The sequence below is a fragment of the Bos grunniens genome, chromosome 3, assembly GCF_055505025.1.
Source record: "Bos grunniens cultivar Pamir isolate PY7600 chromosome 3, Bosgru_T2T1.0, whole genome shotgun sequence".
NCBI classification, from domain to species: domain Eukaryota; kingdom Metazoa; phylum Chordata; class Mammalia; order Artiodactyla; family Bovidae; genus Bos; species Bos grunniens.
In genome coordinates this window covers 95,834,744-95,978,922 of record NC_141167.1, presented here as the reverse complement: position 1 = coordinate 95,978,922, position 144,179 = coordinate 95,834,744, and the positions used below count along the sequence as shown (strand labels likewise).

Below are 144,179 nucleotides of genomic sequence, written 5' to 3'. Positions count from 1 at the left end.
CTAGGAGTCAGACACGACTGAGCGACTTCACTTTCACTTTTCACTTACATGCACTGGAGAAGGAAATGGCAACCCACTCCAGTGTTCTTGCCTGGAGAATCCCAGGGATGGGGGAGCCTGGTGGGCTGCCATCTATGGGGTCACACAGAGTCGGACACGACTGAAGCAACTTAGCAGCAGCAGCAGCTATGATATTAGATTAGAACTCACTGATTCAATTAAATTTATTCTGATTTTATCAAGTCCTGACAATGCACAAAATTCCTTTCCAAGATTCCTTTCTTTTAATAAACCTTAAATATTTCCCCCCTTTTTTTTTACATTCAGATTTTGTCCTGTGTTTTGTTCTCTTTCTCAGTTGTCCTTTAGAAGAAAGTTACTTTCTTTTCCTTCAACAGAGAATGCATCTTTATTCCTCATACCTTCTTTTTTGTTTTTGCTTATTTGCTTTTTTGGCCACACCACACAGCATGCAGGATCCTAATTCCCTGACCAGGGATCAAACCTGTACCCCCTGCAGTGGAAGCTAAGAGTCCTAACCACTGGTCTGCCAGGGAATTCCTTCCTTACACCTTCTTTTACTGAAAACGTACATCCCATGTTCCTGCATACAGAGATAGTTTCCTTATTATTTCTTGTAGCTTTAATCACAAGTATTAGTTCTGTTTTGTTTTTTAATGAAAGGCCTTAGAAGGCCTTAATTTCTAGTGAAAGTTAAGAAATAAGCATTTGTGAAAACTGTCTTTTGTAATAGCATTCTGTTGCTTACAAATTTATCAATATTTTCTTTATAATTTTTAGAAACATATGCCCTTTTATAGAAAATTACATAATACATGTTTGTTGATATACCCAAATATCTTTAATTCCTCTGCAAAAGGAAGCCAAAGCTAGATTAACCTATGTTCAAAAATTAGCGTTTCAACATTTTATCTTATTTAGAAATGGTCTACATATTCAATGAACTTCTATCATTTAATTTAGCTTGGCAAAACTCTTAACAGTGGAAGTCACCAAAGAGATTTCAATGAGTATTTTTAAGTACACACATCATAAAACAATTATTGTTTTTATTTATTTATTTATTTTTACTTTATTTTTTTAAAATTTTATTTTATTTAACTTTGGACATCACCAGATGGTCAACACCGAAATCAGATTGATTATATTCTTTGCAGCCAAAGATGGAGAAGCTCTATACAGTCAGCAAAAACAAGACCAGGAACTGACTGTGGCTCAGATCATGAACTCCTTATTGCCAAATTCAGACTTAAATTGAAGAAAGTAGAGAAAACCACTAGACCATTAAGGTATGACCTAAATCAAATCCCTTATGATTATACAGTGGAAGTGAGAAATAGATTTAAGGGCCTAGATCTGATAGACAGAGTGCCTGATGAGCTACGGAATGAGGTTTGTGACACTGTACAGGAGACAGGGATCAAGACCATTCCCATGGAAAAGAAATGCAAAAAAGCAAAATGGCTGTCTGGGGAAGCCTTACAAATAGCTGTGAAAAGAAGAGAAGGAAAAGCAAAGGAGAAAAGGAAAGATATAAACATCTGAATGCAGAGTTCCAAAGAATAGCAAGAAGAGATAAGAAAGCCTTCTTCAGCAATCAATGCAAAGAAATAGAGGAAAACAACAGAAGGGGAAGACTAGAGATCTCTTCAAGAAAATCAGAGATACCAAAGGAACATTTCATGCAAAGATGGGCTTGATAAAGGACAGAAATGGTATGGACTTAACAGAAGCAGAAGATATTAAGAAGAGATGGCAAGAATACACAGAAGGACTGTACAAAAAAGATCTTCACGACCCAGATAACCACAATGGTGTGATCACTGACCTAGAGCCAGACATCCTGGAATGTGAAGTCAAGTGGGCCTTAGAAAGCATCACTATGAAGAAAGCTAGTGGAGGTGATGGAATTCCAGTTGAGCTATTCCAAATCCTGAAAGATGATGCTGTGAAAGTGCTGCACTCAATATGCCAGCAAATTTGGAAAACTCAGCAGTGGCCACAGGACTGGAAAAGGTCAGTTTTCATTCCAATCCCAAAGAAAGGCAATGCCAAAGAATGCTCAAACTACCGCACAATTGCACTCATCTCACACGCTAGTAAAGTAATGCTCAAAATTCTTCAAGCCAGGCTTCAACACTACGTGAACCATGAACTTCCAGATGTTCAAGCTGGTTTTAGAAAAGGCAGAGGAACCAGAGATCAAATTGCCAACATCTGCTGGATCATGGAAAAAGCAAGAGAGTTCCAGAAAAGCATCTATTTCTGCTTTATTGACTATGCCAAAGCCTTTGACTGTGTGGATCACAATAAACTGTGGAAAATTCTTCAAGAGATGGGAATACCAGACCACCTGATCTGCCTCTTGAGAAATTTGTATGCAGGTCAGGAAGCAACAGTTAGAACTGGACATGGACCAACAGACTGGTTCCAAATAGGAAAAGGAGTTCGTCAAGGCTGTATATTGTCACCCTGTTTGTTTAACTTCTATGCAGAGTACATCATGAGAAAAGAAACACAAGCTGGAATCAAGATTGCCAGGAGAAATGTCAATAACCTCAGATATGCAGATGACACCACCCTTATGGCAGAAAGTGAAGAGGAACTCAAAAGCCTCTTGATGAAAGTGAAAGTGGAAAGTGAAAAAGTTGGCTTAAAGCTCAACATTCAGAAAACGAAGATCATGGCATCCGGTCCCATCACTTCATGGGAAATAGATGGGGAAACAGTGGAAACAGTGTCAGACTTTATTTTTTTGGGCTCCAAAATCACTGCAGATGGTGACTGCAGCCATGAAATTAAAAGACGTTTACTCCTTGGAAGGAAAGTTATGACCAACCTAGAGAGCATATTCAAAAGCAGAGACATTACTTTGCCAACAAAGTTTCATCTAGTCAAGGCTATGGCTTTTCCTGTGGTCATGTATGGATGTGAGAGTTGGACTGTGAAGAAGGCTGAGCGCCGAAGAATTGATGCTTTTGAACTGTGGTGTTGGAGAAGACTCTTGAGAGTCCCTTGGACTGCAAGGAGTTCCAACCAGTCCATTCTGAAGGAGATCAGCCCTGGGATTTCTTTGGAAGGAATGATGCTAAAGCTGAAACTCCAGTACTTTGGCCACCTCATGCGAAGAGTTGACTCATTGGAAAAGACTCTGATGCTGGGAGGGATTGGGCGCAAGAGAGAAGGGGACGACAGAGGATGAGATGGCGGGATGGCATCACTGACCCAATGGACGTGAGTCTGAGTGAACTCCGGGAGTTGGTGATGGACAGGAAGGCCTGGCGTGCTGAGATTCATGGGGTCGCAAAGAGTCGGACACGACTGAGTGACTGATCTGATCTGATTGGTTTTGCCATATATCAAAATGAATCTGCCACAGGTATACATGTGTTCCCCATCCTGAACCCTCCTCTCTCCTCCCTCCCCATACCATCCCTCTGGGTCGTCCCAGTGCACCAGCCCCAAGCATCCAGTATCGTGCATCGAACCTGGACTGGCCACTCGTTTCATATATGATATTATACATATTTCAATGCCATTCTCCCAAATCATCCCACCCTCTCCCTCTCCCACAGAGTCCAAAAGACTGTTCTATACATCAGTGTCTCTTTTGCTGTCTTGTATACAGGGTTATTGTTACCATCTTTCTAAATTCCATATACATGCGTTAGTATACTGTATTGGTATTTTTCTTTCTGGCTTACTTCACTGTATATAATAGGCTCCAGTTTCATCCACCTCATTAGAACTGATTCAAATGTATTTTTTTTAATGGCTGAGTAATACTCCACTGTGTATATGTACCACTGCTTTCTTATCCCTTCATCTGCTGATGGACATCTAGGTTGCTTCCATGTCCTGGCTATTATAAACAGGGCTGCAATGAACACTGGGGTACACACGTCTCTTTCCCTTCTGGTTTCCTCAGTGTGTATGCCTAGCAGTGGGATTGCTGGATCATAAGGCAGTTCTATTTCCAGTTTTTTTAAGGAATCTCCACACTGTTCTCCATAGTGGCTGTACTAGTTTGCATTCCCACCAACAGTGTAAGAGGGTTCCCTTTTCCCCACACCCTCTCCAGCATTTATTGCTTCAGAGCAGAAAAAGAAATAAAAGGAATCCAAATTGGAAAAGAAAAAGTAAAACTCTCACTGTTTGCAGATGACATGATCCTCTACATAGAAAACCCTAAAGACTCCACCAGAAAATTACTAGAACTAATCAATGAATATAGTAAAGTTGCAGGATATAAAATCAACACACAGAAATCCCTTGCATTCCTATACACTAATAATGAGAAAATAGAAAGAGAAATTAAGGAAACAATTCCATTCACCATTGCAACGAAAAGAATAAAATACTTAGGAATATATCTACCTAAAGAAGCCAAGACCTATATATAGAAAACTATAAAACACTGGTGAAAGAAATCAAAGAGGATACTAATAGATGGAGAAATATACCATGTTCATGGATTGGAAGAATCAATATAGTGAAAATGAGTATACTACCCAAAGCAGTTTATAGATTCAATGCAATCCCTATCAAGCTACCAATGGTATTCTTCACAGAGCTAGAACAAATAATCTCACAATTTGTATGGAAATACAAAAAACCTCGAATAGCCAAAGCTATCTTGAGAAAGAAGAATGGAACTGGAGGAATCAACCTGCCTGACTTCAGGCTCTACTACAAAGCCACAGTCATCAAGACAGTATGGTACTGGCACAAAGACAGAAATATAGATCAATGGAACAAAATAGAAAGCCCAGAGATAAATCCACACACATATGGACACCTTCGGAGAAGGCAATGGCACCCTACTCCAGTACTCTTGCCTGTAAAATCCCATGGATGGAGGAGCCCGGTAGGCTGCAGTCCATGGGGTCACTCAGAGTCGGACAGGATTGAGCGACTTCACTTTCACTTTTCACCTTCATGCATTGGAGAAGGAAATGGCAACCCACTCCAGTATTCTTGCCTGGAGAATCCCAGGGGCGGGGGAGCCTGGTGGGCTGCCGTCTATGGGGTCGCACAGAGTCGGACACGACTGAAGCGACTTAGCAGCAGCAGCAGCATGGACACCTTATCTTTGACAAAGGAGGCAAGAATATACAATGGAGAAAAGACAATCTCTTTAACAAGTGATGCTGGGAAAACTGGTCAACCACTTGTAAAAGAATGAAACTAGAGCACTTTCTAATACCATACACAAAAATAAACTCAAAATGGATTAAAGATCTAAACATAAGACCAGAAACTATAAAACTCCTAGAGGAGAACATAGGCAAAACACTCTCTGACATACATCACAGCAGGATCCTCTATGACCCACCTCCCAGAATACTGGAAATAAAAGCAAAAATAAACAAATGGGACCTAATTAAACTTAAAAGCTTCTGCACAACAAAGGAAACTATAAGCAAGGTGAAAAGACAGCCTTCAGAATGAGAGAAAATAATAGCAAATGAAGCAACTGACAAACAACTAATCTCAAAAACATACAAGCAACTCCTACAGCTCAATTCCAGAAAAATAAATGACCCAATCAAAAAATGGGCCAAAGAACTAAATAGACATTTCTCCAAAGAAGACATTCAGATGGCTAACAAACACATGAAAAGATGCTCAACATCACTCATTATCAGAGAAATGCAAATCAAAACCACTATGAGGTACCATTTCACGCCAGTCAGAATGGCTGTGATCCAATTATTGTTTTTAAAAAAATCATTTAAAACCTTTATCCCACTTACATCTGCTCATTTTCAACAATTAGATTTAGATGACTTATGAACATTTTTTCATACCAAGGTACTTTTCTTGTTGACAGATTTTGTATTTTATTTGATTAGTAAATCCAAGCAGTATAAAAGTTGTATATTTGCCTTATATTCAATGTTGATAACTCTAAAAACAAATATCTGTTTTAATTAAGCCAACAACATTAAACTAACTTTAATGTACTAAAGATTAACCCTAGATAACAAACTTGGAAAACATGTGGGTTAGTTTCTATTATGAAAGTGAAAGTGTTAGTAACCCAGTCGTGTCTGACTCTTTGCAACCCCATGGACTGTACCCCAGGCTCGTCTGTCTATGGAATTATCCAGGCAAGAATACTGGAGTGGGTTGCCATTCCCTCCTCCAGGGGATTTTCCTGACCCAGAGATTGAACCTGGGTCTCCTGCATTGCAGGTGGTTTCTTTACAGGTTGAGCCACCAGGGAAGATGCCAATTTCTATTATATTTTAACTCATATATGCACTTATTCAATTTTAATCCAATTTATTAGTGCTCTTGAATATTTATACCTCAAAGGTACAAGGGAAGGAATACAAGTTCCCAAAAGAAGGACTTTGGTTTCCCAAGGCCAACATTTGCAAGCCTTTTAAAATAAAAAAAGAGAGGTTTGGGGGGTTGGTAGAAGGAATAGGTAAATTTTGAACTGTGGAGCTGCATTTCTGGCTTTGCGAAGATTTATATTGACGAGACAAAGAACCGAGGATAAAGACAGTTGCTTTTCATGGCTCAAAGAACAGGGTTGCAACTTAAATGACATCATAGGTTGATCCACCATAAATCCTTTTGTAAGAGCTTTAGAAAGTTTTTCTTTCCCTCTGAGTATATTTAGTTTAGGATAGGTGGCCTAATATTTTTCTATCACACTATCAATATCAGCTTCCAAAATGGCAACATTTCATAATAATTCTAATCATAGAATTATTAAATCTTTTTAAATATCTTGTCAGGTTTCATCTGGGACGAATAGCAAATATTTCTGGCAATATTGAACAACCTCTTGGATTCAAGAGGCGTCCCCAGGGAAGATGCAGATTGTACTACGTTCTCGATAACCAGAGTCACTCCCAAAGAAAAGCCAAAAGAAAGAACTGACAGCCTACATGTCCCAGGCAGGCAGAAAGCCAAGCCAGTCTCTCAGGATACAAAATGATACACGACAGAAGACAATAGCTATCCCTAGAAGAAAAAGAGTCAATAACCAATGGGCCTGGATTTGGAAAGAAAGGGACAATGTGAAATTTAATTTTCCTCCCTACATATTTGAGATGAAGATTTAGGAGAGTCAACTCTGGTAAGAATTCTCGCACTTCACTGACTTCTGCAAACTCTCTCAGGATCCCATCTGCAGGCTCTGAGGTAAAGTGGAGAGCACAGCTCTGATATTTGTAGAATTTGGCAAGAGTTTTTTTTTTTTTAATTAATTTTAATTTCCTCTTGGTTATGCAAGAGAATAACATAGTCATTAGCTTACCAGAAAATTCCTCAGAGTCCCACCAACTCTCTGATGTTGAAAGCTCAGCTTCTCTGTACACCGGTGCTGAAGCAAGTCTTGGAGACAGTGTTTTTGGAGAAGTAGAAAAGGATAGCTTTATTACTTTGCCAGGCAAAGGGGGACACAGTGGGCTCCTGCCTCAGAAACTATGTGCCCTCACTTGGAGAGGATGGTGAGAAGTTTTATGGTGATGGTTCAAAGAGGGCATGATCTGCTCAAAGACATGCTTCAATGGGTTAGTGGTGAGGTAAGTAGGAGTCAGCATCAACCTTCAGATTCCATTGGTCTGGAATCCACATTATTGTGGACAGCATACCAACATTAATCATTAACTTCTCCCATTTGGAGGGGATTTCAGTATCTGCAAAATAGCTCAAAGATATTGTTGTATGTCATTGATGGGGAACCAGGACCTCGCCCCAAGGCTGCACTATTGTTTCTCTTGACTGGTTATTTCTTCCTGGTCTCATATCCCCTCCCTTCCCTAATTAGCAACTGTTGGAATCTGCCTGTTGGAACTCAGGGAAGGTCATGGAGGCTGAATGAAGGCTATTTCCTATAACCAAAGAAAAGGGAGACACAAAAAGGCTTTGTGCCCAGGACCACCACAGGGTCTTGCTTGGTGTCATCTGGGCATGGGAGTAGACATGGGAGTGTCTGTAAGGCTATTAACTTGGTGGGCTTTTGTTTATAATCTGAGTCAAAATTTTCATTATCCTTTTGCAATGAATTTTTAATGAAGCTATTTTGGAATTTTGAAGCCTTCTAGAAGTTTAACAATAAAATGTGTATCCCATTCTGTTTATTTAATTAGGAAATTCTTACTTTTAAATGCACTTCTTAAGTGATCTTACCTAGTTGGAATGTTCCTTCTAATGGCCATTGTAATCCTAGGTTGTTTTTAGTAAGAATTTTGTAGATATTTATAGCTTACAGGGGGCTTCCCTGGTGACTCAGTCAGTAAAGAATCCACCTGCAATGCAGGAGACTAGACTGCCTGCAATACAGGAGACACGATTCAATCCCCGGGTGGAGAAGATCCCCTGGAGAAGGCAATGGCACCCCACTCCAGTACTCTTGCCTGGAAAATCCCATGGACAGAGGAGCCTGGTAGGCTGCAGTCCATGGGATCGCTAAGAGTCAGACACGACTGAGCGACTTCACTTTCACTTTTCACTTTCATGAATTGGAGAAGGAAATGGCAACCCACTCCAGTGTTCTTGCCCGGAGAATCCTAGGGACAGGGGAGCCTGATGGGCTGCTGTCTATGGGGTCGAACAGAGTCGGACACGACTGAAGTGACTTAGCAACAACCAGTACTCTTGCCTGGGAAATCCCATGGACAGAGGAGCCTGGAGGGCTACTCCCATGGGGTCCCAAGAGTCGGACACAACTTAGTGACTAAGTCACCATCACAATAGCTTCTAGGACCCACAGTTCAGTTTGGTCACTCAGTCCTGTCTGACTTTGTGACCCCATGGACTGCAGCACACCAGGCCTCCCTGTCCATCACTAACTCCTGGAGTTTACTCAAACTCATGTCCATTGAGTTGGTGATGCCATCTAACCATCTCATCCTCTGTCATTCCCTTCCCCTCCCACCTTCAATCTTTCCCAGCATCAGGGGCTTTTCAAATGGGTCAGTTCTTTGCATCAGGTGGCCAAAGTATTGGAGTTTCAACTTCAGGATCAGTCCTTCCGATGAATATTCAGGACTGATTTCCTTCAGGATGGACTGATTGGATCTCCTTGCTGTCCAAGAGACTCTCAAGAGTCTTCTCCAACACCACAGTTCAAAAGCATCAACTCATTGGTGCTCAGCTTTCTTTATAGTTCAACTCGCAACATCCATACATGACTACTGGAAAAACCATAGCCTTGACTAGACAGACCTTTGTTGGCAAAGTAATATCTCTGCTTTTTAATACTCTGTCTAGGTTGGTCATAACTTTTCTTTCAAGGAGCAAGCATCTTTTAATTTCATGGCTGCAGTCACCATTTTGCAGTGACTTTGGAGCCCCCAAAAATAAAGTCACCCACTGTTTCCCCATGTATTTGCCATGAAGTGATGGGACCAGATCTCATGATCTTTGTTTTCTGAATGTTGAGCTTAAGTCAACTTTTTCAGTCTCCTCTTTCACTTTCATTAAGAGGCTCTTTAGTTCTTCTCTTTTTGCCATAAAGGTGGTGTCATCTGCATATCTGAGGTTATTGATATTTCTCCCAGCAATCTTGATTCCAGCTTGTGCTTCTTCCAGCCCAGCATTTCTCATGATGTACTCTGCATATAAGTTAAATAAGCAGGGTGACAATATACAGCCTTGACGTACTCCTTTCCTGATTTGGAACCAGTCTGTTGTTCCATGTCCAGTTCTAACTGTTGCTTCCTGACCTGCATACAGGTCTCTCAAGAGGCAGGTCAGGTGGTCTGGTATTCCCATCTCTTTCAGAATTTTCCACAGTTTATTGTTATCCACACGGTCAAAAGCTTTGGCATAGTCAATAAAGCAGAAATAGATGCTTTTCTGGAACTCTCTTGCTTTTTTGATGATCCAGCAGATGTTGGCAATTTGATCTCTGGTTCCTCTGCCTTTTCTAAAACCAGCTTGAACATCTGGAAGTTCACAGTTCACATATTGCTGAAGCCTGGCTTGAAGAATTTTGAGCATTACTTTACTAGTGTGTGAGATGAGTGCAATTGTGTGGTAGTTTGAGCATTCTTTGGCATTGCCTTTCTTTGGGATTGGTATGAAACCTAACCTTTTCCAGTCCTGTGGCCACTGCTGAGTTTTCCAAATTTGCTGGCATATTGAGTGCAGCACTTTCACAGCATCATCTTTCAGGATTTGGAATAGCTCAACTGGAATTCCATCACCTCCACTAGCTTTGTTTGTAATGATGCTTTCTAAGGCCCACTTGACTTCACATTCCAGGATGTCTGGCTCTAGGTGAGTGTCACACCATCGTGATTATCTGGGTCATGAAGATCTTTTTTGTACAGTCCTTCTGTGTATTCTTGCCATCTCTTCTCAATATCTTCTGCTTCTGTTAGGTCTTAGGTTTATATTTTTCTTTAATTTTCATTTTTCACATCTGTCCAATAGAGAGTTATACTGTTTCTGATCATCCTCCTTTTCAAGGTAGTATTTGGTCCTGTCCTCTCCCTCAAACTTAAAGGTAGTTGCAAAAAAAAAAAAAAAAATAACATGATTATATGTGATTGAAATAAAAAATAAATCATTTTATCAGTTTCAAAATATTTTCCCCATGAGAAAGAATGAGAAGAGACTGAAATCTCTGTCCCTGAAAGCATGCAAAAGAGACTGAACTATCTTCATTCAACACTTATTAACAGAATATCTACTGGGAATACAGTGTAGTAAACAAGGCACTTGTCTGTCCTCATGGGTCTTCAAATCTGACAGCATGTCCCGGTACCTGGGGATTTCTGCATAGGTTTGAACTAGGTGACCCTGGAGTTCTCTTCTGGAGATCTGTAAATGTGTATTTCTAGGATTAAAAAAAGAAAAGAAAATACTTCAAACAAACCTTTGTGTTCTGGTAAGGCAAATGCCTTTTCTCTTTGCGGTTTGAGAGTGGTGGGCTGAATACAGAGGAATAAAGAACCCAACACCTATGAAAGCACCCCTCCAGCCTAAAACAAAAGACTTTGTCTGGCTCTCTCATTAAATCCATTTTGTACATGCGTGTGCTTGCAGGTCTCTGCCAGAGGGAAATGTCAAACACATGGTCTCAGGCCATTCCTACCTCTGGGAAAGTGTGGAAGAGACCATGTCAGAAAAATGCAAACCCATTTCCAGGAAAGTTTACCTTCTGGCATGGGTCCCCTTCCCTTGGCTCTCGGTGCTACTTCAGGGACTCTGCTTCAGGAAAGTGAGGCAGCCAGGGAGCCCATCCAAGCCAGAGTGAGCAGATGGCCTAGCGTTCTGGGAACGTTCTGGGCATATTCCTCCAAGTACTACCACAGAAATGAGGGATGGTTCCAGGAAAAGAAGGAGTTGTAACTAGACTCATGGCTTAGGCACACGAGGCCAGCAAAGAGGTGCCAGGAGCAGACTTGCTGGAGTCAGGGCGGAGGTGACTGTTGGCTGCTCTTGCAAACAAATCCTGATTGAACATGATCACTGCTCCCTCCCCCAAAACATCTCTTGGGTCTGCAGACCTATGTCCAGTCACAGCTCTAATATCTGAGAGCTCTAATATCAGGCTCAAAGTGTTTCAGGAAAGAAAGCAAATGGACACCGAATAATCATTCTGTAAACGGTTTTCCATTCCAAACTTTGTTCATGCTTTTTCTTCTCCCTAGGTTGTTCTCTGCCTTCTTCCATCTTGGCCTACTTTTCTTTCCAGGGTTATCTCAAGTGCTACTTCTTTTATGACACTTTCCTGGAGTCTTCCAGCTCCAAGTAAGCAGGGTCTCTTGTCAGAGCATTCTAAATTTTCTTATAACAAATATTATACCTTACATTAAAGCACTTTATGCATGCCTTACCTTTTTAAAAATTAAGTTCTAAGCATCTCATGAGCAGAAATTTCATTCTTCTTTACATCTCACCCTGACCCTAAAGCTCTGCTTTTCCCCCAGCCACCCTGCATCTGCTCATGGTAGAATTAAGGAAAACTTGAGAAAATAGAGTTGAGAAAACAATCCTTACCACAGAAATCAGTGGTAATTATCAGAAACTTCTAAGTCTTCAAAGAGCAAAACCAAGTCTCTCCTACAGTCTCTTTGAGGTTGACAATGATGCTTTTTTGATCCAATAATCTAAAAAATTAAAAAAACTAAATTCACACTCTGTGATGCCTAACTTACTCTGAATCATTGGGAAATAAGCAGTTCCATCTAAGTGAATTTTCCAAATCATTGGAGCTTACTCATTAGAATCCAAAATTTTTTAAATGATTTATAATGCATTTTCTAAAGCCATTTAGAATGTCTCTGGAAAAGTTCAAATGTAAATGGTTACAGTGGCTGTATCCATGGAGGATGACTTGGAGATTAGGGGGAGAGGTAGACAGAGACTTAATTTTCACTATGTATCTTTTCTACCTTTTGAGTTTTAAATGATGTATATCTATTGAAGTGAAGTGACGTCGCTCATTCTTGTCCAACTCTTTGTATATACATTACCTCTTAATTTAAAACAAATGACACACTTCCTTACTTCTTTCAATGTAGTTGCTGAACCCAGTATAACTCTTCTTTCTGAATCAAGGTCATCACTACAAATAATATTTGTTGTCTTGTTCCTAAATAGCATTATGCAAAAAAAAAAAAAAAACCAAAAAAGTTAAAGTTGTATGGAGTTATTTGCCCCTATACTAAATGACTCCAAAACTTCTAAGCCTCCAGAGGTTTGGGATTTGGTTTACTTTTTAGATTTTCTATCTCTTCCCTGACGGCTATCACTTTTTGTTGTTATTATAGTGACTACTTACAGCAACCATTATTAGCAACCCTAAACCCCTCCACCTCTCTACCCCACTTCCCACCCATTCTGACTTGCTCATTTGTTCTTCTTCTTTTTATTTTTAATTTGGCTGCTCTGGGTCTTAGCTGTGGCATGCAAGACCTTTGATCTTCACTGTGGCATGCAGGATCTTTAATTGTGGCATGTGAGATCTTTAGTTGCAGCATGTAGGATCTAGTTCCCTGACCAGGGATTGAACCTGAGTCCCCTACATTGGGAGTACAGAGTCCTAGCCATTGGACCAGGGAAGTCCCTTGCTCATTTGTTCTGATGTGACTTGGAAGTCAAAGGATCTCAGGTGGTAAATAGAATTCCTCAAGTGGAGAGAGAGGGGGAGAAGACAATTTCAGGAGTTAGAAAAAGTGCTATCAGCTATGTGGGCTATGACTTTACAAAGTGGGTTAGGCTGAATGGTGTTCTAATCTCAGATTTACTTCTCTCTCACTGAAAATCATACAGTGCTGAGCCTTCAGATAGCAGGTCCTCGTAGTAGGCAGGTCTGGAGAACACCAAAGTAGTTACCTGGTACCAGAGTGTTTCTAGAGAAGATGCCTAAGAAATTGAGAGATAACATATCTTACTGTCCATGGAACCATCATCCCCAGGTTGCTCAGTGGCAAAGAATCTACCTGCCAATGACTGAGATACAAGAGATGGGGGTTTGATCCCTGCTTCGGGAAGATCCCCTGGAGGAGGAAATGGCAACCCACTCCAGTATTCTTGCCTGGAAAATTCCATGGACAGAGGAGCCTGGCAGGCTATAGTCCATGGAGTTGCAAACAGTTGGAGATGACACACACATGCATGAACACACATGCACACTGTCCGTGGAGCATGCAGGAAAACTACTAGATAATTCCTAGGAATGCAAAAAGGGATGAAAATTGGCATCATTCAATATGTGGACTTAATGATATCTATTTTGGCTTTGTAGTGGTTTTTCTGACTCTTTCTGATTTTCATTGTAGATTTTTATATTTTTTTTGCTCTCTTTTTTGCTATAATTCTAGATACCTGAGTGACTACATAAGTGGCTTTTAAATGAGTAGAGTTACTATTAATATCACTGTTTAAATTATTTTCTCTTTTTATCTCAGTGATTTTTATAGAAAATCCTGGACAATTAATTGGCAAAAAAAATTTAATAGCTCCAAATTCAGGTTAAGACACACCTCTGTTAATGCTCAAATCTGTCACCAAGAATGATGGCCTGAGCATCACCATCCTGGGTTAAAGTGCAAAGAGTTTAAAAATTATTGGAGAACTAAAAAGAGAGTTGAGAATCAAGGTCAGAGAATAAGATGAGGCCATATATATGGTGTTAACATTTAAAAAAGAAAGCTAATTGTGGAAATTACTGGCCAGTAAATTGGATCATCATAGTAATAAAACAGATGTTAACAGTGAAAAATCCATCAATATCTGGAAAGAATGAAGTAGTTTTCCTGCATGCTCCATGGACAGTGTGCGTGTGTGTGCATGCATGTGTGTGTCATCTCCAACTGTTTGCAACTCCATGGACTATAGCCTGCCAGGCTCCTCTGTCCATGGAATTTTCCAGGCAAGAATACTGGAGTGGGTTGTATCCATAAAACAAAGGATTTATGGAAAGGAATGAATTTAAGAGACTCGGCAGAAGAGAAAATTCAAGTGAGGCCAGGTCTTTAGTAAAGGATTTGGAACCTGGGTGAAGGATTTTGCTCAGCCTGCCACACCATTTCTACTCTAAGGCCAGTTCAGATTGCTTTGGATGAGAATGTGGTCACATGGACTCCACCACTGGCTGGGAGATCACAAATGAAGCATAATGATATAAACACCCAGAAATAGCTCCAGTGAAGGGAATGGGGTGCTGAGGGCACTTCCCTGGAGAGCAAGGTCAGATATGGTTTTATTTAACATCTTTGTAATGATTTTAAAACAGGAACAAACAAATGTCAAGAAAATGTGCAAAACACATCAACTATAGACAAGTTACACATACCAACTGCAGAGAAGTTACGCACACCAACCACCAAGGAGTTTACCCAGCAGGACTGAGAGCAATTAGCAAAGGGAGCTGAAAGTTACCTAGGTCAGAGCAGCCTAGGAAAGTGATCTGAAACAAAAGATCAGTCACTCTTCAGGGCTGGGTGGGGCACGGAGGTGAAATGGGAGGTTAGCTAGAGGAATAAAGTGTGGAGGATAAATAAATAAAGCTAGAGGACAGAAGTGTGGCCAAAAGCAGTCCCAGGGGGCAAATAATGTTTAACAGCATAACAGGGAAATGAGGAAGCCCAAGAAGGCAGAGGTACAGTACTGTGGGTTTTAAATGTATGGTTGCATTTCAACAAATGTGAAGTGATAACTGGCCCATTTATTCAGGGTTATATTTGCAAGAAGCAAGGAAGGGTAAGAGTATGCATTTGCTGTTGTTTGGTAGCTCAGTTGTGTCTGACTCTTTACAACTCCATGGACTGCAGGCTACCAGGCTTCTCTGTCTATGGGATTTCCCAAGCTAGAATACTGGAGTGGGTTGCCATTTCCTCCTCCAGGGAATCTTCCTGACCCAGAGATCGAACCTGCATCTCCTGCATTGCAGGTGGATTCTTTACCACTTGAACCACGGGGGAAGACTGTGCATACTGGACTTTAAACATTTATCCAAAATGTTCAAGTCCTGAGAGTGCGTGTCTCTGGCCTCCTGAGTCAGACTTTTAGAATATTACCTAGAACAGTACCTGTCACAGTCAGTGGCAATAGTCAGAAACTTACTATTCCTGCAAAGGGGAAGACCAGGTTTCTTCCACAGTTCTCTTTGAGATGGACAGAGGCTCTTTCCGACATATAGTAGATGCTTAGTGATTGTGGAACAAATGCAGGAAGCCTGTAGAAGTCTTAGTGTAAATACAATATTCAATATGATATTTGAGTGATAATGAGGTAATAGTTGCCAGTAAAGGACCTCTAGCTTTGAGATTTGAGAACACTGTAATTGGAAGAAAAAGAACCAGGGGCAGGCAGGCAGGTGTTCAAGCAAACAGTGATGACAGCCCCAGATTGTGTTCTGGGGCTCTGGCCTGTCCCGTCCCTGCCTGTGAAATGGAATTGTGGTGCATCCACCGCCACACCTGGTTCCGCCACTCCTCTTCCTGACCTTAGCTAAGGGACTGGTCACCTATGATTGAATCTCACTGTCTGGTTGTGTTCTGCAACTATCCCCATAGTATTCTAGTTTTTTTCCAGGATCCAGCTTGGATTCATGAAAGCTCATTTTCCTTTCCCTAAGTGTTTAGCTTCATGATGGCTGCTCAGAGGAAAGACGACGTCTCTTATCCTGATATGCAACATTAAATCCCCCTATACCTCAAAATCCATCCTGTAGCTGTTTCTAGGCTGCCTAGACAAGGACTTCTCAAACTTTCATGAGCATAGAAGCCCCTGGGAGGGGAGAGTATGAATTTCTAACAAACTTCAGGATACCGTAATGTTTTTCCACTGACCACGCATTTGAAAAGCGAGTCTCCAGAACAGCAGTGTCCAACAGAACTTTCTGCAATGATGGAAATGTTTTTTGACTTCACTGTCCAATACAGGAGCCATAGGTCACAAGTGGCTGTGAAGACTAAGCATGACTTATGAACTAGCTTAAAATTTTAATTTAATCATAATTAATTCTAACTTAAATGGGCACATGTAGCAGTGGCTCCTGTGCTGAACAACACAAGTCTAAAGCAGTTCAGAAGCTCATTAAATTTGGAGAAGTACTGGTCTGGAGAATGCCCAGTCACTCATTTCTTTTCCCCAATAAACCACTAATCAGACGGGCATCCCTTGTGCTACACTATACCACACAGTCAACTGGATTGACAACCAGTTTGACTGGAAATAAAAATTTAGTTTATATGGTAGTTATTTTCACTACAAAGAATGTTCTGAAGAAAACAAAACTACCATATAATCCAGTAATTCCACTCCTGAGTATATATCTGAAGAAAAGAAAAACACTAATTCATAAAGATACATGAAACCCAGTGTTCATTACAGCATTATTTACCATAGCCAAGATGTGGAAGCAAACTAAGTCCATTAATAGATGAATGGATAGAGAAGATGTGGTGTATAATACACACACACACACACACACACACACAATGGAATATTACTCAGCTATTAAAAAGAAAGAAATTTTGCCATTTGCAACAAAATAGGTCAACCTGGAGGATGTTATGCTTAGTGAAATAAGCCAGACAGAGAAAGATAAATGCAGTATGTTTTCACTTGTATGTGGTATCTGAAAAATAAGACAGATGAATGAATATAATAAAACAGAAACAGACTCACAGAAGCAGAGAACAAACTACTGTTGCTTGGACTTGTCTGGGGAGAGGAGTTGGATGAGGAGCAAAATTTGGGAAGGAGATTAAGAGGTACAAACTACTAAGTATAAAATAAACAAGATACAAAGTTGTAATGCACAGCACAGGTAATATAGCCAATATTTTATAAGAATTTTAAATGGAGTATAAATAGAAAAATATTGAATCACTCTGGTGTATCTGGAACTAATATAATATTGTAAATCAACTATATTTCAATAAAAAATTGTACTCTATTTACAGACAATAAAAATAAGGGTGATAAGACATTTAAACAAAGAAGTTAAAAGATTTTACATTTAAGTTTTGTTAAACAGATTACAACTAACATACAAAAGGTACATACACTGACAGTGTAAAATTTGACAATTTTTGACATATCCCATCACTATGATCAAGAAAATGGACATATCTATTATCTGTTAAAGCCTTCTGGCACTCTTTGTAATTCCTCCATCCCACACTACCCTCTTCTTATTCATCAATAGGCAACCACTGATCTACTCTCTGTTGCTATACATTAGTTTGCATTTCCTAGAATTTTATATAAACGAAATCCTACAGTATGTACTCTTGTATTCACCTGGCTTCTTTTATTCAGTGTAATTATATTGAGATTCATTCATTTCATGTGTGTCCATAGTTCATGCCTTTTTATTGATGAGTTGTATATCACAATTTGTTTATCCATTCACCTGTTAAGGACTATTTTTATTTCCAGTTTGGGGCTATCACAAATAGAGCTGCAAAGAATGTGGGTACACATGTCTTTGTATGAACATATGCTTTCATTTCTCTTGGGTAAATACCTGGGAGTGTAATGGCTGGATCATATGTGGGCATGTATTTAAAACTTTAAGGATATGCCAAATTGTTTACCAAAGTTGTAACGTTTACCAAAGTTGTAACATTCCAACCAGCAGTATAGAGTTCTAGTTCCTCCAAATTTTCACCAACACATGGTGTGGTCAGACTTTCAAATTTTAGCCATTCTATTAGGAGAGCAGTGATATCACATTGTGGTTTTAATTTGCATTTCTCTAATGATGCAAAGAGTTGACTCATTGGAAAATACTGATGCTGGGAGGGATTGGGGGCAGGAGGAAAAGGGGATGGCAGAGGATGAGATGGCTGCATGGCATCACCGACTCGATGGATGTGAGTCTGAGTGAACTCTGGGAGTTGGTGATGGACAGGGAGACCTGGCGTGCTGCAGTTCATGGGGTCGCAAAGAGTCGGACACGACTGAGCGACTGAACTGAACTGACCTGAACTGAATGATCAGTAATAACTATATTTTCATGTGCCATTTGTATTGTGTCTATTCAAATGTTTCTTCCACGTTTTCCTATTTGTTGTTGTTTTCTTATTTTTGAGTTTTGAGAGTGTTTCTTATATTCTAGATCAACTATGTTTTGCAGATAATTCCTCACAGTCTGTGGTTTGTCTTTCATTCTCTTAAAAGAGGAAATTCTTAATAATTGATGAAGCCAAATTGGTTAATTATTTCTTTTATTTTGGTGTTGTAGCCAAGAAATCTTTGTCTAATCCAAGATTATGATTTTCTACTGTTTCCTTCTGTAAAACTTCTAAATATTTTATAGATTTACATCCATTTGAATTAATTTTGTACACGGTGTGAGGTATGAATCAATGTTCATTCTTCTAACATCAGTTCAGTTCAGTTCAGTCGCTCAGTTGCGTCCGACTCTTTGCCACCCCATGAATCGCAGCACGCCAGGCCTCCCTGTCCATTACCAGCTCCCGGAGTTCACTTAGACTCACATCCATCGAGTCGGTGGTGCCATCCAGCCATCCCATCCTCTGTCGTCCCCTTCTCCTCCTGCCCCCAATCCCTCCCAGCATCAGAGTCTTTTCCAATGAGTCAACTCTTCGCATGAGGTGGCCAAAGTACTGGAGTTTCAGCTTTAGCATCATTCCTTCCAAAGAAATCCCAGGGCTGATCTCCTTCAGAATGGACTGGTTGGATCTCCTTGCAGTCCAAGGGACTCTCAAGAGTCTTCTCCAACACCACAGTTCAAAAACATCAATTTTTTGGCGCTCAGCTTTCTTCACAGTCCAACTCACATCCATACATGACCAATTATGTCAGTATCAACAGTTGAAAAGACTATCCTTTTTCTACTAAATTCTTTTCCATCTTTGCTGAAACACAGTTAACCTATGTATGTGGGTCTATTTCTGGATTCTCTATTCTTTCCATTGATCTATTTGTCTGTCTTGACACCAATATCATTCTGTCTTGATTACTATAAGTTTTAAGATACATTTGGGAGGACATTCCTCATGGTCCAGTGGTTAAGACTCCATATTTCTCTGGTTGGGGAACTAAGATCCCACATGCTGTGGAACCAATTAAAAAAAAAAAAATCTGAAAGTCAGGTAGTTCTAGTCCTCCAACATTTTTCTTGTTTTTCAAAATTTTAGCTATTCCAGACTCTTTGCACTTCCAAATGAATTTTAGAATCTTGTCAATTTCTATAAAATGGCCTACTGGAATTTTGATTAGGCTGGCTTTGAATCTACAGATTAACTTGGAGAAAATTGATACCTTTTGAATTACTGATCTGTCAATACAGTATCTGTCTGCATTTATTTAGGTCTTCTTTAATTCCTCTCAGCAATGAGTTTTAGTATTCAAAGTGCAGGATTTATCAGATTTATCCCTAAATATTTTTTTATTTCTTTTCTAATCTTGTAAGTGGTATTTTAAAACGTTTCAGTTTTGGTTCTTCATTATGGTATACAATTGACTTTTTAAAGTTGATCTTACATCCTTGATAAACTTGTTGATTAATTTTAGTGGCTTTTTTGGTGAATTCCATCAGATACCCTACAGAGATAATCATGCTATCCGCAAATAAAGACAGTTGTACTTTTTCCTTTCCAATCCATGGTGCCTCTGATTTGTATGTAAATACAAACACAGATGTGGGCACCAAAATCCCATGTGTACTTGTCTACAAAGAGTCCGCGTAGTGACCCAGAATATGTCTACATTAATCCATTAAACTATCAACAAAATAAACACAACATTTGAAAATCCTCACAGAGAACTTATGAGGGTCTGTGACCCATACTGAAAACCACCCAGATGTGGTGGGAAACACCCAGAATTCAAAGTCAGAGACCTGGATTTGAACCCTGGCTCCCTGCTTCCTGCTCTGCAATCTAGGGGAAAGATTTACTCTGTCTGGAAGCTGTTTCCTCATATAAAACAGGGAGATTGACGCACTTGGAAAATATTGATGAGTTATCTTGCTGTGGGCCAGGACTATAATGTCTCCCTTCCCAACTTAAAAGCGTTATCTTGAGGATCAAAAGAGATAACTCAGGAGGAAGCATTGTATGAAATAAAGCATACTGCAGTTGTTAGTCACCTTATTTTCGTGCACTTAGCTGTCTCCTAAGCTCAGAAAGCTCCCTTGAAGCCTTTGAGATCTGTCTCAGAGGTCTTTCTCATGCCTTCACCCTGGTTTCTCATGGTCCCTTCTCTGTAATCCTAATAGTCATCTCACTGCTTACCTGGTGGTTTATCCTCCTTGGCCAAGAAATAGGTCATATCACGGTTTGAACCTAGCACAGTGCCGGGTAAACCGGAAGTAAACAAAGTATATGTTTGCTAATACATGGATTTGAGGCTGTAGATGACTAAGTGAGGATGATAAGCCCAGAGAAGACAGGACAAGGAAGGCAGACATTCCTTCCCCACTTGATGACGCTGTCTGAGCCTGTTTCTGTTGGCACTACCCATTCCTGGCCCACCCATGTGTCAATTCACTCGGAAACACAGGAACAGTAATAGCCACAGCAAGGCATGAGGTTGTTAGTAAGCTGTGACTGAGTCAGGGCTTTGCTTCTCCAAGAACTTCATCCCTGGGAGTGATTGGGAAGTTGATGCCGCTTTCTTCTTTGGGGGCCGTAAGTCCCTGTCCCAAGGTCCAACCCAGTGACAGGGGTGGCTCCCTGGCCCTTTTCAGGACCACTGAGAGGGTCAGTTCCTGGGCTGGCTTTCTCCATTGAGAGGAGGGTGGCTGGAGGACTGGGTTAGCAGAAGCCATGCCAGGAAGGGTGGGAAGTGGGGAAAGGGCTAGGTTTTCTAAATCTCTCTGGCTTGGCCAGGATGGGGTAGGGTGGAGAGACACCAAGCCACTTCACATTTGTTGAGTCCAGATGGCAGGTTCATGAGACCCATTTAATAGTCCGCAGAGAGAGAGAGAGGACATCTCACTTTGGCAGAAGACATAGGCTAATCAGAAGCAGCCTCCAGCCTCTCCATCTCTCTTCCCTCCCTCCCTCTATGAATTCAGTGTGATGGGTGCAAGTAGAAGTTCCAGGGCTTTGATCCCTGGCCATGCCGCCTAGCCTCAATTATCAGACGTTCAGAAACAACTAAGGAGTTTTCCGATTGGGAGTTGGGAGGGGAGTATCTTGTGAGCCCACCTTGGCCAGGACTCTCTCATGAGCTATGAGCAAGCCCAGCTCATCTTAGTCCCAGCCAGAAAGCTTTCTCTCCTTGTGCCAGAAGCCTTTATTCTGAGGATGCTTGGGGAAAAAAAGCAAGAGGGAGTGGAGACAGCTCAGGGTTTTGGAAGTAAACAGATTAACAGATTATGGTGCCAGTGGAATAATTTAGGGATCTCCCATTTCTTATTTCATAGAATGACTGTATGCATGAAAGTCACATAACCCCATGAGCCTTAGTTTTCTTCTTTACAAAATGAAGATCAAGATACCTACCTGATAGCATGTTATGTAATAATGTATGAGATGCCTGGTGCTCATTCAGAGCTCATAAGTGGCAATTCTCTTCTCTCCCAAGCTGATGGGATGCTCAGACCAAAGCGTAGGTTAAGTCTTGGAGTCCTCTGCCTGAAACCATTGTTGTTCAATACATCAAGTTCTCCTCCCACCTCCTTAATTATCTAGTTCCTATTTTCTTTTGACTATGTCAACCAACTAGCCTTATTGTTTCTATGATGTTTATTGTAAAGTTTTAAAAATCCATTCTGCATTAGCTTCTGGGTATAAAATAAGCATATACATATCAGCTATATTTATAAAATATAAAATACATGCAGACCCCATGAGGTACAACCACACATATGCACTTGTGACAAAGGCAGTTTAATCAAAAAAGTGCAAAAAAGTGCTTTATCACACTGCAGGTTGGAACATTAATGGGTTTTGCAACTCCACATTGGCTTCTGAAACACAATGCATGAAAATGGTTGGCTTAAACAGAGAATCCCTCTTGAATGCACTTTTTTGGACATTCAGCAGCTGACCAATGTTTTCAGAGGCCTCTAGGCCTGTCCCTGAACTAGTCTCCTTTGCCTGTGGCTCTGGGGTTCCTCCACCCTCATCTATTCCTCAGGAAGGACTTGGCTGCAGAGCCCTCTCCCCGTCTCTCTTGGACATGCTGGCTTTCAGTGCCTGAAGTATATAGTCTCTATCCATCTAGAACATCACTAGCTACCTTTTTCTCATTGCTAATAGAGATCTGAAGGCTGGACCAGTGGGTATGTAGAGAATATATCTTCTTTTCTCTCCAGTTCAACTACTTACCGCCACATTCCTTCTCTCTTAAAGTGTCCCCGTCCCACCAAAGCCTGAGATGAGGCTTTTAAGCACACTCCAGAGGCCAATCAACAGCTTGAGTTTCACTTGACTTTCAGCCTAAGCCTGCCAGAGCCAGAGTGTGGCTGTGAGCAAGCTAGATCACACCCAGGCTGGTCCTGGAGTCACAAGAGCTGGGCTGTATTCCATCCCCGGCTCTCACAAACCCTGTGCTCCCAGAGGAGTCACTGATGGCTGCTTTAGGCCCACTGTTTCCTCCAATCAGTGGAAAGATCAAGATGACTCCTAGTCTGCATCCAGATTCAACTCTCCAGGGAAACGTGGACATCGAGCGTGACCACTAGGTGGCAGTACGTGGAAGGGCACGGAGCTGAAGTCCGTGACTGGTGCCAAGGGCTCTAGAGGACTTAGGGCCTCTGGGAGGCCCAGGTGCAGCCTGAGGACAGAGCTGCCAAGACCGCTCACTCAGCTCACCTGCACACATTTACTGAGCACCAGAGTCAGCTCATCTTCTCCTGCCTGTTGCCTCCCTGCCCTTGGGGCTCCCCCATAGGACTAAGTGCACCCCCATCCTCCTCCCTGTCCCGGAAAACCCCTGGAAGCCCTTTAGGACTCAGGTCAGAAAGGTCTCTTGTGAAGCTTTTTTTCCTGACAAATCTTCTCCTCCTACTTCTCAGACAAAGTTCATTCTTGTTTCCTTTGTCTCCCCAGCACCCTTAATCCACAGCTTGATCGTGACACTTACCATCCCAGACAGCGAGCATTCCCCTGGCTGTCTCCATTACTGGATTATGAAGTTGTGAGGGCAAAGAGCAGGTTTTCTTTGCCTCTATTTCCCCAGTGCCCAACATGGAACTGGTGTTATATACTACCGCTACATGTTTGTGTTTCAGATGAAGTAATACCTCAACAGAGTTTTGGAAGAACCTCTTTATTCAATGCTTTTAATCTGCCTTTCTGGTAGTTCTTAGTATTAAGAGTTATGCCTTTCTTGATTTTGATTAGCAAGTATGACTTTAGTGGGGTTTTCAGCATCTCTTAGCACTGAAACTCTGGTTCAAACAAAAATCTATGACAACCTGAATATATAAAGCAAATGAAAGTGGAGTTGCTTCCTAGAGCCTATTATACAGAGCATAAGTCAGAAGTGGAGAAGGCAATGGCACCCCACTCCGGTACTCTTGCCTGGAAAATCCCACGGACGGAGGAGCCCGGTAGGCTGCAGTCCATGGGGTCGCTAAGAGTTAGACACGACTGAGCGACTTCACTTTCACTTTTTACTTTCATGCATTGGAGAAGGAAATGGCAACCCACTCCAGTATTCTTGCCTGGAGAATCCCAGGGACAGAGGAGCCTGGTGGGCTACCGTCTATGGGGTCGCACAGAGTCGGACACGACTGAAGCAACTTAGCAGCAGCAGCAGCAGCAAGTCAGAAGTAAGTCAGAAAGAGAAAAGCACATATTGTATATTAACCCAAATGTATGAAATGAAGAAAGATGGTACTGATGAACCTTCTTGCGGGGCAGCAATGGAGACGTGGACGTGGAGAACAGACTTGTGGACACGGGGGTGGGGCAGGGTAAGAAGGAGAGGATGGGACGATGGAGAGAGTAGTATGGAGACATATACACTAACATACGTAAAATAGAGAGACAGTGGGGATTTGCTGTATGACTCAGGGAACTCAAACCAGGGCTCTGTGACAACCTAGAGGGGTGGGACGGGGTGGGGGGCTGGGAGAGGTTCAAGAGGGAGGGGACATATGTATATCTATGGCTGATCCATTTTGATGTACGGCAGAAACCAACACAATATTGTAATTGTGCTTCAATTAAAAATAAATAAATAAAAAGAAAGTGGAGCTGCTTGAGTTGAAGCTGAAATGGGGAACTATGGAGCCTGTGCGTCTTCTCCTTCCATCCATTTCCTTGGTCAGGGAGCGCCTCCTTCGAATCCAAGGGCTTTGTAAATATACTTCAAAAAACACTCCCCCGATTGTCATACTAATTTCTTTCTATTCACCTCCAATTCACAGGAAAGATGAATGATTGGGGAAGGACTGCATTTCTGGGGACAGGAAGCCTGTTTTGGTTATCCCACAACCTTGGCAAGCAGTGTAGGCTCAATGGATGTTTGACTGACTGAATGGAGTTGAGTTGAATTTAAATAAGTAGACTTTGAAGGCAAATAATGCCTTAGAAGTTGGAGAGAAGTGGCCTTGCGTGGTTTTTCCCCAAGGTAGGTGTGGGAAGGTTGTTGAGATGACTGGCCTGACAATCACCTCTAGCCTGAATTAATTCACTGTGACTTCCAAATCTCAGGGCACTGCGAGTGGCCAAAGGGACCAAGTCATCTGACTGCAGAACTGACTGATTCAAACTAAGAGGTGGCTTCAGTCTATCTGAATGTCCCACCTAGGTCGGTGTGCAGCAATATAAATACAAACAGATCAATAAATCACCGTCACACTGAGGCATCTACAGGCTAGAAGGTATCATTGGGTTCATCTAGACTGATCAAAAGAAAAGCCCTTTCTCTAGCACTAATAGACAGTGGATCTGCTCTATTAGTGCCCTTTTGAGGGGAGCATGGTCACTGTTGAAGAGGGCTCCCTCACACCCAGTCTCTATCTTCAACCTCTCCCCTCTCTGAGGCTCAGCCTCTCTCCTCTCCATATAAATGCTTTCAGATATTGCAGTGGCTTAAAATTTTAAAAAGGTTTTTAAAATTCGTTTAAAAAAATATCTCTCCCTCCGCTCTCTGGCATTTTTAAAAACCTGTTCTTTTCCTCATGGCTGAGCCTCTTGAGAAAGCCACCCATGAACTCTCTCTACTTCATCACCTCCAACCCACCCCTCAGCCCACTGCAATCTGGCTATGTCTTTACCATTCATTGACGCTACTCCTGACTACATCAATAACTGCCCTTTTATTGCTATGTCTAATACTAAGACCCTGTTGACTTCCCACTTGAAACCCTTGCCTTTCTTGATTTTTTGGTAACTCTCTCTTCTGTTTTTTTGTTTGTCTTCCAACTTCTCTGGTTGCTTCTTTTCCACTCCCCTCTTGGTTTGCTCTTTAGCCAGTCTTCCATCATCTTTTCATCTTACCCCACCTACACTACCTGGGCTGGCTCATCTACCCTTCTGCCTTCCACTACCAAAATTATCATTAGTGTTAGGCCATTTGCTTATCTTCTATATCCAATCCATAGCAGAATCATTCTATCAATAGCTTTTAACATAACTCAAATTCACAGCCCCTACTTCATCCTCTTGCTACTCCCTACTTTATTTCTCATCTCTTTTTGACTTTTATCACTGAATATAAAGTCCACCCTACACAATGCCACAGATTTAAAATATAATTTAGACCATAGCATTCCCTTGATTCAAACTTGTCTATGATGCCCTGTTAGTCTGAAGAAAAACATCCAAGCTCCTTAACACGGTTCTTATTCAAGGCTCTCCTCATATAAGACCCAAATGACCTGGACCTCTGTCTATCTCTCTGTTCCCCAGATTCCTTTATGTTGTAATTTAAATCCAGTTTAGAGAAATGCTACATTGTTCCAAGGTTCCACTATGATCTCTTACAGACATTCTATTTCTTCAGAAAAGAATGTCCTTTTTACCTATACTTCTTTAAACCTTTTCAAAATACTTATTTTTATTCGTTCATTTGGTTGCACTGAGTCTTGGCTGAGGCACATGGGATCTTCAGTCTTCATCGTGTCACACAGCATCTTTAGTTGTGGCATGCGAACACTTAGTTGCAGCATATGGGATCTAGTTCCCTAAGCAGGGTTCGAACCCAGGCCCCTTGCCTAGGGAGCAAGGAGTCTTAGCCACTGGACCACCTGGGAAATCCCTCTTTAAATATTTAAAACATGTTTTAATTTAGTTTTTTATTTGGCTGCACTGGTCTTCATTGCTACCTACGAGCTTTCTCTAGCTGTTGCGAGTAGGAGCTATTCTTTTTTGCAGAGCGCAGTCTTCTCATTGCAATGGCTTCCCTTACTGTGGAGCATGGGCTCTAGCGTACACAGGCTTCAGTAGTTGACATGTGGGACCTTACTGGACCGGAGATCAAACCCATGTCCTCTGCACTGGCAGGCAGATTCTTAACCACTTAACCACTGGACCACCAGGGAAGTCCCCCTGTACTTCTTACAATACTTCTATACATCCCTTAGAATTCAGCTCAGTTGTTACCTCAACGGGGTACATTGCTCCCCTCAACGGGGCAGCTTTCTCTGACCCCTCCCAATCTAGTTAGGGGCTCCTCACAGGTTTTCCATAGCAGCCTGTGAACACTTCAATCTCAGAAGCACTGAGACTGTATTGGGATTGTGTACTTGATGGCATCTCCATAAACTATACTCTGTGAGCTTGTGGGCCCCTTTAAAAGGTTTCTAAAAACATTTCTGTCTCACTGGTGTGTAGGAGAGACCTGGAAGGTCGTACGTGCTCAGTAATACCTGGGGTAAATTAATACCAGCAGCAACACTCCTGTTAGTTTCTTCTTCATGAGTATAATTTGTAGTTGTAGAATTCTGCTTGGAAAGTCGCCATGACTTAGAGTACTAGCTGGTATGCTGACATGCCTGTCCCTCCGGTTTATATCTTGGGAGATGACATAGTCTTTTCTCCCAGAGTCCCTCTCATTTTTACTGCACCAACCTGTGTCCTCTTTGATGGTGAAAATGAAGTCCATACATTATTACATTAACTGATACATTGGCAGTCAACACCATAAAAATGCCAGTGAAATAGGTTTAGAACTTACCAGATGCTCTCTTTTTAGAAGAAAGAGTGAGTTTAGAGCACATGCCTCCCAATAATGTCTAATATCATAGCTTCTGAGCTAAATTTTAAATGTACTGAGAAACTATTATAGATATGTGTTTTCTGGCTAGACAGTATGTAGTCTGTCCCGTTTCTCTGTTTATCATCAAACAGATGCTTCATCTCTGTGTTTATAGCCTCTTAACACATTGCTACTTTTCAGAGAGGGGTCCTGGAGAATGACATTTTTGTACCCATGTAGCCCTGACCTCCCTTCTTTTTTGATTTTTCTACTTAAGATAAAGAATTAGTAACTAACAGAAAGACTTTAGAAATTACTGCCTTCATTTCTCTCATGTGAAAACATGGCCCCATAGAGATAAAATGACTTGCCTATTGGGAATAATAACCCCTATCCTCCCAAAGAGCTGAACTCAGCAGTGTACGAATCACTGTCCAAGACGTGAGGGCAATTAGTGAGATAGCCCAAGATTTGCAGCCTCTGGTAAGTAATCCATACGTTCTGCTCACAGCTACTGTGGGCAATACCGCTGGTTCTCAGTTCTGCGCTTGAAGGATACTTTTCCCTGCATTCTTACTGCAGAAGAACCACTGCAGCTATCTGCTTTCTGGTGGCAGGACCCAGAAATACAGGGAGCCCAACAGTGCTTCTAGACGGTCTTGCCTCAAGGACTGAAGACTTCCGTACCTTCTTTGGGGAATCGTTGGCTAGGGCTCTTACTCCAGCGTGTGTGGATGACTTGCTCACCACAAGCAAAGTGTCTACAAACTACCATAAGGACAACTATTCAGCCAATGGTGGATGGAATGGCTCCCAGAAGAAGGCTCAAGTATGTAAGCAACACGTCATGTATCTGGGTTTCATCCTCTGCCTGATAGAAAATAGGCAACTGCAGGCTCAGGAACACCCAAGACAGTCACAGCTGAGGGGCTTCTGAGAAAGGCAGGATTCTGTCGAATTGGGACCTCAAGCTCAGGCTTTAATTGGACATGATCTTGAGCTCCTGACTTGGATGAAAGAGCACTGAACAGCCTGTGAAACAGTAAAAACAAGGTTAGTTTTGGCCCCAGCTTTGGAACTAGCAGACTTAAACCTTTCACACTGTATGTCCATGAGAGACAAGGCACGAGTCTCAGACGTTAATTCAAGCTCCGGAAACATCCATCGACCAGCTACCTATTCTCAACTAAAACAGACTGTTCAGGGCCAGCCCCTAGCCTTGGAGCTGTAGCTGCTCCTTGTGACAGACTTCAGGAAGCTGAGCAGTTCACCCTAGGGCAACCCACCACTGTGTATGTCTCTCAAGGGATTAGATCTGATAGACAGAGTGCCTGAAGAACTATGGATGGGGGTTCATGACATTGTACAGGAGGGCAGGGATCAAGACCATCCCCAAGAAAAAGAAATGCAAAAAGGCAACATGGTTGTCTGAAGAGGCCTTACAAACAGCTATGAAAAGGAGAGAAGTGAAAGGAAAAGGAGAAAAGGAAAGATATACCCATTTGAATGCAGAGTTCCAAAGAATAGCAACGAAAGATAAGAAAGCCTTCCTCAGTGATCAATACAAAGAAATAGAGGACAACAATAGAGTGGGAAAGACTAGAGATCTCTTTAAGAAAATTAGAGATATGAAGGGAAATTTCTATGTAAAGATGGGCACAATTAAAGACAGAAATGGTATGGACCTAACGGAAGCAGAGATATTAAGAAGAGCTGGCAAGAATACACAGAAGGACTGTACAAAAAAGATCTTCATGACCCAGATAATCACGATGGTGTGATCACTCACCTAGAGCCAGACACCCTGGAATGTGAAGTCAAGTGGCCCTTAGGAAGCAGCACTATGCACAAAACTAGTGGAGGTGATGGAATTCCAGTGGAGCTATTTCAAATCCTGAAAGATGATGCTGTGAAAGTGCTGCACTCTATATGCCAGCAAATTTGGAAAACTCAGCAGTGGCCACAGGACTGGAAAAGGTCAGTTTTCATTCCAATCCCAAAGAAAGACAATGCCAAAGAATGCTCAAACTACTGCACATTTGCACTCATCTCACACTCTAGTAAAGTGATGCTCAAAATTCTCCAAGCCAGGCTTCAACAGTACGTGAACCGTGAACTTCACGTTCACGGTGAAGTTCTAAGTTAGGAAAAGGCAGAAGAACCAAAGATCAAATTGCCAACATCCGTTGGATCATCGAAAAGGCAAGAAAGTTCTGGAAAAACATCTACTTCTGCTTTATTGACCATGCCAAAGCCTTTGACTGTGTGGATCACAACAAACTGTGGAAAATTCTGAAAGAGATGGGAATACTAGACCACCTGACCTGCCTCTTGGGATATCTGTATGCAGGTCAGGAAGCAACAGTTAGAACTGGACATGGAACAACAGACTGGTTCCAAATAGGAAAAGGAGAACGTCAAGGCTGTATATTGTCACCCTGCTTATTTAACTTCTATGCAGAGTACATCATGAGAAATGCTGGGCTGGATGAAGCACAAGCTGGAATCAAGATTGCTGGCAGAAATACCAATAACGTCAGATATGCAGATGACACCACGCTTATGGCAAAAAGTGAAGAGGAATTGAGAGCCTCTTGATGAAAGTGAAAGAGGAGAGTGAAAAAGTTGGCTTAAAGGTCAACATTCAGAAACCTAAGATCAAGGCATCAGTCCCATCACGTCATGGCAAATAGATGGTGAAACATTGTAAACAGTGAGAGACTTTATCTTTTGGGGCTCCAAAGTCACTGCAGATGGTGACTGCAGCCATGAAATTAAAAGATGCTTGCTCCTTGGAAGAAAATCTATGACCAACCTAGACAGCATATTAAAAAGCAGAGACATTACTTTGCCAACAAAGGTCCATCTAGTCAAAGCTATGGTTTTTCCAGTAGTCATGTGTGGATGTGAGAGTTGGGCTATAAAGAAAGCTGAGCACTGAAGGGTTGATGCTTTTGAACTGTGGTATTGGAGAAGACTCTTGCAAGTCCCTCGGACAGCAAGGAGATCCAACCAGTCCATCTTAAAGGAAATCAGTCCTGAATATTCATTGGAAGGACTGATGCTGAAGCTGAAACTCCAGTACTTTGGCCACCTGATGTGAAGAATTGACTCATTTGAAAAGCCCCTGATGCTGGGAAAGATTTGTTATTTATATGTAAGCCCTTTATTTATATTGCTGTTGTTTAGTTGCTAAGTCGTGTCCGACTCTTTTTCGACCCCATGGACTGTAGCCCGCCAGGCTCCTCTGTCCATGGGATTTCCCAGGCAAGAATACTGGAGCAGGTTACTGTTTTCTTCTCCAGAGGATCTTCTTGCCCCAGGGATCAAACCAACATTTCCTGCATTGCAGGCGGATTCTTTACCACTAAGTCACCAGGGAAGCCCTTACTTATATTTCCTTATTTTTTCTTCACAACAGTTCTATGGGGAAACTGTTATTAGTATTTCTAGTTCACAGATGAGGAAACTGAGGTCTGGGAAGATGAATTAACATGCCCAATCTCACAAAGCTAGTGAGAAGCAAAAAGGTTTCCAAAAGAGACGCTTAGACTCAAAAGCCATTTCTTTTAATTACTAAGCTCTGATTAACTACAAGGCTACTTATTTCCCCATTTGTGTAAAATAGATTTTATTTTTATTTCTGATTGCTCTCCCTTTGGCAATAGTTAAAGAATGCTGGCCAAAGAGTTAATGGGCTTAATGGTTCATAAACAAACTCCACAGTGTACAAAGGGCTACCTATTTTAAACATTAAGAATTTTTATGTAATTCAGATTATCTCTACTGTGAGCATGGGTTTTCATATATTGATCTTCTTAGCACGAGACCCAGCTATTTTGGAAATGAGCAATCCAGAAGATAGGAAGCACTGTTTGTAATTAAGTGGAAAATTCCCCCATGGCTCCAAAGTTAAATTAGAAAAGAACTGATTAAGGAAAGTAAAGAGAACACTCTTAGTCTTTTTAGCGCAAACCTTTTGTTTGTCCAAGCCAAACAGTTGCCATTTCTAAGAGAAAGAAAACACCTGTTGCTTCAGAAAGGAAAATTTCAGACCTGGCTCTTCAGAGCTGTTGCTGATAAGGGCTGACCATTAAAATTTCCAAAGATTGACATCTAGGCCTAAAAGTTTACCTTCCTGTCTGCTTATTTTCTGTATCTGTATGCTTGCCTTTGCTGGAAAGTTAGATTGTAACTCCAGCCCAGGACTCACTCCCCTCTGCACTTCTAGAAGGAGCATTGATTTGGGTGTGGCTGCTCTAGACAAATGGCGAGGCCCTCCTTGGTCTGCGGAGCCTTGGTCTCAGAATGAGGTTGCTCTTCTGGTTCCTACCCTGAGTGGTCCACTCAGAGGTCATGTCAGTTGGATTCTGTGGATCATCCCCTATCTTTAGTGGGCAGTGATTACTCAAGAGAAAAAGCATTTGCATAAACCAGTTAATGTCCAGTATCAAGCCAGGTGCTCCTACTGGGCTGAATCTAGGGCCATTATGATCACGTTCTCCTGTCATCTGGGACAGGGGTATTTGGGTACGTATTCCTGCCTTGAGAGCAAACCATCTGATATCTTGCCTATAGATGGTGCCGCATCTTCTGTAGCTCTCTGAACCCCAGTAGATATATATTTTTTTTAATTTACTTATTCATTCTTTCGGCTGCACTGCATCTTAGTTCCGGCATAAGGGATCCTCTGTCTTCATTGTGGCATGCAAGATCTTTAGTTGTGGCACATGAACTCTTGGTTGTGGCATGTGGGATCTAGTTCCCTGACCAGGAATTGAACTGGGGCCCCCTGCATTGGTAGCATGGAGTCTTAACCACTGGACCACCAGGAAAGTCCCCTTGGTAGATTTTGATTCAAGTCACGAGTTCCATCAGGATTCTGTATTTTTAAACAATCTTCTGAGGTAGGATGACGAACTATTCTGTTTACCTAGACAGGCCCGGGGAGACTGAGGAATCTATCAGGTTATGCGGCCTTCAGTGATAAAGTTGAAGTCATGGGCAAACCGGGATGAGTCAGTCACCCAATTATGGGTGATTATGATTTACAACAAGGTTCAACAAACATCAGTCTGCAAGCCAATCCAAGCCACTGCCGATTTTTGTAAATAAAGTTTTATTGGAACATAGCCATGTTCATTCATTTCCATATTGTCTATGACTGGTTTTATGCTGCAGTAGGAGAGCTGAGTAGTTGTGACAGTGACTACATGACCCACAAAATGTAAAATACACATTACTTGTCTCTTTCCAGAAAACATTTGCTGACTCCTGATTTATAGGATAAAATCCAGCAACCCAATCCCTTCATCATGAGCCAATTACCTTCCTGGCCAGCCTCATCTCCACTCTCCTTTCTTTCTTTGATCTCTCAAGTCATACTGTCTATTTCTAGCTCCAGTAAAATGCCAAATGCTCCTTTTTTCCTTTTATTTGTTTCTTTTTTTCCACGTGTTTCTCCCTCTACCTTGACTGCCCTTCTCCCAATCTGCTTAGCTAATTCCTTTTGGTCCAATAGGACACAGCTCAGGAGGTCTTCTACCTCCAGGAAGTCTTCCCTGATGCTCCACCACACCCTTCTATGTTTCCCCCACCACCCTATCTCCATAGGGCCAGTGCAAGTGGAGCCTCCTATGTACACCTCACCCATCGTTGATTTGCTTGTTGATTTCTCCCACTGGGCTGTGAGATCTTCCAGGGAGAGCACTGTGGCTCATTCAGCTTTATAACTCCATCCTTTTGTTGGATTCCTGGCATGGAAGAAGCCTAGGTGGTGCAGTGGTAAAGAATCTGCCTGCCAGTGCAGGAGATGTGGGTTTGATCCCTGGGTCAGGAAGATCCCCTGGAGAAGGAAATGGCTACCCACTCCAGTATTCTTGTCTGGAGAATTCCATGGACAGAGGAGCCTGTTGTGTTACAGCCTATGGGGCCTCAAAGAGTCAGACATGGCTGGAGAACTGAGCACACGCATGGAGGAAGCCTAGGAAATGATGTTAAATTATATACTTATACAACAGGTATAAGAGTTTCCTGGGAGATATAGCTATATGTGTGTCTTAGATAGAAACTTAGATTATGACTCTTGTTCAGGACTCAACTGTCTCCATTTCTACAAGATGCATTGGTTTGGGTGTGGTTGTGCCAGACAAACCACAAGGGGTAGTGAGCTGCCACTACCCCTTCCCCCACCTTCCTGTCCTGCATTGCAACTTTGGCCTGATGAACCCTTTAGAAGCAGATGAAGGCATGTGAAAATGAGAGATTCTGCTTATATAACTCAATTAATTTTCAAAAAGGCATAACTTGTCAACAAACACATTTTCAAATCACAAATTTCATGTTCGGTTTAGGGACTGAATGGTACTAAATGTCAACTAGAACATAAAAGTACATGTTTTAGTATAAAAAATAGACCAAAAGAGCAATAAAAAAATAAGACATGTGGATAAATAATATTCCCTCCAGTGTGGAAATATATGACATGTATTGACCTGGAGAGATGGCTTTTGTGAGTATATTTTTCTGGATCACAATTAGACTTGGGTCACAATAAAATCTGAGGGAAGATTTTTTTTCTGGAAAAACTTTTGTTTTCTTAGAAAATTCAAAGAGAAATACAGAAATCCTCTCTTCTCTCCTCTACTTTTTCCATTTTTCCTCAGGCCTGCTTGTCTCCAAATACATCAGATGTGATAGCTTTTGGAGCAAACTGAGTTACAATATGTTTTATGGGCCCAAATTAATAAAAATGGCTTTAGATCAGCAATGATATCCAAAAAGTGCTTGAAGACATGGTCACTTTTCCAAAAATTTGTTTTTTTTATTTTAAGGGGATTTTTTTTTTTTTTGGTCTGTTGCTTTTGGATTTCCAGACATTTTACTTCTCCAGACAAATAATCCTACTCCTAGAATTAGGAAAAGAATCTGGAGGGCAGCTCAGCTCAGAGTGCCAGGTCTCCGTTTGCCAGGACCTTCCAGGGAAAATCAAGGAGACTCCTTGAGGTACTACTCTGCCAGTGGCCAAAGAGAAGCTGGTAAACTTCCGAGAAGGCAAGCCAGTCAGGGGACCAGCCCTGAAGCAAGGGCCGCTGGACGTCACCATGCAGACTCACAGGGAGCACCAAGAGAGAGGTTCCTGCGTGAGATGGGTCTGTGACTTGCCCTCCCTCTCCTCCAAGAAGTGGGTTTGGCAAATGTTGGCAATTGGTTGATATTCAGGCTTTGCCCTCTGGACCTTTTGTTCCCACAGCTCTTGTGGACATATCTGCTCTCCCACTCTGTATGGTATAAACCTGTGATGAAAAGGAAGCCTGGAAGGTGGGAAGATTGTGGTGTGGGAGTTTGAGCCTGAGTGTGTCCAGGATGTCAAATCCAGGGCAAGATTTTTACCTTCTCATCTCCTGATACTTGTTCTGCAAAATGGATATAATAGTTTATACCTGAGATAGTTAAAGGTTAAATGAGATCCCATATGGAAAATTTTCAAAGTTTCTGGCACATGTCAGATACCTTAAGACAGTTCTGGGTGGAGGATCAGAGTTCAGAGCAGATAGACAGAGGCTATGTGTACGTGGGAAGACTTGCCTGGCTCTAGAAGTCACTGAACTGCCAAAGAGGTCAAGGATGTTGGATTCAGCCTTATATCTCCTTTTCCCCAGAGATTCCCTAAAACCTCAGCTAAACTTCTTGGCCAGTAGCTCTTGTGCCCCAGCTAGAAGCCAGGAATCAGCCAGAACCTGAGGACCACTGGACAGCCCTAGATTTAGGCTAGCGTGAAGGGCAGTTTTTCCTCAGGCCCTCTCCTCAATTGTCATATCTCTCCCACAGTTCATGCTCCTGGGAAGATCTCGTCTGCCCCCCAAAATTCCAATGCTCCCTATTACCGAAGGCCTCCCAAATCAGGTCTCCAACTTGCCCCCTCTCCTAAGCTGAAGGCAGCTTTCCCTGTTTGCTGGAAAGCTCCACTGCACCATGGGTGCTAGGGGACCCCAAACTCATGCCCCAAACTTAATTCATGTTCTTTATACCTACGTTGATTCCTCCTCATGTGTTCTCAGTATAAATCAGTAATATCATCCTCTGCTCTCTCAGTGAAGCCAGACATTGTGGAGTTATCCTAAGCTTCTCTTTCTGGTCCCCCTTCATATTTATGACTCAGTCGTAAAGTCATTTATTCAGTCATTCATTCAACAAATATTATTGAGTGCTTGCAATGAGTAAAGTACTACACTGTGTGCTGGATAGAAAGTAGTAAACAAAATAAAAATGCTTTCCATCATCTATATATGGGGAGTCAGACATTAAGCAAATATGCAAATAAATACATACTTATAAATTCTGGTAAGTGTTCTGAAGGAAATACATTGGGTGTTTTAAGAAGTATTACAGGAGGACTAAACACAGATTGAGAGGTCAAAGAATGTGTAGTATTCAGCAATCTTTCAATCACAAATAATAGACACCCAATTTGAATTAGTTTAAAGAAGGGAAGGTTCCCAGGTTGCTCAGTGGGTAAAGAATATGCCTGCAATGCAGGAGATGCAAAAGACTCAAGTTTGATCCCTGGGGAGGAAAGATCCCCTGGAGAAGGAGGGCATGGCAGCTCGCTCCAATATTCTTGCCTGGAGAACAGAGGAGCCTGGCGGGCTACAGTCCACAGGGTCTCAAACAGTCAGACTTGACTGAAGTGACTGAGCACACATGCATGCAAAAAGGAGCAAATATTGGGGTAGCTCAGAGAAGCAAGGAAGAGCTGACAATCCAGGCTTGGAGAAGGCCTCAAGGGGGCTGATGAGATCCAGAGACTGGCACACCATCTGGACTCTTTTCTCCATGTCTTTCTGAGTTGGCCTCACCCTCTCCCATTGCAGACAAACTTTCTCCACACATCAGAGAAAGTGATTCACAATCAAGTGGTTCTGTTGCCTTCTTTGTCAAACCAGATAGGAAAATCTGAGAAGACTCTGATTGACCAGAGGAATGGGAAACTATGAAGTTGGTCCAGCCAGAGTCAGGACCTTCCCCTATAGCCAGACAGTGAGGGCTGTTGCTTCAAGAAGGGAGGGGTGAGGTGAGGGACAGGCATCTGACGACATCTTCAAGGAATGTATATTTAAAGTGATGAGACCTAAAAGATAATAAATGAAGGAGAATAAATGAGGAAAGGACATTCTAACTAAAATAAAAAAAGTCATTCGTTCATTTATTCACTTATGTAGCAAATATTTATTGACTATTTATACATCCTTGGGTATACAACTGAGAACAAGAAAGATATGGTCCCTGCCCTCTTGGAATTTATCAGTATAAAGATGCTAGGCAGGAAAACTGGGCCTGTCAGAAAACTATAAAAAGGTCCAGGTGGCTAGGGGTCAGTGAATGAGAGATTTGTAGCACAGAATAAAGATGGAGAGGAAAAAAAATCAGTTTTCAGATTCTTCAAGGCCATCCTGAGGTTTTGGATTTTTCTCATAGTTCAGTGAAAGGTCACTGAAGGTACACTAAGGAGCAGCATGATCTGGTTTATATTTCTGAAGTATTGCTCTAACTGTGTTGTCCAAGGATTGTAAAGGAACCAATGTTTAAGAACATCAGTTAGTTAGAAGACTATTTCTATAAGTCAGAAAAGAAAGGATAGTAGCTTAGACTAAGATGACATGAAGAAACAATGGAATACTTCTAGAAGTTAAAATAAATAATACCTGGTAATAGACTGGATGAAAAGGCAAAATGATAGGAATACTGAAAGAGGAGCTCCCCAGGTCGGTAGGTGCCCAATATGCTACTGGAGATCAGTGGAGAAATAACTCCAGAAAGAAGGAAGGGATGCAGCCAAAGCAAAAACAATACCCCGTTGTGGATGAGACTGGTGATAGAAGCAAGGTCTGATGCTGTAAAGAGCAATATTGCAGAGGAACCTGGAATGTTAGGTCCATGAATCAAGGCAAATTGGAAGTTGTCAAACAGGAGATGGCAAGAGTGAACGTCGACATTCTAGGAATCAGTGAACTAAAATGGACTGGTAAATTTAACTCAGATGACCATTATATCTACTACTGCGGGCAGGAATCCCTTAGAAGAAATGGAGTGGCCATCATGGTCAACAAAAGAGTCCAAAATGCAGTACTTGGATGCAATCTCAAAAATGACAAAATGATCTCTGTTCGTTTCCAAGGCAAACCATTCAATATCACAGTAATCCAAGTCTATGGCCCAACCAGTAATGCTGAAGAAGCTGATGTTGAATGGTTCTATGAAGACCTACAAGGCCTTTTAGAACTAACATCCAAAAAAGATGTCCTTTTCATTATAGGGGACTGGAATGCAAAAGTAGGAAGTCAAGAAACACCTGGAGTAACAGGCAAATTTGGCCTTGGAGTACGGAATGAAGCAGGGCAAAGACTCATAGAGTTTTGCCAAGAGAATGCACTGGTCATAGCAAACACCCTCTTCCAACAACACAAGAGAAGACTCTACACATGGACATCACCAGATGGTCAACACCAAAATCAGATTGATTATATTCTTTGCAGCCAAAGATGGAGAAGCCCTATACAGTCAGCAAAAACAAGATAGGGAGCTGACTGTGGCTCAGATCATGAACTCCTTATTGCCAAATTCAGAATTAAATTGAAGAAGGTGGGGAAAACCACTAGACCATTCAGTTCAGTTCAGTTCAATTCAGTTGCTCAGTCATGTCCGACTCTTTGCGACCCCATGAATTGCAGCACGCCAGGCCTCCCTGTCCATCACCAACTCCCGGAGTTCACTCAGACTCACGTCCATCAAGTCGGTGATGCCATCCAGTCATCTCATTCTCTGTCGTCCCTTCTCCTCCAGCCCACAATCCTTCCCAGCCTCAGAGCCTTTTCCAGTGAGTCAACTCTTCGTATGAGGTGGCCAAAGTACTGGAGTTTCAGCTTTAGCATCATTCCTTCCAAAGAACACCCAGGACCAATCTCCTTTAGAATGGACTCGTTGGATCTCCTTACAGTCCAAGGGACTCTCAAGAGTCTTCTCCAACACCACAGTTCAAAAGCATCAATTCTTCAGCGCTCAGCTTTCTTCACAGTCTAACTCTCACATCCATACATGACCACAGGAAAAACCATAGCCTTGACTAGACAGACCTTTGTTGGCAAAGTAATGTCTCTGCTTTTCAATATGCTATCTAGGTTGGTCATAACTTTTCTTCCAAGGAGTAAGCATCTTTCAATTTTATGGCTGCAGTCACCATCTGCAGTGATTTTGGAGCCCAGAAAAATAAAGTCTGACACTGTTTCCACTGTTTCCCCATCTATTTGCCATGAAGTGATGGGACCAGATGCCATGATCTTCGATTTCTGAATGTTGAGCTTTAAGCCCACTTTTTCACTCTCCTCTTTCACTTTCATCAAGAGGCTTTTGAGTTCCTCTTCACTTTCTGCCATAAGGGTGGTGTCATCTGCATATCTGAGGTTATTGATATTTCTCCCAGCAATCGTGATTCCAGCTTGTGCTTCTTCCAGCCCAGCATTTCTCATGATGTACTCTGCATAGAAGTTAAATAAGCAGGGTGACAATATACAGCCTTGACGTACTCCTTTTCCTATTTGAAACCAGTCTGTTGTTCCATGTCCAGTTCTAACTAGTGCTTCCTGACCTGCATACAGGTTTCTCAAGAGGCAGGTCAGGTGGTCTGGTATTCCCATCTCTTTCAGAATTTTCCACAGTTTGCTGTGATCCACACAGTCAAAGGCTTTGGCATAGTCAATAAAGCAGAAATAGATGTTTTTCTGGAACTCTCTTGCTTTTTTGATGATCCAGCAGATGTTGGCAATTTGATCTCTGGTTCCTCTGCCTTTTCTAAAACCAGCTTGAACATCTGGAAGCTCACGGTTCACGTATTGCTAAAGCCTGGCTTGGAGAATTTTGAGCATTACTTTACTAGCATGTGAGATGAGTGCAATTGTGCGGTAGTTTGAGCATTCTTTGGCATTGCCTTTCTTTGGGATTGGAATGAAACCTGACCTTTTCCTGTCCTGTGGCCACTGCTGAGTTTTCCATATTTGCTGGCATATTGAGTGCAGCACTTTCACAGCATCATCTTTCAGGATTTGAAATAATTCAACTGGAATTCCATCACCTCCACTAGACCATTCAGGTATGACCTAAATCAAATCCCTTATGATTATACAGTGGAAGTGAGAAATAGATTTAAGGGACTAGATCTGATAGATAGAGTGCCTGATGAAATATGGACTGAAGTTTGTGACATTGTACAGGAGACAGGGATCAAGACCATCCCCATGGAAAAGAAATGTAAAAAAGGAAAATGGCTGTTTGGGGAGGCCTTACAAATAGCTGTGATAAGAAGAGAAGCGAAAAGCAAAGGAGAAAAGGAAAGATATAAGCATCTGAATGCAGAGTTCCAAAGAATAGCAAGGAGAGATAAGAAAGCCTTCCTCAGAGATCAATGCAAAGAAAGAGAGGGAAACAATAGAATGGGAAACACTAGAGATCTCTTCAAGAAAATTAGAGATATGAAGGGAACATTTCATGAAAAGATGGGCTCGATAAAGGACAGAAATGGTATGGACCTAAGAGAAGCATAAGATATTAAGAAGAGGTGGCAAGGACACACAGAACTGTACAAAAAACATCTTCACAACCCAGATAATCATGATGGTGTGATCACTGACCTAGAGGCAGACGTTCTGGAATGTGAAGTCAAGTGGGCCTTAGAAAGCAGCACTACGAACAAAGCTAGTGGAGGTGATGGAATTCCAGTTGAGTTATTTCAAATCCTGAAAGATGATGCTGTATATTTTCACCCTGCTTATTTAACTTCTATGCAGAGTACATCATGAGAAACGCTGGGCTGGAAGAAGCACAAGCTGGAATCACGATTGCTGGGAGAAATATCAATAACCTCAGATATGCAGATGACACCACCCTTATGGCAGAAAGTGAAGAGGAACTCAAAAGCCTCTTGATGAAAGTGAAGGAGGAGAGTGAAAAAGTGGGCTTAAAGCTCAACATTCAGAAATCGAAGATCATGGCATCTGGTCCCATCACTTCATGGCAAATAGATGGGGAAACAGTGGAAACAGTGTCAGACTTTATTTTTCTGGGCTCCAAAATCACTGCAGATGGTGACTGCAGCCATAAAATTGAAAGATGCTTACTCCTTGGAAGAAAAGTTATGACCAACCTAGATAGCATATTGAAAAGCAGAGACATTACTTTGCCAACAAAGGTCTGTCTAGTCAAGGCTATGGTTTTTCCTGTGGTCATGTATGGATGTGAGAGTTGGACTGTGAAGAAGGCTGAGTGCCAAAGAATTGATGCTTTTGAACTGTGGTGTTGGAGAAGACTCTTGAGAGTCCCTTGGACTGTAAGGAGATCCAACGAGTCCATTCTAAAGGAGATTGGTCCTGGGTGTTCTTTGGAAGGAATGATGCTAAAGCTGAAACTCCAGTACTTTGGCCACCTCATACGAAGAGTTGACTCACTGGAAAAGGCTCTGAGGCTGGGAAGGATTGTGGGCTGGAGGAGAAGGGACGACAGAGAATGAGATGACTGGATGGCATCACCGACTTGATGGACGTGAGTTTGAGTGAACTCCAGGAGATGGTGATGGACAGGGAGGCCTGGCGTGCTGCAATTCATGGGGTCACAAAGAGGCGGACTTGACTGAGCTACTGAACTGAACTGGCCTGAAGGAGATGAAAGAGAGGGAGGAGAAAAGATAACACCCAGATTTTCTGTCTCGAGTAACTGAGTGGTTGAAAGTGCTATTTACTGAGATGGGGGGACCACAGGAAGATTCCATTAGTATAGGAAAAATAATGAGTTTAATATTGAACATATTACGTTTGAGCTGCCTTTGTGATATCTAAGCAGAATATCAAGTTGGCAGGTGTGTGTGTGTGTGTGTGTGTGTGTATGTGTGTGTGTGTCTGTGTCTGTGTAACAAATGGCATATAGAAACATGAAATGGATGACTTCAATTACCAGAAGTGTAGAGTGAAGAAGAGACACAGGATGAAGCCCAGGAGAGTGTCAGCATTTGGAGGACAGATAGATATTAAGTAAAGAATACCTGAGTCAGAGATACAGAAGGGGAATGTGGTATTGGAGAGTCAAAGAAGAGAATGCTTCAGGAATAGACATGATTAATGATGTCAATGCAACTGAGGTCAAACAAACTATCATTTTAAAGTGTCTTTTGAAGTGAGCAATATAGAGGTCATTGGTGGCCTTAGCAAGATCAATGTCAGCGGAGTGAGCTATGGAGGTAGGAAATAATGAATGCTGTGCTGTGCTGTGCTTAGTTGCTCAGTCATGTCTGACTCTTTGCGACCCCATGGACTTTAGCCTGCCAGGCTCCTCTGTCCATGGGGATTCTCCAGGCAAGAATACTGGAGTGGGTTGCCATGATCTCCTCCAGGGGATCTTACCAATCCAGGGATTGAAACTGGGTCTCTTGCACTGGTGGAGTCTCCATAGCAGGTGGATTCTTTACCAGCTGAGCTACCATGGAAACCCTGGAGAGAATGAATGGAACCCTTGAAAATCAGGAATAAAACAAAGATGCCTGCTCATACTATGAATTCACTATTGTATCATAGGCGATAATTAGTGAAACAATACAAGAATAATAAATAAAAGATATAAGACCAAATTGGTCATTATTTGCAGACAATATGATTGTCTCCATAGTCAATTGAAAATAATTTTCTTATTACTGGAATGAAGAAAATTTAAATGGTAGTTGGATAGAGGAGCAATATACAAAAGTATTATATTTTTATACAATACAGTAAGTGAATATCTATAGTAGTAACAACAACAACCACCCAAAACAGAAGGTACCCAAACATATGTAAGATCTTTGTGGAAAAAAATTAATTTTTCTAAATGACAATAAAAGAAGATCCATATGGGTGGAAATGTATACCATGTTAATCAAGAAAATTTCAGTGTCAGAAAGATATTAGTCTCCCTAAGGGATATTTGCTCCAGCTTAAAAAGAGATTCGAAAATAAAATGGACATAGATGCAGGTATATATGTAGATCTGGTGGTAGACACACAATAGATACTCCTTTAAACGCCTTGTGATCACAATCATCTTCACTTTTATAGGCTGCTCTCATGTTTGGAATCTTCTTCCACTTTAAGTATTTGACAAACTTCATTTAAGACCCTTCTTTCAAAACTCTGGACAGACCTGATCACTCCTGCTTTCCTGGCCTTCCGAAATAGAATCATTCATCCTCTCTTGCAAGCTTCTTCAGAATCTTGTGTTTATTCCAGTTATTTCTTGGGATGCAATGCATTCTTTTTATGTGTTTATATGTCTACCTGAAGCAAGATTTTCAATAGCAGAGTCCATGTCTTGGGGAATGAGCAGAAGGAAAGGCCAGCTATGGAGTTTCCTAAAAGTCTAAGTTCTCAATAAGTATCTTTTGAATAACAAAGTACTTAGAGTTAGCCTACGCCCACAGAGAGGATTCTGAGCGGATCATTAACTCACTGCTTGTTCTTCCCCCCACCATCCTGAGGTGGTCCCTGGGAGACTCTATAAATAGCCTGAGAACCTGGGGATCTGGATGTTGGGAACCCAGGCACAGGAGCACTCCCAGTGGCAGAAGTCACAGGATATCCTGTTCCAAAGCTAAGTGCTTCAGGGCCTCTTTTATGCCAAAGAGATTGTGCAAAGAATGACCATCTTCTTCCCCAAAGGCCTGCTGGCCTTCACACAGGATTCCTTTCTGAAAGGAATGAGCAGAACATATTTCCCAGATTGTTAACTATGTAAAGGAGTTTGGGTCTGGCAGAGAACTTAGAGCAAGAGGCCCAGGAACTTCTGTCAAGTTAGCATAAATCAGAAATGCAGGAAAGAAATCCCTGAGCTAGCAGCATTAAGCAATGAGGGATTATGATTTATCTGACAACAAATTTAAGTTCTGGCTTAGTTTTCAACAAACCCATGAACTTTATCAAGGCAGAGGCATATGTGTATGTATACCCTTTGAAGTTTTTCTCTTTCTTTAGCTTTGGTGGTGATGGTTTAGTCGCTAAGTCGTGTCTGACTCTTTGCGACCCCATGGATTGTGTAGCCCACCAGACTCCTCTGTCCATGGGATTTTCCACACAAGAATACTGGAGTGGGTTGCCATTTCCTTCTCCAGGGGATCTTCCTGACCCAGGGATCAAACTGTTGTCTCTGGCATTGAAAGCAGGTTCTTTACTGCTGAGTCACCCAGGAAGCCCTTCTTCAGTTTTACTGAGACATAATTGACATGCAGCGCTGTAAGTTTAAGGCGTACAGCATAATGGTTTGACTTACATCATGAAATGATTACCACAGTGAGTCTAGTGAACACTGATCATTTCATATCAATAAAAAATCAAATAGAAAAAAATACCTTCTCCTTGTGATGAGAACTCAGTATTTCTTCTATTAACTTTCCTATGTAAGTTAAAGCAGTGTTAATTTATCACATTGTATTCTATATCTCTAGGGCTCATTTAGATTACAACTGAAAGTTTGTACCTTTCTATAACCTTCATCCAACCCTCCCTTCCCCCACTCCTACCTTTAGTAACCAGAAATCTGATCTTTTTTTCTATGAGTTTGTTTTTGAACTATAATCTACAAAGTTGTGTTACTTCTTAGCACATAACATAGTGATTTGATATTTCTACATATTTCAAAATGATCATCATGATAACTCTAGTTAAGCTATGCATGTGCTAAGTCGAGTCAGTCATGTCTGACTCTCCACAGCCCCATAGATTGTAGCTCACCAGGCTCCTCTGTCCATGGGGATTCTCCAGGCAAGAATACTAGAGTGGGTTGCTATGCCCTCCTCCAGGGGATCTTTCCGACCCAGGGATTGAACCTGTGTCTTTTAAGTCCCCTGCATTGTCAGGCAGGTTCCACCGCCACTTGGGAAGCCCAGTTATGCTATGTCACCATACAAAGATATTACATAGTAATTGACTATATTCCTCACCGTGTACATTTTATACCTGTAACATTTATTTCATAATGTGGTATATAAATACATACACATTGGAATATTACTCAGCTCTCTTTTGAGTTTTTATGGTATTAATTCTATATTTACCTAACAACCCTGACTTTCACATTTGAGGGAAATTTATAATTTCCTTGAGGATAGGGTCATTATTTGCAAAATTATGCACTTATATAGAACTTTACACATAATAAAATCCACTAAGAACAAATTTATAAATGAATGAGTGAAGAAGATACATAAAGGTTAAAAACCTAATGTTTAAGTAAAGGGGGAGAGGGTTCCTTAGAGCATTTCCCATAGCAATTTTTGATATCACTTTCTGTAACAGATAATGGAAATCTAAAATGTAAAAAGGGCATTTTGCCTTAAAATGATCCTGATGAGACTCTCTCTGCACTGGTTCCAAGGGCTGGGAGACAACTGATGAGGAGATGCTGATAAGAACTGCTCTCAAAAGGGATAACAAGATCTGTGTTTGTAAAGTAAGTATTCCCTGAACATCTACATGTGCCAGGTTATTGGTTCAAGGCATTGGAGATGAGCCATAGATAAGTCTTCAAAGCAACCTACATTCTGACTGTTGAAATAAACATGTGCAAAGATAAAATCAGAAAGGGATAAAAGAGGAAATTGGACACACTGAGCGAGAGCTGAGCCCGTAACTCCCAGGCCTGAGTTTCCAAAACAGCCCCTATATTTAGAAATATTGATGAAGGGTATAACTGGAAGGAAAAAAGAACAGAACAAATGGAGAAGCCACACATTTATTTTATTTAATTCCTTTTTTTTTGCTAAGATTTTGTTAAATACATCATATATGTTCAGTCACTCAGTCATGTCCGACTCTTTGTGACCCCATGGACTGTAGCCCACCAGACTCCTCTGTCCATGGGATTTTCCAGGCAAGAACACTGGAGTGGGTTGCCATTTCCTCCTCTAGGGGATCCTCCTGCCCCATAAACCCAGGCCTCCTTCATCACAGGCAAATTCTTTACTGTCTGAGCCACCAGAGAAACCCAAATACCTGGGAAGCCATATATATTAATTACATAGATGTGGCTAAAATGGTAAGGAGAGGGTTCATAATGAAATGAAATTCTATTGTTCCTTCCTAGGGATAACCACTTTCAACCCTTCCAGCTGTTTATCCTAGCTGTATCTTTTGCTTCTGTCACGATTTCTGAATGTATAAACTCAGAGTAGTATCCTGTGACTCTCTGCTTTCCTAGATGGGGATTTACGTCTCTATTCTAACTTTTCCTATCTAGATGCTCCAATATATTTGTCAGTATATGGAGTTTCTCGAATATTAAGTTCCTTACATGTATATGCATATTTTTCTTTTCCATTGACCATAGATAATCTTTTTCAGTTCCTTGCTGGGGACTGAACTGTGTTCCCCCCAAATTCATGTTGAAGCCCTAATCCTTGAGGTGACTATATTTGGAGATAAGGCCTTTCAGAAGGTAATTAAGGTTAAATGAGGTCCTAAGAGTCGGTCCCTAATCCAATAGGACTGGTGTCCCTATAAGAAGAGGAAGTGGTGCCAAGAGGGCATGCTCCCAGAGACAAAGGCCATGTGAGAAGACAGCAAGAAGATGGCCTTCTGCAAAACCAGGAGAGAGTATTCACTAGAAACCACACCTTCTGATACCTCAGTTTTGGACTTGCAGCCACCAGCACTGTGAGAAATAAATTTCTGTTGTTTAAGTCACTCACTTTGAGATTCTCTGTTATGAAAGCCCTACAAGACTTATGTACCTCTTTATAAGATTAAGATCATTTGCCTTGTTATAATCATATTTTTTTAAATTTTCCATGACCTCTTTCTTGTTCCCTATTGTCTTTTTCTTATATGATGTTGTCTTCTGACTGAAATATGTTCTCAAATCACTATGAGAATAACAATTGTTCTAATAATTTGAACTTCTTTATCCTTTGTTCATTTCTTCAGCTATTTTCTCTGAAAGTCCCATTTTCTATTTGTTTATTTTTATGTCTCTCTTCCCTATTAAGGGACTTCTTCAGATGTCTGGAGATCCCAGGAGAAGCTACTATTAAAATTTTGGTCAATTTTCTTCTTTTTCTTTATTTGTATAATCTTATGCATAAAGTGATATAAAACATTAGGATAAACATCCTGAGTACTAAAGTTTTGTGGGTGTCAGTGACACACTCAAATCTCTCAGAGATTTTAACTCTTGTCCTTTGCTTTCATCCATAAAGACAAGACACAGATTATGTCAAACCTACCTAAAAATAAGTGAACATAATAATAACAGAAAACTAAATAACAATATCCTTCATAACATAAATGCAATTTGCTAAAGTTTTAGCAAATCAGGTCCAACAATATGTAAAAAAAATGATGCTTCATGACCAAGGGGGGTTTGTCCCACAAAAGCAAAGTTGGCATAACATTCAGAAATCAATCATATAATTGACCACGTTACAGAGATTAAAAAAATTAAAACCACATAATTATCTCAGTAGACATGGAAAAAGCATGAAACAAAATTCAATATTCATTCATAATAAAACTCTGTTATCCATATATATAAAGGAGATTATGTAAATAACATCTATTTTAAAAACCTTATAGGTAATATTATATTTTAATGGTGAGTATTTTTCTCCTTAAGACTGTAAAATAGACAGGGATGTTCACTTTCACTCCCTCTATGTAACATGATACTGGAGGTCCTAGACAGTGTGATAAGGTAAGAAAAATAAGTAAAATCCATACAGACTGGAAAAGAAGAAGTAAAGCCAGATTTATTAATAGACAGCATAATAGTCTATGCTGTAAATCCTAAACACTGTACAAAAATGCTACTGTAAATAATAAATAAGCCTAGCAAGTTTGCCAGAGAAGGCGATGGCACCCCACTCCAGCACTCTTGCCTGGGAAATCCCATGGACAGAGGAGCCTGGTAGGCTGCAGTCCATGGGGTCACTGAGGCCCAGACACGACTGAGCAACTTCACTTTCACTTTTCACTTTCATGCATTGGAGAAAGAAATGGCAACCCACTCCAGTGTTCTTGCCTGGAGAATCCCAGGGACAGGGGAGCCTGGTGGGCTGCCATCTATGGGGTCGCACAGAGTCGGACACGACTGAAGCGACTTAGCAGCAGCAGCAAGTTTGCAGAGTATAATGTCAATATATAAAAGTCAACTGCATTTCTGTATATTTGTAACATGCAATTAAAATAGAAATGAAAAAACAATAGAATTTATGATAGCATAAAAATATATGGTACTTAGGGATAATTGTATAATGTATGTGCAATACCTATACTCTGAAAACCACAGTGCTGATAAGAGAAACTAAAGAAGACTTAAATAAATTGAGAGATATACCAGGCTCTTGGAATGAAAGATTCAATATTATTAATATGTCAATTCTCCTTAAATTGATCTATAGTTTTAGCATAATCTCAACCAAAATCTCATTAAGCTTTTTTGTAAAAAAAATTAGCAAGCTGTTTATAAAGTCTATATGAAAATACAAAGGACCAAAACACATTTGAGAAGATGGGAATAAATTTGGAGGGCTTACATTCCTGACTTCAAAATTTATTGTAAAGCTACAATCTTCAAGACAATATTGTATTCACATTAAGACATACATATAGGCCAATGGAACCCCAATAGAGTGTTCAGAAATAAAACCACATATATATGGTCAGTTGACTTTCAGCAATGTATGGCAAAACCACTACAATATTGTAAAGTAATTAGCCTCCAATTAAAATAAATTAATTAATTTAAAAAATAAAATTGCTGTTAATTATAATAATAAAGCTGTATTTTCTTGTTGTTGAAAAAAAATGCAAAGACAAACAGTGAAGAAAGCATATCTTTTCTAATGGTGCTGAAATAATTGAATATCTGTATAACAACAACAAAAAATGTCAATCCATACCTCACACAATATACAGAACTTAATGCTAAAATCAACTCAAGACCAAAATGATCTAAAAGGTCCAAATGATCTAAATATAAAAACTCTAAATCTAAGCCTAGAACTATGAAACTTACAGGAAAAAATAGGAGAAGATCTTTGTGACATTGGGTCAAAGATTTCTTAGATATAGCACCAAAGTAAGTCCAATTGGTAAATTGACTTCATCAAAATTATAAACTGATCTTAACTCTCACTTCTTCAAAAGACACCACTAAGAGAATAAAAGGATAAGTTACAGACTTGGAGAAAATATTTAGAAATTACATATCTGATAAAAGACTTATATTGAAATATATAAGGGACTCTAAAACTCAAAAATAAGAGAACAAACAACTAAGTATTTAAAAATGGGCAAAAGATCTGAACAGATACTTTATCAAATAAAGACATGGGGACTTCCCTGGTGGTCCAGAGGCTAAGAGTCAGCTTGCACTGCAAGGTGTGCAGGTTCAATCCCTACTCAGGGAACTGAGATCCCACACAGAACAACTAGGCCTGCATGCTGTGCTGTGTGTCCCAACTAAGACCTGAGACAGTCAAATGAATAAATAAATATTTTTTAAAAGATAGGTTCTAAAAAAGAAATGACAGACCAGCACGTGAAAAGATCCTCAAAACTAGCCACAGTTCAGTTCGAATGAGCGAACTGAACTGAACAAATGAATGACTGAACCGAGTCATGTCCGACTCTGTTGCAGCCCCAAGGACTGCAGCACGCCAGGCCTCCCTGTCCATCACCAACGCCTAGAGTTTACTCAAACTCATGTTCACTGAGTCAGTGACGTCATCAGCCATCTCATCCTCTGTCGTCCCCTTCTCCTCCCACCTTCAATCTTTCCCAGCATCAGGGTCTTTTCAAACGAGTCAGTTCTTCACATCAGGTGGCCAAAGTACTGGAGTTTCAGCTTCAGCATCAGTCCCTCCAATGAATATTCAGGACGGATTTCCTTCAGGATGAACTGGTTGGATCTCCTTGCAGTCCAAGGGACTCTCAAGAGTCTTCTCCAATACCACATTTCAAAAGCATCAACTCTTCGGCGCTCAGCTTTCTTTATAGTCCAACTCTCACATCCATACATGACTACTGGAAAAACCATAGCCTTGACTAGACGGACCTTTGTTGGCAAAGTAATATCTCTGCTTTTCAATATGCTATCTAGGTTGGTCATAACTTTTCTTCCAAGGAGCAAGCATCTTTTAATTTCATGATTGCAGTCACAATTTGCAGTGACTTTGGAGCCCCAAAAAATAGTTGGTTACTGTTTCCACTGTTTCCCCATCTATTTGCCAGGAAGTGATGGGACCAGATGCCATGATCTTAGTTTTCTGAATGTTAAAACAATGAGATGCCAATACATACCTCTCAGAATATTTACAATGAAGAGTCTGACCATACCACATGTGGCAAAGACATGAAGCAGTTGGGACCTTCACATATTGCTGGTGGGAATGGGAAATAGTACAATCACTTTAGAACACACTTTGGTAGTTTATTAAAGAGTTAAACATACATATACCACCTGATTCAGCCATTCCCCTACTGAGTATTTGCTTTAAAGAAAGTCTATGCAAAGTCTTGTACATGAATGTTCAGAGTAGCTCTATCTGAAACAGCCTGTAATAACCCCAAACGGGAAACAAATTTGGCATATTCCTATACTCTTTGGCAATAAAAAGGAATAAACTATTGATATATCCAACATTAAATCTTTAAATGATTATGCTGAGTGAAAGAAGCCAGACAAAAACTATATATTATGTGATTACATTTGTAGAAAATTCTAGAAATGCAAAATAATATGACAGAAAGCAGATCAGTGTTTCTTGGGGATGGATGAGGCCGGGTGGGAGAGAGGGAGGGAGGCATAACAAAGGGTCACAAGGATATTTGTGGGGGGCATAGATAATGTTCATTATCTTGGTTGTGGTAATAGTTTAATGGGTGTGTTAGAGATGTTGCTGCTACTGCTGCTGCTAAGTCGCTTCAGTCGTGTCCGACGCCTAGCAACCCCATGGACTGCAGCCCACCAGGCTCCCCCGTCCCTGAGATTCTCCAGGCAAGAACACTGGAGTGGGTTGCCATTTCCTTCTCCAATGCATGAAAGTGAAAAGTGAAAGTGAAGTCGCTCAGTTGTGTCCGACTCCTAGTGACCCAATGGACTGCAGCCCACCAGGCCCCTCAGTCCATGGGATTTTCCAGGCAAGAGTACTGGAGTGGGTTGCCATTGCCTTCTCTGGTGTAGAGATGTTAGCACTCATCAAATATATGCATCTTATTGTTTATTCAGTTCAGTTCAGTCGCTCAGTCGTGTCTGACTATTTGTGACCCCATGAGTCGCAGCACGCCAGGCCTCCCTGTCCATCACCAACTCCCGAAGTTCACTCAGGCTCATGTCCATCGAGTCAGTGATGCTATCCAGCCATCTCATCTTCTGTCATCCCCTTCTCCTCCTGCCCCCAATCCCTCCCAGCATCAGAGTCTTTTCCAATGAGTCAACTCTTCCCATGAGGTGGCCAAAGTACTGGAGTTTCAGCTTTAGCATCATTCCTTCCAAAGAAATCCCAGGGCTGATCTCCTTCAGAATGGACTGGTTGGATTTCCTTGCAGTCCAAGGGACTCTCAAGAGTCTTCTCCAACACCACAGTTCAAAAGCATCAATTCTTTGGTGTTCAGCCTTCTTCACAGTCCAACTCTCACATCCATACATGACCACAGGAAAAACCATAGCCTTGACTAGACGGACCTTTGTTGGCAAAGTAATGTCTCTGCTTTTCAATATGCTATCTAGGTTGGTCATAACTTTCCTTCCAAGGAATAAGCGTCTTTTAATTTCATGGCTGCAGTCACCATCTGCAGTGATTTTGGAGCCCAGAAAAATAAAGTCTGACACTGTTTCCACTGTTTCCCCATCTATTTGCCATGAAGTGATGGGACCAGATGCCATGATCTTCAATTTCTGAATGTTGAGCTTTAAGCCCACTTTTTCACTCTCCTCTTTCACTTTCATCAAGAGGCTTTTGAGTTCCTCTTCAATTTCTGCCATAAGGGTGGTGTCATCTGCATATCTGAGGTTATTGATATTTCTCCCAGCAATCGTGATTCCAGCTTGTGTTTCTTCCAGTCCAGCGTTTCTCATGATGTACTCTGCATATAAGTTAAATAAGCAGGGTGACAATATACAGCCTTGACATACTCCTTTTCCTATTTGGAACCAGTCTGTTGTTCCATGTCCAGTTCTAACTGTTGCTTCCTGACCTGCATACAGATTCTATTCAGATGGTATATATAAAATATATACTATATATATCATAGTCTGTGTTATAAACAGTTTAGTACATAAAGCACACAAATCTGTAATCTTTTTAAATGAAGGAAACAAAGCAGATAATCAAAATATCACTGATGTACTCCCAGCCTCTACTGACATGCTTATAAACCAGAGTAATACAAACGTAAGGCTAGATCATTTAAATGGTACCAAATGAGAAATGAGAGTGGAATGCTGCTCCTCACACTGTCCCTCTCCCTCTCGCAATCTCTCCCCAAAGGCCCTCACTAGGAACCAACTCTAATATTGGGTTATGGTATGATTTTTCTTAAATGTGTTTCATTGAAGTATAGTTGATTTACAACATTGTGTTAATTTTTGCTATAGAGCAAAGCGATTCATACATATGTGAATACATATATACATACACATATATTCATATATATACACACACATGTTCTTTTTCATACTCATTTCCATTATGATTTATAGCAGGATATTGAATAAGTTCCCTGTAGTATGCGATAGGGGAGAAGGCAATGGCACCCCACTCCAGGGTTCTTGCCTGGAGAATCCCAGGGACGGGGGAGCCTGGTGGGCTGCCGTCTATGGGGTCGCACAGAGTCGGACACGACTGAAGTGACTTAGCAGCAGCAGCAGCAGCTGTATGCTATAGGATCTTGTTGTTTATCCACCCAAGTAGAATGGTTTGTGTGCTAATCTCAAATTCCCAACCCATCCCTCCCCGCTGCCCCCACCACCCCGGCAACTTCAGGTCTGTTCTCTATGTCTGTGAGTCTATTTCTGTTTCATAAATCAGTTCATCTGTGTCATAGTTTAGACTCCACATATTTTAGTGATTACATATGGTATGTCTTTCTCTCTCTGACTTACTTGACTTAGTATGATAATCTCTTGGTCCATGCATGTTGCTGTAAATGGCGTTATTTCATTCTTTCTTATGACTGATAGTGTTCCATTGTGTATATACACCACATCTTCTTTATCCATTCATCTGTTGATGGACATTTAAGTTGTTGCCATGTCTTGGTTATTGTAAATAGTGCTGCTATGAGTATAGGGGTGCATGTATTTTTTTGAATTATAGTTTTATCCAGATTTTGGGCTATGGTGTGATTTTTAGTTTCCATTTACTGTAGGGAAATGTTATCAAATGAAAACATGTCAGATATCTTTGAATAACTTTTTAGGGAGACCTGAGCTATCCAAATCTTGTACAAATATTCTATATAGTCCAATAAAATGATTGTTAATACATAATAAAGGAAGGATTATTCTAGCTCATCATTAATTTTATTTTTTTTCTTTTCTTCATCGTTAATTTTAGGTCAAATATTAGAAGAATAATACTGCATCTTTAAATGTCATATATAAATCATTGAAAGCAGGGACTTCCTGGGCAGTCCAGTGGTTAAGACTCAGTACTTCCAATGCAGGGCATGTTGGTTTGATCTCTTTTTGGGGAACTAAGATCCCATATGCTCTGTTGCATGGCCAAAAAATTTAAAAAATAAAATAATAAGTAATTGAAAGGATGTCAAGCATTCTACCCTCTGCCATTGGTGAATACAGACCATTTGCACACATCTCACAGATCTCAACATAGTTTCATTGTCTTATGTGAATAAAGCAATAAGGAATTTGGGTGCTCACGGGTTTTATTACTCAGGTTTAAGCTGAAAGTAGGAAGAGAAAAGGAAGAAAGAAGCTTGGGCCAGGGTGAGGTAGTAGCCTACCCTAGGTTCAGGGATCATCCTCTAAGAGGGAAACAGGGAAGTCCAGACAATGTCCAGTGAGAGCCCATCCCCTATGCTTACTACAAAGATTCATTCACAGGGCAAGCCTGGGACTCACACAGCAGGCAGCAGGAGGCTCTCAAAATGAAGGAAAGAAGGTGCTCCCTTTCCTTGGTTGTCTTTTGTGCTAGACATCTTGTGAGGCACTTCAGCAGGAGCCTGGGGTAGCTGTTCTAGACTCTGCTCTTATTGATGAGGACAATGAGACTCAGAGGCAAGGAGTTAAGTTTGAGTAGCTCAGGTCCACTCAATTCCAGTTCATGGGCCTTGCTCCCAAGGTGCCTGTTGGGATCTGGCTGATTGCAAACGGAGAGAGATCAAGGGATTCAGTGCTCATGTCAAGAGCCCTGCATGCTGGGTCTGCTGGTCCCACTAGAAATAGAAATAGGAGACATAATAGTGATGATGAATGATGAGCAGACTTCATGACCACAAGCGTGTGGGCTGTCAGCCCTGGCCCGGGGGGTTTATTTGGGTGAAGTTTGAAGAAGAACCAGAGTGAGAAGGCTGACATTGACCAAATGGCCCTCAAGCTCCTCACTTTGCAAATGAAGGAGTGAGAGACAGCAGAGATGAAGAGGTTTGTCCTTCACAGGACAAAGCTGGGACCCTAAAGCTGTCCTGTCCTCCCTGATCTGCCACCCAGAGCCTCAAAGGCACTCTGAATAAACACGGGACAGCAGCATATAGAGAAGCTTGTCTTGGAGATCCACTTATGTAATGAATGGCTAGTCTCAGCAATGATTTTTTTTCCCCTTATCAATGATTTGTTTGTTACCCTATTTTTTGCAAGCCCATTTTTTTCTGGTGGAAACCTGAGTACCTTTATTATAGGTCAGTGGCTTCCAAGAACACTGTGAGCCCAAGGGCAGAGCTGTCTTTACCTGTTCCTTCGGCCCTCTGTTGGGTAGGACCATGGCGGTTTGGTTTCTGCAACCTCCTTACACTTCAGTATTAATCTGATCTCTTTCTGTGCCTAAAGAACAGAACATTCTCCCCAGTTCAAGGGGGAGGCGGCACCAAGGCCATGGGGAAATAGCAGAATTATCCTTCTCTGGTCAGACCAGGGTCAATTTTACAGATGGCCCTTGTTTATTCTTGTTTGCTCTGCGCATCCTCCCCACCTCCACTCCTCTCATTTTCGTTTGGCACCTGGATGACCTTTTTGTCCTTGGCTCTTGTGTTCAAGGCCTGGCAGGAATGAATGGCACCCTCAAAAGAGTCTGATAAGAGCTTAATAAAAGGAGCATTTACAGGGGTCTGGGCAGGGTCAGAAAACACCCCAGGACCAGAGGCAGGAGGGGCTATTACCAGTCTTAGGCCCAGAGGGGCAAGAAGAGGGAAGGGTGTTATCTGAGCCCATGAGAACTGGAATCAGGAATGTGGCGTTGCTTAATAAGGAGCTGTGACTGTACAGGCACCGCCGGAATCATAGCAAGGCCGGGAGGGATTGAGGGCATTAAATGCTCTGATCTCTGCTTCTCCTCCACTACTGATGCCTCCCGCTGGCTGAGCCCCAAGAAAAGCCAGAGGGCAAAGAACTGGGAATTGCAGTCCACTGAGATGAGCCTCCCAGGGCAGACAGCAGGGCAGGAAAGGGTGAGAAAGGATCTGACAGCAGGTGGCAAGTAAAAAGTAAACTACACAATCTTCACATCAGCTCTGGGAGGTGAAGGCAGCAGGCACCATGAGTTTTGTTTTCCAGAGGAGAAAAACTGAAGCCCAGAAAGTTCTCAGGAACCCACAGAGGGGATGTGGTAGAGCCAGACTGATATGCTAGGTCTCTCGCTCCCACATCTAGTGATTGATCTTTGATTTTCGGTCATCCAGGCCCAAGCTCCCTGCCCAAACACCCCGCCCAGCCCAGGTGTCCACACTGAGCCCTCTGGGACCCCACTGTTTGTGCCATCCCCCATTCTGTCAGTCACTCAACATACTCTTACTGAGCACTTACCAGCCCTAGGCTCTGGGGTTACAGAGCCAGTCTGGGCTTTGTATCCTATCGCTGAGGACTATGTCATGCCTTCTGCCTTCAAAACTCCCATATCTTCTCCCCAGCCCTTCCTCATCCCCTCTCTCAGCTGATGACCTGGCTTCATGCTTGATTGGGCAAATGGAAGTCTGTCCTCTCTCCACCACCAAGTTTTTTGATATCCAGGGATCAACATGCTCCTCTTCCTCCTTGCATTAGAACTGAAGATGTGTCTCTTCTTTCAAATGAGACTAGTCTCACCATCTGGGCTGTGGATCCCATTCCCTCTCATCTTGGATCCTTCTCTTTCTTCACCATCATTAATCCCTTTACTGAATCATTCCTGTTAGACTAGTATTCCCTTGCATCTCTCCCATCTTAAAAGTTCTCTCTTGATGCCACAGTTTCTCCAGCTTCTACTCCATCTCTCTGTCCCCCTTGGTATCCATACTTCTTTGCCTGTGGGTTGGTCTGACCCCAGGATCAGAGGATACAATTAATTATCGCTTTGTTTCAGGCCACCCTTTAAATATATGTCTGAACAAGGCACTTCCTTGTTCAGAAGCTCCTACACCAAATGGCTACCTTGCTATTAAAAAAAGAATTCTGATGATGGCCAAAAGTGCTACTGATTTTTATGAGGTGAGCTTATACCTGACAGCCTTACAGTTTTAATATTTGTTAATGTTGTTGCTTTTTCTCTATAGGAAACCAAATCATCTACAAAGAATGACAGTTTCATTTCTTTCCTTCCAATCTATACTTGTTATTCTTCTTTCCTTAAAGTGTAGTAAAGGCCTCCAGTTCTATGTTAAACAATGGTGTTAGTGGGCATCTTGTCTTATTCCTGATCTTAAAGGAAATACAGCTGAAGTTACTCAGATATATTATTAACACTTTATGCTAGTATTAATTCTTGGTGTGAATAATATTGCTGCTTCTCAGGTGATGCTAGTGCTAAAGAACCTGCCTGCCAATGCAGGAGACATAAGAAACGTGGGTTTGATCCCTAGGTCAGGAAGATCCCCTGGAGGAGGGCATGGCAACCAACCCCAGTATTCTTGCCTGGAGAATCCCATGAACAGAGGAGCCTGGCAGGCTATAGCCCAAAGAGTCACATAGAGTCATATATGACTGAAGTGACTTAGCACGTATGCATGCGTGCATGAATACTATTAAGGTTTGAGTACATAGACTTCACCAAGTTAAGGAAATTCTTTTCTCCTTGTATTTTCTAAGAGTTCTTTTTAACATAAACAAATGATGAGTTTTACCAAATATTTTCTCTGTGTCATTGAGTTAATCAAATTATTTTCTTCTTTCATAGCACAGAAAATTACACTGGCAGAATTTTTTTTAACACTGAACCATTCTTGCATCCTAAGATAAATCATATTTGATGATTATTATGATTTTTATGTACTTCTTTTCTAATTTTGTTTAATATTTTGTTTAGGATTTACACACTTATGCATGTGTACTCAGTTGCTCAGTTGTGTCTGACTCTTTGTGACCTCATGAACTATAACCTAACAGGCTCCTCTGTCCATGGGATTTTTCCAGGCAAGAATACTGGAGTGGATTGCCATTTCCTCCTCCAGGAGATCTTCATGACCTAGGGAGTGGACCCACATCTGCTGTGTCTCCTCCATTGCAGGCAGATTATTTACTGCTAAGCCACTGGGAAAGCCCATTGCACATCTGTGTTCAAGGTGAAATAGTCCTATTTTTATTTTCTTGAACTATTCTTATCTGATTTGGGAAACAAGCTTACACAAGCCTCACAGTAGAGCAGTTTTCATTCTTCTTCTGTTGTCTAGAGCTTCTCTAACATAGGAAATATCTGTTCTTGGGAATTTGGTAAAATTCATATGAAAACTACCTGGGCTTGGGGATTTTTAAGAGAAATCTTTAATTACAGTTTCATTTTATTGAGTGCTTATTGGTCTCTTCAAATTTAAATTTTTCTATCAATTTTTATTTTATATTTTTCTAGAAATATTTCCTATTCATTTAGATTTTCAAATGTCTTAATATAGAGTTTCCATAATGTACTTATGTTCATGGGCTGCTCAAGAAAAATAGGACAGACTGCATGGCATAAACAATAGACGTTGTCTCACAGCTATGGAGGTTGGAAAGTCCAAGGTCAAGGTGCCGGCAGATTGGGTTCTTGGTGAGAGCTCTCTTCTTGACTTATAGACAGCTGTCTTCTCGCTGTGTGCTCATGTAGACTTTCCTCAGTGTGTGCATGGAGAGAGAGAGGGTGTGAGTGAGCTCTGGTGTCTCCAACTCTTGTTGTTTAATCGCTAAGACACATCGGACTCTTTGCAATCCCATGGACTGTAGCCCACCAGACTCCTCTCTCCATGGGTTTCTCCAGGCAAGAATACTGGAGTGGGTTGCTGTGTCTTCCTCCAGGGAATGTACCAGACCCAGGGATTGTGAACCCTCATCTTCGGCATTGGCAGGCTGATTTCTTTACCACAGAGCCACCTGGGACGTCCCCAGCTCTTCTTAGAAAGTGAAAGTGAAGTCGCTCAGTCATGTCTGACTCTTTGCGATCCCATGGACGGTAGCCTACCAGGCTCCTCTGTCCCTGGGATTTTCCAGGCAAGAGTACTGGAGTGGGTTGCCATTTCCTTCTCCAGGGGATCTTCCTGATCCAGGGATCAAACCCAGGTCTCTTGCGTTGTAGGTAGATGCTTTACTGTCTGAGCCACCAGGGAAGTCCAACTCTTCTTATGAGGTCCCTAATCCTATATGGCATCTATTCTCATGATCTCACCTAAACATAATTACCTCCCAAAGACCCGCCTCCAAATACCATCATTTGGGTATTACCACTTCAATATATGGATTTGAGGGGGAGAGGAACCTCAAACATTCAGTCCATAACTGCACTTTAAATTTTTTGTTATATCTATATTTTTCAGTATGATGTTTATTTGTACATTGTCTTTTTGGTGGAACAGTGGTAAAGAGTTAGCCTGCCAATACAGGAAATACAAGAGATGAGGATTCGATTCCTGTGTTAGGAAGGTCCCCTGGAGTAGGCAATGGCAACCCACTCCAGTATTCTTGCCTGGAAAATTCCATGGACAGAGGAGCTTGGCAGCTACAGTCCACAGGGTCACACAGAGTCAGACATGACTGAGCACACACATTCCATTACATTATTTCCCTTGATCTATCTTGACAAAACCCTATCTCATTAATCTTTTGAAAGAATAAGTTTTAGTTTGGCTATTCTAATTTCTATTGTGATTGTCACCCTATTTCATTGATTTCTGCTCTGGGTTTTATGGCTTCCTACTATCTTATTTCTTTTGGCCTTGCTCTGTTGCTTCTTTCACAATTTTTTGAGCTGATGACTTTAGCTCACTAGTTTTCAAATTCTCTTGCATCCCGATAAATGTATTTTAAACAACACACTTACCTTTCAAGTTACAGTGTTTTCATTGTCATTCAGTTGTTTTATTTCCCTTATAAGTTAGTTTTTAACCCAAGTGATCCCATTCATAGGTGTTTAAATGAACATTCTTTTATTTCTAATTTTTTTTTCATATTTTAGATGAATATAGTCTGAATGATGCTGATTCTTTTTGGTTTACTGAAGCTTCTTTACTGACTCAGTACACGGGCACTTTTGGAAATGTTCCTTGTATGTTGTGGTTTAGTTTTTAAGGCATATCCAACTCTTGGTTGCATAGGCGTATGCAACCTTACGGATTGTAGCACATTAGGCTTCCCTTTCCTTCACTACCTCCCTGAGTTTGCTTGGATTCATGTCCATTGAATTGATAATGCTATCTAACCATCTCATCCTCTGCTGCCCTCTTCTCCTTTTGCCTTCATTTTTTCCCAGCATCAGGGTCTTTTCCAATGAGTCAACTCTTTGCATCAGGTGCCCAAAGTATTGGAGCTTCAGCTTCAGCATCAGTCCTTCCAAAGAGTATTCAGGGTTGATTTCCTAAGATGGGCTGATTTTATCTCCTTGCAGTCCAAGAGACTCTCAAGAATCTTCTCCAGCACCACAATTCAAAAGCATCAATTCTTCGGTACTCAGCTTTCTTTATGGTTCAACTCTCACATTCATACATGACTACTGGAAAAACCATAGCTTTGACTAGATGGACATTTGTTGGCAAAGTGATGTCTCTGTTATTTAATATGCTGTCTAGTTTTGTCATAGCTTTCCTTCCAAGGAGCAAGTGTCTTAATTTCATGGCTGCAGTCACCATCTGCAGTGATTTTGGAGACCAAGAAAATATAATCTGTCACTGCTTCCACTTTTTCCCCAACTATTTGTCATGAAGTGATGGGACCAGGTGCCATGTATTTTGAATGTTGAGCTTCAAGCCAGCTTTTTCCATGTGTAATCAAAAATAATTTGTCCACTAAAAAAAAAAAAGTATGTATAGTGCATTTATTTGTTTACTGAATTTTTATATCTTCTATATCTATGGATTTTATGATTTTTATGCATTCTATTAGTTTGCAAGTGGGATGTGTTAAAATCTCCAACTGTTGGTTTATCCATTTCTCCCTGAAGTTCTGATAGTTGTTGATTTCTGTGTTTTGAGGGTATATTTCTAGGTGTTTCACACAAGTGCACACATACGTGCACCCACCACATACTTGATGCCTCTACTGTTGGCTCTCTCTTGCCAAGTGTATCCACACGGTAGCTCCCTGCCTTTCTTCAGGTGCAGAAACACCTTACCATGGCCTCCAAGGGTGGTAAGATGTGGCTTCTGCTTCTTTCTCCCACCCTTCCTCCTGAACCCCTTGTCCTCATTTCCTCAACTTCTGACACACAGATCTTTCAACAGCTCTGCGAGAGTCTAAGGTCTCTTCCACCCTCATCCCAGTGCTGAAGTTTCTAGGGCTGGCAAGTTCTTGTCCAGGCTCATGGCTTAACTAACTCCTCTCCTCCTCCAGAATTCAGATTAAATGTCACCTTTTCAGGAGGCCTTCCAGGAGCAACCATTCTCTATCACATCACCCAATTTTTCTTCACTATATTGATTATATGCTGCAATTATTTATTGATTCTGTTTTCTTTTTATCTATTTCTACCCTAGAATGTAAACTCTTTAGGGGCACAGATTTTTGTCTGTTTTGTTCGTGGCTGCATACTGAGAACAGTGTTTGGCACATAGCGGGTGCTCAACAAAAATTGTCCAGGACATGGATGAATGACTCAATAAATGAGTGAAAGGTTAAGGATCATTAAAACTCTCATGTGAAGAAGATTAGTAGGGCTATCTGTACATTTTCACCTTTTCTGACCTTCACAGGAACCCCAGGAGGGATTAGGAAACTTCCCTGGCACACAGGTGTAGTGAGAGAAGAGGCAGAGCTTGTTGGAGCGTGAGCGTGCCTCTGTGCAGTAGCCTCTACCTCTTGGGCCCCCACATCTGCAGGCTGGGAATGGGCATGCTAATGCATCAGTGCTGTCAAAGGGAGCTCAGCCCTCACAACAGGAGGGGGAAGACCGCAAAACATGGCCTGGGAAGCCTCAGTAGAGAGTGCTCTGATGGTGCGCCACAGAGTAGATTGCAAAGGCTTGGCCTGAAGTTTCTTTTTGTTTGTTTGTTTGGCTACCCTAGATCTTAGCTGCAGCATGTGGGATCTCACTTCCCTGACCAGGGATCAAACCTGGGCCCCCAGCATTGGGAGCACAGAGTCTTCGTCACTGGGCCACCAGCAAAGTCCCTGGCCTGAAGATCTTACCTTTCCTCATCCCCATCAGCAGGAAAAGTGGGTCCATTGGAAGATGTGGAGCTGGGCTCAATTGGTACCTGGCATCCCTTTTTCCTTCATAGTTCTCTGACCTTCCAGTGGGTAGGGGTTCATGTCTTGAGTAGAGGTTAGAGTGCAGAAGACCCAAGTTTAAATTCTGGGCTTCTTGCTGCTCTCCAGAAGGCCCCTCTTCACTTATAACCCATAGCAAGTTCCTTTCTCTCTCTAAGCCTATGTTCTTAACTACAAAACTATCTGCCCAACCTAAATCCCAGGGTTGATGTTGATGTTGGGAATGTGTGTAAAAAGAACCCAAAATGGTGCCAGAGTGTAGCAGATTCTCAAAATGTATTAGTTTCAGGCATTCAGTGTAGGAGGTGCTACACAGATTTTTAGACACTGTTTGGGGAAAATATAAGCCTGACTGTGGAGCTTTGGGGATTTTTATGAATTTGAGGCCATCTGCCTCTTTCTCACTGGCCATGGATTTGATTCTGCTCAACTATGCTGAGTAAGGGCCTCTTGGAATGATTATCATGTTTGAAGGATTTTTTATTTAATCAAGTGTAAGCTGAACTGGGATTTAGCTGTTAATATTTCCATTTCTTTTTCCAATTGCTGTAAGAATTTTATAAGTAGTTTTTTACACTTGTAATAATATTCTCTCCGTCTATCAGAGCAGCCTAGTATCTGATTTCCAGCCTTGTGCCCATCTAAGTCTTGTAGGGGAAGGAGGGCAGAAGAGAGAGGCAGGAGAGAGAATGTGAGTTTTTTGCGAAACTCCTGTGAGTAAGTGAAATTCCATTCATATCAGGTTGATTCCAAGCAAATTCTTAGGTTCTGCAGCAGAAAAGGAAGACACACAAGAGCCATCTGTGCTGCTTCTCTGAGTGAATGCATTTATTTATTTTTAATTTTTTAAAAAATATTCAATGGGATTTAGTACATAAAATTGGTGATATTCCTATTTCAAAATATCTTTTTAAAATTTATTTTTAATTGGAGGATAATTGCTTTACAATGTTGTGTTGGTTTCTTCTGTAGAACAGCATGAATCAGCTCTAAGTATACATATGTCCCCTCCCTCTTGAGCCTCTCTCCCTCCCACCCCTCTAGGTTGAGTGAATGCATTTAGAAGTTGGTTTGCTTTGGTCTTCGGGAGTGTGCTAAGGTTATTATTAATACAGGCAGTCTCTGAGGCATAAACAATTAATTTATAATCAGTTCTTATGTAAGAATGGACACCATAACATACAGCTGCCCTCCCACTGCTCCAGACACTCCTGAATTTGAAAGCACTGGTTGGTCACTTATCTATTTGAGAAACATTTACTAGGGGCGACAGCTCCAGCTCCAGAGGCAGAGGGGGGCTGTGTCTGAGAATGTGGTTTCTGAAACCATGTGGTTTAAATTCTAGCTGAGCAGCTGTGAGACCTTGGATAAGTGGCTCTTCAAAGACCGGCGGGAGACAATTTCCTTTTATCTTAGTTCCACAAATAGTTGTGCTTCTCCCCTGTACTTGAACTTTATACCTTAGAGATACTCAGATTCTTAAGATGATGTTGATTTTCCTCTCCCCACTGATTGCAGAAAAGCTAAGAGCTAACTATGCATGTGGCTTCTCTCTAGTAAATAGGACTTCATGCCAAGTGCTTTGTTGCCAATTTTGCTTGTGGTTCGGCTTCCCTTTCTCTCGTTTTCTCCTTGCTTTGCCTGAATTTCCCTACAGAACCTTTGACGTCTAGGAGGACAGCAGGTGTGTAAGTGAGCAACCAGGTTCCACCTCTACTGTTACCTTGGCAAGTTACAATGTTTTCTCACCTGAAGTTGCTGCTGTAAGGAACAAAGGGTTTCAAGTAAATATGTGAAGTGCTTAGAGTAGTACCTGGTACACAGTCATTGCTCACTGATTATATTACTACAATGAGGCCATGATGGGGCAATGCGGCTTATGTTCTAGAAAAGAGGTCCCCAACTTTTGACACCAGGCACTGGTTTTGTGGAAGACAGATTTTCCACAGACCTGGGGTGGGTGAAAGGATGGTTTTGGAATGATTCAAGCTCATTACATTTATTGTGCCCTTTATTTTTATTATTATTACATCAGCTCCACTTCAGATCATCAGCATTAGATCTTGGAGGTTGGGGACCCCTGTTCTAGAACATCCTTTATTAGAATGTAAGGTTGCACTGCCTCTTCATGGATAACAGCTTTGTCATGGCGAAGGGACTCACACAACTCAATGAAGCTGTGAGCCAAGCAGTGCAGGGCCACCCAAGATGGATGGGTCATAGTAAAGAGTTCTGACAAAACGTGGTCTGCTGGAGGAGGCAATGGCAACCCACTCCAGTATTCCTGCCTGGAGAACCTCATGAAGAGTATGGAAAGGCAAAAAGATATGATGCTGGAAGATGAGCCCCACCCCCCATGTCGGAAGGTATCTGATATGATATGGGGAAGAACAGAAGGCAATTACTAACAGCTCCAGAAAGAATGAAGCAGCTGGGTCAAAGCAAAGATGCTTAGTTGTGGATGTGTCTGATAGTTAAAGTAAAGTCAGTTGATGGAAAGAAAATATTGCATAGAAACCTGGAATGTTAGATCTATGAATCAACGTAAATTGGACGTGGTCAAGCAGGAGACGGCAAGATTGAACACCAACGTGTTAGGAATTAGTGAAATAAAATGGATGGGAATCAGTGAATTTAACTCTGATGACCGTTATATTTACTGCTGTGGACAAGAATCCCTTTGAAGAAATGGAGTAGTCCGCATAGTCAACAGAGTCTGAAATGCAGTACTTGGGAGCAACTTCAAAAATGATAGAATGGTCCCAATTCGTTTCCAAGGCAAATCATTCAATGTCTCAGTAATCCAAATCTATGCCCCAACCACTGATGCTAAAGAAGCTGAAGTTGACCAGTCCTGTGAAGACCTACAAGACCTTCTAGCACTAACACCAAAAAAGATGTCCTTTTCATCATAGAGCATTGGAATGCAAAAGTAAGAAGTCGAGAGATACCTGGAGTAACAGACAAGTTTGGCCTTGGAGTACAAAATGAAGCAGAGCAAAGGCTAACAGTGTTTTATCAAGAGAACACACTAGTCAAAGCAAACACTTTTCCAATCACCCAAGTGATGACTCTACACATGGACATCACCAGATGGTCAACACCAAAATCAGATGGATTATGTTCTTTGCAGTCAAAGATGGAGAAGCTCTATACAGTCAGCAAAAACAAGACCTGGAGCTAACTGTGACTCAGATCATGAGCTCCTTTTTGCAAAATTCAGGCTTAAATTGAAAAAAGGAAGGAAAGCCACTAGGCCATTCAGGTATGACCTAAGTCAAATCTCTTATGATTATACAGTGGAGGTGAAGAATAGATTCAATTAGATCTGATAGAGTGCCTGAAGAACTATGGACATAGGTTTATAACATTGTACAGGAGGCAATGACCAAAAACATCCCAAAGAAAAAGAAATTCAAGAAGGCAAAGTGGTTGTCTGAAGAGACCTTACAAATAGCTGAGAAAAGAAGACAAGCAAAAGGCAAAGGAGAAAGGGAAAGATATACCCCAACTGAATGCAGAGTTCCAAAGAATAGCAAGGAAAGATAAGAAAGCCTTCCTCAGTGATCACACAAGGCTGTGGTCCTAGTGTGATTAGATTGACTAGTTTTCTGTGAGTATGGTTTCAGTGTGTTTACCCTCTGATGCCCTCTTGCAACACCTACCGTCTTACTTGGGTTTCTCTTACCTTGGGCATGGGGTATCTCTTCACGGCTGCTCCAGCAAAGCACAGCCATTGCTCCTTACCTTGGACGAAGGGTATCTCCTCACCGCCGCCCTTCCTGACCTTCAAGGTGGGATAGCTCCTCTAGGCCCTCCTGCACCCGCGCAGCCACGGCTCCAGGTAACTCCTCTCGTTGCTACCTAAGCTATGCCCGTGGGGCAACCCAAGATGGGTGGGTCATGGTGGAGAGATTTGACAGAATGTGGTCCACTGGAGAAGGGATGGCAAACCACTTCAGTATTCTTGCCTTGAGAACCCCATGAACAGTATGAAAAGGCAAAATGATAGGATACTGAAAGAGAAACTCCCCAGGTCAGTAGGTGCCCAATATGCTACTGGAGATCAGTGGAGAAATAACTCCAGAAAGAATGAAGGGATGGAGCCAAAGCAAAAACAATATCCAGCTGTGGATGTGACTGGTGATAGAAGCAAGGTCCGATGCTGTAAAGAGCAATATTGCATAGGAACCTGGAATGTCAGGTTCATGAATCAAGGCAAATTGGAAGTTGTCAAACAAGAGATGGCAAGAGTAATGTCGACATTCTAGGAATCAGTGAACTGAAATGGACTGGAATGGGTGAATTTAACTCAGATGACCATTGTATCTACTACTGCAGGCAGGAATCCCTCAGAAGAAATGGAATGGCCATCATGGTCAACAAAAGAGTCTGAAATGCAGTACTTGGATGCAATCTCAAAAACGACAGAATGATCTCTGTTCGTTTCCAAGGCAAACCATTCAATATCACAGTAATCCATGTCTATGCCCCAACAAGTAACGCTGAAGAAGCTGAAGTTGAATAGTTCTATGAAGACCTACAAGACCTTTTAGAACTAACACCCAAAAAAGATGTCCTTTTCATTATAGGGGACTGGAATGCAAAAGTAGGAAGTCAAGAAACACCTGGAGTAACAGGCAAATTTGGCCTTGGAATACAGAATGAAGCAGGGCAAAGACTAATAGAGTTTTGCCAAGAAAATGCACTGGTCATAACAAACACCCTCTTCCAACAACACAAGAGAAGACTCTATACATGGACATCACCAGGTGATCAACACTGAAATCAGATTGATTACATTCTTTGCAGCCAAAGATGGAGAAGCTCTATACAGTCAGCAAAAACAAGACCAGGAGCTGACTGTGGCTCAGACCATGAACTCCTTATTGCTAAATTCAGACTTAAATTGAAGAAAGTAGGGAAAACCACTAGACCATTCAGGTATGACCTAAATCAAATCCCTTATGATTATACAGTGGAAGTGAGAAATAGATTTAAGGGCCTACATCTGATAGATAGAGTGCCTGATGAACTATGGAATGAGGTTTGTGACATTGTACAGGAGACAGGGATCAAGACCATTCCCATAGAAAAGAAAGGCAAAAAAGCAAAATGGCTGTCTGGGGAGGACTTACAAATAGCTGTGAAAAGAAGTGAAAAGCAAAGGAGAAAAGGAAAGATAAAAACATCTGAATGCAGAGTTCCAAAGAATAGCAAGAAGAGATAAGAAAGCCTTCTTCAGCGATCAATGCAAAGAAATAGAGGAAAACAACAGAATGGGAAAGACTAGGGATCTCTTCAAGAAAATCAGAGATACCAAAGGAACATTTCATGCAAAGATGAGCTCAATAATGGACAGAATGGTATGGACCTAACAGAAGCAGAAGATATTAAGAAGAGGTGGCAAGAATACACAGAAGAACTGTACAAAAAAGATCTTCACGACCCAGATAATCATGATGGTGTGATCACTAACCTAGAGACGGACATCCTGAAATGTGAAGTCAAGTGGGCCTTAGAAAGCATCACTACGAACAAAGCTAGTGGAGGTGATGGAATTCCAGTTGAGCTATTCCAAATCCTGAAAGATGACACTGTGAAAGTGCTGCACTCTATACGCCAGCAAATTTGGAAAACTCAGCAGTGGCCACAGGACTGGAAAAGGTCAGTTTTCATTCCAATCCCAAAGAAAGGCAATGCCAAAGAATGCTCACACTACTGCACAATTGCACTCATCTCACATGCTAGTAAAGTAATGCTCAAAATTCTCCAAGCCAGGCTTCAGCAATATGTGAACCGTGAACTTCCTGATGTTCAAGCTGGTTTTAGAAAAGGCAGAGGAACCAGAGATCAAATTGCCAACATCCTCTGGATCATCGAAAAAGCAAGAGAGTTCCAGAAAAACATCTATTTCTGCTTTCTTGACTATGCCAAAGCCTTTGACTGTGTGGATCACAATAAACTGTGGAAAATTCTGAAAGAGATGGGAATACCAGACCACCTGACCTGCCTCTTGAGAAACCTGTATGCAGGTCAGGAAGCAACAGTTAGAACTGGACATGGAACAACTGGTTCCAAATAGGAAAAGGAGTTCGTCAAGGCTGTATATTGTCACCCTGCTTATTTAACTTCTATGCAGAGTACATCATGAGAAATGCTGGACTGGAAGAAGCACAAGCTAGAATCAAGATTGCCAGGAGAAATATCAATAACCTCAGATATGCAGATGACACCACCCTTATGGCAGAAAGTGAAGAGGAACTCAAAAGCCTCTTGATGAAAGTGAAAGTGGAGAGTGAAAAAGTTGGCTTAAAGCTCAACATTCAGAAAACAAAGATCATGGCATCTGGTCCCACCACTTCATGGGAAATAGATGGGGAAACAGTGGAAACAGTGTCACACTTTATTTTTCTGGGCTCCAAAATCACTGCAGATGGTGACTGCAGCCATGAAATTAAAAGATGCTTACTCCTTGGAAGGAAAGTTATGACCAACCTAGATAGCATATTCAAAAGCAGAGACATTACTTCACCAACAAAGGTCCGTCTAGTCAAGGCTATGGTTTTTCCTGTGGTCATGTATGGATGTGAGAGTTGGACTGTGAAGAAGGCTGAGCGCCGAAGAATTGATGCTTTTGAACTGTGGTGTTGGAGAAGACTCTTGAGAGTCCCTTGGACTGCAAGGAGATCCAACCAGTCCATTCTGAAGGAGATCAGCCCTGGGTGTTCTTTGGAAGGAATGATGCTAAAGCTGAAACTCCAGTACTTTGGCCACCTCATGCGAAGAGTTGACTCATTGGAAAAGACTCTGATGCTGGGAAGGACTGGAGGCAGGAGGAGAAGGGGGCCACAGAGGATGAGATGGCTGGATGGCATCACTGACTCGATGGACGTGAGTCTGAGTGAACTCCTGGAGTTGGTGAGGGACAGGGAGGCCTGGCGTGCTGTGATTCATGGGGTCGCAAAGAGTGGACACGACTTAGTGACTGATCTGATCTGATCTCAGTGATCAATGCAAAGAAATAAGGGAAACAATAGAATGGGAAAGACTAGAGATCTCTTCAAGAAAATTAGAGATACAAATGGAACATTTCATGCAAAGATGAGCATAATGAAGGGCAGAAATGGCAAGGACCTGAAAGAAACAGAAGAGATTAAGAAGAGGTGGCAAAATGAACAGAACTATACTAAAAAGGTCTTAACAGCCTGGATAACCATGGCCATGTGTCACTCACCTAGAGCCAGACGTCCTGGAGCGTGAAGTCAAGTGGGCCTGAGGAAGCATTACTACGAATAAAGCTAGTGGAGATGATGAAATTCCAGCCTAGCTATTTCAAATCCTAAAAGATGATGCTGTTAAAGTGCTACACTCAATATGTCAGTAAATTTGGAAAACTCAGCAGTGACCACAGGACTGAAAAGGTCAATTTTAATTCCAATCCCAAAGAAAAGCAATGCCAAAGATTGTTCAAACTATCATACAATTGCACTCATTTCACATGCTGACAAAGTAATGCTCAAAATCCTTCAAGTTAGGCTTCAGCAGTACATGAACCAAGAATTTCCAGATTTATAAGCTGGATTTAGAAAAGGCAGAGGAACCAGAGATAAAATTGCCAACATTCATTGGATCATGGAGAAAGCAAAGGTGTTCCAGAAAAACATATACTTCTGCTTCATTGACTATGCTAAAGCCTTTGATTGTGTATGTCACAGCAAACTGTGGAAAATTCTTGAAAGAGAATTTTTAAAGAGTATCAGACTACTTTACCTGTTTCCTGAGAATCCTGTTTGTGGGTCAAGAAGAAATAGAATGGGACAAAGAACAACTGACTGGTTCAAATTTGGGAAGGGAGTACGTCAAGGCTGTATATTTAACTTCTGCTTATTTAACTTCTCTGTAGAGTACCTCATCCAGTACTGGGCTGGATGAATTGTAAGCTAAAATCAAGATTGCCAGGAGAAATATCAATAAACTCAGATGTGCAAATGATACCACTCTAATGGCAGAAAGTAAAGAGGAACTAAAGAGCCTCTTGATGAAGGTGAAAAAGGAGAGTGAAGAAGCTGGCTTAAAACTCAACATTCAAAAAACTAAGACCATGGCATCCGGTCCCATCACTTCATGGCCAATGGATGGGGAAAAGTATAACAGTAATAGATTTCATTTTCCTGGGCTCCAAAATCATTGCAGGTGTTGACTGTAGCCATGAATTTAAAAAAGACGCTTGCTCCTTGGAAGAAAAGCTATGACAAACCTAGATAGCATATTAAAAATCAGAAATATCACTTTGCCAACAAATGTCTATATAGTAAAAGCTATGGTTTTTCCAGTAGTCAATATGAATATGAGAGTTGGACCATAAAGAAGGCTGAGCACTGAAGAATTGATGCTTTTGAACTGTGGTTTTGGAGAAGACTTTTGAGGGTCCCTTAGACTGCAAGGAGATCAAATCAGTCCTGAATACTCATTCGAAGGACTGATGGCTGGAGCTAATGCAAAGAGCCTACTTATTGGAAAAGACCCTGATGCTTAGAAAAATTGAAGGCAAAAGGAGAAGGGGGCAGCAGAGGAAGACATGGTTAGATAGCATCACTGACTCAATGGACACGAATGTGAACAAACTCCAGTAGATAGTGGAGGACAGAAGAGCCAGGTGTGTTGCAGTCCATGGGGTCGCAGAGCCGGACGTGACTTCATGATTCAATAACAACAAGGTTGCGCTGAGACCCAAAGCTGAGGAAGTTTCAGGGGCCTGAAATCCAGCCTGCCTTCCGCTTTCTAGAACTCAGAGGCAGCTGTACCCACTCAGAGAAAGGGGAACCCTCTAAACGTAGGCCTAACCCTCTCTTTCCCTCATTCTTTACAAGTTGAATGTTCCTGAAAGATAACAAATAACAAAATTGAAAAAGCCCTTTCTTTTGGAAGAAGTTTAATCAAAAGAAGTTTAATCTGATGTCAGCTTGTGTCCAAAAGGACAGCTCCTTCTGAATATGTTTCTCCTAAAGGAGAAGGGCCTGATCTCCTTCACCCTTGACTATCCGGTCAGGTTCCATTTCTTTAATAAATGAATTACGATAACTGAGGCCCCAGTTGCCAAACTGGAAAAGTATGGTTATTTACCCAGGGTGTCCTCCCCCAATCTGCACACACACATCCCTCCCTCTCTATCTGTGCCCCTCAAACCAACCTGGTGCTTCTCTTTACTCACCTGCTGCCACCTGCTGGAAGAGAAGAAACTTGGCCATCACGGAATAGTGTCCTGAGGCCCTCGGAGCTCCAAACCGCCATCTGCACCTCAGTTGCCTCCAACCTGCAGGTGTATCAGAGAGGGTACCAAGGTGCTGGCCAAGCTCCAAGCTAAGGGCTGACTGAGTCACCTCTCCAGTTGTTCCCATAGCTCAGCTTGGTATCTCTACAGTTGCCCTCAAAGATTGTGCCAAGTTGTCCAGTTTTAGTGTTCCTCAGGGAACGGAGACAATCCCCACAATGAACATGTCCTGCAGAAAAACTGCCTGGGCCCTAAGTGTACAACTCTTAACGGCTCAGCTCCTTTAGTTCACACTCTTCCCTCACCCTCCAATACTCCCAAGTTGGACCAGGATCAAAATGGGCTCCACCATCAGCTACACATTGGAGAAGGAAATGGCAACTCACTCCAGCATTCTTGCCTGACAAGTCCCAATGACAGAGGAGCCTGGCAGGCTACAGTCCATGGGGTCACAAAGAGTCAGACGTGATTTAGTGACTAAACGACAACAAATCAGCTACACCGTGTCTAGAATTATCACTCCTTCGTTAACCCCGTTTCTTCCCACCTCCTTCCTTTGTGAGTGTTTTCTGGAGAGAGTCCCACCACCCCACACCTCCAGCCCCATTACCTTCCCTACTCTCTGGCCTCAGCCCAGCCTACTTCCTCCATCACACAAGGCCTAATATTTTGAAAGTCCAAGAAAAGAGATTGCAACCGCAACACCTTTTCTTCCAGGGCCCTTGCAAACTCCTGGATACGAATAGACATATGACACGCCATTCTTCCCAGTAGCCAAAACTCCAAAGCTAAAAGACAGGGGCACTGTCTAACCCTTTCACTTCCAGCACCTCAGCAACAGATAGCTACCCAGCCAAAGATCTTCCCACACCTATTTCACTCACTGAAGCCAACTGTGGTTATAGTTTCTGTGTCTACAAGTGTTCTCTTCACAATCTTGTGAGATGCCCTGGTTTGGTTGCCTTCTCATCTCACATCAACTCTCTCATCCATTCAGTAGGTATAGACTTTAGAGCAAGTCACTTGAAAACCCACCTGATAATGCCTGGGAATTTTATGACCCATCAGCAGGGGACAGGAATAAGCCTGAACCCAGAAATCTCAGCAAGAAAGGAAAAGCATGGGCCAGTCCCACCAGGAAGTGAAAACAGGCTGCCAAGGTGGAAAAATGATCTCCCAAGGTGGGTTTCACAGATTTAGTGAACAAAAATATAGGAAGCCCAGTTAAAGTTGAATTTCAGGGACTTCCCTGGTGATCCAGTGGTTAAGACTTCACCTTCCAAAGCAGGAGGTGTGGGTTTGATCCCTGGTTGGGGAGTTAAGATCCCATATGCCTCGTGGCCCAAAAAACAAAACAAAAAACAGAAATGACATTGTAACAAATTCAATAAAGACTTAAGAAAAAAGTGGTTCACATTTTTAAAAAAATGAATCTCAGAGAAACAACACAAAATTTTTAGTGTAAGTAGGACCTGAGTACTATTTGTGCATCCCGTTGTTTTCTCTGGCAAGCCTATCCCAAGGCCTATGAGCAACTGTCAAGCCCACTTAGCCCTCATGGAAGCCCCAGAACCACAGAGCTGGGAGGTGGTCAGAGTCACAGGTCACATGCAGCCTCTGTGTGGGCCATGTGGATGTGAACCACTCAGGCGGGAGCTAAACCAGAGTAAACAGCCCTGAGCTGCAGGAGAAAAAGACAGTTTCCAGGAAGAGATTAGAGGAGAGGATGCAGGCTCCTGCTTCTACAGTGAGGGCCCGCCCAATGTGCTTGCCTCTTGGCTTCAGTGGCTCCTGTGTGTTTCACTTGGAGAAGCATTTGGGGAGCCATGCTCTGTGGTGTGCACGCTCTCTAAAGCAATGAGAAGCTTTTCTCCTACAGACCAGTGTTTTATAGAGTGGCTTTATTCCTCTAACTCTAAACATGTTTGTTTCCCCAGTGAAAGGAAAAGGAGGCGCGAGCTGGGGTCGAGTGCCAGACCAGAAGTCCAGGGGGCAGCCGCCCAAACAGACGGGCCTTGGCAGGGGCCACCTGGCCGGCAGATGGTTCAGGGCGGAGTGAGTGAGCAGCCTCCCTGAGTCCTGAGTAGGGCCCTGCAGGGATTTCCAGCACTTTCAGACCTGAATGATCCAGAGAGGAATAATCATAAAAATTCCTCATACTTCAAAGCCTACAAAGCTTATTCATAGACATCCTCTCATCAGGCCCTTGCACCAGATGCATGAGGCAGGGGAGTCTGAGCATGAGAGGAAGACAAAACTTCCCCAGAATTATAGACATGGTGAGGAACGGAGCCAGACTCAAACCCAGAGATTATTCCCAGGTGGTCAGATGCCATATTGCTCTTTCCAGGGGAAGGGATGGCCATGGGCAAATGCCGGGCAGAGTGACCAGCTCTCCGATTTGTTCAGGGAACAGGAGTTTCCTAGGATGTGGGATTTTTAATGCTAAACTCAAGATAGTCCTGAGCACATAGGTTGGTTGGTCCCTCTACTTGAGAGCCAGCAGGGGTTCATCCTGTCTCCATTCCCACCTGCTTCTGATGGGGGTCATCTATGCAGAGACTTAATAGGAGTTAGAAAGGGGCAGAAAGGTTAGAGAAGAAGCAGAACTTGAAAAGCTTGTGGTCTCACTTCTAAGTCTTCTCAAGCTGATTCTTCCACCTGGCGCCCCCTACATTCCCCATGTTTTCTCTTCTGTCCCTCATTTAGTTCAGTTCTAAATACCTTTCTAGTCTCCTGACAGGATCTGGGATACCACCTCCTCCAGGAGCATCCCTGGCCTCCCTAAGACTGTGTGCTCACATGAAGACTTACTTCATCACTGAACTTTGTGTTGAATTTACTTGTTGATTTGCCTATCTCCTCCCTAGAAAGCAACTCCATGAGGGTAGTGGCTGAATATTCATGCATTTATTGATTCATCGAATACTGATAGACCACCAACTGTGTATCAGTCACAGCTATACGATGTATCCTAGGATTACAAGATGCTGGAAGCAAGTCCAATACCTGCCCTCTTGGAGTTTACAGTCTGTTGGATGAGACAAATGTCAGTATACATAAGCACACAAGTAACAGCAAAATTACAACTATGTGGTTTGAAAAAAAAACTATTTGCTTTGTGTGTGTGTTCTTAGTTGCTCAGTCTAACTCGCTGAAGCCCCATAGATTGTAGCCCACCAGACTCCTCTGTCCATGAAATTATCTAGGCAAGAATACTGGAGTGGGTTGCCATTTCCTGCTCCAGGGGAATCTTCCTGACCCAGGGATTGAACCCACGTCTCTTGTGTCTCCTGTATCGGCAGGCAGATTGTTTATCACTAGCACCATCTTTTGACTGCCTTGTAACATATTCCACATAGGAGAATACCCAACATTAGATGAATTTATGATGGGGGACCAGGGAGGTAGGGGTGTCAGAGAAGCTTCTCCTGGGGAAGTGATGATGGAATGGAAATTCTGAGGTCAAGAAGTGGTTAACTAGGAAGAAGGGCAAGACCCAGAGAGAACTCTAAGCAGAAGGAGCAGCCTGTTCCCTCGTTTCGGGTGAGAAAACAGCACTTTACATCAAAGATTTTTAACGGGGTGATTTTGCATCTGCAGGGGACATTTGGCTATGTCTGGAAATATATTTTTTGTCACAACTTAGGAGGAGGGATTCTCCTGGCATTTAGTAGCCAGAAGTCAGAGAGGCTGCTAAATATCCTATGATGCATAAGACAATCCCCTGCCACGAAGAATGATCTGGTTCAAAATGTCAGTGGTGCCTCTGTTGGTGGAGCAGAGAGCAAAGGGGAAAGTGGTGTGAGTAGAGGCTGAAAACCCTGAGGATTGTGTAGGCAGGGTGACATGAACAGATAAATATTTGGAAAGATCAGTCTAGATGTAGCATGAAGAACAGAAAAGACAAGAGCGGAGGTGCAAAGATCAGTTGTGGACAATTGTAGTAGTCCAATTGACAGATGGTCCAGTTGACAGACTGGACCAGGACTTTGCTGGCAAAGAGAGAAAGACCTGAACGGATTCCTCAGCCACTGAGAAGGGATCTAATAGGACATAGGGATATAGGTTGGAGGAGGAGGTGTCAAGCCTGGTTTTCTCACTTGAGTACTTGTATGTGTTTGTGTGTTAGTTGCTCACTCATGTCTGACTCTTTTTGACTCCATAAACTCTAGCCTACCAAGCTCTGTGCATGGAATTCTCCAGGCAAGAATACTGTAATGGGTTGCCATTCCCTTCTCCAGGGGTCTTCCCAACCCAGGGATTGAACCCAGGTCTCCTGCATTGCAGGCAGATTCTTTACTGTCCGAGCCACCAGGGAAATCTGAGTACCTGTATAGGTGATCATAATAGGTGGTCACAGCATGTATGATTCTACATGCATCAGCTGACTCAATCCTCACAACTCCCTGAGGAAATTAAGCATAGAGTAACACATTCAACCAAAGGGCTTGGCCACTACCCACACTCAGGCGGTTTGGCTCTGGGGCTGCCAGTTGCTGCTCTAAATAATGCCACTGTCCACTCAGTGGTGAACTAGAGTGGGGGACCAGGTTTGGCCAAGGCCTGTGAGCTCACCTTTGGGCATGTTGAGTTTAAGATCAAGTAAGAGAGCCAGATGCACAGACTGCAGCCCAAAGGAGACTCACATGCCTCATAGCTGAAGCCCCCCATACCATAGTACTATGCCTGCCGCATAGCAGGGGCTCAGGGCACAGCTGCTGAATGGGCCAGTGGCTTTAATTCACTGGTTAAAATGAACACTGATTAAGCCAGGCTATACTTAAGGCATTGTGTCAGGTGGTAGATGTACCCAGGTAAATGAAAAACAGACCTGGCCTCTGGAGGCTTCAAACCCCTGGAAAAAAAAAAAAGCAAACACCTGAGCTTGAATGACCTGGAGCTCCATGCAGCCACAGCCTCAAGCTTGGTCTTCTCCTGTCTCTCACCTGAAAGTCTCACAGGGCAACATCCAGTGTCTGTGAGGAAGCTCTTTGGGCTTCCCAGGTGGCGCTAGTGGTAAAGAACCTGCCTGCCAATGCAGGAGACCTAAGAGATGTGGGTTTGATTTCTGGGTTTGGAAGATTCCCCTGGAGAAGGAAACGGCAACTCACTCCAATGTTTTTGCCTGGAGAGTCCCATGGACAGCTGGTGGGTGACAGTCCATAGGGTTGCAGAGAGTCAGACACAACTGAAGCAACTTAGCAAGCACACTAAGTCTCAGAGGCTAGAATTCAGTTGTCAAGATCCCACCAGCAAAAAACCAACGAATAAAATCAAAGACCTTGAGGTGTGTATGGGTGCACTTGCACAGGGAGCATTCATTCTCCATGTACTCTGCATGCCTAGAGCTCTCTACAGGCTCTCTATACCAGAGAATCGTAAATCCTGATGCTGACCTTTCTGCTTGGAGAGAAGAAAAGGAGAAGCTCACCAGTTCTTAAAAACTTCTAATTTTGTGTGGCTGCCCGAGGGTATGAAGCTGGGTGATGGGCTTCACTTTGCTTTGCAGGCAGGCCCAGGGCTCTGTGGTTTCCTCCCACAGTGAGAAGACTTAGTTTCTCTGAGGGTGGGGCTGAACTTGGGTGAGCTGTTTTCCTGTTTTACAGGACTGATATTCTCAGGTCCAGCTACATAATTTGCAGCTGTGCTGTGCTTGGTTGCTCAGTCACGTCTGACTCTTTGCAACCCCTTTGCAACTCCTAGCCTGCCAGGCTCCTCTGTCCATGGGGATTCTCTAGGCAGGAATACTGGAGTGGGTTGCCACACCCTCCTCCAGGGGATCTTCCCAACCCCAGGTTCAAACCCAGGTCTCCTGCATTGCAGGCAGATTCTTTACCATCTGAGCCACCAAGGGAAGCCCAAGAATACTGGAGTGGGTATCCCCTTCTCCAGGGAATCTTCCCAAACCAGGAATCAAAATGGGGTATCCTGCATTGCAGGTGGATTCTTTACCAGCAGAGCTACCAGGGAAGCCCATATAATTTGCAGGGCCCAATGCAAAATGACCTTTTGAACAAGATCCCTTGTTCAAAAATCATTAAAATTTCTAAGTGGCATTAGCAGAGTATTAAACCAAGTGTAGAGTCCTTCTGAGCATGGGGCCCTGTTACACCCTGAAACGCCCTGAGTATACCCTGGAGCACCTTCAGAGCCTTGGGTGGTAGCACAAGCGCTACAGGCAGGGCAGGTCAGGGAGTGCTGTCCCTCCCCCACTTTCACTCCATGCCACCCACGTGGAGGGAAGAGTGAATTTTGGAGCTGGACCAGGTCTCCAAATCAGTAGGCCAACCCCTCCAGCAAAGTCATCAGCAGGCACAGTGGGCCAGAGGAGCAACTCCCAGGGGACGACACAAGAGCAGCCCCCCTTTGCTGCAGTGGATGAGAAGTGGCCGCCAAAGGGGTGGAGACTGGTCCTTCTTCACTTGCCTGGCTTCCATCAAGTTCAGCATCCAGGAGCACCTCTCCACCTTCCTCCCTCATGCCTCAAGCTGTTTGGACTTCCTCACTCCAAAGTGTTGCTCTTGCTGGTCTATGTTTATTTATTTACTCAATTAAACCAACATTTCTCGAGTGCCTAATATCTACCTGGCATGACTCTAGGCCCTAGTGGTAGAGTGGAATGGACCCATGCTACCCTCCTGATTAAAATATGGAAAGAAATCTCTATCAACAGGCAAATAGCTGCTACCCTAAGTGGTCCTCCATTGTTCCCCTTGCCCATCCTGGTCACACCAACCCCTTTCCCTGGCCCCCAACACCTCACAAAGATCCAATAACAGAAACACCTGCTCTAGAGCTATGCGCAGTATCGATTCTGACTGGTTGGAAAAGGAAAGCAGGTAAGGGGTGAAAGAGTTCTTTTGAGATTCAGGGAGGACCTCGTGACACATGTAACCTCGGAGCAGAGACCTGAGTGAAACAAGGGAATGCAGGGCAAGCAGACTCTGGGCAGAAGGAATTTTAGATGCAAAGGCCCCGAGGTGGGATGTGGTATCAAGTTCAAAGGCACAAAAAGTCCAGCAGGACAAGGGCTTCCCTGATAGCTCAGTTGGTAAAAAATCTGCCTGCGAGGCAGGAGATCCTAGTTTGATTTCTGGGTTGGGAAGATCCACTGGAGAAGGGATAGGCTACCCACTCCAGTATTCTTTCTCTTATGACTCAGCTGGTAAAGAATCCACCTGCAATGCAAGAGACCCTGGTTTGATCCCTGGGTTGGGAAGATCGTCTAGAGAAGGGAAGGGCTACCCACTTCAATATTCTGGCCTAGAGAATTCCATGGACTGTGCATAGTCCATAGGGTCGCAAAGAGTCGGACACTACTGAGCGACTTTCACTTTACACTTTTACTTTAGGACAAGAGCAAGAAGAAGAAGTAGGGACAGGAAGCTAGCGAGTGTATCTTGAGGGTATGACATATCACAGTTTGGAATGTGGGTTTTATTCTGAGTGTGATGGGAAACCAACAGAGGGTTTTGCACAGAAAAGTAACAGGAACTGATTTACAATTTTTAAAAAGATTTTGTAGGGACTTCCCTGGCGGTGCAGTGGTTAAGACTTCACCTTCCAATGCAGGGAGGGTGGATTCAATCCCTGGTCGTGGAGCTAAGATCCACATGCCTCTTGGCCAAAAAAATCAAAACATAAAACAGAAGCAGTATTGTAACAAATTCAGTAAAGACTTTAAAATGCTCCACATTAAAAAATAGAAACGATTTTATTTTTTGGAGCAGTTTTAGATTTACCACAAAACTGAGAGGGAGCTACAGAATTTTCATACACCTGCACCCACACACACATAATCTCCCCCATTATCAACATCACTCACCAGAATGATACCTTTGTTATCAAAGATGAACATACACTGAACCCATCGTCTACCGCTCATGGTGTTGTACATCCTATGGGCTTGGACAAATGTATAATGACATGCATCCACCTTCATAATATCAGAGTATTTTCACTGTTCTAAAAACCCTCTGTGCTCTGTCTGTTCATATCTTCCGCCTCCCACACTTGGCAACCACTGATCTTTTTATAGTCTCCCTAGTTTTGCCTTTTCCAGAATGTTGTAGAGTTGGAAGCATACAGCATGCAGCCTTTTCAGATTGGCTTCTTTCACTTAGTAATATGCATGTAAGTTTCCTTCATGTCTTTTCACGGCTTGATGGCTCTTTCTAGTGATGAATAATATTCTATTGTCTGGATGTATCACAGTTTATTTTTTCCCCAGCATGGAAACAAATAGCATTTTATTTTTAATAATAACCTTGATATCTGAGTGACAAAATTGTTTTGCATGGAGTTTTTCCTTAGCAATTCTGAATTGAGAACATACCATAATCAAAAGTGACTATTCAAAGATTTAAGGATTCTATTTTGGCTAATACAATTTTATCATTATTAAATTCAGTGTATTAAATAATACCAAAATGTGTTAACTTTTAAAAACCATGATTTAAAAAAAAATAAGTTGAAAAAAATATAAACATGAAATCCTGCATAGCCAAATTGAAATAGAGACCTCAGTTCATTCAGTTAATAGTATCAGTGAATAAAATTGTACAATTCTGACAGTCAAATGATGGCTTCCCAGTTTTCATCTTGGTTATATGAAAGGAAAACATACCATTCTTGGATTCAGTTAATGTGTTTGTTTTAGGTTCCAAATTACTTTAATGGTAGCATTTTTGAAAAAGCAAAAATGGTATAACACCTTTTCCTCATGTCCTGAAGCATTTTATCTGCTGCTAAGTCACTTCAGTCGTGTCCGACTCTGTGTGACCCCAGAGACGGCAGCCCACCAGGCTCCCCCATCCCTGGGATTCTCCAGGCAAGAACACTGGAGTGGGTTGCCATTTCCCTCTCCAATGCATGAAAGAGAAAAGTGAAAGTGAAGTCGCTCAGTTGTGTCTGACTCTTAGCGACCCCATGGACTGCAGCCTTCCAGGCTCCTCCATCCATGGGATTTTCCAGGCAAGAGTACTGGAGTGGGGTGCCATTGCCTTCTCCAAAAAACAGATATTCATTCACACTGTTGTTTAAAAATATAGCTATAAGTTCCCAAAGTGAAATAACTCAAAGTTATAGTTCCCTTAGCAATTATATTTTTTATTTTTAATTAATTCATTTATTTTAATTGGAGGAGAATTACTTTACAGTATTGTGACAGTTTTTGCCATACAGCAACATGAATTGGTCACAGGTATACACGTGTCCTCCCATCCTGAAACCCCTCCCACATCTGTCACCACCCCATCCCTCTGGGTTGTCTCAGAGCACTGGCTTTGGGTGCCCTACTTTATGCACGGAACTTGCACTGGTCATCTGTTTTACATATGATAATGTACAGGTTTCAAAGCTCTTCTCTCAAATCACCCCACCCTTGCCTTCTTGGTTCATGATTTTGGCAATCATGAGTAAAGCTTCTGTAAACATTCATATGGAGCTTTCGTGTGGACATAGATTTTTAACTCCTTGAGTGCAAAAGTCTGTTCTTTATATCTGTGTCTCCTTTGTCGACCTGCATATGGGATCATCATGTCCATCTTTCTAAATTCCATGTATATGCGTTAATATTTCAGTATTTGTCTTTCTCTTTCTGACTTACTGCACTCTGTATAATGGGTTTCATCCACCTCATTAGAACTGACTCAAATGCGTTCCTTTTTATAGCTGAGTAATATTCCGTTGTATATATGTACCACAACTTCCTTATCCATTCATCTGCCAACGGACATGTAGGTTGCTTCCATGTCCTATCTATTGTAAATAGTGTATCACAGTTTATTTATCCATCCACTTATTGAACAATGTCTTAGTTGCTTGGTTCATGATTTTGGCAATCATGAGTAAAACTTCTGTAAACATTCATATGGAGCTTTCGTGTGGATGTAGATTTTTAACTCCTCAAGTAAATACCAAGAAGTGCTGGATTGTAGGGTAACAGTAGGCTTAGTTTTATAAGAAACTGACAAAACTATCTCCCAAAGTTGCTGTGCTATTTTGCGTTTCCACCAGCAATTTCTGGTGCTGAAACACGTCCTCACCAGCATTTGGCACTGGCAATGTTCTGGATTTTGGCTATTCTAACAGGTATTTAGTGGTACCCCATTGTTTTAATTTGCATTTCCCTGATGCCATGACATAGAGCATCTGTTCATATGCTTATTTGTTCTCTATATATCTTCTCTGGAGCAGTGTCAGTTAAAGTCTTTGGCTTATTTTTAAAATCAGATTGTTTTGTTATTGTTGAGTTTTAAGAGTTCTTTGTATATTATGGATAGCATCCTTTGTCAATCAGTTGTGTCTTTCATAAACATTTTCTCCCAGTCTGTGGCTTGTCTTCCCGTCCCCTAACCTTTTCGATATTGTCTTTCACAGAGTTGTTGTTTTTTTTTTAATTAAAAAATTTTATTTATTTTTAAATTTTAATTTATTTTTGGTTGTGCTGGGTCTTTGCTGCTGAGTGCAAACGTTCTTTAGTCGTGGTAAGTGGGGGCTACTCTTTGTTTTGGGGCACAGGCTTCTCAATGCAGCAGCTTCTCTTGTTGTGAAGCACAGGCTCTAGGCACATGGGTTTCAGTGGTTGTGGCATAAAGACCTAGTTGTTCTGTGGCACGTGAAATCTTCTCAGACCAGGGATTGAGTTCATGTCCCCTGCACTGGCGGGTGGATTCTTGTCTACTGTGACACCAGGGAAGCCCCATAGAGAAGTTTTTAAGTTTAGTGAAGTCCAACTTGTCAATTATTTCTTTCATAGATCATGTCTTGGGTGTTGTGTCTAAGAAAGCATTACTATACTCCAAGTGATCTAGGTTTCTCCTACGTCACCTTCTAGGAGTTTTACAGTTTTGAGAAGGGTATAAGGTCTGTGTCTAGATTCATCCTTTGGCACGTGGTTGTCCCATTGTTTCAGCACCATTTGCTAAGAAAACTCTCTTTGCTCCATTGCATTGCTTTTGTTCCCTTTCCTTGTTTGCCTTTTAATAGATCACTCTGGCTGCCACGAGTGATCTATAAAATGTAAATGACAAGTTTCTGTTCTGTAGTAATAAGTAGATAGTATCTGTGGAAATTATTATGTGCCAGAACCGTTGTAGGAAACTTCCAGGTCTTACTTCACTTAATTCCTTAAAACAATCCTATGAGGTTGCTTGAGTACTATTTATATTCTTTCAGATAAGGGAACTGAAGCACAGAAAGTGAAAAACCTACTCAAGATCACACCATCACCAGATGACGGAGCAGGCTGGGATTCAGATGCAGGCAACTTGATGACAAAAACGACATCTACTGTTATGCCTGCTAGAAACGATAAAAGCTAACACGTTTATTGGCTGTTTGCTGGGCTCTGTTCTAGGGCATTACAAGGGTGAATTCACTTAACCTCACAGCAGTCTGACAAGGTGGCCGTGACTGTCACTGTGTCAGAGAAGAGCTCGCTGCTTCCATCACCCGTCGGCGGGAGGCAGAGCTGGGACTGATTGCAGGCACTCAGCTCTAGAGCCTATGCTCCCAACTGTCACACAAAACCACCCCTGAGCTTCCAGGATATCATTCTCAGTATTTTGATACATGCTTGAAACGTTTCATAATTCGAACATTTTGATGAAAATAAAAACTGAATTGAAACAGAAGATGTTCGCAGTAGTCTTGAGTACTGTGGGGAGGAGGAAGACTTGAACACACTCCTGGTGTGAGCTGGAGGAAAACAAGGTGGCCCCTGCCATTGGCCATCAGGGGTCAGCCGGCCCTTGTCGCTGCCCTGCCTCTATCATTCCCGGGCCTATCTCTATCTCCTTGCCTCCACATTGCGTTGTAATCATCCATTTCTGTCTGTCTGTATCTCCATAGACTATGAGATATTGGAAAGTGAGTCCCTTTTGAATTCAGCTTTGTGCCTTGAAGAACAGGGCCTATTCAAGAGCTGATGTAAAATAGTGGTTGTAGGATGAATAATGAGGCCCAAGTAAAGAAACTGATTGCTCATTTTGCAAGTGCCCACACTACCTCCTCCCCTCATAGAGGAGCTGACATCTGGGAGTCCTCACTAAGCAAAGCTGAGGCCCCAGCTCCAGACTGACCACAGCTTAGATGCAAGAACTAAGGCCTAGGTTAGTGGGGAAAGTGTGAGATGGATAGAAACCAGAATAAGCTCCACAGAGGCAGGTACTGTGGCAGGTCAGGTGTCAACCTGAAAGATCGCAGCTCAGGAGGGTGGATGGCGAGGCAAAGAGAGATGGGAGGACCTCTGCTTTGATTGACAAAGCTTGGTGACAAGACAAGTTGCCTCTGGGGGATGTTGCACTACCACTGAATGAGCTTCCTGACCTGAACAGGAAGACTTGGACACCAGAGAATCTGCTCAAGAACAAAAAGATGAAGTGTATGGGATTAGCTTTATGGTAACTCCAAGAGAACATCCCCACCCCATTGGAAACTGACATCTAGCTTCTTTTTCAGGGATAGATTATTTTCATTTATTTTTTATTATATATTGGAATAGATGATTTACAATGTTGTGTTAGTTTCCGGTGTACAGCAAAGGGATTCAGCAATACACATATACATATCTATTCTTTTTCAGATTCTTTTCCCATTTAGATTATTACAGAATATCGAGTAGAGTTCCCTGTGCTATACAGTAGGTCCTCGTGAATTATGTATTTTATAAATAGTATGTTGCTGCTGCTATCTGTTTGCTAAGTCATGTCCAACTCTTTGTGAACCCATGGATTGTAGCCCGCCAGGCTCCTCTGTCCACGGGATGTCCCAGGCAAGAATACTGGAGTGGGTTGCCGTGTCCTTCTAGGGATCTTCCTGATCCAAGGACTGAACCCATGTCTCCTGCTTGGCAGCCAGGTTCTTTACCACGGAGCCACCTGGGAAGCCCTATAACAGTAGTGTGTGTATGTTAATCCCTGACTCCTAATGCATCCCTTTCTCCCACCTTTCCCTTCGGTAACCATACATTTGTTTTATATGTATGTAATACTGTTTCTGTTTCATAAATAAGTTCATTTGTATCATTTTTAAAGTTAACATATAAGTGATATTATATGATATTTGTCTTTCTCTGACTCACTTCATTCAGTATGATAATCTCTAGGTCCAAGGGGTGGATTAAAAAAAAAATACGTAGATTCCAAATGTTTTCTTTCAGTTTCTCAATTTGGTTTCTTAGTGATAAATCAACTCTCAAAAAGTATACCCACTTGGTTTGTGGCAGCAAAATGCAACATAAAAATATCCATCAGAATGGGAAACTATTTAGATTTCTCAGGAATGCAGAATATTTGACTTCTTTGAGCCTAAAACACTTCATATGTGGGTTTGTGTTTGACCACGATAAGTTAAACACTTGCCTTTGTCTCTGATTTTGATTTAGTCAGAGTTGAACACTTCCCAGATACTTACATATGTCCTGTGATACAAGATGACTGAAGATATGAGAGAGAAAGGCAAAGAAAGAGGAAGCCAGATTTAAGGAAAATATTAACATCTCAACCCACGCTGAGGAGCGAGAGGGCTGAGACAGTGTGTTTGAAGCTTGGAGTTGTCATGGATATACAGATAGTCCACTCACCGATTACTAAGATTCCTAAGATTCTTCAAGGTATTTTCAAACTTTAGAAAAAATTTACAGATTTAAAAGTTATCTGACGGTTAAAGAAAAAAAAATCAACCCCAGAGCTTCAGTAACACTGCTCATGATCATTTCAGCCATGACAGCTCCCAGGCAAAGCATGAAATCTGGTCTTCAAAGTGTAGATTTGAAGGTTCACTAATCTCAAGTCTCCACCAGCATGTTCATCTTCAGAGACATGTCATATGTTGTGACCATGCCTCTTTTGCTTATCTGATTGCAACATATTCCTCAGAAAAGGAAGGCCTTCTTAGTTCATTGTAGAACTACTGTGAACTACTATGTCATTCATTGTATTAATTTTTTAAAACTGGTCAGAATTTATCTTTAATTTTCTAAGTTTCTAGATGAAAACAGACCTCCAAATTATCTTGGGTTTCTCTCTCTCCCTTACCTCCCGCTCCCAGTCAGCTGCCAAGCCCTGTCAGCCCTGACTACACAACTCTGTCTCTTATATCCATCCTGACCCTTCTCTCCCGTGGCTGCTGTTTACCTCATTAGCCTCCTAGCTGCCTCCCTGTCTTGGTTTCCTGTCTGTCCTCCTCCATGGCGTCTTCCACGTTACAGATAGGTCTGTCTTCATCCATGCCTGGGACCAAGCAATGGCTTAGTCGATGTTCGCTGACCCTGAGTCTTTGATCTTTCCAGCATCTTATTCAGAACTCTAAAGGTGCTCTGCAACCCCCACACATGGTGTCTGAACTCTTTGGCCTGTCCCTGGACACCGTCCCCAATCTGACCTGGCCCAGTGTCACTGCCTCCCTCCTGGAGCCTCCATCTGGCCAAGCTGAGGGGCCGCCTCTGGTGCTTTCCTTTGTTCACTCTGCCTTTTCTACTTGCAACACCCTTTCCCCCAAATACATACTACCTACTTTGCAGGAAGCAGCTCCAGTGCCACCACCTCCTCGAAGTTGTTCCTGATCCCACCAGCCGGATGCCTTCTCTCCTAAGTGAGGAGAGAGCACTCTTTTGTTCTCTCTCTCTTTCTCCTTTTGGAAATTCTTGTCATTTAAGTACACACCATCCTAGGTTGTGTGTATTTTGAGACCAACATCTGTGTCTTTACTGCAATATCATATGTAAAATGCACATCCATGTGCCTGCCATGTAGCAAGCATTCAGTGAATGCTAGAGTCTCCCCTTTTCTGTCAAGCTTTTTGTAAGATCAGCGGCTTAAATCTCTGCAGTACAACTTTTCTTGAGGAGTCCAGGGATTTCACAGTTGTGTCTCTCTGCTTATTTTGGAAACAAGAGTATGGGATAGCAGAACAAAATCAGACCTGAGTCTGAACCTGGGTTCTTTTTTAAAAAAATATTTATTTATTTATGTGGCTGCCCTGGGTCTTAGTTGTGGCATGCGGGCTCTTGTTGGCAGCATATGGGGTCTAGTTCCCTGACCAGGGATTGAACCCAGACCCCCTGCATTGGGAGCATGAAGCCCTAGCCCCTGGACCAGCAGGGAATCCCCTGAACCTGAGTTCTGCCATATCACCTATCACCTTGTTGATTTTAGAAAATTTGCCTACATTAATTTTTCACCATTAGAATAGATTTCTTTTCCACTATATTAGAACTGACTCTTCAAATAGAAAAAGGCAAATAAGATAGAAGTTTATTGACCTTTCATGTAATGTCCATAGGTGGGCAGGTGGTTGAGGACAGATAGGACCCTGGTCTCTGAGCCCAGCCAGGGGCCTGGGTCCTTTTTGTTACACGGCTCCAATGTTGCCCAGATGAGCTAAAGCTCACTCCCCAGCCCCACAACCACATCCATTTCCAGGGCCCAGGAAGGTGAGCCGAGAGGAAATAGCTCCCTTAATAATGACTTTACCCAAAGTTGTACATATCAATTTTGTTCAAAACCTACTGAATAGAATTTAATCACATTATCACACCTAACTGTAAGGGAAGCTTGGAAACACTTACCAGCCCTGAGTACCTGATTGTTGTGCCATTATCCAATTCAGGAATAGCTAGGAAGTCACATACAATGCTAAAATTCAAGATGGGGAAGCTTATGTTACTAAAAGGAAGCAGCTAGGAATGGTTAAGAAGAGGCAAGTACCAGTGTTTGCCACAACTACTTCACAGAGTTGTTGCAAACATTAAATGCAAAGATCGGCAAAGTCCCTAACATTATGTGCAACAAAATCAATATTCATTCCTTCCTAATTATCTCCCTATTCCCCACTTGCCTAACAGCCTTTTGCTTAGTAAGTTCTCACTATATTTTTAATGGATGAAGAAGGCTCAAATGAATGAACTCATTTTGAAGGCCCACCCTTTTTAACTAGATAAAACCATTTGTAATGTGCTCATTAATTATTGTTATATGGAAGCTTGCTACTAACTAAGTTTAGTATAAGTGGATAAAGGGCTCTCTTTCTACATCGCCAATGCCGAACTAATGGAATTATGCAGAGTCTCCCTAAGCCTCAAAAATTCCCAGATGAGGAGGACTAACGCTATTAAGGACCTATGGCTTAGTGTGCAATTGCTGAACTGCATTTTACATGAATCTCTGCTATTTCTCCAGAGAGAAGTTAGCACAGGAAGTGATCCACACCAGCTCCTCACATTCTTTAGCCTGAGCACTCATGTCTGGACTGTCTCCGGGGACACTGCGATGGAGAAAAGGATGGGCCTGAGAAGTTCCAGGAGAAGCTGAGCAGAACCACAGAGACCTCCAGCTGAGGTCACAGAAGCCTGGATCTCCCAGGAGAAGAACACATGGAGAAAGGTCTACACCCAATCAGCCCGCTGTCAGAAATAACTGAGACTCTCCACCATGTGCTCACACGTATGACCTCGAAATCAGCTGCTGTTAGAGAGCCTGCTGCTCCGGCTGTGATGCTGAAGCCTGTTGCCTTAGTCAAGGGAGTCTCAGAATTCTTTGCAGGAAAAGTTCTTAAGCAGTGACTCAGTGAAGGTCTTAAAATGTCCAGGACTTGTCAGCTAATAGCGTCCCTAGAGCTCTGGGAGACTGAGCAAACTGACCTAAATATAAAAGCAATTTTGGGATAGGAAGAGGGAGCCCTGGAAAGAGTACAATCCTGCCCTGCAGAAGCCCCATGGGATTCCATGGCAGCCTCCCCTGGGGGTGGGAGTCAGGGGCAATGAGACCCACCCAGTCAATCGGCACTGGGATGCCCCAGATTCTCAGGCTCCTCTGTGACTTCCTCTAGCTCTCTTCCTCTTTATCATCGCCTCGTTCGGGACAACTTCCTGCTCTCTCTTCTTGGATTCCTTCAGATTTCTATGTTAACCTCTTCTCTGGAAACCTCAGAATTTGTATACTAAAATATTTCCTGACATTGGACTGTGCTCAACAAATCTCTCACAGTCATCTCTTTGCCAGCTTACCATGTCCTCTGTGTCAGTATCAAGATTCCTGGAAAGAAAATACTTTATATTCCTAATTGTGGGTGTATGTGTGTGTGTGTGTATATTTATATATATATATATATATATAATTGTTTATGTGTGTATGGGTAAATGTGTGTGTATACATATGTATGTATATATTTACAGATTCCCTTATTTACTCATATAATATTTGGGGGTTGCCCAGGCATTGCTCCAGGTACAAAGAGCCAGAAGTGAATAAAATAGTCTAAGTACCTACTTTGGTGAAAATTGGGGTAGACTTACAGTAAACAGGGCTTCCCTGGTGGCTTAGACAGTAAAGAATTTGCCTGCAATGCAGGAGACCTGGGTTCAATCCCTGGGTTGGGAAGATGCCCTGGAGAAGAGAGTGGCAACCCACTCCAGTATTCTTTCCTGGAGAATCCCATGGACAGACACAACCGAGTGACCAACATCTTCACTTTCACAAAAAACAAGTATTACAAAGTGCATGCGGATCTGTAGATATACTACAGGTTCAGTTCAGTTGCCAGTTGTGTCTGACTCTTTGCAACCCCATGAACCGCAGCATGCCAGGCCTCCATGTCCATCACCAACTGCCAGAGTCTACCCAAACCCATGTCCACTGAGTCGGTGATGCTATCTAACCATCTCATCCTCTGTCACCCCTTCTTCTCCTGCCTTCAATGTTTCCCAGCATCAGGATCTTTTCAAATGAGTCAGCTCTTCGCATCAGGTGATCAAAGTATTGGAGTTTCAGCCTCAGCATCAGTCCTTCCAATGAACACCCAGGACAGATCTCCTTTAGGATTGACTGGTTGGATCTCCTTGCAGTCCAAGGGACTCTCAAGAGTCTTCTCCAACACCACAGTTCAAAAGCATCAATTCTTTGGCACTCAGCTTTCTTCACAGTCCAACTCTCACATCCATACATGACCACTGGAAAAACCATAGCCTTCACTAGATGGACCCTTGTTGGCAAAGTAATGTCTCTGTTTTTTAATATGCTGTCTAGGTTGGTCATAACTTTCCTTCCAAGAAGTAAGTGTCTTAATTTCATGGCTGCAATCACCATCTGCAGTGATTTTAGAGCCCCCCAAAATAAAGTCAGCCACTGTTTCCACTGTTTCCCCATCTATTTGCCATGGAGTGATGGGACCGGATGCCATGAGCTTAGTTTTCTGAATGCTGAGCTTTAAGCCAACTTTTTCACTCTCCACTTTCACTTTCATCAAGAGGCTCTTTAGTTCTTCTTCGCTTTCTGCCATAGGGTGGTGTCATCTGCATATCTGAGGTTATTGAGATTTCTCCCGGCAATCTTGATTCCAGCTTGTGTTTCTTCCAGTCCAGCGTTTATCATGATGTATCCTGCATATAAGTTAAATAAACAGGGTGACAATATACAGCCTTGACGAACTCCTTTTCCTATTTGGAACCAGTCTGTTGTTCCATGTCCAGTTCTAACTGTTCCTTCCTGACCTGCATACAAATTTCTCAAGAGGCAGATCAGGTGGTCTGGTATTCCACGTCTTTCAGAATTTTCCACAGTTTATTGTGATCCACACAGTCAAAGGCTTTGTCATAGTCAATAAAGCAGAAATAGATGCTTTTCTGGAACTCTCTTGCTTTTTTGATGATCCATTGGATGTTGGCAATTTGATCTCTGGTTCCTCTGCCTTTTCTAAAACCAGCCTGAACATCAGGAAGTTCATGGTTCATGTATTGCTGAAGCCTGGCTTGGAGAATTTTGAGCATTACTTTACTAGCGTGTTAGATGAGTGCAATTGTGCAGTAGTTTGAGCATTCTTTGGCATTGCCTTTCTTTGGGATTGGAATGAAAACTGACCTTTTCCAGTCCTGTGGCCACTGCTGAGTTTTCCAAATTTGCTGGCATATTGAGTGCAGCACTTTCACAGCATCATCTTTTAGGATTTGAACTACATGTACACATACACACAAATGCACACACAGTGGCTGGTACATAGTGAGTACCCAATACTTAGATGCCCCATAAAAATAATGAGAGCTAGGATTTATTGAGTACTTACTATATACTAGGTGTTCTTTCAATTTTTAATAATCCCAGAGCCAGAAACTGTTATTATCTCCACACACAGACAGAAAACAGAGGCACACAGAGAGAACACAACCAGGGAGTATTATGTGCTGTTCAAACCCAGACGCTGTTTCCAAGCTTGAGCTTCCTTATTCCTCATCTTGAACATGGACTACCTTTATAGAAAGGCAGGCTGTCAACCACTCTCAACTGCCCAAACTATTCTAAGAACAAATTTCAATGAAAAAAAATCTAGAGAAAGAGAAACTCAGAGCTGTGTTAGTGACATGATTGAGACTATTTTGATGGTGTTTGCAGTGTGATTTTCCTCTGTCAAGTTTTGCTTTTATCTGACAGTAAAGTGAAAGTCACTCAGTCATGTCTAACTCTTTGAGACTCTTTGAATTTCTCCAGGCCAGAATACTGGAGTGGGTAGCCTTTCCCTTCTCCGGGGGATCATCTCAACCCACGGATAGAACCCAGGTCTCCCACGTTGCAGGCAGATTCTTTACCAGCTGAGCCAAAAGGGAAGCCCAAGAATACTGGAGTGGGTAGCCTATCCCTTCTCCAGGGGATCTTCCTGACCCAGGAACTGAACCAGGGTCTCCTGCATTGCAGGTGGAGGGGACATTAAGGAAGAGACAAAAAAAAAAAAAGGAAAGCCTTTTCTCAGGTAAGGCATAAATATATACTTTTAAGTGTTTCTTATTTGGAAAAAGGAAGGGAGAAAAGATAACACTAATGATCTCAACACACTTTCCCACATGGAGAAAACATAAATAATTCTTACTGATTCTCCAAGGAGTGAAGGGAGGAGGTGGGGAGAAGGGTCAGGAAATATATTTCCACAGGGGAATTCTGGTGACTAGATCCCCCTACTTCAACCCTTTAGACCCATTAGGAGGGATGTATGTTTCCTAACATGGTTTTAAGATGGTTTTAAGAATCAAGATGACAAAAAACTAAAAAGAGACTTACATGGACGTTTTGGCCTAAAAATGATTCAAGGTGAGCTACTTTTATAACCACAATATTTTAGTCACTATTTATTGAGTGTCTACTATATGGAAAGCAGCTTGCTAGATTTTTTAGAGACACAGTCTCATTTAGCATTAGAAATATGCAATCTGCTTGAGCTTGAAAGAAAACCAGCAATTGATTAAACATTGATGACAACTATGAATGGTAACTGAAAAAGGAACCAAACTCTGTTTATGGAATTATTTAAATCTTGTTCTGAAAAGAATATCAATTTTATATATGGTCATTGCTATGCTGCTAAGTTAATTTTTTAGTCAAAAGATATAATTAAGAAGGACAACTCGCTAACTTCTTTCTTGCACTCATGCCTATGGTGAGCCTCTGTGGACAGTTATCATAACTGTCATCATCGAAAAAGAGTCACCACATAGTTAGTGTGTGAAGGAGCAACAGACTTGATACCCGAGATGCAAAAAAAAAGTAAGACATGTATTATACCCTTGGGGATCTGGAGGTATGGTTCAAGAGATGGAACTTACATGTAGAAATTTACAAAGAATGGCAGGTTACCATGCTCAAGGTCAGATGAGCAGTACAGACAATAGGAGCTCAAACTGAGAAAAGAGAGTGTTCTTTGAGTGCTAAGGATGCCAGGAAAAGCCTTGGAGTCGCACATGGATATGTGCCAAGATGCTTCAGTCGTGTCTGCCTCTTTGTGACCTTATGGACCTTAGCCCACCAGGCTGCTCTGTCCATGGGAACCTCCAGGCAAGAATACTGGAGTGATCTGCCATGCCCTCCTCCAGGGGATCTTCCCGACCCAGGGATTGAACCCACTTCTCTTACGTCTCCTGCATTGGCAGGAGGTTCTTTACCACTAATGCCACCTGGGAAGCCCCTTGGAGTCACACAGATCAGTGCTTTACTTCTGAATTCTCCCTTCTTTTCAGGATCTCAGACTAGATTCCTTATTTCTTCCCTTCTTTACCATTATCTCCCTATCCAGTGGCCAGCGTGGTCTTGAACCTTCTCTATAGTCTCTCGTTTTTAGTTAATGTTATGTTTCCATCAGTCAGCCAGCATGATTTAATTGGCCCTAGTATGTATAGAGAGTGGTAACGTGGCAGGACAGGTAGTAATGCAGGAAGCACAGATACAACTTTTATCCCTAAAATTGCAGTGGTCATTCACTGGGAAGGCCACCATCTCACAAGAATTGCCCTTGATACACAGGGTGTATCCCTCAATCTCCACTCCTCAGTGGGCCCTGTCTATACTGCACAACCCGGCTCCTGGCCATAGTCAGACACCAGTTCTGAGCTAGACCAGTGTCAAATCCTCCCCTGAGAAATACTGGGCCTGCTTTTCTCTGAGGCTGATTCATGCTAAAAATAAGATTCTAGAAGGAAGACCACAATCTCCTAATGTTGAGAGCTTCAGTATGGCCTTATGTCCCCTCTTCTCACAGCTGAGTTATTTACTCAGCATTCACCCTTTACAGATGCCCTGGTATTCTTCCAATAAATGTCTTCCTCTATTTTTTGCTGAAATCAACCACAGTTAGTGTCAGGTTTTCCAAAAAAAATGATTAATTCATAAATTGGTTCTAGAGAGTATGTTGCAAATGCCAGACCTTCAAGGAAAATGTAATGGGTCATTGTATTGAGGTAGAAACAAAGGCAGTAAGACTCTACCCTGTATTCAGAGATAAGAAATTAGCAACCTTGGTGAAACAGTAACAAACATCAATAAATGTCTTTTCTTGTGGTCACTTGGGACCAATGGGTGATAAGATTTGGAGAGACCCAATAGCTGCCACCACAAAGCAGTTTGAAAGAGATGAGAAAGGCCCGGAGCACAGGATCAGATGGTTGCTTTTGAGTTGCTTTTGGGATAAAAGTTAAGCGAGCTCAGTCCTAGAAGTCTTCTCTATAGGCTAAATTCAAAATCTAGGACTTAATAGGATCCCACTAGCTACTGGCCTGAGATCACTAACAACCAAATTCAGAAACTGATATTTCAAGCTATTGACTTATTTGTCCACTTGCATTTACAAACTCACTATGTTTCATATGTGGATATAACATGATCAGGAAAAAGTGGAATTCTGGCAATAGAAATTGTGATGTATGGGAGGAAGTGGGGAACCAAGGCTTCAAGTCCCTCTGAAACATCCCTCATTGCACTCCTACCCTCATCCATCAGAGAAAACTAACCATCCACACTGCTGGACTCTATGGCTCAGTAATGTCCACTCTGTGGCCAGCATTTGAACTCATCCCTGGAGGGCATAATGTAGAGTCAGTGTAGAGAAGAAAAAAGCTATACACAGGGACTGGCCAAGGAACACCATGAAGATGGGAGAAATTGTGTCCACATAGAGTTTGAAGATAAGCTGTGTAACCATTGGCTTCATTTGCTAATTAATCCATAGTCTGATGAATATCATATGGGCTACTAACATAACTGGAGAAGGAATGAGGATCACTCTGCTATCTAGGCTCAGAGAACAATGGTTCCATGACATCACCTTGGATACAGTAGCTGATGTAAGTTTTAATTGTAGCCCACTTGCATTTGTGGTTGTATATGGACATGTCAGATAGTGTGTGTGTGTGTGTGTGTGTGTGTGTAATGCTAAGCAACTAGGAAGGAGAATGCAATAGACATCAAGTGGGGCAGCTGCCTGAGTCACAACAGTGTCCCCTTCTCTGAAAGAAAAGAAAGTGAAGGTCTCTCAGTCATGTTCAACTATTCGTGACCCTATGGACTATACAGTCCATGGAATTCTCCAGGCCAGAATACTAGAGTGGGTAGCCTTTTCCTTTTCCAGGGGATCTTCCCAACCCAGGGATCGAACCCAGGTCTCCCGCATTGCAGGCGGATTCTTTACCAGCTGAGCCAAAGAGGAAGGCCTTCTCTGAGGACAGCTCTAAAACAAAGGGCGGGCCCAGAAAGTCTTTGTCCATATTACCCACCAACTGGCCCCCCTCACCAACACCAGCACAATAGTTGGATGCAGTGGTGTACTGAAGGCTGGGCACGAGGGGAAATCTGCCCCGGGTGCAGGCAATAAGGGAGCCTGCACAGAATTTAAAAACAATAATAAAAGCAACTAGAAGTCAATCTGCTTTTTATTATCACCATGTCTCAGTAATTCCAAAAAAATGTCAGTGATACAGTACTCCTTCCTGAAAAAAATCTTCTGTTGATCTAAATTCTAAACAACTGCTGCATTACTGCTGAGTTTTCATTATGTGTGTATAAAGCTTCAGATTAGCACATTTTTATTACTTATCCTATATAACTCGCATTCTACATGGAAGTTAGTTCAGAGAACTGCCAGTTATACAGTCACGCCCCAATACACACAGACTCAACCACACAAGTTTATTTCAAGTAAATTCCTAACAGTTTGGAATCATTCACGCTCACGTCATGTGTCCAGCCTCTGTAGTTCTATGAACTCCAGCATCTAAACCGCAGATTCAAGATAGGGAATAATAGCATAGTGATTACAAAAATGAAGAAGCAGAACTTACGTCACATTAGTTCTGTCATTTGTGAATGTGCGGAGAAATGATGGAAGAGGCTGGTTTTACATTGACAGTAGAGATCAAGAGGGGAGTGCTTGAATGCTATGATTAGTATCACCAGAAACTGGACATGGTACAAAGCAACAGGTCAAATAATGTTACTACTGTTTGCAATCATTCAGGTATGAACTCTGATTTTGGAGAACAAAATCATCAGAAATTTGAACTAAAAATAATTTAAATGTTAGATGAATTTTTTGTTTTACTAGAAAATTTTCAGCTACGTCAATATTTGAAAGCTACTAGAATCAATATCAGAGATCAAATTGCCAACATCTGCTGGATCATCGAAAAAGCAGGAGAGTTCCAGAAAAACATCTATTTCTGCTTTATTGACTATGCCAAAGCCTTTGACTGTGTGAATCACAATAAACTGTGGAAAATTCTGAAGGAGATGGGAATACCAGACCACCTGATCTGCCTCTTGAGAAACCTGTATACAGGTCAGCTAGCAACAGTTAGAACTGGACATGGAACAACAGACTGGTTCCAAATAGGAAAAGGAATACGTCAAGACTGTATATTGTCACCCTGCTGATTTAACTTCTAGGCAGAGTATATCATGAGAAGCGCTGGGCTGGAAGAAGTACAAGCTGGAATCACGATTGCCGGGAGAAACATCAATAACCTCAGATATGCAGATGACACCACTCTTATGGCAGAAAGTGAAGAGGAACTCAAAAGCCTCTTGATGAAAGTGAAAGAGGAGAGTGAAAAAGTTGGCTTAAAGCTCAACATTCAGAAAATGGTGACCATGGCATCCCATCACTTCATGGGAAATAGATGGGGAAACAGTGGAAACAGTGTCAGACTTTATTTTTCTGGGCTCCAAAATCACTGCAGATGGTGATTGCAGCCATGACATTAAAAGATGCTTACTCCTTGGAAGGAAAGTTATGACCAACCTAGATAGCATATTAAAAAGCAGAGACATTACTTTGCCAACAAAGGTCTGCCTAGTCAAGGCTATGGTTTTTCCATATCATGTATGGATGTGAGAGTTGGACTGTGAAGAAAGCTGAGTGCCAAAGAATTGATGCTTTTGAACTGTGGTGTTGGAGAAGACTCTTGAGAGTCCTTGGACTGCAAGGAGATCCAACCAGTCCATTCTAAAGGAGATCAGCCCTGGGTGTTCATTGGAAGGACTGATGCTGAGGCTGAAACTCCAATACTTTGGCCACCTCATGCGAAGAGTTGACTCATTAGAAAAGGCTCTGATGCTGGGAGGGATTGGGGGCAGGAGGAGAAGGGGAGGACAGAGGATGAGATGGCTGGATGGCATCACCAACTCGATGGATGTGAGTCTGAGTGAACTCTGGGAGTTGGTGATGAACAGGGAGGCCTGGCATGCTGCAATTCATGGGGTCGAAAAGAGTTGGACACAACTGAGCAACTGAACTGAACTGAGAATCAATACCTAAGACATAAAGACATGAACTGTGTTGCAATTTCTAGAATTTATTGTAAAATGAGATTTTTATGAATTACTGCTAAATTAATTTTTCTATTTAAAACTTTACCTATTTATTTATATGTTACTTCACATGAGAGAAACATTTTAAAATTAAAATGAATAAAAATTAGTGCTCAGTCAACCACAAGCAAAGAAATAGAAATATTTTATCATAATGGTTATTGGACATGAATAAGCAAAGATTTATTTTGACTAAATTGTTTACAAGATTGCACAAAGTAGAACTTGAAAACAAAAACTGAAACATTATTACTCATTACTGTGACAGATGAATATGCAAATATAAATATATTTTCCTTTTTTCCAAAAAATATATAATGTAATAAAGCATATTATTACATTTTTACTTTATTGTTCTGCAATAGTTATCTTGTATCTTGCTTATTTACTTTTAATTGGTATAACTATATATACAAAGTTTAATAGACTTTTTTTCACTGTGTTTCTTTTGTGGCATTATTATATTATTAGCTGTATTTCATGATTATTATTGAAAATAACTTTGTTGGAGAGGATGTTAAAAAAGAGTCTGCTCCTGGGACTTCTCTGGCTGTCCAGTGGTTAAGACTTTGCCTTCCAATGCAGGGGGTGCAGGTTCGATCCCTGGTTGGGGAGCTAAGCCTTGCAGCCAAAGCATAAGATTAAGCAATATTGTAACAAATTCAATAAAGATGTTAAAAATGGTCCATATAAAAAATCTTTTTTAAAAAAATGATCTACTTGAGGTGTATTTTTTTTTAAGAGCATTTTCTTTATTTTTATTTATTAATTTTGGCTGTGCAGCATGGCATGTGGGATCTTATTTCCTCAACCAAGGATTGAATCCATGCCCCCTGCAGTGGAAGTGTGGAGTCTTAACCACTGGACCACCAGGGAAGCCCCTGCTCCAGCTGTTTAATATGCCTCGTACATCCCCATCTGGTTGATCAAGGTATGTAACTGACCCCAGCTGGAGGCCAATCAGTCCTCCTGGGACTGAGAACCGTGGGCCTGAGGGGCAGGGGTTTTAGAGACTACAGTTCTGGGCTGGGTTATGGATGGCGCCGCAGTCCAGCCATAGGAACTCCTGCTGTGGAGCCTGAGAGCTGCCCTGCTTCTGTCTTTCCCACAGCCTCCTTGGATCGTGTGAGAGACCCCAGAATCATTCCAGTAACCTCCCCTGCACCCTTAGAGCCAGAATCAGTGTCTACTACTATGAGAACTGCTTTTACACAGGGACGGCCCAAGGGTAGAGGAGGAAAGGAGAGCTGGGAGAGGCACTCTGAGCCAAAACCCACCCCTGCTCCCTCTGCAGGCAGAATCTGTGAGCCACACAGGCAGTGCATGCTGGGAAAGGGAGGAAGGACAGGGATGCAGACTGGTGCCTGAGGGGAAGGATGCCTGCATCCCAGACAGCCGCGCTCCCCTTCTCTCTGAAGCCCCCGGCCCAGGTCTATCTCCCACCCTCTAAGGATGTGAACTGTACCCTACTAAAGAGGTGACAATGGCAACCCACTCCAGTACTCTCGCCTGGCAAATCCCATGGACGGAGGAGCCTGGTAGGCTGCAGTACATGGGGTCACTAAGAGTCGGGCACGACTGAGCAACTTCACTTTCACTTTTCGCTTTCATGCACTGGAGAGGGAAATAGCAACCCACTCCAGTGTTCTTGCCTGGAGAATCCCAGGGACGGGGGAGCCTGGTGGGCTGCCGTCTCTGGGGTCGCACAGAGTCGGACACGACTGAGGCGACTTAGCAGCAGCAAAGAGGTGACAGTTGGCCATCTGTATGTCTTTACTGGAGAAATTTCTATTGAGGTCTTCTGCCCACTTTTTTGACTAGGCTGTGTGGTGGTGGTTTTTTTTATTTTCTTAATATTGAGCTGCATGAGCTGTTTGTATATATTTTGGAAATTAATCCCTTGTCAGCAACTATAATCCAAGTTAAAAAATAAACAAAAAAGACTATAATTTTTTTAAAAGGTGAGAGCGACATCATTTCCTAGGGTGGCCACTGACAATTGGAAATGTGTAATCCTGGACTTTAAGATTACACCTAAAGTCCAGGATCACACATTAGATATGAGTTGTGGACATCCACAGAGCTGTCTGCCCAGCATAATCTTTAGTAAGACAAGAATGTCCTGATGTTTGCTTGAGCCCATGCCTCTGGCCATAGCCAGCCTCTTCAGGGCTGGGCCCTGACTCCTGCTGAACCTAGAAATGTCTTCCCTGGAAATCTTTAACTAGGACTGAGAAAGTCGAGGTCAGACTCCCTTCTGCAGGGGAAGTTCTTGCCAATCATGTTTCTGGAAAGCCAGACTGCAGCTGCAGTGAGAAAGGCAGAGATAAACAGGCAAAGGAATCATAGAGTCGGGTGGCATTTGAGTCTCTTATTCCAGCCATAGCTGGGCCCTCCTCATGGTTTGGTTGTTCTACATGTCTTAGGATTTTGGAAGTAATGAATTCCTCTTCTTGTTAACTGGGGTTCTGATATTTGTCATCAAAACTTTATAGGATGGGTGAGCCTCACATGTGCTGGCTTCTTTTTCAAACACAAAAGCAGAGTTGAGAAGGTAGAAAGCAAGAGCGGCCCTCACACCAATCCACCTGCCAGCTGTGACTTGTGGTTTACATACCTGTAGCTCCATGCTTGACCTTTTGAGGCTGAGCTATGTCTTGTTTCAAGATGCTACCCACAATTGGGGAAGGGGCGGCAGTAGGCAGGGAGCATCATGAGGACGGATGCGGATGGCTGCGGTCAGCTGCAGCTCCCAGCACTGGGGTTCTGCCCTGCCTGTCTGCTCTCTCTGCTGGGTTTCTGCTCTTTTACCTCCCTCAGAAAGGAACCCCTCTTCTCTATCCTGATCTCATGGAGGGAGAAGATTAGTCTCCAGGGAGCTCTCTCCTTAGGTCAGGAGGAGAAGGAAGGGGGGCTGACATTTAATACATAAGATGCTCAGGGTTTTGCAGGTGGCTCAGTGGTAAAGAATCCACCTGTTGTTATGGGACTCACGGGTTTGATCCCTGGGTCAGAAAAATCCCCTGAAGGAGAAAATGGCAACCCACTCCAGTATTCTTGCCTGGAAAAGGCCATGGACAGAGGTACCTGGCAGGCTACAGTCCATGGGGTTACAAAGAGGAGGACATGACTGAGTGATTGAGCATCAGCGCCACCACCTATGACGTGCTTGTCTGTAGGGCATTTCACAGAATCCTGACAGCACCGTTAGGTACGTGAGGCAGGTACCGTTATCCTCATTTTACACGACAGCCGACCCAGAGTCCCTCCTACTTCTCCTTGTGTCTGCAAATAGCGCACATCACTCTCTCCTCATCTCACTCCTCTTTTTCTGTTGTTGTTTTCTGGCCTTGTTTCCTACATAAGAGGCAGCATCAATCGAAAGCCAGCTACTGCTGGATCCTGAAGACAAGATGCCAAGTGAAGACTATTTTCATACTAAACCTGGTTTCCTGGTGGGTACACAAATTGTGGCCTGCTAAAATAGAAACTCTGGCAAAAATGTCTCCAATCTGCTTAGATGTGCATCACGTTAGGAGCTCGCCTGGCAGATAAGCCAACTGACTGTTTCTAATGAGCTGGAAACAAAATTTCTTTTAAAGCTACCAACCATTGGCCCAGAGTCATCAACACAACTAGGAACATGGGGCCCTAAAACAAAACTTCTTTCTGTCTTCAATTCATTTCAGCCCTACCCTCTCTGCCATTTTCCCCTATTCTGTGCCAGCCCCTGCCACCCAGGGCCACTGCCTTTACACATGCGCATGTGCATTTATTAACAGTAATAGGAGGCAGTGATCAAACCTAGGCCTGGGTCGATGGTCCCTGCCCTCAGAAACCTGCCCTCAGGAAGAAGAGATGGACGTAACTCTTATTTTCCTTTGCATTGCCCACATTCTCTCTCCAACCCATGTGCCTTTCCCCAGTCAATAGAGGAATCACTAGACCAATTTCTACAGCCTCCATGAACAAAAATTGATTGCTATTTGCGAACTCAAATGCCGCAGAGGACCAGGCAGATAGTAACAAAGATAGCTGACATTTTATCAAACATGACGGCTTGCCTCTGAGCCTCTGAGTATGCTGTTCCCTCTGCCTGCACACTCTTCCCCTCAGAACTCCATGTGGCTCACTGCACACTTCCCTCCAGTCTTTCCTAGAGGGCTGTCTTCTCAGGGAGACTTCCCTGACTATCCTTTATGAGTTGCATCTCCAGCATTTGCCCCTGCCTTCTCTGCTTTATCTTCCTCTACACCATTAGTCTCTATGTTTACTGTACAATCTACTCTTGTGCTTATTGTCTGCCCCCCATCCTCCCACTTTAAGTGCCATGAGGGCAGAGATTAGTCTGCTTTGTCCCCTGCTGTGTACCCAGTCCCTAAAAAAACCTGGCCCTTAGTAGGTGCCCAGGAAATATTCATTGTAATTCCAAGGCCAGGCACTATGCTTGGGCATATCAACTCACTTAATCCTCAAAACAAACCTATGAGGGACTTCCCTGGTCGTCCAGTGGTTGAGAGTCTGCTTGCCAATGCCAGGGAGGGGTACAGGTTCTACCCCTGGTCCAGGAGGATCCCACATATCATGGGGCAACTGAGCTTGTGCACCACCTAGAACCAGTGCTCTGCAACAAGAAAAGCCACCACGTTAAGAAGCCTGTGCACCAAGCCTAGAGAGTATCCCCTGCTTGCTGCAACTAGGGAAAGCCCGCAGGCAGCCAACCAGACCCAGTGCAGCCAAAAAGAAAGAAGGAAAGAAAGAAAGAAATTTTTAAAATTAAAACAAACCAAAAAAACCCTATGGGATAGGTGCCATTTGTTGCTGCCACTGTTATTATGATGATGTCCATTTTACAGATGACGAGGCTGGAGTACAGAAAGGCAAAAGTACACAGCTAATTAGGGGTGGATCCAGTCCTCAGACCCAGCAGTGAATCCATGCTCCCAACCACTTCGCTGCTTCTGACACTCTGTGTGACATGACAGGAGATGGTGGGAACTGTGACTACTAGAAAATGCTTGCCATGCCCAAAAATGTTCCTTTTTTTTTTTTTTAATTCCTGCTCTGGACCAAAAAAGAATTGGTTGCCTTATTTAGCCTCTAGGCCACCAGTTGGAACAGGATCAACCTAAAGTAGAAATTGCAGGCAAAAATAGGCTTTTATTGGGTTAGGAGGAACAGAGATTTAAGGAAAGATTGCCCAGCCAGACCTCGGGTGTTGAGGAATCCATGGGTGTTTTTTGTTTTTTGTTTTTTATTGGCAATTTGCTTTTTGGCAAGAGGGTCTAAGCTAAGGAGGGTTTGGTATAGCTATTTGAGCAGTCCTTTTGTGACCCAGTGGGACCCTTCCTGAAGAGATGATTTCAGGGGCCGTTCAAATGAAGGCAGGCTGCTGACTGTCACAGGCTGGCCTCCCATGACAGCAGCAGCTTCACAGAAGAAGGACCCAGCCCCAGAGTCACGGACACGCGTGTTGTCTTGGCACTGCCAGGACATTAATTAAGCCATCTCCCGCCGTGTCCTCCTAGACAGCCCCAGAGTTTCTTTGATGGTTGGGCAATACAAGGATTAGAAACAGCTTGCTTCCCCAGCGGATCAAATAGTAAAGAACCCACCTGCAATATAGGACACCTGAGTTCGATCTCTGGGTTGGGAAGATCCCCTGGAGAAGGGAATGGCTACCCACTCCAGTATTCTGGCCTGGAGAATTCCATGGACAGAGGAACCTGGCGGACTATAGTCCACAGGGCCACAGAGTCAGACATGACCGAGCTACTAACACACACACACCAGCTTGCTTCAGGCCCCAGTCATCTCATACTAGAGGGTTCAGTTCAAGTGCCCAGGAATTAGAATGCCACTCAAAGCCTTCAGAAATGCCTTCATACAATAATATTCAGGAGTCACAAATATTTGTTGAATACTGTAGGCCACATGGATGTCATATTCTCTTCCCAAACTGTAGAAAAGATCAAAAGGCATTTTTCTCTTTCATGAGGCAGCTCGAATCAAATAATAACCTACTCAGTCTCTCCATGCAACTAAAATCGGCTATGTGCATAGTCATTTCAGTGGTGTGTGACTCTTTGTGACCCTATGGACTGTAACCACCAGGCTCCTCTGTCCATGGGATTCTCCAGGCAAAAATATTGGAGTATGTTGCCATGCCCTCCTCTGCTGCTGCTACTACTGCTAAGTCACTTCAGTCGTGTCTGACTCTGTGCGACCCCATAGACAGCAGTCCACCAGGCTTCCCCATCCCTGGGATTTTCCAGCCAAGAACACTGGAGTGGGTTGCCATTTCCTTCTCCAATGCATGAAAGTGAAAAGTGAAAGTGAAGTCGCTCAGTCGTGTCTGACTTTTAGCGACCCCATGGACTGCAGCCTACCAGGCTCCTCCATCCATGGGATTTTCCAGGCAAGAATACTGGAGTGGGGTGCCATCACCTTCTCCGTGCCCTCCTCTAGATGGTCTCAATTCTTTTAATAACCACCAATCACTGGGCGAGTACCTAGTGGTGCCAGCAATGTGCTCTGGAGTGACCCAAATGGTTAGAAGACAGGTATACTCCCAAACAATGAGATAAGTGCAGATGTGTGGGCTTAAAGGTATAAGAATACAGAAGAGGCGGGGTTTCCCTGGTGGTCTAGTGGTTAAACATCAGCCTGCCAATGCAAGGGACAGGGGTTCAATTCCTGGTCCGAGAAGCCCATGCACCGTAACTACTGAGCCTACACACTTAAGCCAGTGGTCCGCAACACGAGAAGCCACCACAAGGAAGAGTAACCTGGCTCCCCGCAGCTAGGGAAGGCCCACACGCAGCAACAAAGAGCTCTAGAAGGATTGAGTACAGGCAAGTTAGAACTACACCTATTGTGTTAGCACAGAGTACTCGCTAGGATTTTATATAAATAAAAGGTATCCAAAAGTACTTTGCAAACTCTAAAGGCCAATGCAAATGAGTTATTGCAATTTTAGTTACATGTAAGCTCCATGATGAATTTTGTCTGTTTCCTCCATGACTGCACCTCTGGAGCTCCATCCTGGACTGTAGTAGGCATGCAGGCTATTTGTGGCAGAGACGGACAAATGCTTGCTCAGGAGGAGATACAAGCGGAGAACTCAGGGGATCAGGACTGGAAGCCACTGCTCCCTCCCTCCCAAGAAACCAGGTTGTGGGGGCAGGGATGTAACCCTGGCTGTCTCTTCAGAGCTCACCTCAACCCCCATATCTAACCCGCCCAGAACCCTCTCTGGTCGGCTGTGGGCTGCATGATGCATGAGTGTCCCTTCTCCATCCAAGCCCATTCCAGTCACCACCTCCGGGCAGGGGCTATTTTGGATCTGAGGGTGTCAGCAGCATAAAAGGACTGTCGTGGAAGTTGTGGCCGGGACATGGGCAGAGCATGCCCAGTTCTCTCCCCACGTCTAAACTGGAGCCTGAAATAGCTGTGGGGCTAAAGAGAAGCTCAGAATAGCTTTTGGCTTCACCACAATTCCAGGCCGAGCACAACACTTACCCAACTGGGGCCAAATAGGCAGTTCACACAAGCAGCTCACAGCGTGGGAAAGTCCTTGGGGGAGAAAAATGAAAATCACAATGCAAAACCCAGGCTTGCCTTGTTTGGGGAAGAGTGACCACATCTTCAGTGACTCCAACGGTACAGCCAATCGATGGTGACCATTGCACCAGGTCATGGAGCCACCAGTATGGTGCTTAATGCTAGGGAGCCCCAGAGTGGGAGCTTCTAAACATCGTGGGCCTTCAAAAATGTCACCTCACTAGGATGTGACCTGCCCTGGCTGTGACGTAGAGGGGACATAGGTCATCAAGTGCCAAGGTGGCAGGCATGGGGCCATGACTCTAAAGACATTATCCAATTAAATTCTCACACAAGACTGTGACTGCACTATCATTCCCATTTTACGGGTGAGAGCGCCGAGACTCACAGGCATTAGGAAATTTTGCTCAGTTGATAAATGACAGAACTGGGATTTGAATGCTGGTCTATGATTGCTTCTTGGCAGGAAAGCTATGACAAACCTAAACAGTGTATTAAAAAGCAGAGACATCACTTTGCCAATAAAGGTCTGTATAGTCAAAGCTATGGTTTTTCCAGGAGCCATGTATGGATGTGAGAGCAGGACCGTAGAAAAAGCAGAGAATTGATACTTTCACACTGTGGTGTTGGAGAAGACTCTAGAGAGTCCCTTGGACAGCAAGATCAAATCAGTCGATCTTAAAGGAAATCAACCCTAAATACTCTTTGGAAGGACTGATGCTGAAGCTGAAGCTCCAATACTTTGACCACCTGATGTGAAGAGCCGACTCATTGGAAAAGACCCTGATGCTGGGAAAGATTGAAGACAGAAGGAAAAGAGGGTGACAGAGGATGAGATGGTTAGATAGCATCACTGACTCAATGGACATGAATTTGAGCAAACTCCAGGAGATGGTGAGGGACAGGGAAGCCTGGTGTGCTGCAGTCCATGGGGTAAAAAACTTCAGGAGATGGTGAGGAACAGTGAAGCCTGGTGTGCTGCAGTCCATGGGGTTGCAAAGAGTCAGACACGACTTGGCAGCTGAAGGACTGTGTGATTTCAGTGCATTTTAGCGGAGGCTGCACCGATGCAAAGGACTCTGACCTCTCGAAAGAGGACAGGATGGTGACCAGGACAGGATTCCAGCCCTCAGGTGTTGGAGAACTGTCTCCTGCAGCTCTGGGAATGCTGGCGGCAGCATGAAGACCTGCACCAATGCTTGAATGAGACAGAGATGGGGCTCATGGGGCAGATGGCCCCTCTTCAGCATCCCTGAGGGGTAGGAAGTGCAGGCAGGTGGGGTCGGAAGGAGATCAGAGGAAACCAGGAGGCCACCCATCCCCTGTTACACTGGCACTGCTTGTCGCTTCTGCCTGTGGAGTCCTTTCAGGCTCATCACCACTCCAGGAGGTACCCCATCCCTGCCCAGGATCTAAGACCATTCCTCAAGGATAGACACTGTGCCAGTTTTCAACAGTAAACGTGCTACCCTCAAGAATGACTGTGGGAAGCAAGGGAGCAGGGATTGGCAGAGAGAGAGAGCTCAGACTTAACCATGACCTAGGTTATCCCAGCCCCCAAGCCTGTGACACTCAGCGCAACCAACATCTGCTGTTGTCATCCTCTCTCCTCTTATCCCCTTGGGCAGAGACTCACCTCTAGAAAGGTGCTGGAAAGGCTAGGACTCTAGGCAAGGTGTGGAGAAGGAGCCCACCACCAGGGGGCTGTGTGGAGCATAGTCCCCATCTGCCATCCCACCAAGGCGTTTTTCCTTTCTCAAAACCCCACGACCGAACGGCCATCGTGGAGGTAGTCCCCAGGATCCACAAGCTTCACATGGAGAACCTTAATATGTGTTTTTTTCATTTAAAGTGTAAGCGTATTCTGAATCCTCCAAAGACACTTAGAACTGAGGACCTCACTTAGAGGCTGTCCTTGACGTTTAGCAATGTGCAGCAGCACTTTAACTGGCATAAACAAACAGATAAAGAATGGAGGCAGACACAGTATGGAAATAGTGTGTTTGTTCTGGTGAAGGCCCTGGGATACCACTACACCGAGGTGAGTGGCTGGCATGCAGTTTAGGGCAAGCCAGGTGCCAAAGAACCTGAACCATGGCCATCAACCGTCCCACCAGAGCAATCGAGTTTTGGCAAAACCACATCCTCCATTCCATTCCATTCGACATGTTATTGGTTGTGTTCTTTTGATGCTATTCAACCTGTACACTTACTTTAGTTTTAGGGTTGTATAATTTAGTGGTTAATATATAGTTTTCATACATGTGCATATTTAAGTAACATGATGAAGATTAAATGAACACAGGTAGACAGTGAACCTTTTTTCTTAGGATGAGATGGGAAGGCTGCAGTGTGCAGCCAGGATGAGTCTGGAGGAGATACAGGGCACTGATGCCAGGTGAGGATTTGGGGACTTGGGATGAGAAGGACTGGGTTCCAGTCTGCAGCTGCCACTTACTTCTCAGGGCTGTGATTTCCTTGACATGTGGGCTTCTTCTAAATTCAGGCTGCTGGGTGAGCTTCCCTGCTCCCCGCAGCTGGAAAGTCGGGCGAAGGGGAGATGCTGCTGGGGGATAAGAGGGTGTCCCAGTGGGAAACAGCCTTGGATAGCACAGAACCTGCCTGACAGACAGACCTGACCTGTCTGGCTCTTGCCGGTTCCCAGCACCCTCCTCCAGTTAAGCCATCCGTCACTCTCCAGCAAGTCCATTAGTAGGGGTAAAGGGCAATTAAGCACCAGAGCATGGCAAGCCCTTCCTGGAAAGAAGCCAAATTGGCCCACACTTGCCTGGACTGTCCTTTCCCATCAGTACACCCAGAGTACGCAAATCCCTCAGACCAGTGATTCTCAACCTGAGGTTAGAAATAGGAGACCCTCCTTCTTCTCAAGGGAGAGAACAGGGCTAGCACCACCTAAAGGAAATTTCTGAAGTCCCTGGAACTTCATCTTTCCAGGATAAGGTTCCTTCTGCCACTGGGAAGATCAATAAGTCAGCCTTTTAAGGGTTTCCCTGGTTGTCCAGTGGTTAAGAACCTTGCAGTGCAAGGAACACCAGTTCAATCCCTGGTCTGGGAAGATCCCACATGCCAAGAGGCAGCTAAGCCTATGTGCCTCAAATACTGAGCCCATGAACAACAACTTCTGAAGCCAATGCACTCTAGAACCCATGCTCTGCAACAGGAGAAGCCACTTCACTGAGAAGCCCATACACTGCAACTAAAGAGTAGCCCCTCCTCTCCCTCATGCAGCAACAAAGACTCAGCACAGCCAAAAATAAAAAATAAATATTAAAAAACAACAGCATTTTAAAGTAAGTCTTTATAAAAGATATTCACATATGTTATTTTATAATCAGAATAAAGAACTTTCAATTTCTCCATCTCATTTAATTTTTTTAATGTTCTTTCTCAAGGCTTTATCAAGTATAGTAGAAAAGCTTTTGCAAAAATTCTGAAAGAGATGGGAATACCAGACCACCTGATCTGCCTCTTGAGAAATGTGTATGCAGGTCAGGAAGCAACAGTTAGAACTGGACATGGAACAACAGACTGGTTCCAAATAGAAAAAGGAGTTCGTCAAGGCTGTATATGTCACCCTGTTTATTTAACTTATATGCAGAGTACATCATGAGAAACGCTGGGCTGGAAGAAACACAGCTGGAATCAAGATTGCCGGGAGAAATATCAATAACCTCAGATATGCAGATGACACCACCCTTATGGCAGAAAGTGAAGAGGAACTCAAAAGCCTCTTGATGAAAGTGAAAGTGGAGAGTGAAAAAGTTGGCTTAAAGCTCAACATTCAGAAAACGAAGATCATGGCATCCGGTCCCATCACTTCATGGGAAATAGATGGGGAAACAGTGGAAACAGTGTCAGACTTTATTTTTCTGGGCTCCAAAATCACTGCAGATGGTGACTGCAGCCATGAAATTAAAAGACGCTTACTCCTTGGAAGGAAAGTTATGACCAACCTAGATAGCATATTCAAAAGCAGAGACATTACTTTGCCAACAAATGTTCGTCTAGTCAAGGCTATGGTTTTTCCTGTGGTCATGTATGGATGTGAGAGTTGGACTGTGAAGAAGGCTGAGCTCTGAATAATTGATGGTTTTGAACTGTGGTGTTGGAGAAGACTCTTGAGAGTCCCTTGGACTGCAAGGAGATCCAACCAGTCCATTCTGAAGGAGATCAGCCCTGGGATTTCTTTGGAAGGAATGATGCTAAAGCTGAAACTCCAGTACTTTGGCCACCTCATGCGAAGAGTTGACTCATTGGAAAAGATTCTGATGCTGGGAGGGATTGGGGGCAAGAGGAGAAAGGGATGACAGAGGATGAGATGACTGGATGGCATCACTGACTTGGTGGACATGCATTTGAGTGAACTCCGGGAGTTGGTGATGGACAGGGAAGCCTGGCGTGCTGCGATTCATGGGGTTGCAAAGAGTCGGACACGACTGAGCGACTGATCTGATTTGATATATATATAAATGCTAATGCTAAGTCACTTCAGTCGTGTCCAACTCTGTGCGACCCCATAGACGGCAGCCCACCAGGCTCTCCCGTCCCTGGGATTCTCCAGGCAAGAACACTGGAGTGGGCTGCCATTTCCTTCTCCAAAGCATGAAAATGAAAAGTGAAAGTGAAGTCGCTCAGTTGTGTCCAACTCTTAGCGACCCCATGGATTGCAGCCTAACAGGCTCCTTCATCCATGGGATTTTCCAAGCAAGAGTACTGGAGTGTGGTGCCATTGCCTTCATATATATATATATATATATATATATAGTATGTATAATATATATGTTTTAGAAAATTTATGAATTTTTGCCTAACTAAAAAATTTATGACATTTGATTCCACTTGCTTGACTTAGTATGAACAGAATGCTAGATTTCTCATTTTTAAAATATAGATATACAACAAGCAGCAAAGGTTTACTGTGTAGTACAGGGAACTATAATTGATGCCTTGTAATAACCTATAATGGAAAATAATCTGAAAGATAATATATTTGTATATGTATGACTAAGTCACCTTGCTGGGCACCCGAAACATAAGTCAACTATACTTCAATAAAATACATATATTAACAAAAATTTAAAAAAAAAGAACTCCTAGAGAAAGAACCCAAGCCACAGAGGTTAATAATGTCCCTGAAAACACAGTTATAAAGTAGACATGCATGAATGTGTGCTAAGTTGCTTCAGTGGTGTCCAACTCTTTGAGACCCCCATGGACGATAGCCCGCCAGGCTCCTCTGTCCGTGGGATTCTCTGGGCAAGAATACTGGAGTGGATTGTCATTTCCTGCTCCGGGGGATCTTCCTGATCCAGGGATCAAACCAAGTCTACTTGCATCTCCTGCATTGGCAGGAAGGTTCTTTACAACTAGTGCCACCTGGGAAGCCCAGAGCCCAGCTTATTCTGCCACAATTCAGCAAGCAGAGCAAGCCCCTCTTCCTTCCTGAGGCAAGCTCAGGTGATGCAAGGGAGAGACCAGGGCTGCTGCACTCATCTATCTCCCTCCTCAGGAAAAACACCAAGCAGCTACTAACCTTCCTTGGATAACCTGTGCTATCCTCAACTGACATGCAGACTGCAGCAGAGGCCTGGCACCTAGCCCAGCAAGCTCGGTCCATCTGGAGCCTCAGAGTCTTTACCTGTGAGCTCCCTTCCACCTTCAGTGGCATCTGGCTTTGGAGGGCCAATGCAAGCTTCCTATCTCACATCCATGCATCTTAAGGGATCCACTGACGGGCTCAGGAGGGGGAGCCGTGTATGTAGATCTGTGTGTGCACGGTTTTCTAGGAGGATGGTCCACAGTTTTCCTGACATTCTGGAGCAGGGCCCAGAATTTCCAAATGATTAAGAGCCACTGTGTTCCCAAAGTCAAAGGAATTGGGATGTTTTGTCTGGAGATTTGTTCTCATAAATTTGAAAGGCAATCATGTGAAAAGAACTAAAGAGCCTCTTGATAAAGGTGAAAGAGGAGAGTGAAAAAGCTGGCTTAAAGCTCAACATTCAAAAAACTAAGATCACAGCATCTGGTCCCGTCACTTCATGGCAAATAGATGGGGAACAATGGAAACAGTGACAGACTTTATTTTCTTAGGCTCCAAAATCACTGCAGATGGTGACTGTAGCCATGAAATGAAAAGATGCTTTTTCCTTGGAAGAAAAACTATGACAAACCTAGACAGCATGTTAAAATACAGAGACATTACTTTGCCGACAAAGGTCAGTCTAGTCAAAGCTATGTCATGTATGGATGTGAGAGATGAACCATAAAGAAGACTAAGTGCCAAAGAATTGATGCTTTTGAACTGTGGTGTTGGAGAAGACTCTTGAGACTCCCTTGGACTGCAAGGAGATCAAACCAGCCAATCCTAAAGGAAATCAACCCAGTCAATCCTAAAGCAAATCAATCCTGAATATTCATTGGAAGGACTGATGTTGATGCTGAAGTTCCAATAATTTGGCCACCTGATGCAAAGAGCCAACTCACTGGAAAAGAGCCTGATGCTGGGAAAGATTGAAGGCAGGAGGAGAAGGGGATGACAGAGGATGAGATGGTTGAATGGCATCACTAACTCAATGGACATGAGTTTGAGCAAGCTCTGGGAGATGGTGAAGGACAGGGAAGCCTGGCATGTTGCAGCCCATGGGGTCACAAAGAGTCAGACACGACTGAGCAACTGAACGGCAACGTGTGAAAGAAGGCGAGTACTGTGTGACTTACCAGGAAGGAACGGAAACCAATGGTACAACCTCTGGGAGGCCATTTCAGCTCACTATAAAGACTAATTAGCTGAGTGATGGAAAATAAAACAATTGACCAAAACGGTGGGTTCCCTATCATTGAGGTGTTCAATCAGTGGTTGGCCATGGTGTTGGAGTACAAGATAGACTGATGGCCTTGAGGGTCTGGTCCAGCTCTCGACTGGACTGAAGGAAGGTGTGGCTTCTGATGCTGCTCAGGTGAAAAGGTGAGGAAAGAGAAAAAGTTGAGTTGCATCTTTGAATTGTAGAAAGAGACTTGAGGTATGAGAAGCTGTTTGAATGTATTGCTTCTTGGCCTTTTTAATGCCCCTAAGTGGAAGAGGACATCCTCAACAGGATTGTAGAACCTTAGAGCTCAAGTCTGCTAGGGCTGGGCAGAGGCTGGACATTTCCGACTTTATCCTGCTGACATGCACTGGATTGGATCTATGCCCTGGTACCTGGGAACCACAGAATCTGTCTTTGTTTGTGCTCTCATTTATTTATTTTTAAATATTTATTTATTTGGCTGTGCTGGGTTTAATTAAGGTCCCTGCACCACGTGGGCTCTTCTACCTTCCTTTCGGCATGTGGAATCTTTTTAGTTATGGCATTTGAGCACTTAGTTGCAGCATGTAGGATCTAGTTCCCTGAACAGGATCGAACCCAGGCCCTCTGCATTGGGAATGGAGAGTCTTAGCCAGTGGACCACCCAGGAATTCCCTGTTTGAACTCATTTAGGCAGCTTTTCTCAACTATATTCTCTGTGATAGGTGAAATGCTTACAGATCTCCAAAAATTATTTTTGAAATACAGGCAAGAAAAACACTAATTATGTTCATGCAATTTTTATAGGTTAACTAATTAAAAAAATTTTTTACTATGAAAGTTCATTTTTTTCCTTTTTTTAAAATTTAACTTTCTATGTTGTATTGGGCTTCCTGAGTAGCTCAGATGGTAGAGTCTACCAGCAATGCAGGAGACCCAGGTTCAATCACTGGAATAGCCGATTAACAAACAATGTTGTGGTAATTTCAGGTGAACAGGGAAGGGCCTCAGCCATACATACACATGTATCCATTCTCCCCCAAACACCCCTCCCATTCAGGCTATAGGTTAACTATTTTTAAGAAAAGCACACCATATGGAAAATGCCCTTCTCCTAAAAGACTTGATATTGGAGTTTCCAGAAACAGTACTGATCCAGCGTTTACCACTTTAGGTCATGTTAACAGGTGGCTTATAGTCGATAATTACTGACACAGCTTATGTATCTTGCCTTCTAATCTGAACACATATTTTCCATTTAGTCAATACTCAATGCATATATGCTTTTTTATTCCATAGACCTTTGTTTCCTATGGAACTGTAGTTTAAAGGAAGATTTTACATGAAATCTTTTACAGAGTTATATGGTTCTCAATCTGCCTGAATCAAATAAGCAAACAGACGTAACACTTCAAAGCGAAGGCAAACAGTCACCGTCTTTGATTTCTAGAAAAAATGGAGGCGAGCTGCTGTGAATGAAACAATGGTTTGGGAGCAGCCTAATCAGGATTATCGCATAACTATCACAAACTTGTTTCCCAGGGGCAAACACTGCCTCTTATCCTGGTTTTCCTTATTTGTGGAGCAGCCACACCCTCGCTGGCCACCTGGAGATAGCCGGCTGATTTCCAACAGTCGAATGTGTCCTCGTGGGCTGGGGAGCCCTGCAGGCAAAACAGAGTTCGCCTCCAGCTGAGCACTTCACCTCAAAGAGCAGCCTGGCCGGCCTTCCCACAGGGAACCTCCGAGTGGGTCAGGAACCAGACTATTTTCCTGATTATTCCCATTGGGCTGAGCCCGCTTGGTGGAGGAGACCCCAAACAAGAGAACCAGACCTGGTTGGAGGAGCTGTGTGATGTAAGAAAAGAGGGGCCCAGTGTGTGAGCCAATGCCAGCCAATAGCCCCTGCATTTCCTAGAGAAGGTGAAGTTGGAAGGCTGCCCCCCCACCACCCCACCACCCCAGACTAGATGGAATAGTGGGTGTCAGTCCAGCAGGAAGGGCTCAGGCCCTTGTAGGAGGCATTTGAAAGCACAGACACCTGGCCAGGGGACCAAAGTCTATGAACAGAGCTCATGAGGATGCCAAGGCAGGGAGGGATTGCCAGCTTCCCTGCCTTGTCTGGGCAGGATCTTATGGCCTGAAGCTCACAAGCCCTCTATCCTCTTGAAGAACTGCAGCTCTTGAAGGGGAAACCAATTCTGGTTGTGACACTGGCCAATGTCCATCGGTCCCAGACCGCCTGGTTGGGCAATGCCTCAGCCTCTTTGCCTCTCCTAACAACCCTACAGTGAAATGAGCTAACCTGGCCTTGCTATTGGAGAATGGCTCAAGGTCACTGAGCTCTGAAGAGGCCCTCTGAGGGTTTGAAATTGGATCTTTTAACTCCAAAGTCCAATCTCTTTCAATATTCCCGCCACCTTACACACATACCCCAGAAAGGCCTGAATGTACCCTCCCTTCATAAAGGAGATCATGGTTTACAAACTACTTTGTAAATCCTGGCATCCTTTTGTGAGATGTACCATTGATTTATATGTAAGACAAACTTGTGGTGCTCAGAGAGGTTAAATGGCTGGGCCAGAGTCACACAGCAAAGCTAGGGTTCAGTTTGAGGGTGTTCACCTGCTCTCAAGAATCCTGAAGCCTGAAGAGGGTAAAGGGTCTAACCAGCCCCCGTCCCTGCCTTGCTTTATGTGACCCAGCTTTCTATTTTGAGGGGAAGCACCTTATTTCCAAAAGGCAAAAAGGGAAGCAAAGTCAATATGACATCTGGGAGTCTGAGGAAGGACTCATATGGGTCAGGCTCATCCTGACAGCTCACAAACACTGGCAGACATCTATGGTCTAAATAAAGCCCATGGCTCTTTCCAAAGTCTAAAGTCCATGGAAATGATTGTCCATCCCAATGCAGCACCAAGGGTGAAAATCTTCAAATATCTCATTTTCTTAAAGGATAATACAAGCCCATGAGACCACTTAGCTTTATACAGAAAGTAAGCAAGAAACTACTTTTATTATTATTAAGTGGAAACAAAAGAGGCTTAGCAAAGCAAAAGTGATTCACTAAAGCAACCCTACAGGGAAGTGACTCATGACTTCATATTTACAATTGTTGGGTAACAGAGGCAGCCCTGGATTTGGGATCAGAAGATGTGGGTTGGGTGATCTTGGGCAAGTCACTTACCCTCACTGGGCCTCAGTGTCCTCCACAGACCTTCAGGGCGATGGCGATGAGCACAGGACCAGCATGTGTCCTAGAGGGATGGGGGAGGCATTTCATTGTTTGCGCCACTCTGTTCATGACATCACCATGCCCTTTTTACCTTGCGGTATGATTTTCCGCCTACTTCACCACATGTCTTCTCATCAACTCCACCACCTGCCGCACTGTGGTGTTTAATGAATTTTTTTTTCAAATTTGTTATTTATTAATTTTTGGCTATGCTGGGTCTTCACTGCTGTGTGGGCTTTTCTCTAGTTGCAGAGAGCAGGGGCTACTCTCCAGCTGCGGTGCTCAGGCTTCTCATTGCAGAAGCTTCTCTTGCTGCGAAGCACAGGCTCTAGGGCGCACAAACTCAGTAGCTCAGTGCCCAGGCTCTAGAGCACAGGTTCAATAGTCGTGGCGCAAGAGTTTAGCTGCTTTGCAGCATGTGGAACCTTTCCAGACTAGGGATCAAACCTGTGTCCCCTGCTTTGGCAGGTGGGTTCTTCATCACTGAGCCACCAGGGAAGCCCTAATGAATGTTTTTTGAATGAATTAACACGTCTGAGAAGCACAATGCAGACTCTGGCGTGTTTTTGTGTTTTTTTTTTAACACAGATAACAAATGAATCGAAATGCAAAGAAACTCATTTTCTAAGCCTCCCGATGACCCCAAACCTATGGGATGCAGCAAAAGCAGTTCTAAGAGGAAAGCTTATAGCAATACAATCCTATCTCAAGAAACCAGACCTCCCAAGACCCACTCTTCCCTTTCCTGGCATCCACCCTGTGGTCCCATCGTCCTGTCTGCTCCATGGCAGCTGTGCCCAGTGCTTTTTCCTCCCTCAGGGATGATAGAGGAGGACAGTTATGAAGGAAAGGGTCATGACACTGTGAGTTGGGGGACAGGGCCAGCCCCTGCACGTTCCTTGTGCCCGGCAGCCACCCAGGACTTTCCCCTTCCACTGGCTGTTCTGTGGCCTCAGGAGACTGTGGCCTAGAGCTGAGAGACAGCCAGGCGCCCTGCGCATCACTGTGCTTCAGGCAAAGATGGTTTCTCTGGGGAAATAGAGAGAAACAAACCCTGTGTCGAGACAGAGAAGAAAACAGCAAATGCCAGGAGAGGAAGCAGAGGCAGGGGCAGGGTGGAGCAAGAGGAAGTGTCTGCAGAGCACTCTTCTCTGGATGGTTGCTCTGAGTCTCGATATGGCTCAAGGTTACAAGTCTGGCAGGGCTGGAAGAGGCCTTGGCGACCATACAGTCCATACTCTTGCGTCACAGATGGGGAACCCAAGGCCCAGAGAGGGGAGGGAGCCGCCCAAAGCTGCACAGCTGCATAGAGACAGGGCAGGGCTGGGGTCACTGAGTTCATGGTCTGGAGTGTGTCTGGGGGCCTCCGTCTTCACCTCCTCATATCGCCCCACCCAATCCCACCCACTCTGTTCTCGGTCACCAATAGAAAGGCAGTTTTTCTGATGGCACTCTAGACGTTTAAACCCAGTTGGAGCTTCCCAGGTGGCACTTATGGTAAAGAACTCGCCTGCCAACGCAAGAGACATAAGAGACACAGGTTCAATCCCTAGGTCGGGAAGATGTCCTGGAAAAAGGCTTGGCAACCCACTCCAGTATTCTTGCCTGGAGAATCCCATGGACAGAGGAGCCTGGCAGGCTACAGCCCATGGGGTCACAGAGTCAGACATGACTGAAGTGACTGAGCATGCATGCAGACAAAGTTTATCCTGATACGAAAGATGTGTCCAAAACTGTGTGCACCGACATTAGGGGATTGTGACATGCAACTGCGCACCAGCTGAATCCTAACCACGTTTTGGGGAAGACACAGGGAGGTGTGACCAGCCTCTGACTGCCCCCCAGAGCACCTGAGGTCTTCCAGGAAGAGGCTGCTGGAGCAGGGCAGCTGCGCCCTGCACTGACCAGGCTGTGGGAGACCACTCCTACGAGCAGTTTTCCGAAGGAGGAATTTGCTCAGGACACTAATTTAAAGCCCCTCCTCTGGCCCATCCCTCCTGCTCCTGAGTTTGATGGGAAAGGAAAGGACAAATGGAGACAAGCAAAAATCCATGGGTTTCATTCCAGCTGTGCTGTGCAACAGCTGTGTGACCTTAGGCAGACCCCTTCACCTCTCTGGGCCTCCTTCTCCTCACTTGTGGTGTGAAAAGGTGGCCTGCCTGGGCCCTGAGATCCTTCCAGCCCCTAGATTCTCTGACTCACACCAACTCAAGGAAGGCTTACCCATGCCCGCCCACCAGGGACTGTCTTCTTAAGTGGATTACTCTGTGGCTCTGACCTCAGAGTTTTGATCACGGGAATCCTCACCCCTGGAGTGTGGAGATGAAGAATGACTCCATCATTCAGAAAGAAAAATCCTTCTGTAAGGAGAAGCTCCTGCCTTTCACTTTCTCCCATCCGGTTACCTAAGGAACACACAGCTTGTCGTGGCTCCCAGCCAACCAGAACTACACCAACTTCCTCTGTGGGTGAAATATCAGTTTGTGTGTTTGTTTCAAATTTATTGAAGGATTATTTATACACTACCATGTGTAACATGGATTGTTGGTGGGTGAGAAGTTGCTGTTTAACACAGGGAGCCCAGTCTGGAAAAATTAGCTTTTATTTCATCCCAAGGGCCTCAGTAAAGAAACCACCTGGTGTTTTGATGCTGAGGACATTCTGTATCTGGTTCTGTGTGCTCTTTCCCCCCATCACTGAAACTCTTCTTGGTACCCAAGATCTAGCAGTACTTTAACCTTGCGTATTTGTCCTTGAGTTTGAAAGAAGGGGTGGGGGGCCCTCCTCTATTCATGTACAGGCTTCATTGCTCTCAGTGTCTCCTTACACTGACACAGTCAGTCCCCATGCAGTGTGCAACCTGGGTAACTGTCCATGGCAACCCTGGTGTTCACTGTCACTCCTCAAACAAAAGTCTAGCTTCTCTTTACTTGTGACTTTTCAACCCTGACAGCTGAAATGGGAACTTTTAAGAACTGGATTCCTCTGGTGGTCTAGTGACCAAGACTCCAGTGCTCCCAGAGCAGGGGGCCCGGGTTCCATCCCTGGTCAGGGGACTAGATCCCACAGGCCAGAGCTAAGAGTTCACATGCCACAGCTAAAGATCCCATGTGCTGCAACTAAGGCCTGGCACAGCCAAATACATAAATAAAATTTTTTTTAAAAAAGGACTGAATTCTTTGTACAAAGCCAAGTGGTTCATTTGGGATGGGTCATCAGCTTCTGCTTACCCAGCACCTGGAGCAGAAGAGAAATGGGTTTTGTGCAGCACAGTATCAAATTTGCACAGCTCTTTCTGGAATACCGGGACTTACCTGGACTTGAACACTCTTTCCCTTCTTTCCTTCTACCTCTATCATGGACGCTCCCCATCAGGGACCTCTTGTTACAAAACTGTGAAATACCAATCAACCAGAATGCCTCAATGACATACTCAAGGCTCCTGGGGGCTGGGCTCAGGGCTGGTGCCCTGTCACTGCTGCCTCAGTTTACAGACTGAAGTTCTGCCACGTGGAGCAGGAAATACTGTGCTTTAAGTGGAGGAACCCCAGAGTTGCATGGCAAATGGCCTGGACACAGGATGAGTAAAGAATTGGGGCCTTGATGAAATTAATCTATGACACACCCAACTCTGTGTGGTCATCAGATGCTCCGCTCCTGTGTCTGCAGCTGCTCCCTCTCTACTCGATCAGACCCCGACCCAAAATATATTTAAATCGTCCTTGTCGTAAGACAAGTGCTTGCTAGGGGGCTCAGTGGTAAAGAATCCACCTGCTAATGCAGGAGAAACGGATTTGATCCCTGAGCTGAGTAGACCACCTGGAGGAAGAGATGGCAAGCCACTCCAGTATTTTTATTTGGAAAATTCAATGGACAGAGGAGCCTGGTGGGCTGCAGTCCATGGGTCATGAAGAGTCAGACACGACTGAGCACTGAGCAGTGTCTTCAGACAAAAGTATTATGTAGCCCCCTAAGCATTTATCGATTCATGGAGTCTCAAAGAGTCAGACACGACCGAGCGACCGAACTGAACTGAAGCATTTATCCGGAGAAGGCAATGGCAACCCACTCTAGTGTTCTTGCCTGGAGAATCCCAAGGACAGCGGAGCCTGGTGGGCTGCCATCTATGGGGTCACACAGAGTCGGACACAACTGAAGCGACTTAGCAGCAGCAGCAGCAGCAAGCATTTATCGCCTTGTGTCTCCCTGCCTCCATTCTTTAGGAAATTCTTTCCAAGAAGGAAAGAAATAAGGACACATGTATATAGTATAAAAAGCATATAAAATATAGAACGGTGCTGGTCATAACAGTGAAACTGGAGGTAATGTAAACTTCAAAAGTGGAGGAAGAACTTGGCAAACTGCTACATGTGGTGGGTGGATGTTCATTTATACAGACAGTATAAATGATGGTTATAAAGATGATGCAAAAATATTTTTTTAAAAAACCCTGTGAAATCAAGTAAATTGAAAAAATAAAATTTAGGCCACACATACAAACCTATGTTAATAAAATAACCATAACATGTGAAACTGATGAAATTTGAATGAAGTCTGTGGATTTTACCAAAGCCAATTTCCTGGGTTTGATATTGTATTTATGTAGGACATTATTATTTGGGGAAATTGGTTGAAGTGTATTTGGGACCTCTCTGTTCTATTTTTCTCAAGTTCCCATGAATTTATAATTATTTCAGAACAAGAAGTATTTTTTTAAAAAGCCCCAACAGTTACACAGGAAAAAAATAAATAAATAAAAATCCTGGAAAAAAAAAGTTACATGTATTGTGTGGGTGGTTTTCTTTCTTTTTTCTGAATTTTTTTCATTTCCATGTCATAATGCAGGGGAAATACCCACTGTATTTTTACAGAAGAAATCCTAGATTTTCTCAGCTGGGCCTGTGCCCCTCCTGCCCCAGGCACGGTGGCTGGTGGCTGTCACGGCCCCACTGTTGCTCTTTCTCTTATTTATCTCTGCCATCTGCCTCCAGACAGCATACTCTCTGAGGCAGGGGCTGGATCTCATCACCTTTGTGCATCTCTCTCTCCATCTTGTGCCCAGACCAGGGCTTCATACAAATGTGCTCAGTATTCAGCAATACGAGCTGAACCAAAAAACTCCCCTGGATCCTGGGGATCCAGAACCAATGTCAAGGTGTGTGGAAGCACAATTACTTTCAAAGGGCTCACAGTCTCCACACAGGTATTTGTGCGTAACCCAACCCAGCAAATCTCTGTGCAGGGTGGAGAGAGGATGGTGGGCATAGAGAGGAAGAGCCAGCTGAGCCTTGGTTGCAGGGAGAGCTTCACAGAGGTGGTGACACTTGGCTCTGCCAAAGGGTGAAGAGTCAGCTGGCCGCTCAGAAGGGCATTTTCCAGACAAAAAGACACCTTGGACAAAAACTTGGGGAAGTAGAAGACTCTGGGAGGCAGTGCACAGACATTTGAATCCATCATTTTCATCCTGGGATATTTTAATTGGAACTATTTCTAATCAGAATTACATAAACACTAATGACTTTTTGTTAAGAAAGTATTTTCCAGCATAAACTATTGAGCCAAGTTATTTTCTTTGTCAGTTTTTCTATCATCACACACACATGTTCAGTTGTATCCAACTCTGTGACCCCATGGACTGTAGACCATCAGGCTCCTCTATCCATGGGATTATCCAGTCAAGAATACTGGAGTGGATTGCCATTTCTCACTCCAGAGGTGCTTCCTGACCTCTGGATCAAACCCGAGTCTCTTGCATCTCTTGCATTGGCAGGCAGCTTCTTTACCACTAGTGCCACCTACTCTGCAGTTAAATAGTTTCTGATTTTTCCTTATTTTTATTCTACCAGAATTATTTTTGCCATCTCCTCTATTTTTTCCCTCTGCATTTGAACAGAAAAATTTTCATTTATTCATTAGTCTACTTTGTTCATATCAAGTTGTACTGATTACTGACTAAAGCTTTTGCCATTATGAAGATATATATGCTTGTATTTCTTTAAGCTTTGACTTTGCTGGGTCAAAATATATATAAATAAATATGGCCTAGGATTGTTAAAATGTTATTAATTTTTTGACTAAAAACCGATTTTACCAAGTATTATACAATATTTGCCATGTTTGCTTTTATTTTGGTTAGGTTTTTTCCTGCCAGAAATATTTATTATAAATTGAGCATTTTTGAGTCTTAGATTCTCCACAACAAAACTGAATGAATTTGTGAGACACACAGAGAGACAGACGGAGAGAACAATCACACAGGGGAGAGACTGAGAGACGCGCAAGGCTACAGCTCTGCTGGTGGCCTGCCTGCCAAACACAAGCGCAGGGAGGAGAGCTCACTGCCTCCTTTTGTTTAGAGAATGAACCTCAGTTCCCTTTCAAGGAGGACAAGGAAATCCAGCTTCCCTGCAAATGATCATTCACAAAGTCGAGTGCATGATAGGAAATCACTGGACGTGTGAAGAGACAGAAAAATGCAACACTGTGAACAAAAGAAAAAGTGGTGAATGGTTCCCAGTGGACATTTTCAAATGGGGGGAAAGGGCATCATTGTATATTTCAGAAGGACCACTCAGGTAGCACTGAGAAAGGACTAGCCCAGTGCGTCCTGTGAGCAGAATGTCCTAATGGCTCTGAAGGATGATGATGAAGATACAGACGAGGCCCTGCCTATCTGTGAGTTTTGTGTTTGCATTACAATGACGAAATGTCAGAGCTGAAAACATCTTAGATGGCATTCTATCTACCCCTCACATTACATATAGGGGAAGCAGGACTCAGAGAGGTTAAGTGATTTCCCTAAGATCCCACAGCCTTTTCAAAGATGAACCTGGATTAGAACCCACACCCCATAATTTTCCCATATCACATGGCCTCCCTATGACTACCTTGTGCTAAAACAGGCTCTCCGAGATGAGTCATGTGTGTTCTCCAAGTGACAAGTCCCAGCCATAGACAGCACCAAAGTGTCATTTCTTCTTTCTTCTCCCACACAGAATAGGCAGGTTTCCCTTAAGCTATCACATAGGGACCTAAAGTCACCATAAACCTAATATGGTGACACTAATGCCAGTTACTACTTTCAGTACATAGTTGAGATCTGAGGCTTCCGATACTAGAATTTCTAGAAATGGATATGCTCAAAGTTCACATTAGAGGCAGGGACTGTGGCTTTGACTCACGATGGTGCCCAGTTCACGGAATCCAGGGGAAAGGAGCATACATTCCATGACCTCAGCTTGCGCTTGCAAATGACATTGTTGGAAACACGCAGCAGCAAGTGAAGGATGGCAGTGGATGGATCATGGCCCCTTCCTGATCCTGAGCACAGACACGAGGCATCCACAGTGGCACTACAGATCTTTGCCTTCCCAAGACAGCTGCCCGTCACCCAACTGCTCTAGTCCAATCTCTCAGGAAGTGCTTTCCAAGTGCTTAACAAGTCTGACAGTAAAATGGGCTCCCTCCTGCAGAAGTAAATGCCTTCCTTGTCCCTAGGGCTGGTCAAGCCTGGGCTACACAGTCCAACTGGGTCTTACCGTCCTTCCCTGAGGGTTTGGACTGGGAACTTGGTGCTGGGACTTGGTGCTGGTGTGCTAAGAGAACCAGAGCCGCTCTGTTGGGAGTTGGTCATGACCTCTAAGGCTCCTTCCTACTCTACAATGGACAGAATTCTCCTACTGGTTACAGAAGGAAAGAGGCTATCTTTTACCAAGGACCCTCTGGGTCGTGTAGGTGGCATTGGTTTTATGCACATCTAATTTAGTCCTAAGGGCTTCCCTGGTGGGTCAACTGTGAAGAATTCACCTACCAATGCAGGAGACGTGGGTTTGATCCCTAGGTCAGGAAGATCCCCTGGAGGAGGGCATGGCAACCCTCTCCAGCATTCTTGCCTGGAAAAAAATCCCATGGAGAGAGGAACCTGACAGGCTACAGTCCACAGGGCTGCAAGAGAGTTGGACACCACTTAGTGACTAAACAACAACAAATTTAATTCTAAACACAATGCACAAAGAAGACATCCTCATACCCACTGTTTTCATTAGTCAGGAAACCTAGGCTCCAGAGATCTAGTCTTTGCCCAAGCTCATGCAGCTCATCACCCACATCCTGAAGGCGGTGTCCTGTCTGCCCCGTCACACTGCCTCCAAAACTACAACTCCAGACACACACCTGGGGAAGCTTTCGGGTTCCTGTGAGTCTGTAATTGAGTGTTCTCGTGACATGCATTCAATGTAATGGGAGGAGGTCTGGAAAAACAAAAAATATGTTCATGAGATGTAGCGGCTGACACTTGGGTATTTCTGATCCACATGTTGTGGGGTATTCAAATCTTTACAAACCAACCTGAAAAAAAGTTGAGGGGGGTATGTGTGGTTGTGGTTGTGTGTGTGTCCACTCAGACATGGACCATCAGCACGTGTGTGAACAGTTTGGGAAGCATGTTTCCACAGGTGAACAGTTCATTTATTTCATTTCTCAAAGCACAGAAAATGAAACCAAACCAAAAAAGCACCTGCTTTTGTTTACAAGATGGTCTTCAAAGATCTATGTGATTTGCAATTTTAACTTTTTTTCCCTTTGGGGTTTTGAATCATTTATTAAATCGTTAAAAGTTACACGAAGTGGCATATTCTCAGTTCTTAGAAACCAGTCTCAAGAAAACACACATCACGACTTAGCCAAGGGAGTAGTAATTAAACTCTTGCTGGTCAGGTTCTCTGAAAATTCTTATCTAGGGTTTGCATGCATGTGTTGAGGCCAGGAAAATCAGACCAGCCCAGCAGGCTTAGTGAGGGCCTGGTAGAAGGGAGGGGAGGAGAGACAGGCTGGTAGATTTCAAGCCAGAAGACCTGCATTCTTTATCTGCTTTCTTCTGGAACTGCAAGAACCCAGCAGGACCCAGGGGCAAGCAGCTTATTTTTAGAAAGTGCTTCAAGTCCTCCGCCAGCATATGCAGGCATGAAGAGAAGAGCTTTCTGGCCCAATCAAGAGGCTGCCAGCATCCCCAGAGGGAATAGAGTGGGAAGGGGCCACCTGGTCAGGACTGGCAGCCTGGGACCTCTGGCTGAGGATGCTCTCCTGCTACTGCTCGGCCAATGGTAAGCAGGCTTTGAACCTGGAGCAGAATTCCAACTCCCCCAGCAGGGAGGTGTCCTGGTAGAGAGGGCGCCTTAGTTCTGACCTCCCCCACCCATTCCAGGGCACACAGAACATCCTCAGCCTGCAGCATACTGCTCAGCCCATGGTGGACACCCAATAGGCAATCATTCCTTTTGACCTGCAGAGCCATCTGAGGAAGCGTGGATATCCTAGCCACTTAAGAGGAGAGAAGTTCTAAGTGGATTGCGTTTCGTTCAACCTTTAATGAAGACGCACAGCACATATGGGTCCAGGGAGCAGAGAGACACAACCGAGTTGTGGAGATGGTGAGGCGGTGATCCACCCATGACAGTCGTCAGTAACTCAGCACAGCCCTTTTCCTGCGGAACTAGAAGCAGCCTATGGGCTCTCTCAGCAAAGCCACTACATGGGATGAGGACTGGCTCTCAAGAGGGGACCTATCTGCTATCCTGATAGTGGTGTGTGCTCTGGCCCAGCTTCTGTGCTAAGTTTGGAAAACAAGGCATGAATGAAAGCTCCTGAACTCTAGAAACTCATAACTGGGGGAAAAACAAACACCTGGGGGGCTGAGGGGCCCCTTCCTGCCTGCCTCCCTGACTTGGGCCACCTGCTGCCTGGTGTTGAAAATGAGATGCTTTTCAGCTCAGGAAACCAAGCATGCCCACAGAACCACAGGAGACACTGGGGGTCTACCGCAGAGTCCCCCATCCCCCATGAGGCAAGCTCCTTCGAGGCAAGCTCCCTTTCTCCTCATATCAGGACCCCAAGTCTCTCCTCTGGGGACCCTGTCACTCTGGGCTGCAGGCTGTGCCCCTTCCCCACCCCAGGCGGGCCCCCCTTTGCCTCAGTGCCCACCTTCTCCTGCCCTCATACTAGAAGCGACCAGGTTGCAGCGGACTTCCTGAAAGCCGCTGGATGTGAGAGTGCTTGGGAAACCCGCACCGAGCTGCTCCAGGGACTGCCTTTGAGCCATTCTTTGCGTTGGTAAAGCTCGGCTTCCCCGGAGGCTATGGTGTGCTGGAACGCTGTGCCCTCAGCAGTCTCTTCAGTTCCTCCAGTGTGCATTTCAGGGCCCAGGGACCATGTGCACACAGCCAGCAGCCTGGGGAGACCCTTGTCCAGGGCATCCTCACAGGGGATCCTACATGAGCAGCAGGGAACCTGGAGCATGTGTACAAGGAGGAGACAGTGTTGTAATATCTTCATTTATGCTGTGCTCAGCACAGCCCCAGGCACTTTTTATTACCTTTGTCATCATCCTCAAACATGCAGGAAGCCCCTGCCTGGGGCACATGGCTTATGTTATGTGGCAGCTGCAGTCCTGTGGGAGAGGTTATTCACATAAAGTGACAAATGCCATCCAACAGCTTCTGTGCTCAGAGCTGGATCAATAGGACAGATACGCACAAGCCCACCCAAGTTCTGGTAAGCATATCAACAAAAATAAAGTCAGAATCTGAATCAAATTCAGGAGGAGAAGGGGGTGACAGAGAATGTGATGGTTGGATGGCATCATCAACTCCATGGATATGAGTTAGAGCAAACTCCAGGAGATAGTGAAGGACAGGGAAGCCTGGCGTGCTGCAGTCTACAGGGTCACAAAGAGTCAGACAGGACTGGGAGACTGAACAACTTAATCAAGTATCAGTTTAAGTATCAAATATATCATATCATACTTAATCAAGTATCATATATTGACAGTTGGTATTGCTTTCAGATTCCTTAAAAAGCTAAGTTGATTCTTTTGGACTCCAGGAGCAAAGAATTACTAGGCAAAATTTTTCAACTTCTTTTTTTGTAAAAAGGCAGTAAATCATTTTATATTTTAAATAATGATTACTTTACAAATATCAAGTTTTTAAGCATTTGCCTTAAAAATAACATTCTATCTATCAGAGTCTGTGATCTGGACTTTTTTTTTTTTTTTTTTAATAATGGGAGAGATTTAGCTCAGGGGTTAAACTAAAGAAACCGATGGAAATTTGGCATATGGTTGTGTCCACATCTTTGTCAACTCACCGACTCACACAGAACATCAGCTGCATCCCCCTCTTTCTCCCAGTACAGAGACTGTGCCATTTGGATCATGGAATGGGCTGAAAAACAGTCAGGTCCATCTGCTTGTGGAAAACTCACATGTTCCTGCTGTCTAAAAGAATCATATCCCCGCAGAGGGTCAACTCAGCCGCACACATATTCTCTACAAAGGGCCTCAGAAGCGTGTCCCTTGACATGTCTTTTCCTGTGTCGATTTCACCCTGAGTAACCCCTCCTCTCACTTGGGTAATTCCCAGCCATGCTTCAGGTCTCAGGTTAAATGTTGCTTCTTCCGGGAAGTCTTCCTTGGCTCTTGATTAAGTCGCATTTCTACTTTACACATCTGACCATCATTCCTTACACTGGGAGCCTCCAGTTCTATCAGCTATATGTCCTAGAAAGGCAGGCACTTATCCACCTGTCTTGCCCAGGTTCAGCTCTGAATGAATACCACACGGCAGTTATGTTCAAAAAATATTCCATGAGTGAGGAAATGAATGAATGATTGAGTGAGCAACAGACATTGAGGCCTGGGTACTCTCATCACTTTTCAGGCATGAGGCTCTCCATGGCCAGATACTTGGGGGCTCTTTTCAGGCAAACATATTTTATCTCCATATCGAGCAGAAAGAAATGTGAATCTGCCACAACACCCAGCCCCAGCACTCTTGAGGGCAAACTCCAGCCTACAGAATAGACTTGTATGATCTTCGTCCATCCATTCACATGCTGTCTGTAGCTCCTTCCACCCCATGTTGGCAAAGTCAAGTTGCTGCAACAGTGTAGGCAATGACCTGACTGTTCACTATCCAGACCTCTGCAGAAAGTGTGCCAAGCCTTGCTTTAGAACCACAGAGCAGATGAGGATCAGAAGAGGACGCAGGGACAAGCAGAACTGGAGAAACGGGCAGCACAGGGGTGAAGGAAGGCCCGGGGACATAGAGACCTCCTCCAGAGAGAGGGTGAAGGTGCAGTGGGGGCAGTGAGGGTGGGACACTGTCAGGTGAGATGGTCAGAGCCTAAGAGGAGCCTCCAAAACCCTATGTGCTGACAAGAGCATGAGCTTTGCTGTAAGACCACTGGGCTGGAACCTGACGTCATCGTGGTTTACTACTGACTGATCTTAAGCAGGTCACCTCACCATCTGGACCTTTGATTTCACCTTTCAAAGAGAAACTGCTTACATCACAAGGTTTTGGTTAGAATTCGATGAAATAAGACTGATCAAGTGATTCTGAGGGTTAATACAGTGCTGTATTTTTCCCAGACCCAGGTTGGAATACAACCCTGCCTCTTTCTAACTGTGGGTCCCTAGGGAACAGTCTGCCCCCGTGTGCCTGCTTCCGCGTCCCTTAGAGGAGGAGGTCATGGGTCCCAGCAGGGCACTGCTGTCAGGACAGATCGCCAGCCCACACAGATGAGCGCCTAGCACCGAACCCAGCACCAGGGGCCGGCTTCACTCTTAGCACTGAACCGTCTGGTGCAGACCTCAGTCCCTGGTGGGTGCTCAGAACTGTGATCCCCTCCCAGCCTTCCTCCTGCTGGTTGGCAGGACCTGGTGCCAGGGATTCATGGCTCACCCTGCTCAAAACTTTCTGTGTGACTATGGGCAGCCAAGGGGCCTCTCTGAATGGCTAGAACTTGTCTTATTCAATGAAGGTGTTGGTCCAGGTTCTTTCTAAAATCTCCTGGTGATTAAAAAAAAAAATCTCTTGCAAACCTTGGATGAAACATCCAGCTTCCCCAACTTCTCCCTCAGGAATTTTGATGCTGGTTGTCTGGCCTGGGACCCAAGTTGGAATCTGTCATTGAAACAAATCCTTCAGGTGATCCTTGACATCAAGGTGGTTTGGGAAACACTGGGATCAATAAGGCTTCCCTGCACACTCCAGTCCCACAGCCCACGCATGTGTGTGTAGGGTGGGGAGGGGGTGGCGAGGTATGTCCTTGGTTAATGAAACTGTTAATTGAGCATTACGTTTCAAAAAGACTTCAGATTTTGGGTTGTCAGCTTTCGAGAATTAGTCACCACAGGATCACTTTGATGCCCGGGTAGCCAGTATTGCAGAAGAGATCTGTTTGTTTCTGTTCTCTGACTCATGGCTGATTTCTTCCAGGGATCTCTGCCCTCTCCCAGAAGAGTGCTGAGCCGAGACCTGCAGCTGGAGTATCCTGTCAGCCATTGCAGGCTTCATTTCCTAGAGTTTCTAGAAAACTCACCATCTTTCCAGCCCCTCAGCACAGAAGGCCGCATTTAAGGGAGGCAACCCATTCCACTATTCTTGCCTGAGAAATCCCAGGGACAGAGGAGCCTGGTGGGCTACAGTCCACGGGGTCGCCTACAGTTGGATATGACTGGGGGACTGAGCACGCAGGCACCCCATAGCCTGGAAGGGAAGCCCCCAGCGGCGAAAGCCCAGTATCAAAGGCAGGAGGCAGACTGGTGGGGGCGGCAGAGAGCAAGAATTTGTAATTAGGGCTTGTGGGGGGAAGTGGGGGAGAGGCTATCTGAGCCCACACCTGCCCATCACAGCTGCAAGCCTGGGGGCAAGTCTCTTTGCATGTCTACAGCTTCGTCATCTATAAACTCTCCTGCACAAAACTGCCATGGGGTTAAAGGGAGCCTGTTTAGAGCTCCTGGGTGAGCCCATTGAGGTGTCGTGTGCCTTTACCATCTACACACGTCACCACTCTCCGGTCCTCTTGAAAGCTGCACCTGCATGCCACCAAGTTTCTAGTGGCTAGACCTAGTTTTTCTTAGCCCCTTAGACTGTGGAGATGCAAATAGCTGTGCACCTGGAGAGTCATTTAGGTTATGTGCCCCTCCTAGCCCTGTTTCTGACCTCAAAGCAAAGGCATCGAATGTACAGCCTTGTCTTTTGAGGCAGGACAGTCCCAAAGGGTGAGGGTAGATAAGCCATCACTTACCTGAAGAGTGGATGGGGAGGAGACAGCTGGGTGATGGGTGGGTGGGAAGAGAGTTCCAAGCAGGGAAGACTCCTCATAGACAGGCCCTGAGGTTTGAAGGAACTTCACATGTTCAAGGATGTGAGAAGTACTCATTGGGGATGGAGAGATAAAAAGAAGCCGCCCACACAGGTGCTCTCCAGGGAGAGCATTGGAGCTGGGGAACAAGATATTTTTATTTTATTTGTTTTTATTTAAGAAATATTTATTTATTTCACTGCACTGAATCTCAGCTGTGACACTTGAGATCTTTGGTTACAGCATGTAAACTCTTAGCTATGACATGTGAGATCTAGTTCCCTGACCAGGGATCAAACCTGGGTCCCCAGACTTCGCTGGTGATTCAGTAGGAATCTGCCTGCCAATGCAGTGGACCTGGGTTCGATCCACTGGTGTGGGAAGATCCCACACGCCAGCTAAGCCCATGTGCCGCAACTACTGAACCCATACTCTAGAGTCCAGGCTTTGCAACAAGAGAAGCCATCGCAATGAGAAGCTCGAGCGCTGCAATGAAGACCCCGCGCAGCCAAAAAAACACCTGCCCCCATTGGGAGCGCACAGTGTTAGCCACAGGACCACCAGGGAAGTCCCACAAGATAAAGACGATCTGGGGGGAACAGACTGACAGGAGCAGGGAGCAGAAACAGAGAGTTAGGTTCTGAGCCCCTTCTCAACGTGCTGTTACTTGCAGCAGTTCATTTAAGTCTCGTGACATCCTTATGAGGTGGCTGCTATTACCCCTGTTACTCTGGGCCTGGGCAGCCATGAAGGAATGGGGCTCAGAGAGGCTGTGGCTTGCCGAGAGGCCACCCAGCTGGTGAGCTGTGGAATCAGCTCTCCGAGCCCAGGCTCTTGCCTCCTCAAGCCTTACTGTCTTTTCTGTAAATAAAACATCTGTACTTAGTGGTCCTCACCTCCCATTTACTCCTTAGCCCCCTACAATAGCGCTTTGTGCCCCTTTGGTCTCTGCATCTGCCTCTGCAGTCACAGGGATGTGCCATGTCTATGCTCTAATCCATGCCAACCTCTGATGCCGCCAACCAGCACCCGCTACTCTCCTTGGCTCCTGGGACATCACACTCTCCTGGTTCTCCTGGTTCTCCACCTGCCCCTCGACAGCCCTAAGTCCAGCTCCCTGCAGGGAACTGAATTCTACCAACGAGGTGAGCTTGAAGGTGGATTCTTCCCCAGTCAAGCCCCAGATGAGACCCCAAGCCTGGCCACCTTGACTGGACTGTAGCCTTGTTAGACACCCTGAAGCCGAGGACTCAACTAAACTGTGCTCAGATTACTACCCTTAGAAACTGTGAGATAATAATGTATTTGTCTTAAGGTGCTAACTTTGCACTAATTTATCCAATGGCAATAGGAAATGAAGACATTTAGACTCTTCAACTCTTTAAACAAATGGAGGTGAGCTCTTTCTGCTGTAAGCAGGATGTACCCCTAACATAAGTGCCCCAACCCCATGGGACCAGCTCATCTCACTGGCTTCTCCCACACATCTTCCCGTATACCTACTTTTCTATCATTCCTTGAGCCTATGCTTTCTCTGCCTAGAATATCTGTCCCTTTTCTTGAGCTGTGGCCTCACATTTATACCTGGACTATCTGAAACGACACCTCTTCCACGAAACCCTCTGAGATTGACCCCTGCTGGGGGATTTCACCACTATCTATTCCCTCCACCCATGTCCTGTGACTGTCTGAGCTGAGATCTCACCCACCACTCAGTGTCCTCTGACTCTTCTTATTGTATACCCAGAGCCTATGATGTCATAGGGATGCAATAATGTGTGTTGAATGTATGCAGAATCCAGCCCAGCATACCTCCTCCACCACGAATACCACTGCCAGCGGGGGAGTCTGTAACCACCTTGAGTAGAAGACAAGGCCTGGCTTTCACCATAGCAGCCCACTCGAGGAGTGTTATCATATGATTTTTATGTAAGTGGGGAGAACTACCTTCACAGCAGAGCAGATCTGGGCTAATGAAGGGCCCTTTTGTTGTGCTTGGAGCCAGGATGGTTCAGGATGCGTAATCTGACTCCCAGTAGAGCAGAAGGTAGGGGCGGGGAGCAGTGGCAAGCACCGGAGCCCAAGGGGACCACAGAGGTGACGCAGACCGCAGGAAACTCCAGTTGGGGAAAAGCCAAGGACAAAATATCTGATGTTCATTTTGCAGTTGTCAGCATTGCTCTTAGGGTAGCAAGATTTAGAAAAAAATATTTGGGGCATGTTTATCTGAAATAAAGATTTAACTGGATGTTTTGGATACTGTTTGGATATATACTTGCTGTGATATAAATACCCGTTCCTATAAATTTTTAGTCAAGTCTACAATAAATACTGTGCCTTGTATGATTACATGTTATTTGTGCATATAATTAAGTAAAAATCTTTCCCTGAAACTTTTGTTATGAATATATCTCACAGACATACTAGGTTGCAAGGTAAAATGTATTTCTGAGTTGTGATCCAATTAGTTTGAAGGTCACCAATTTATCAAATGAACACCACAGACCATAATATGGAACATGGAAACTGGAACAGTATTCTTTTTCTTATCATCACCCAGAATGTCAGGCCACAGATGCTCAGTAAATGCATACCGCTTGAAGGAATGAAGCTAGGGGGTAAGAGAGAGGAGGAAAATAACACATGTCAGAGCACTGATTTGGCGATACTGAGAGCATGTATGGCCTTATCTCTGAGATTTCTGGGCACTGGGGAAGCAGAAGTCAGGCTGCAGAAGTAAATGGAGATGAGACAATGCCAGCGGAGACTGAGAAGCACTTGTCTTGCTTTGCATTGAAAACACGAACATTCAATATGTGCCCAGAAGTGATGAGACAACAGCTGCTGCTGCTGCTACTAAGTCACTTCAGTCGTGTCCGACTCTGTGCGACCCCATAGATGAGGGCCCACCAGGCTCCCCCGTCCCTGGGATTCTCCAGGCAAGAGCACTGGAGTGGGTTGCCATTTCCTTCTCCAATGCATGAAAGTGAAAAGTGAAAGTGAAGTCGCTCAGTCGTGTCCAACTCTTAGCAACCCCAGGGACTGCAGTCCACCAGGCTCCTCCATCCATGGGATTTTCCAGGCAAGAGTACTGGAGTGGGGTACCACTGCCTTCTACTGATACAAGAGAGGCACACTCTATTACTATGCTGTCCAATAGAAGAACAACTAGTCACATGTGGCTATTTAAATGAAAATTAATTTTAAAATGCAGCTCCTTAATCACGGCTGCTGGGCTTCCCAGGTAGCACTAATGGTAAATGATCTGCCTGCCAATGCGTGAGATGCAGGTTTGATTCTCTGAGCTGGAAGATCTCGTGGAGTAGGAAATGGCAACCCACTCCAGTATCCTTGCCTGAAAAATTCCACAGAGGAGCCTGGTGGGCTACAGTCAGTCCATGGGGTCCCAAAGAGACATGACTAAGCAACTAAGCACACGTGCACGGGCACACACATGCACACAATCACAGCCGCTAGGTGGCTGCTGCACTGTGTCTAATGAAGTGTTAAATGGCTACCACATTGCACAGAGCAGGTAGAGAACATATCCATCATTGCATAAAGGTCTATTGGACAGTGTTGCTCTAGAAAAACATTTGAATTCCTCATGTCCACGCTGGCTTCAATAAAATAAGCCTAAGTTAAACCAGTGCACACTCTGAAAAAAACTCCTCCTACCTGAGACATTCTCCAGAACCTGCAGAAAAACTGTTGGGATTCCATTACAATTTATACACAGTGAAATCACATCAGGTCTCAGTGAGCGAGAGTTAACTCTGGGAGAGTTCAGTGGGGACCTCACAGATGCTGCTGGGCCTCAGATGCGGTCTGGGGGCAGTCTGGGCATTCCACGTCTTCATGAAGTTCTCTCACCAAATCCAGAAAGGATCCGTGATGACTAGAAGCAGCTCACAATCTTCTGGACGAAATGAGCAGGGAAAAGGAAGGCTGGGTGTATTGATGGAAGGCATGAGCGTCTTGCTCGACAGAACAGGTTGGAGCATTCAGGCTGGGGTAGACAGAAAACGGTGAGTAAAAGGCAGTCATCACAGCTAAAGTCCAGTTCTACAAAATTCAAGTGACAGAGAACCAACAAATTCTGTCTGTGATTTCCATGTGTAAATTTCATGAATTTCATATGGCAAGTTAATAACAAAAAGAAATGTGATGGAAGACGAGATGTTATTATCCATCAGAGCTGTCCACTGAGGCTCTGTTATTAGGGATCCTCCTGACTTGCTGAAGTGAGAAAGTCACTTCTGAAATTTTCAAAATAAAATTTCCAGTGATATGGGAAAATCTCTGTTTTTGAAATCACCATGTTCCAAAAGATATTTTCCCTCCTCTGCTCAATGTATTGGAGAAGGAAATGGCAACCCACTCCAGTGTTCTTGCCTGGAAATCCCAGGGACGGGGGAGCCTGGTGGGCTGCCGTCTATGGGGTCGCACAGAGTCGAACACAACTGAAGCGACTTAGCAGCAGCAGCAGCTCAATGTAAAGGTGGCTTTTCATCATAAAAAATTGTTTACTTTTGTGATTTATGACACCCGGCATTATATTCATCTTATCTCTTCCGCAATAAGATAGGAATTTGGAGGTGGCTCTCAAACCATCTCTGAACCATAGTCTGTGATGAGGCTGATAAAAGGTAAGTAACTTGTCCAAAACATGAAAACGACGTGTTCAAAATCCCCTGCAAAGAAAAACATTCTATTCAATAATATAGTTGGATCGTACAAACATTCTGTTGAATGAGAGAGCATGTTCTAAAAGAATGAAATTTTAAATTCATTTCTATCAAGTTCAAAAGCAGGCAAAACTAAACAATGGCACCCAGAGGTACATAAAGAGGTGATAAAACTATAAGGAAAAGGGGGAAAAAACTGTTACAAAGGTCAGGAGAGCAGCGCCCGTGAGGAGGAAGAATGATATAATTCCGGGTTCTTGTGGGAAAGGTTTTATTGGTTAAACTGGGTGGTAGTTATAACAAATAAGAAAAAGTGAAGTACACATCTCCTCGTCTCATTGATTAAAAAATTACTTTTTAATAGTACAGATGGACCAATTTGCAATGCAGAAATAGAGACACAGACAGAGAACAAATGTACGGACACCAAGGGGGGAAAAGGGAGATGGATAAGCTGGGAGATTGGGATTGAAATATACACACTGCTGTTATAAAACATAACTAGTGAGAACCTGTAGTATAGCACCAGTGGGAAAAAAAGAAGGCACAGTCTGTCTGTAGGACATATATTAAGTTAAGCTTAAAAAAGCATTCCAACATATAGTAGATGCAGACAAATACTGTTTGACTCCACTTATTTGAGATTCCTAGACTAGTCAAACTCATAGAGTCAGAAAGTACACTGGTAGATGCCAGGGGCCATGGGAGTGGCAGGGTGGGGAGGGGGAATGGGGAGCTAGAGTTTGATGGGGACCGTTTCAGTTGAGGCAGATGGGAAAATTTGGGACATGGATGATGGTGAGAGTTGTACAACGAGGTGAAACGTACTTAGTGCCACTGAGCTGTACCATTAAATATGGTTAAAATAGGATGTTTTATATTATGTGACTTCTACCACCATTAAAAGAAAAAAATGCTAAAAAATTACTTTTTAAAAAGTTCATTCATTTGGATACACCTGTCCAGAATCAGTGGGAATTCCTGGGTGGAGCAGGCCATTTTTCTGAGAATTGAACCTTTCAAATATGGGGTGGGTGGCACGTGGGCTTTCATGGGGCTCTGCTTCTTCTGGCAGTGCCTCAGTTCCTCTTCCTCTACAGGGGTTTCGAAGTGCAGTCCTTGGGGAGCTCTGCAGGGGTGAGTCAGAGCTCCTGAAGGAGTAATCAGCACCCAAGTGAGGCTCCAAGTCCCAGACCAGCTGTAGCCCCGCTGCCTGCCTTCCAACTGCTTTACATATACTGGGAACTCACAAGGGACTTCAGTTTTAATATGACTTTTGATGCTAAAAGAAAAATGTAGGAGATCTCTGGGGTATCGGTTCTCCCTTCAGTAACAGACATACTATTAAGAAATACTAAAATTATTATTTTTTTAATTCTCTTTTCCAGATTATTCATGAAGAAAACTTCCTTCAGGCTTCCCTCTGGACCCTGGACCCTGAAGCCCCAGGTCCTGCTCCCTGACTCCCAACCTCCCCCACTTCCAACTGCACTCTTGCCGACTTCTAGGCTGAGGAAAGGGCTGCTTCCTTGGAGTTGTTGTTCTTGTTCAGTTGTGAAGTTGTGTCTGACTCTCTGAGATCCCATGGACTGTAGCACACCAGACTCTTCCGTCCTTCAATTATCTCCTGGAGCTTGCTCAGATTCATGTCCATTGAGCCGGTGATGCCATCCAACCATCTCATCCTCTGTTGCCCTCTTCCCCTTCTGCCTTCAGTCTTTCCCAGCATCAGGGTCTTCTCCAGTGAGTTAGCTTCCTTGGGGACTGTGGGACAATTTCAGCAATGCTGGCTCATCCAGTCTTCTTTAGGAAAGGTGGGGTTCCTCAGAGGTGGAACTCCAGTCCACCCCAGTCCACATGAGGCAGGGTGCATAACTAGGCCACAGGAGAAAGGAACTGGGGACCAGTTGCAGCCACTACACTCTAGATTTTGCAGGGCTAAGCCATGTGCTGCTAGGCCTGAGGTCACTGCCTAGACTTGTCTTGTCGCTGGGGCTCTGGGACTTTCCAGGTGGTGCAAACGGTAAAGAATCCACCTGCCAATGCAGGAGGGGACTCTAGGAGCCTCTGGCATAAGACCTCTGGCCTCCCCTCTGACCTTCTGGCTTCTAGAGCTGCTGATATAGGAGTCCTTCACCATGCAAGCTGCCCAATCCCAGTTAGAGTGAGCTGAGCACAGTGAGAACCAGTCATATGACTGCCTGGGAAGCCAGAATGCAAGGGACTGTGCTCAGAAAGGCTGCCCAGTAGGATGGCAACTTAGGCTGGAAGCTTGCTGGGCAGCCGCACCAACCCAGCCACTTGCCATTCAGAGAACAAGCTCCCTCCAGAGCAACTCGCCCATTGTGGCTCTGAGACTACATTCAAAGTCATGAACGGGATGTGTTATGTAACCAAAGGCAACAGTTCATCTCGGCCTCACTCCAGAACTTCGTTATTAAAAAGAGCTAGGACCATTTACTGAGTTATTACTATATTTCAGTCATTCTATTAAGGGTTTTATGTACATTTCTGGGTCAATCCAAATCAGTCCTCTCTAAATGTTAAATATTTCCCCCCATTTTAATAATATGGAAACTAGTCCATGGAGAAGCTTGGTAACTGTCAAGATTACCCAGGCAACACAGGTGAAGCCATGTCTGAATGGCCCCATCCAACCCACCCAAGTGTCAACAGCCATTACCCTGCTGCATGCAAAGGGCGAGCCCATGGTTGCCGCCATCCATGGGTTTCGATATCCCCACCACCACATCACTATGGTGACATGCTTCCTCTACCATGCTGTTTCCAGTTCCCCTCTCCTTCCAGTGCCCATTATAGCTGCCTGACCTTCACTTTCTGGGGACATTCCCATGTCTTGTTTCTCTACAGGGCCCCATGCAGAGCAAATGTGGCCAATGCAGGGTCCTCACTGAGCCCCCAAGGAGCCTAATTTGGGGGACCCCAGGTCAATTCTCAAACTTCTAGACCTGCCATATGTGTGTCTACATGCATGGCTACAGTCCAATATTATATTTTGGACTATAAAGAAAGCTGAGCATAGAAGGATTGATCCCTTTTAATTGTGTTGTTGGAGAAGACTCTCGAGAGTCCCTTGGATTGCAAGGAGATCAAACCTGTCAATCCTAATGGAAATCAGTCCTGAATATTTATTGGAAGGACTGATGCTGAAGCTGAATCTCCAACACTTTGGCCACCTCATGCAAAGAACTGACTGATTGGAAAAGACCCTGATGCTGGGAAAGATTGAAGGCAGGAAGAGAAGGGGACGACAGAGGATGAGATGGTTGGATGGCATCACCAACTTGATTGACATGAGTCTGAGCAAGCTCCGAGAGTTTGTGATGGACAAGGAGGCCTGGCGTGCTACAGTCCATGGAGTCACAAAGAGTCAGACATGACTGAGCGACTGAACTGAACTGACAATCCAATATTAGATGACTTGGTGGTATTGTTGAGTTACCAAGAAAGATAAAATTGCCCTTGGTGATTTGTGAGCCTCAGACAAATACTGGATCTCCTGTGTCTGTTCCCTTAAATGGTGGCAACACTTGCACAGACCTCACAGGGTTGTTGTGAGAATTATATTAATTAATACAAGCAAAGTGCTTAAAACTGTGCCCAACTCATCATGTTAGGATTACTACTATCATTGGTATTGTCAACTTACTGCTCTTATTAAGGCAGAAAAGTTCCTAGTGAATTTTAGAAATAATTCTATCAGGAAGGTAAAATTTTTGAAGGGCTGATACTCAACGGCTAATCTCTGGGTATGTGAGACCCCAGCTGGTCCCGCACTCCTATCGCCTAGGGGCAGGATAACTCAGAGGCGTGGCCCCATAAGGCCACTGGAGGTGAGAGATAAAGGACCAGGGAGTCCTGGGGTTAGTTTGATCTTTCTCAAATTGCCAAAGTAAGATTCCCTAAACAGCAATGCCCCTCCATCCAGTGTCTTAAAGAGATTGAATAGCAACCACTTAGAGGAAACTTTCTATTTATTTATTTTTAAAATTTTATTTATTTGTATTTATTTTTAAAGTTTGGCTGTGCTGGGTCTTCACTGCAGTGCAGAGGCTCAGTAGTTACAGTTCAAGGGTTTGTTTCTAGTTGCAGCACACAGGCTTAGATGCTCCATGGCACATGGGATCTCAGTCCCTGGACTGGGGATTGAACCCATGTCCCCTGCATCAGAAGGTGAATTCCTAACCACTGGACCACCAGGGAAGTCCCTAGAGTAAGCTCTTCGATCAGAAAAGCAGTATTGTTATAATGATCTTGCTCTCTGATGGTTTCATTGCTTCCCACCCACATCCTTTTGCCACAGTTTCCAAAGACAGATACCAGACTTCTGGCCTTTGGGTGAAATCAAGCACAGCCTCAATTGCTGATTCTCTGGCTCCCACCATGGCAGGTCCCATTGGAAGAGGTGGGTGGATGACATGGGCTTCCTGGCTGGCTCCATCAAAACTGAATCCAACCTCAAGCTCAAGAGTTGTACTCAGTGAACATTATTTCTATCCTGACCACACTGTTATGGATTCTCTGCCTATGCTGAACATGGCAGGAATAAAGATTTGTGTTTTACTAATAATTGGTCCAATTCAAAATGAATCTTCAGACCGCCACTTTCAGCTGTTCTTACCCTCTTGCCTGAAACCAGACAAAATATGTGAGAGACACTGGGTGTCAGGCAGTGAAGGGAAGTGATTCCAAAGAGATGAGAAACCAAGGAACTGAGCCTGAGAGGGTGTCATGGGCTTTTGGAGGGTATGTTGGGTAAGGGAGAGAAGACAGCTGATTTGGAGAGAATAGAGATGAATGAGAACATTCCAGGGAGTAAAATACAATGACTGATGAACATAAACAAGTATGCCACATGCCCATGGGTTTATAGAACAAATTCTATAAAGCTATTTTTGGTGATGCTCCCATTTGTAAAGGGCTCTGTGATTGTTCTGGGCCCATGTTCACGTCGACACCCACACCCACCACACCACTACAGAGCCTCGCTGGGGCTCTCCCCGCCTCCGGTCTCACCTTTGCCCCTCCCTCCACTGCACAGTGACCACAGTGATCTTTGGCAAATCTGATGCTGTCCCTCACTGGCTCAAACGCTTTCAATGGTTTCCTGCAGCTTCCTTGGTCCCCAGAGCACACATAAACTCATTCCATAAGACCTAGCTCCGAGGTTGAGTTATTCCCAGTCATTCCTTCCAATGAACCCTACCACTGTACCCCTCCATTTTAGTATGATCCACAGTGTGACTCTTGTGTGCCTTTTTTTTATCATTAAAAAAAAGTTTTAATTTTTTTTGACATGGACCATTTAAAAAATCTTTATAATGTGTTACAATATTGCTTCTGTGTTATATTTTGGGTTTTTGCCTGTGGGATCTTAGCTCCTCAACCAGGGATCTAACCCACACCGTCTGGATTGGAAGGTGAAGTCTTAACCACTGGACAAGCAGGGAAGTCCCTCTTGTGTGTTTTATACAGTATTTCTCAGAAGCCCACCAGCTCCTCCCAGGCTGCTTCTCGTCTGCCCTTGGATCTCCAGGGCCCAGAACGGAGCCTGGCATGGAGTAAGCACTCCTAGAGCACCTACTGAAGAGAGTTGACCCTCATGAGAAGGCTGAGGTCCAAGAAAGGCCTGGGGGCACTCCCATGTGAGACATGGCCAAGGGCCCTACCGTAGGTCAGGCCTCCTCTGAGCACCCAAGTCCTTCACAGCTGTTCTGAGTCACAAAGGTCACCATGACACGAGGTTCAGCTTAGACCTGTGGGCTAAGGCCTCTACAGATGGGCTGATCCAACACCTGCATTTTGCAGGTGAAGAAACTGTGGCCTAGCAAGGGCCAGTGCCTGGTCTGAAGCCACATGGCCTCACATGCCAGACTAGGATGCAGTCTACTGGGCTCCAGGCCAGTGTCCTGCCAGTTTTTGCACCAGGTTTGATGGGACCAGTGGGAAACTGGTGAGTATTTTCCACATAAAGAGAGAGCTTCACCTCCCCCATCTTCCCTTATCTCCAGCAGTAGAAGGCTAAGGAGAGGAAAAATGGGAGGAGACTTGGAAGGTGATGCAAGGCCAATGGTGGAGAATCTAGAGCTTTCTAGAGGTACCAAGGCATTAGTGTAGGCTCTTCAAACAGGCTGACTTAATTGGAACAGGGCTTCCCACTGAAGTAGTGGTCAGTCGTGTCCGACTCTTTGTGACCCCATGAACTGTACAGCCCACCAGGCTCCTCTGTCCATGGAATTTTCCAGGTGAGAATACTAGAGCAGGTCGCCACTTCCTACTCCAGGGGATCTTCCCAACCTGGGGCATCAAATGACTGCCTTTTGAATCTCCTTCATTGGCAGGAGTGCCACCTGGGAGATGCACGCCACCAGGGACCGTGAGGTTGCTGTAGGTCCTGACACCAGAAAGCAGCAGACCATATCTCACATGCACATCAAGGTCTTTGCTGGAAACTCTCAGCTCAGTGGATGTAGAAATCAAAAGAGAAGATCCTGGGTAGAGAGCAGCAGGAAATCTGTCCCTGGATTCTATGGTCTGGACTCAGGAAGGGCCAAAGGGTCAAGGAGGTGACCCTGGAGTAGTGGTGACAATCACTGTGAGTCCTACCAGTGAAGGCCAAGACCAGGAGCCAGCCCCTAGTTGCTGGAGCACAGGACTGGCCAGCCAGGGATGTGGGCTGGAGCCCCAAGGACTAGTTGACCTTGGGGAGCACCAGGAGCCAATGTTTGTCCTATAGTTATAATCCTTGCTCTTTCTATATTTACTTTCCTCTGTTCTCCTTTAAAATGTAGTAAAGTGTTGTTTTAAAACATCCAGATTATCTCAGCTGGCTCTGGGAAACCAAGGGTGTTGGTCGTGCCTATGCAGGGACGGGGGTGGGGTGTAGCTCCAGAGAGAAGGCTCTAGAGGGGCAGGAAGAGCTGCTGGCCACTTTCCAGGCCCACTGGAACATCCTCCTCACAGAGTTAGGCCTCAAGACTGGGGATTTTACCATGGGAAGTGAAAACCTTTTACCACCACCCTCTGAGCGGACTTCCAATTCTTAGACTCAGTTTTATCCTACAAATCACAAATCCTCTTGATGTGATTACCATTCAGTACACAGTTCCTCCCCAGGAAGAATTTCTTTAAAAAAAAAAAAAAAAATCTAAAGTTAAAACGCAATGTATTAACAATAGTCAACTAAAACCACAAAGACAAAACCATGTTTCTGCATCTGATCTGGAAGTCTAAGAAAATGACAGGCAGGTTGATCTCTCTTATTGAATATGGGTGGGCAACTGTTTAAAATTCAAACTAATTCTGAGTGTGTGTGGATGTCTAGCTTATTGGTTTGATGTTTCTGGTTACTCTTTCTCTTGCTGAGAACTGTGACATGTGATCCCATGAACGAGTGTTTTCTGTGCCCTGGAAGGTCATCGTAGGAGACTGGGACCCCATTTCCAGCTCTTAAGGACCCTCTGGCCATCCCTGTTCTTGTGGTACATCTCCTCCTCAACCCTGAGGGTGTGCGTGCATGTTAAGTCACTTCGTCATGTCCGACTCTCTGCGACCCTATGGACTGTAGCCTGCCAGACTCCTTTGTCCATGGGATTCTCCAGGTAAGAGAAATAGGTTGTCATGCCCTCCTCCAGGGGATCTTCCGACCCAGGGATTGAACCCACATCTCTTATGTCACTTGCATTGGCAGGTGGGTTCTTTACCACTAGTGCCACCTGGGAAGCCCAATCCTTAGAGCTGTGGTGTCCAAATGCCAAGTGATGAGAATTATCTGAGGTTGGTGTGACCCCAGACCCACTGAATCAGAATCTTGGGGTGGGATCTGGGGAGCCCAATTTTTAACTAGCACTCCAGGTGATTTTACCATGCAATCTGAGGACCAAAATGAAGGCTGAAGAATTGCCCTGTTTACTGAAGAATCACCCTGTTTAAACACACAGTACATGTGCCTACATACACAAGCTATCACTTATTAACTATCTGTTTACTGCTAGGGTCTTTACTAACTTTAGCTCCTTTACACAAACCATAGCAGAGAAGCACCCCCCTTTCTACAGCCAAGGAAACCAAAAGGTTAAATAACTGACCAAAGGACACGAAGTTGGGAAACAGTGCAAAGTCCATCCAGCTCTTCGGCCCCCACCCACTTCTCATTCTCACTGCCTGTTCCCTCTTGAATGGGAAAGACAGGCACCCAGGAGGAACTGAGCGTGCGGGCTGCTGCACGTCGTCATCTGCTCCACTTTCTCCTTCCCCAGGTGGTGGAGCTTTGCCCACCACTTAGTGAAGCCCAGCGTCTTTCAGATATTCTCTTCATGTCTTTGAGCCCTCTTGGCTGATTCTTGACAGGGCTGAGCCTGTCTCTCATCATGGCCCCTCCATCACTCTGTCCCTTGAACACCTGAATGGCTGTAGTCACACTGATGTCATTAGTGCCCTCCCATCCCCTTCTGGACTCATCAGTTTTCCCGTTTGAAACCTCCATCCTTCTTGAGGGTTTGCTAGGTCAGGCCATCACTTCTCTGAACCTCTGACAACCCGTGTGCCTGCTGCAGAAGTGTGGGCTGAGCTTCTGGGGCAGGGCGGCCTGAGCCAGATGGGACAGACCCTGCCAGACACCCAACTGAGGTCACAGTTAGCTGCACTTTCAAACAACAGCCCCAGGGACCCCAGAGAGAAGTGGTCTCTGGAGTCTGAGAGTCAGCCCCAGGATGCCAGAATAAAGGGCTTGTTTTAGCCTCAGGGCAGCATTTTGGGATTCTGGGGGGTTATGGGCAGGAAGGGTACATTTGACTCAACACTGAGAGGTACAACTTGAAAGTGTCAAGCAAAGTGTCTCAAGTCCTCTGAGAGAAATTATAAGGAGTAGAACCAGCCTATCTAATAGGAGTTTCAATATTTGAGGGCTCTATGCAGAACCCAGGCTTCCTTGGTGGATTAGCGGTAAAGAATTGGTCCGTCGGCCAATGCAGGGGACGCAAGTTCGATCCCTGGGTCAGGAAGATCCCCTGGAGAAGGAAACGGCAACCCACTCCAGTATTCATGCCTGGGAAATCCCATGGACAGAGTGGCCTGGCAGGCGACAGTCCATGGGGACACAAAAGAGTCGGATACAACTTAGCGATGAAACAACAACAAAAGAACCACCAAGGGAGAGAGTCCAGCCTCTCGGGGAACACAGGAGAAGCTGTGATCCTCATGGGGAGTAGGAGGTATGGTGGAAGCTGGGCCAAGAAGTCCACCTGGGGTCAGAGGGCAGTGATGTCTATGTGGCTAGACCGCCCCCCCCCCATTCAAGTTCAGAGTCATGGTGACAGCAACTGACGCTGGCAGGTGCCATAGGTCATCACAATGAGACCCTGAGCAGGGAGCTCACAAGGAGGCTGTGACGTATGGGTGACAGGACTGGTGGTCTGCATTTCCATCTGGTTGAGGGACATGGTTGGAAGGGGGGCAAGAAAGAAGAGTTTTTCTCCCGTGCAGCAACCTGTCATTTAGAATAAGAGCTGCCAAACTATAGCCAGGGGCCACATCTGTCTTGCTGTCTGTTTGCTTATAATAACTGGCAAATAAGAATGGATTTTTGCATTTTAAATGGTTGGGGTAAAAAAAAAAGTGGTATTTCACGACACGTGAAAATTATACAAGTTCAAATTTCAGTGTTTGGAAATAAAGTTTTACGGGAATACTGTCATACCTGTTTATCTACAGGTTATCTCCAGCTGTTTTTGTGATTTAAAAAAAAAAATCAGAGAGGAATAATTGTGACCGAGACTGGCCCACATAAACCTAAATGATTGCTAACTGGTGCTTTACAGAAAATGATTGCTGACCCTTATGCTAGAAAAATCCTTGTAACATCCCCCAAAAGTTATTTATCCAATTGGTTTCCACGATGGTGGGATCAAAAACTCCCCCAAGCCAATCCCACGTGGCTGGGCAGAGTGTCCCCTCCACCTGGCTGCTGATGCTGCTAGAAGCCACTGAATGCTCTCTGAGTCGAAGAGGCCCTTGTCTGGCAGAGAAAACGTAATAGTGTGTGAGGGAGAGGAAATCTCCGGCCACGAAAGCCCTGGCTCCCTCCAGCTCCATTTGTGCCACTTTCCTGGGCTGCTAGGTCCCTGGGGGAGCAGCCCTGATGGGGGATGAGGGGGCTGGCTCTGGGGCTCAGGCAGGAGGAACATCTGAAACAGCAGCTTTGGAGAGAGGAAACGCCCCTGCCATGCAAAGTCCTCTTTGTTCATCATCACCATTATTAGAAATGTGCACATCCCAGCAAAACCAGTGGGTCACACAGTTACAAAAGAGCCTGCCACACTGGAGCAGGAGGGTTCTGGGCTTTTTCAGCATATAGGTTCTAATTCCTGGTACAGGAAAGTTGTTCAGTGAAAGAACAGAATGACTTCATTGTACAGTGAGTTCACCGTGGTTGTCCAGAACAGTATCTTTCATTCTCTGCTGACCCTCTGCCCAAGGGCGGGGGAAGGAGGTCTGAAGTTCCAGGGAACTGTGTGAGTTGGCAACCCCTTGGAAATGGGGCTCATTGGTTGTACAGCAGGAATTATGATGATATTGCAACCCATGGGCCAATGGGCAACAATGGGGCGGTCTGCCAGGACACAGCACTGGCTGGCACCCCAGCTTCAGCCTAGCAGCTGGGCACGGTCCACATCATCTTGGCTCCAGGTGTGAAACTGTTCAGCCCAGGTTGAGCAACCCCTAAGCAGTGATGTGGGCTGCGACACATCACTTAACATCTCTGAGCCTTGGTTCCTCATCAGCTAAGTGGGAGGTGGGAGGAAGAGGCACAGACTACCCTCACTTACCTGGCAGAGCTATCATAGCATTATCGATAGTACAGGTGACACCCTTAACTGACCTTGTAGATTTCAATAAATTGTAGCTAGTGTTACCATTAACTTCCTGATGTCCAACAGAACCAGGGAATCTGCAGCACACGTGTTAATGCCTTCACACAGTCTCTCTCAGTGCCCCAAGCAGACTGTAATCTCCTGGAAGGCAGAGGATATCAAGGAATAGATATCATCTAGGAACATCTGGTATTGGGCTTGGGGTTTTAAATCAGATGCTTGCTTTTCTAATTCTCAGCAACCCCAAAGCGTGTACCACCATCATCGACATCATCCTGAGGAAAGCTGGGCTGGGAGCCATGTATGAGAGTGCACAAGGAGCCGGGGAGGCATACTGAGTTTGGAACTCTGGCCTTTCTCCTCACCTGGGGTCCCTTGCACCCTGCTAGGTATGGGGCTGGCACTCCGGCAAGAGGCTGGTAGCATAGAGCACACAGCCTCTGATTTGACATTTCCTGAAATAGAGGCTGTGGCCAAGCAGGAGCCAAACTTCTAAAGTCAAAGGCAAGGGAAGAATCCTTTTCCTTTGAGTAGTACCCGCAGTAGGATGGAAAATGAGCCCACTGGAGAGCTGCCTGCAGGACTGAGCTGTAGAGACGGGGGCTTCTCTCCCACCTCACGCTGATCATGTAAAGGCCAAAGAAACTGATCCCTCACCTTGGGGGAGAGATAAAAGGCACAAGGAGAATCAGGTACATGGAGTCAGCCTAACAGAAGGGAAGAAGGGAACCTGAAATAGCAGGGGTAACAGAGGAGTAAGAGTCTGCCAGGAGGCTGCTTCCCCCAGCCTCCAGCTGACCCAAGCCAATGTCAAGATTCTTTCTGAAAAAATCTTTGCCTAGCTGGTGTTTATTCAAGGATAAGATGACCCAACTACCACTATATTTAGTGCATGAAAATCCACAGGTGTGTGACTCCAGGAACTGCTTCAGGTTTTGCTATTAGTTTTCTGAGTCCCCTCCCCTGTGGGTTTCTTGTGCCGTAGCTGTGGGTG

At 43.8% G+C, this 144,179-nt stretch overlaps 3 long non-coding RNA genes across 3 annotated transcripts; all 3 read right to left on the bottom strand.

Annotated features, from left to right (window-relative positions):
• Nucleotides 1–70,379: 70,379 nt before the first annotated feature.
• Nucleotides 70,380–113,484, bottom strand: LOC147376169 (uncharacterized). Its single transcript, XR_015160804.1, has 2 exons — nt 113,413–113,484; nt 70,380–70,777 (listed from the first exon to the last, which is right to left on the bottom strand). It is a non-coding gene; the product is annotated as an uncharacterized LOC147376169 (long non-coding RNA).
• Nucleotides 113,485–122,805: 9,321 nt separating this feature from the next.
• Nucleotides 122,806–124,630, bottom strand: LOC147376168 (uncharacterized). Its single transcript, XR_015160802.1, has 2 exons — nt 123,830–124,630; nt 122,806–123,744 (listed from the first exon to the last, which is right to left on the bottom strand). It is a non-coding gene; the product is annotated as an uncharacterized LOC147376168 (long non-coding RNA).
• Nucleotides 124,631–125,854: 1,224 nt separating this feature from the next.
• On the bottom strand, nt 125,855–132,299 carry LOC147376167 (uncharacterized). Its single transcript, XR_015160803.1, has 2 exons — nt 131,284–132,299; nt 125,855–127,744 (listed from the first exon to the last, which is right to left on the bottom strand). It is a non-coding gene; the product is annotated as an uncharacterized LOC147376167 (long non-coding RNA).
• Between the last annotated feature and the right edge of the window lie 11,880 nt (nt 132,300–144,179).